Here is a 144179-nt window from a genome sequence, read left to right as displayed (position 1 = left end):
CACAGGGAAAGTGGAGTCTAAGTGCCTTCATATACAAATGTCTTTCCATCACAGAAATCATGCCATTAAATATACACTTTTGGGATACTGAAATAGCCCATTCAGTGATATGAGTACCAGAGTTCAATCCCAGACAAACCATAGGGTTATAAGGCCAAGTGTTGGAGCATATTCATAATCACAAAAGTAAGAATCAAGGACAAGTAGTTCTGGGGATCACTGGCCAGCCTCTCCAACCCAGCAACTTCCAGGCCAGTAGAGATCTAATTTCATAAGTAAGAAGACTACATTGTTGGAGGTAGACTGCAGGAACATGCCTTGCTCGTAGGATAGGTGACCTTACCATGCCACATGGGAACCCAAGCAACCCAGAACATTCTTTCTGCTCCATACACCATTTCTACTCTGATAAACTACCCCAACTCAGTACAATTTAGAAAGGTGCCCCAAAAGATGGTCCAGAATGGAGAGAACTGTACAGCCTTCTGCCTCCGGGTTCAAATTATTAAATATGCTTTCTATTACTTTCCATCACTATGCATGCCTCTGCATCAGCCTTTCCATTCTTAAATTAAGGAAAATCTGACCACAAGCTCTTGCCTATTTAATGCTCTCCCAGCCAAGGTCCATCCCCATGTATTCCATACCAAACAGGAAAGAAGCCTCAAAACTTGCCAATCCTGATGGAGAAGCCCTGCTCTTTACCATCATATGAAGCAATAACACTGAAAGCCATGCAGGGAGGAACCCACCAAGCACGTCGTCTTCCCTAGAAAAGATGTGATAGTCTTCCTGGTCAAATGCCACTCTTCATGCTTCCTTCTTCCAAGAAGAGAATACCTGAGCAGCACACAAATCTCTTCAATTCCCATCTCAAACAAAGTACATACAGTGCATCATTATTTCATGTGCTGCTATGACAAATGCCTGCTTACTTTTCCTACTGTTTTGTAAGGAACCTTGATGAGGAAAGTGATGCATGTATGCCAAATTGTTGAGCTGCCTATCTGCCTTGTGACTGGGGTTGTTATGACTATTCAGAGAAGGCAGAATGCAGTTCATCATAGGGGAATCCATGTGTTATATTCTGATGCAGCAGAAAGGATATATTCTGAGTATCTCTGCTCTGGAAGGGAAAAAAGGTTCCTCCAGATTCTGGTTTGTCCAGAACAGCCAAACATCTGAGAAATACAGCTGTAACTACTAGGCAAACAGGCAGTAGGAAGTAGCTATGAATCACACGAGTAAATGCAGGCAGCCGAGGGTAATAGTATTGGCATCTGGGACATGAACACCACATGCAGGTTGAATCCAACCTCTAGTGATGATTGCTTGGTGAGAGAATGTTTCCTTTGAGTATTACAGCTCAATAAAATTGCCACTCTAGGATAATTTTTGGTGAAATAACAAATGCACTATATTCCCTGTGGATAGAAACATTATAAACCTTTTAAAAGTAGAGTGTGGAGACATTCTGAAGCTGTAGGACAGACTGCCACCTCTGCATACCTCGGCCCATATCTCTGATCCAAGAGGAAACTGCACAGTGCCCCTGGACACAAGTATATAGGAACAGACAGCTGCTGGTACCAACTGTTCTGATCTGTGCCCAGGACTGAACCGAACTGGCCAGACAGCTCCCTGCACCTAAATCCCATGGGGGAGAGTGCTGGATATGCAGAAGTGTGGATACTGCTGAGAAGTCCAAGGAGACAACCCTCTGTTCACAGACCACACACAAGAGAGTATCACATAGTGCCAACTGTGTCTTCTGGGTGCAAGGACCTACAAGAGCAATCTGGGGCAGGAACCTTTAATTCCTGCCTATGATTAGAGCTGGAAGACAGTGTCCAGGAGCATGAACACACCTGAAATCAGAACACCTTGTCTCAGGAAAGGCTGAAAGTAAACAGGAAAAATAGTTCTTTAGGGGTGCTGACACAGATGTCTATACCAGGGTTCAGTCACTCTCAGAAACAGCAAGACAAGCAAACACAAGCGACATCCCAATGGATAGAGGCAAGTGCAGGAAATTAAGCATCAGAAACCAAGACTACTTGGCATCATCAGTGCCCAGATCTCCCAACAAAGAAAATAGTGGATATGCAAACACACCAGAAAAGAAAGATTTAGTTTTCAAAATCAAATTTTTGATAATGATGGAGGACTTTAAGAAAGTCATAAAGAACACCCATAGAAAATGCAGGAAAACACAAGTAAACAAATAGTAGCCCTTGGAGATGAAACACAAAAATCCCTGAAAGAATTCCAGGAAAACACAATCAAACAGTTGAAGGAATTAAAAATGGAAATAGAAGCAATCAAGAAAGAACACATGGAAACAACCCTGGATATAGAAAACCAAAAGAAGAGACAAGGAGCTGTAGATACAAGCTTCACCAACAGAATACAAGAGATGGAAGAGAGAATCTCAGGAGCAGAAGATTCCATAGAAATCATAGACTCAACTGTCAAAGATAATGTAAAGCAGAGAAAGCTACTGGTCCAAAACATACAAGAAATCCAGGACTCAATGAGAAGATCAAACCTAAGGATAATAGGTATAGAAGAGAGTGAAGACTCCCAGCTCAAAGGACCAGTAAATATCTTCAACAAAATCATAGAAGAAAACTTCCCTAACCTAAAAAAAGAGATACCCATAGGCATACAAGAAGCCTACAGAACTCCAAATAGATTGGACCAGAAAAGAAACACCTCCCGTCACATAATAGTCAAAACAACAAACGCACAAAATAAAGAAAGAATATTAAAAGCAGTAAGGGAAAAAGGTCAAGTAACATATAAAGGGAGACCTATCAGAATCACACCAGACTTTTCGCCAGAAACTATGAAGGCCAGAAGATCCTGGACTGAAGTCATACAGACCCTAAGAGAACACAAATGCCAGCCCAGGTTACTGTATCCTCCAAAACTCTCAATTAACATAGATGGAAAAACCAAGATATTACATGACAAAACCAAATTTACACAATATCTTTCTACAAATCCAGGACTACAAAGGACAATAAATGGTAAAGACCAACATAAGGAGGCAAGCTATACCCTAGAAGAAGCAAGAAACTAATCGTCTTGGCAACAAAACAAAGAGAAGAAAAGCACACAAACAACCTCACATCCAAATATGAATATAACAAAAGCAATAATCACTATTGCTTAATATATCTCAATATCAATGGCCTCAACTCCCCAATAAAAGGACATAGATTAACAAACTGGATATGCAGCGAGGACCCTGCATTCTGCTGCCTACAGGAAACACACCTCAGAGACAAAGACAGACACTACCTCAGAGTGAAAGGCTGGAAAACAACTTTCCAAGCAAATGGTCGGAAGAAGCAAGCTGGAGTAGCCATTCTAATATCAGATAAAATCAATTTTCAACTAAAAGTCATCAAAAAAGATAAGGAAGGACACTTCATATTCATCAAAGGAAAAATCCACCAAGATGAACTCTCAATCCTAAATATCTATGCCCCAAATACAAGGGCACCTACATACGTAAAAGAAACCTTACTGAAGCTCAAAACACACATTGCACCTCACACAATAATAGTAGGAGATTTCAACAACCCACTCTCATCAATGGACAGATCATGGAAAGAGAAATTAAACAGAGACGTAGACAGACTAAGAGAAGTCATGAGCCAAATGGACTTAACGGATATTTATAGAACAATCTATCCTACAGCAAAAGGATATAACTTCTTCTCAGCTCCTCATGGTACTTTCTCCAAAATTGACCATATAATTGGTCAAAAAACGGGCCTCAACAGGTACAGAAAGATAGAAATCATTCCATGCGTGCTATCGGACCACCACGGCCTAAAACTGGTCTTCAATAACAATAAGGGAAGAATGCCCACATATACGTGGAAATTGAACAATGCTCTACTCAATGATAACCTGGTCAAGGAAGAAATAAAGAAAGAAATTAAAAACTTTTAGAATTTAATGAAAATGAAGGTACAACATACCCAAACATATGGGACACAATGAAAGCTGTGCTAAGAGGAAAATTCATAGCGCTGAGTGCCTGCAGAAAGAAACAGGAAAGAGCATATGTCAGCAGCTTGACAGCACACCTAAAAGCTCTAGAACAAAAAGAAGCAAATACACCCAGGAGGAGTAGAAGGCAGGAAATAATCAAACTCAGAGCTGAAATCAACCAAGTAGAAACAAAAAGGACCATAGAAAGAATCAACAGAACCAAAGTTGGTTCTTTGAGAAAATCAACAAGATAGATAAACCCTTAGCCAGACTAACGAAAGGACACAGAGAGTGTGTCCAAATTAACAAAATCAGAAATGAAAAGGGAGACATAACTACAGATTCAGAGGAAATTCAAAAAAATGATCAAATCTTACTATAAAAGCCTATATTCAACAAAACTTGAAAATCTTCAGGAAATGGACAATTTCCTAGACAGATACCAGGTACCGAAGTTAAATCAGGAACAGATAAACCATTTAAACAACCCCATAACTCCTAAGGAAATCGAAGCAGTCATTAAAGGTTTCCCAACGAAAAAGAGCCCAGGTCCAGACGGGTTTAGTGCAGAATTCTATCAAACCTTCATAGAAGACCTCATACCCATATTATCCAAACTATTCCACAAAATTGAAAAGATGGAGCACTACTGAATTCCGTCTATGAAGCCAAAATTACTCTTATGCCTAAACCACACAAAGACCCAACAAAGAAAGAGAACTTCAGACCAATTTCCCTTATGAATATCAACGCAAAAATACTCAATAAAATTCTGGAAAAGCGAATTAAAGAGCACATCAAAACAATCATCCAAAATGATCAAGTAGGCTTCATCCCAGGCATGCAGGAATGGTTTAATATACGGAAAACCATCAACGTGATCCATTATATAAAGAAACTGAAAGAACAAAACCACATGATCATTTCATTAGATGCTGAGAAAGCATTGGACAAAATTCAACACCCCTTCATGATAAAAGTCCTGGAAAGAATAGGAATTCAAGGCCCATACCTAAACATAGGAAAAGCCATATACAGCAAACCAGTTGCTAACATTAAACTAAATGGAGAGAAACTTGAAGCAATCCCACTAAAATCAGGGACTAGACAAGGCTGCCCACTCTATCCCTACTTATTCAATATAGTTCTTGAAGTTCTAGCCAGAGCAATCAGACAACAAAACGAGGTCAAAGAGATACAGATCGGAAAAGAAGAAGTCAAAATATCACTATTTGCAGATGATATGATAGTATATTTAAGTGATCCCAAAAGTTCCACCAGAGAAATACTAAAGCTGATAAACAACTTCAGCAAAGTGGCTGGGTATAAAATTAAATCAAATAAATCAGTAGCCTTCCCCTACACAAAAGAGAAACAAGCCGAGAAAGAAATTAGCGAAACGACACCCTTCATAATAGACCCAAATAATATAAAGTACCTCGGTGTGACTTTAACCAAGCAAGTAAAAGATCTGTACAATAAGAACTAAAAGACACTGAAGAAAGAAATTGAAGAAGACCTCAGAAGATGGAAAGATCTCCAATGCTCATGGATTGGCAGGATTAATATAGTAAAAATGGCCATTTTACCAAAAGCGATCTACAGATTCAATGCAATCCCCATCAAAATACCAATCCAATTCTTTAAAGAGTGAGACAGAACAATTTGCAAATTCATCTGGAATAACAAAAAACCCAGGATAGCTAAAACTATCCTCAACAATAAAAGGACTTCAGGGGGAATCACTATCCCTGAACTCAAGCAGTATTACAGAGCAATAGTGATAAAAACTGCCTGGTATTGGTACAGAGACAGACAGATAGACCAATGGAATAGAATTGAAGACCCAGAAATGAACCCACACACCTATGGTCACTTGATTTTTGACAAAGGAGCCAAAACCATTGAATGGAAAAAAGATAGCATTTTCAGCAAATGGTGCTGGTTCAACTGGAGGTCAATATGTAGAAGAATGCAGATCGATCCATGCTTATCACCCTGTACAAAGCTTAAGTCCAAGTGGATCAAGGACCTCCACATCAAACCAGATACACTCAAGCTAATAGAAGAAAAACTAGGGAAGCATCTGGAACACATGGGCACTGGAAAAAATTTCCTGAACAAAACACCAATGGCTTACGCTCTAAGATCAAGAATCGACAAATGGGATCTCATAAAACTGCAAAGCTTCTGTAAGGCAAAGGACACTGTGGTTAGGACAAAACGGCAACCAACAGATTGGGAAAAGATCTTTACCAGTCCTACAACAGATAGAGGCCTTATATCCAAAATATACAAAGAACTCAAGAAGTTAGACAGCAGGGACACAAATAACCCTAATAAAAAATGGGGTTCAGAGCTAAACAAACAATTCACAGCTGAGAAATGCCGAATGGCTGAGAAACACCTAAAGAAATGTTCAACATCTTTAGTCATAAGGGAAATGCAAATCAAAACAACCCTGAGATTTCACCTCACACCAGTGAGAATGGCTAAGATCAAAAACTCAGGGGACAGCAGTTGCTGGCGAGGATGCGGAGAAAGAGGAACACTCCTCCATTGTTGGTGGGATTGCAGACTGGTACAACCATTCTGGAAATCAGTCTGGAGTTTCCTCAGAAAATTGGACATTGAACTGCCTGAGGATCCAGCTCTACCTCTCTTTGGCATATACCCAAAAGATGCCCCAACATATAAAAAAGACACGTGCTCCACTATGTTCATCGCAGCCTTATTTATAATAGCAGAAGCTGGAAAGAACCCAGATGCCCTTCAACAGAGGAATGGATACAGAAAATGTGGTACATCTACGCAATGGAATATTACTCAGCTATCAAAAACAACGACTTTATGAAATTCGTAGGCAAATGGTTGGAACTGGAAAATATCATTCTGAGTGAGCTAACCCAATCACAGAATGACATACATGGTATGCACTCATTGATAAGTGGCTATTAGCCCAAATGCTTGAATTACCCTAGATGCCTAGAACAAATGAAACTCAAAACGGATGATCAAAATGTGAATGTTTCACGCCTTCTTTAAAAGGGGAACAAGAATACCCTTGGCAGGGAAGAGAGAGGCAAAGATTAAAACAGAGACTGAAGTTACACCCATTCAGAGCCTGCCCCACATGTGGCCCATACATATACAGCCACCCAATTAGACAAGATGGATGAAGCAAAGAAGTGCAGACTGACAGGAGCCAGATGTAGATCGCTCCTGAGAGACACAGCCAGAATACAGCAAATACAGAGGCGAATGCCAGCAGCAAACCACTGAACTGAGAATAGGTCCCCTATTGAAGGAATCAGAGAAAGAACTGGAAGAGCTTGAAGGGGCTCGAGACCCCATATGTACAACAATGCCAAGCAACCAGAGCTTCCAGGGACTAAGCCACTACCTAAAGACTATACATGGACTGACCCTGGACTCTGACCTCATAGGTAGCAATGAATATCCTAGTAAGAGCACCAGTGGAAGGGAAAGACCTGGGTCCTGCTAAGACTGAACCCCCAGTGAACTAGACTGTTGGGGTGAGGGTGGCAATGGGGGGATGGTTGGGAGGGGAACACCCATCAGGAAGGGGAGGGGGAGGGGGATGTTTGCCCAGAAACCGGGAAGGGAATAACACTCGAAATGTATATAGGAAATACTCAAGTTAATAAAAAAATAAAAATAAAAAAAATAAACCACCAAGAAGGAAAAAAAAAAAGAAAACAAAAGGAAGAGACAAGAAGCAATATATACAAGCAATACAAGCATCACCAACAGAATACAAGAAATAGAAGAGAGAATCTCAGAGGCACAAGATAAAATAGAAAACACCGACACAACTGTCAAAGATAATGTAAAATGAAAAAAGCTTCTAGCCCAAAATATACAGGACATCCAGGACACAATGAGATCAAACCTAAGGATAATAAATATAGAAGAAAGTGAAGACTCCAAACTTAAAGGGCCAGGAAATATATTCAAAAAAATTATAGAAGAAAACTTCCCTAACCTAAAGAAAGAGATGCCTGTAAACATAAAAGAAGCCTACAGAACTCCAAATGGATGGATCAGAAGAGAAATTCTTCCAGTCCCATAATAGTTAAAACAGCAATTCCACAAAAGAAAGAAAGATTATTAAAAACAGTAAGGGAAAAAGTCAAGTAACATACAAAGGCAGACCTACCAGAATTAAACCACACTTCTCACCAGAGACTGAAAGCTAGAAGATCCTGGGCAGATGTCATACAGACCCTAAGAATACATAAATGCCAGCCCAAGTTAATGTACCCAGGAAAACTTACAATTGACATAAATGGAGAAACCAAGGTATTCCATGACAAAACCAAATTTACACAATAACTTTCTATAAACCCAGCCCTACACAAGATAATAGTTGAAAAACTCCACTACAAGGAGAGAAACTACACCGTACAGAAATCCAGAATATAATTTTCCTGCAATGAAACTAAAAGAGAAAAAAAGATAATTCCACCTCTTACAACAAAAATAATAGGAAGCAACAAGCACTATTCTTTAATATCTCTCAATATCAACAGACTCAATTCCCCAAGAAAAAGACATAGACTCACATAATGGATACATAAAGAGGACCCAGTATTTTGCTGCTGCAGGAAACACACCTGAAGACAAAGACAGACAAAACCTCGGTGTAAATAGGTGGAAAACAGCTTTCCAAGTGAATGGTCCAAAGAAACAAGCTGGAGTTGCCATTCTAATATCTAATAAAATTGACTTTCGACCAAAGCTCTTTAAAAAGGGTAAGGAAGGACACTTCATATTAATCAAAGAAAAAATCCACCAAGGTGAACTCTCTATCCTACATATCTATGCTCCAAATGCAATGGCATCTGCATTCATAAAAGAAACCTTACTAAAGCTCAAAGTACACATTGCACCTCACACGATAATAGTAGGGGATTTCAACACCACGCTCTCATCACTAGACAGATCATGGAAACAGAAATTAAACAAAGACCTACAGAAACTAACAGGAGTTATGAACCAAATGGTTTTAACATATATATATAAAACAATCCATCTTAAAACAAAAAGATAAACCTTCTTCTCAGCACTTCATGGAACCTTTTCCAATATTGATTATGTAGTTGGCCACAAAATATGCCTCAACAGATATAGAAAGATAGAAATAATCCCATGCATCCTGTCAGATCACTGGTCTTCAATAACAACAAAAATGACAGAAAGCCCACATATACATGGAAATTGAACAATGCACTACTCAATGGCAACTTGGTCAAGAAAAAAATAAAGAAATAAATTAAAGACTTCTTAGAATTTAATGAAAATGAAGATACAACATTCGCAAACTTATGGAATACAATGAAAGTAGTACTAAGAGGAAAACTCGTAGCTCTAAGTGCCTGCAAAAAGAAACAGGAGAGAGCATATATCAGCAGATTGACAGCACACCTTAAAGTTCTAGACAAAAAGAAATAATAAACCCAAGAGGAGTGGATATCAGGAAATAATCAATCTCAGGGTTGAAATCACCCAAGTAGAAAGAAAAAGAACTATACAAAGAATCAACAAAACCAGGTGTTGGTTCTTCGAGAAAATCAACAAAACAGATAAAACCTTAGCCAAACTTACCAGAGGACACAGAGAGTGTTTCCAAATTAACAAAATCAGAAATGAATATGGAGACATAACAACAGAATCTGAAGAAATTTTAAAAAAATCATCAGAATCTACTATGAAAACCTATATTCAACAAAACAGGAAAATCTGGAGGAAATTGACAATTTTCTAGACGGATACAAGGTACCAAATTTAAGTAAAAATCAATAAACTATCTAAACAAACACATAACACCTAAAGAAATTGAAGGAGTTATTAAAAGTCTCCCAACCAAAAAGATCCCAGGTCCAGATGTGTTCAGTGCAGAATTATATCAGACTTTCATAGAAGACCTTATACAAATACTGTCCAAACTATTCCACAAAATTGAAGCAAACAGAGCACTAACAAACTTTTCTACGAAGCCACAATTACTTTTATACTGAAACCACACAAAGACCCAACAAAGAAAGAGAATTTCAGACCAATTTTCCTTGTGAATATCATCACAAAAATACTCAGTAAAATTCTTCAAAACTGAATCCAAGAACATATCAAAACGTTCATCCAACATGATCAAGTAGGCTTCACCCCAGGGATGCTGGGATGGTTGCATATATAAAAATCCATCAATGTAATCCACTACATAAACACACTCAAAGTAAGAATTACATCATTATTTCATTAGATGCTGAGAAAGCATTTGACAATATTCAACACCCCTTCCTGATAAAAGTCCTGGATAGATAAGTAATTCAAGGCTCATATCTAACCTTAGTAAAAGCAATATACACAAAACCAATAGCTAACATCAAGCTAAATCCAGAGAAACTTGAAGCAATTCTCCTAAAATCAGGAACTAGACAGTGCTGCCACTTGCTCCCTACTTATTCAGTATAATACTTGAAGGTCTAGACACAGCAATCAGACAGTGAAAGGAGGTCAAAGGGATACAAATTTGCAGGGAAGAAATCAAAATATCACTATTTGCAGATGATATCATAGTGTACTTAAGTGACCCCATAAGTTCCACCTGAGAACTACTTAAGCTGATAAACAACTTCAGTAAAGTGTTGGAGTATAAAATTAACTCAAACAAATCAGTAGCCTTCCTCCACTCAAAGGATAAACAGGCTGAGAAAGAAAATAAGGAAGTGACACCCCTCACAATAGTCCCAAATAATAGAAAATATGTTGGTGTGACTTTAATCAAGCAAGTGAAAGACCTGTGTGACAAGAACTTCAAATCTCTCAAGAAAGAAATTGAGGAAGATCTCAGAATATGGAAAGATCATTCATGCTCATGGTTTGGCAGGATTAATATAGTAAAGATGACCATTTTTTTTCACAAACAATCTACAGATTCAATGCATTCGCCATCAAAATTCTTATTCAATTCTTTATAGAGATAGAAAGAACAATTGGCAAAATCATTTTGAATAACAAAAAACCCAAGATAGTGAAAACTATACTCAACAATAAAAGAACTTCTGGGGGAATCACCTTCCCTGACTTCAAGCAGTATTACAGAGCAATAATCATAAAAACTGTGTGATAGTGGTACAGAGGCAGGCACATAAATCAGTGGAACAGAACTTAAGACCCAGAAATTAACCCACCACCTATAGTCACTTGATCATTTTCAAAGGAGCTAAAACCACCCAGTGGAAGAAAGATAGTATTATCAACAGATGGTGCTGCTTCAAATAGAGGTCGGCATGTAGAAGAATGCAAATATTCCATTCTTATCACCTTGTACAAAGCTTATGTCCAAGAGGATCAAGTAACTCCACATCAAACCAGATACAATCAAACTAATAGAAGAAAAAGTAGGAAAGAGTCTCAAACACATGGGCACTGGGGAAAATTTCCTGAACAAACACCAATGGCAATTGCTCCAAGATCAAGAATCAACAAACGGGACCTCATAAAACTGCAATGTTTTGTAAAGCAAAAGACACTGTCATTAGGACAAAATTTCAACCAACAGATTGGGAAAGGATCTTTACCAATCATACATCTGATAGAGGGTATATATCCAAAATAGACAAAGAATTCAAGAGTTAGACTTCAAAGAGCCAAATAACCCTATTAAAAATGGGCTACAGAGCTAAACAAAACATTCTCAGCTGAGGATTAACAAATGGCCAATAAGCACATTAAGAAATGTTCAATATTCCTAATCATCAGTGAAATGCAAATGAAAACAACCCTGAGATTCCACCTCACATCTGTCAGAATGACTAAGATGAAAAACTTAAGTGACTGTAGATGCTGGCAAGGTTGTGGAGAAAGAGGAACACTCCTCCACTGTTGGTGGAATTGCAAACTGGTACAACCATTCTGGAAATCAGTCTGGAGGTTCCTCAGAAAATTGGACATTCCACTAGCTGAGGACCAGTTGTACCTCTCTTGGGAATACACCCACGAGGTGCTCCAACATACAACAAAGACATATGCTCCACTATGTTCATAGCAGCCTTTATTTATGAAATCCAGAAGCAGGAAAGAGCCCAGATGTCCTTCAACAGAGTTTAAATGGATTAAATGGATTAAAAAAAATGTGGTACATCTACAAAAGCAATGACTTCATGAAATTCATATGCAAATGGAATGAACTAGAAAATATCATCCTTAGTGAGGTTACTCAATCACAAAAAAACACACTTGGTATGTACTCAATGATGAATGGAAATTAACTAAGAAGCTCAAATTATCCAAGATGCAATCCAGAGATCACAGGAAGCTCAAAAAAAAAAAGGATGACAAAAATGTGGATGCTCCCACTCCTTCTTAAAAGGGGGAAAAATCCATAGGTGTGTATATGGAAAAAAAGTTTAGAGCAGTGACTCATGGAACGGTCATTTAGAGTCTGCCCCACTTGTGTCCCATATATACATATATACAATCACCAAAACTAGATAAGATTGATGAAGCTGAAAAATGCATTCTGAAAGGCATCAGATATAGATCTCTCCTGAGAGAAACATCCAGAGCATGTCCAATACATAGGTCAATGTTACCAGCCAACTACCGAGCTGAGAAGAGGACCCCCTTTGGTGAATTAGAGGAAGTATTGAAAGAGTTGAAGGAGTTTGCAACTCGTTAAAAAAATCAAAACAATGCCAATCATCCAGAGTTTCCTGGGACTAAACCACTGCCAAAAGATGGTACATGCACTGACCCAGGGCTCCAACTGCGAATGTAGCAGAGAATATTCTTTCTGGGGCACCAGTGGAAGTGGAAGCCCTTGGTCCTGCCAAGGTTGGAATCCGCTGCGAGGGAATATGGGGTGAGGCAATAAGGGGGATCTATAGGGGAAATACCGGTATTGGGGATGGAGTGGGGAGGAATTGGGGCTTATGGATAAGAAACCAGGAAGGGGAATAATGTTTGAAACGTAAGTAAAGAAATATATCTAATAAAATTAAAATAAGTAAGAGTAGAGTGGAATCCAGAGGTAAGTGTTTCCCTTTGGCTCAGTCTGAGATGATAGGGACCCTCTATTTCCATGAAAAGGGGCTTCGTGAATGGTCCCTACCTGATTGCCATGACCCTTTAATGCGATGTTGCAATTATTTGTACAAGACGATAGAGGTTAGCAAGCAGCTGGACCCACAACTGTCATTATCAATCCTGTGATTACCCAGAAAACATAGCTTCTCAGCCTTACCAGTTCTTTTGTCTGGTAGCATGGTTTACTTGCCCCACACCAAAGGATTGTAGTAGGTGACTCCTCCTGTCTGCCAAAGTATGTTTATCCATCAAATTACACTTATAAATTTGGCCATACCTCTATTCCAGGCAGATTGGCTAGTTTATCAGGAAGACAGTGAAGAGAAAACAGAGAGAACAGTTTGTAGAGGTGAAACAATTTTCTAGACTTTTTCCCTAATAAATAAGGATACATGGATTTTCAGATCACAATGGAATCTTCTAGAAGATTATTGAGTTGACTATATTTGATGCCAGCTAGACTCAATCGAGTAGAGGGTATCTCAATTAACAATATTCTCACCACCAACAGGCAGTGGTGGTGCTTCCCTTTAATCCCAGGGGTTGGTTGGCAGAAGCAGGTTGATCTCTGAATTGAAAGCCAGCCTTATTTACAGAGTAAATTTCACAAGATCCTCAGCTATAGAAAAAACAAAAATGAACAAAGAAAGAAAGTGGTGGAAAGTGAAGGAATAAGAGGATGGGAGTAGGAGGGAGGGATGGAGAGAGAGAGAGAGAGAGAGAGAGAGAGAGAGAGAGAGAGAGAGAGTTTCCCATGAGACTAGCCCATGTGCAATTAGTGCTGAAGTTTAATGATTGGTAAGTGATGTAGAAAAGCCCAGTTCACGTAGGTGGAGACATCCCTGAGATGTTGGTTCTAGTTACTGTAAGAGAACAAGCTGAATAAGACATACAGAACAAATCTCTAAACACTAATACTACTCTATGTCCTCTGCTTCACTTCCAGCTTTGAGTTGCTGTCCTGGCTTCTATGGATAGACTGTGACCTGTAACTTGAAATAAACACTCCTCTATCCAAGTTACCTTTGGTTATTGGGTTTGATCACAGCAGTAAAAACCCTAAAACAATCACAGATTTCAAAGATCTTTAGGAGTCTCTTGGCCTAGGAGACAGCAGAATCCAGCTCTCAACATTCATGTGACTCTAAAGGAAGAGATGAAGACACAGAAATTAGCACAACAATTGACCATCATCTTGACAGTTAAGTAACTAACATTTTCATTGCATGCCCCCATCCATTGGAGGTCAGAGGCCGCAGTGTATAAGCTACTATTGTTATTTTGCTAGGTGGTCACAGTATAAATTGCCTTCTTAATATTTATAATTATACCCACATCCATTTAGAGTTTCTCAGACTTTATGAGAGAAGCTTCTTTACACAATGGGCAGCAGTCAAAAGAAAGATGCACAACTGGTTCCATCACTGAAAATAAGATGAGTTCTCAGCTATATATGAGACATCAGTACAAAAACACACATGTGTACATTCATGCAGGCACACACACACACACACACACACACACACACACACACAGTGTTCCTAGGCCCCACATCTCACCGAGAACTATTAGGAAAATTATTCTAAAAAAAAGTTAAATCTTCCTTCTGTTCTGTACCTACACCTGCAGCAGTCATAGATCAGAACAATGTGGGTGTCACTTTACAGCTCTGACTGTCAGGATTCCAGCTCAAAACCTGGACTCACATCCCTATCTGTCTCCTTGAGGCCTGCACTAATCAAGACACTCAGACCAGCCAATACCAGAAACAACCAGATGGAAAAATTTAAGCACAAGAACATAATCAACAGAGGCCAATGCAATATGGCACCATAAAAACCGATTGTTCCTACTACAGCAAGACCTGGATATCTTTACACATATAAAGAATAAGTTTTTTACCCTATATATTATCATGCAAAGATGATAAAGACTTTTAATGCGTATAAAACGAATTCTTTTAAATAAATGTATTAAAGTACAATCAAAGAGGTAGAAACACTTAAAAAGGAAACAAATAAATACTTTAACTGAGGAAATAACAACAATATAATCAAACAGATAATGGGAATGAATAAAACATTCTATAATTTAAAAAAGGAAAGAAAACAGATAATGAAATCACAAATGTTGGCAACCCAGGTGATGGAAAACCCAAAAAAGATAACAGGAAGCACAGATGCAATTATCACCAACACAATAGAAGAAAGAGAAGAATATCAGGAATAGTGCACACCATAGACGGCATGGATATGTGAATAAAAGAATATGTCAAATGTAAAAGCTTCCAAACTCAAAGCATCCAGGAAATGTGCAACCCTATTGAAAGGCCAAACTGGAAAAATAATAAAAGAGGGTAAACATACCCAGTTCAAAGGGTGAAAAAATGCCTTCAACAAAATCATAGAAGAAATCATTATTAACTTAACGATAGAGATGGCTATAAATGTGCAAGAACCTTATTGAACATCAAATAGAATCAGAAAAGAAAATCATTCCACCACATAATAATCAAAACTCTAAATGTACAGAAAAAAGAAAGGATATTAAAAGCTGCGGGTAAAATGGCCAAGTAACGTAAAAAGGTAGCGTTATCAGAATTATATCTGAGTTCTCAACAGAGACACTAAAAGCGAGAAGATCCTAAAGTATGTTTTACAGACCCTAAGGGACCAAAGTTGACAGGCCAGACTACTATAGCTAGCAAAACTCCAATCACATTAGACAGAGAAACCATGATATTATATAGCAAAAGCAAATCGAAACAATATCTATCTGCTAAACAAATCCTACTGAGGATACTGAAAGGATAACTCTAATACAAGGAGGATAACTATACCCAAGAGAACATAAGAAATTAATCACCTCACTGCAAAATAAAAAAAAAAGGAAGAATCATACACACAACTCCTCCCACATCAAAATAACAGGAACTAATATTCATTAATATCATTATTTATATTAATATCAGTGTACCCAATTCACCAATAAAAAGGCACAGGCTAACAGACAGGTTACATAAACAATATCTATCTTTTTTTTTCTTTTTTTCGGAGCTGGGGACCGAAACCAGGGCCTTGCACTTGCTAGGCAAGTGCTCTACCACTGAGCTAAATCCCCAACCCCAACAATATCTATCTTATGCTGCATACCAGGATCACACCTCAGGAACAAAAATAGATAGTATCTGAGTGTAAAGACCTGGAAAATTTTTTCCCTGCAAAGGGACTCAAAAAAGGTGCTGGAGTAGCCATTCTAATACTTAATAAAACAGACTATCAATCAAACTTAATCAAAGGAGATGGAGAATGATCTTTCATCATAATAAAGGGAAAGATCCTCTGAACATCTAGGACACAAATGTAAGAGCATCCACATTCTTCAAAGAAATTTCACTAAAGCTCAATCACACAGTGAACCTTACACAATACTAGTGGGAAGTTCATAGCCCCACTCTCATCAATGGACAGGTAATCAAAATTGAAACTATATAGGAGGAAATTAATAGCACTAAGTTCCTCAAGAAATTGTAGAGATCTCATGTTAGCAACTTAACAGCATGCATGAAAGTTCTAGAATAAATGACACAATACGAGCAAAAGGAGAAGATGGCTGGAAATGGTAAAACTGAGGGCTGAAGTCATTCAATATAAAGCAAAGAGAACAATACAAAGAATCAACAATACCAAGACCTGTTTTATTGAGAAAATCAATAGGATAGAAAAACTCATAATCAAACTAAGAGGCACAGAGATGGTATCTAAATTAACAATATCAGAAGTTAAAAAGAAAGCATAATATTAAAACCTGAGGAAATTTAAAAGCTCAAATCACACAGTGAACTTCACAAAATAATAGTGGGAAGATCAAAGCTCTACTCTCACCAGTGGATAGGTAATCAAAGTTGAAACTATTCAGAGAAAAATGAAACTAATAGACTTTTTTTCCACAGAACTGCAAAACATATGGATGATTTTCTAGACAGGTACTCCTTACTATACTTGAATTAAGATCAGAAAAACTATTCCAACAGTCCCATAACCACAAAGGAAATAGAAATAGTCATTAAAATCTCCTAACCAAGAAAAAAATTCTTGCATATTATGCTTTTAGTGTAAAATTCTAAAAGACTTTTTAATAAGACATACCGATAGTCATCAAAAAAGACACAGATGGTAAAACAACTTAATTCATTTTGTGTGGCCACTACTACCCTGATACCTACTCCACAGAAAAAAATAAACAAAGAAAACCTCAGACAAATTTCATTTATGAACATAGACATGAACATATCCTTTAAAATTCTTGCAACCCAAATCCAAGAACATATCAGAAACATCATTCAGCACAATATAGTATGCTTAATCCTGTAAATATAGGCATAGTATCATATATTAAAATATATCAACATAATCCACTATATAAACAAATTGACAGAAAAAGAATAAAATATGATTTCATAAGATGCTAGAAAAGACTTCTACAAAATCCAACACTGTTTAATGTTAAAGATCTTGATGAGATGAGGTTGTCAAGGTGAATAACACATAATAAAAACAATATACATCAAGCCAATAACCACTATCGACTTAAATGGAGAGAAACTTGAACACAAGAATATAAATTCCATCAAACCAAATAAACAGAGAATTCTCAACAAAAGAATCTTGAAGGGCAGAGAAGCACTTACAGAAATGTTCAATATCCTTAATCATTAGGGAAATGCAAATCAAAACAACCCTGAGATTTCACCTTACGCCAGTCAGAAAGGAGATGATCAAAAATGCAAGGACATTGCTGGGAAAGGTGAACGCTCTCTTTTGCTGGTTGAAGTTAAAAATCATTCTGGAAATCAGTCTGTCAGTTTCTTAGATAATTTAAAATAGTTCTACTTGAAGACCCAGCTATCTTGGGGTTGAGGATTTAGCTCAGTGGTAGAGCGCTTGCCTAGGAAGCGCAAGGCCCTGGGTTTGGTCCCCAGCTCCGAAAAAAAGAACCAAAAAAAAAAAAAAAAAAGACCCAGCTATCTTGCTTCTGGGCATATACCCAGAAATTTTATGCTATACCAAAAGAACATGCTACACTATGTTCATGACACTTTTCTTTGTAATAGCCAAACCTTGAAACAATACAGATGTCTCTTACCTGATGAGTGAATACAGAAAATATGGTTCATTTACACAATTTGATGCTATATAGCTATTATAAACAAGGATACTATGAATTTTGTAGGCAATTGGATGGAATTAGAAAATATCATATTAAGTGAGCTAACCTAGTCACAAACGGAAATGTACAGTATATAATCACTGGTAAGTGGATAATAACCACAAAGTACAGTATATCAATGATACACCCCAGAGACACAGATAATTTATACTATAAGACAGGCCCTAACATGGACGTGTAAATCACATTTACAGGGGGGATAAAATATTCATAAGAGGCAAAGGATGTAAGCAAAGTTGGTAGAAGAGGAGAGGGGGAAGGTAAAAGGGGTGACGTGATCAGGTATGGGGGAAAAAAAGAGAGAAATCTGGAGGGCCAGGACAATGAACATACATTTGCATCTGCTGGGTGTCAGAATTTTGGAGAAATCTCTTGAAGTCCAGGGATCTGGGGTTAGGGTGACTCCCAGAAGTCAAAGTGCATGATCTTAGCTGAGATGCCTAACTTTGGTGACACAGAACTGAAGTGGCCACTCAATAGAAAGCCAGACAAGATCCTCAATGGAGGGATAAGGAAACCAACACACCACCAAACCTTTGATGTAAACTTTGCCCTGTCTAAATGAAATGAAGGGACAAAGAAGAACCAGAGAGTAAAGGAATGGACAAAAAATTAGAAGCCCAGTTTGACACCCATTCCATGGGCAAGTACCAATCTCTGATATACTGTTGCACTTGCAGACAGGATCCTATCATAACTATACAATATGAGGATCTAAGCAGTAGATGACTGAAACAGATACAGATACGCACAGACAAACATTGACTGGAGGTCATGAACTCCTATACAAGTGTTGAAGAAACAATTGAGTGCCATAAATGGAATAGGAACTCCCCAGGAAGACAACCTGTGTCAAGTAACATGTACCCCGTGGGAACTTTCAGGGACTGAGACACCAAAAAATCATATAATAGCACATATATAGCAAGTGGATCATTTAATTTCCTTTTGGGTCCCCAACAACAGCAGTCAAAGGTATTACCAAAGCTGTAGCCAGACTATGGTATCTACTCCCCAACAGAGCCATCTTGTCTGGTCTCACAAGGGGATTATGGGTCTAATGATACAGAGACTTGATGTGCCAGGGTTTGGGGATACCCACAAGGGATCAACTTCTCTGAGGAAAAGGAGAGGGGTAGAGACTCTGTGGGATTGGAACTTGGAGGGAGGATTAGTGTTTGAGATGTAAATAAACAAACAAACAAATGCATATATACATAGAATATTTAAAATATATTTCTAGGTATATCTAGGAAGGTTCATCAACTTCTAATCAAGGCAATTTAAGAAAAAAAGTTTGGTCACAGTGTCTTATACATTCAATCTCTAAGTGAAGGACAGAGAGCCATAGTCTGTATCATTCTCACCATCAGTGGAAGAATTATTGTTCAAGAGAAGCACTTAGTTAGCTATCAATGAACTCTCTAAGTGCCACCAAATAGCAACATGGCTCAATGCCATTGGCTTGGTGTCTTTCCAGAGGATTGAACCTTGATGGATGTCAGGGCATGGTCTCCAGCTAGTGATGACATCCTATATAGAGATGGTCTAGGGTGCCAGAAGGACAAGAGAAACAACTGGTGAGGTGATTTTTCTCTCTCTCCGTCTCTTTCTCCATCTTTCTCTGTGCCCCTGTTTGCCTGTCTCTCTATCTCTTTATATTTCTGTTTCTCTTATTCTCTATGCCAACTCTGCTTGGAACTGGGGAACTGAGGATGCTGGGAAAATACTTTGTCACTCATTGTGTGTGTGTGTGTGTGTGTGTGTGTGTGTGTGTGTGCATGTTTGCCAATGCTGTGCAAGTGCATCACATTATGTGAGACTACGAGACATGGTATATGAGTCCAGGTCCACGCATGCCATTGAAGGTGCACTGACATAAGATGACAACATTGGTTGCAGTCCCTCAGCTTGTTTGCTACTGGCTTCCTTGATTTTACCTGACGTTCCCAAGGAGAAAACATCTGTGTGATTCTCCTCATAAGAGCACTTGTGTCATAGATGTCTGGTTTTTTTGTTGTTGTTGTTGTTTGTTTGTTTGTTTGTTTGTTTTTGGTGAAATTGATAAAAACCTAGACATTCCTGACTAGAGTGAAATTTTTTCTTCTAACAAGTTGGTTGTGGTCAGGTCTGTGGGGAGCATTTTCTTTATTGCTGATTGATGTAGAAGGGCTAGCCTTCTCTGAGAAGTACCATCATTTGGCATGTGAGCCTGAGCTATCAAAAAACAATTACCAAGACAGGGAGAGCCAGTCACAGAGCAGTACTCCTCCATGATTTCTGCTTCAAATTCCTGTCACCAGATTCCTATTTTGAATTTCTGTTGCACTTACCTGATGATAGACTCTAATCTATTAGTCAACTAAATCCTTTCCCAGTTAATATTGTTATTGGTGTGATATAATAGCATAATCAAAACTAATTTGAGGAGGAAAGTGTTCATTTTGAAAGTGGTCAGAACAGAGACTCAAGCACAGGAAGAACCAGAACTGCTGAAGAGGCTACAGTAGAGGGCTGGTTGATGGCATGTTTAATTTGCATTCTCAAAGAAACCAAGACTACCAGTCTAAATGTGGTTCCACTCAGAATTGATAGCCCTTGTTCATCATCAGTCACAAAGAAAACACATATAGGCTTGCTTACAGCTATTTTCACATTGAGGTTTTTTACTTTTCAGACTGTGTCAAGTTTACTAAAATAAACTAGCCAGGACAACTTGCCCCCCCTCAAATGATTTTTATCAGTGTTTTATTGCAGAAAAAGCAAGCAAATTAGGGCACAGATCTTGATACCAAATCTTGCTTTCCCTGGGTTCTGGATGTTTAAACTTAGGTGCATATGGAGCCAGCAACATGGCTCCTCTATCAATGGATGATATCCAAAGTTATAATCCAACTGAAATCCTAGCATGCCTTGAATTACAGTATGATCTCTCTCTAATATAGATATGCCCTTAATTCACACCTTTAATCTCTAACAGTGAAGGTAAGGTTTGTTTATAGAAGAAGATGATATGTTTGAAAGTGATGTCTAATTCAAGAGGAATGTGTTGGATCAGAGAAAGCTTTGATAGACCCAGACAGGATAAGTGAAACTAATAGAACAGCCGTGTAAGGGAGGATATTTAAGAGCAGCAAGAGAGAAGAAAGGTGTGTGGTGTGTGTGTGTGTGTGTGTGTGTGTGTGTGTGTGTGTGTGTGTGTGTGTTCCAAAGATGGTTACAGAAAGAGCATTCTAAACAAATATAGAATGAGCAAGAAAATGAGAAGGAACCAGAAAATTAGAACATATTGCCAAAGTTAATATGAGGACAGACTGAGCAATTCTGTCAGAAACCAAGAGAGTCCAGAGTGAAGCAGTCAGTTTTGAAGATTAGATTGTATGGATTCTAGAGGCTTCATGTCTAGGCCTATGGATAGGTCTAAGAGAGATGGAAACTCTCCAATTTCTGCCCAAGCCACAGCTTATGTATGACTTTCAACTCAATACCTAATCAAAGAAATAAAAGTAACATTTATACTTGTCCGTGTACTCATGCCAAGCATGATGCACCATGAGTTATCCTTCAGCCTACAATTTCTTTGTGAATTTGAATACCCTTTTTGTCTATTGCCTATATATATTGTATAAAATGTTCAGTATTTCTTGAGTAGGAGTGGTAAAAGTGGATATCTTTGTGTCTGTTCGTGATATTAGTGCCGATTCTTAATTAACTTTCTTGAGACTTCTTGGCAATGTTTTTTTATATGTACTCTTTCTTATGCTTAGGTATATTACACCCATTTGTTGAGTTTTGCCAGATTTTTCTTCTATAAGATGAACATATTATTTTGTCTTTGAACATTTCGTGAACTCTAACTCATATAATGCTTTTGTATTTAATGTTTGTTAATAATATTCACTTGACCAGTGTATTTAACCCTTCTAAATATTTTTAATATATAGTACATAAATCTACATACATATAAATGAGCACTCACACACACACACACACACACACACAGATAAACATATATAAGTATTCTATTTCTCCCCCCTCTCTCTCTTCCAAGAAAGAGGAAAAATACATAGCTCTACCTGTCCTAGAATTCACTATGTATCTCAGCCTGGCCAGAAATTCAAAGTGATGCCCATGCCTTTGTCTCCTGAATTCTGGAATTAAAGGAGTATTCCACTATAATTGGCTTTAATTTGTTTTTTCTTAATTTAATCTTACGAAATTTTACAACTATTTTTACCAGGGAATTTATTGATCATTTTCATTTTGTAAAGGTTTACTTTAAAGTTTGACGACAATGACGATGACGATGATGATGACGATGGTGGTGTGTGTGTGTGTGTGTGTGTGTGTGTGTGTGTGTATACATAAGTGTATTTTTGCATGTAGAAGCCAGAAAAGTGGGTTAAATTCTTTGTCACTTGAGTTACAGGTGATTATGAGCTGGCCAAAATGGGTGCTGGAATTCAAAACAGGTCCTCTGAAATATCAAGTGCCTTGTAACTGCAGAGCCAGATTTCCAGGCCCACATTTCCCACTTTGTTATGCCATTCTCTAGCTTTGTAATCATAGTAATGCTAGACTTGTCAGAAAATTTGGGCAGTACTCCCACCCCTTTTTAAATTTAACAAATTGTTACAGAAATGACATTGTTACTTCTTCAGATGTTTTGTAGAGTACAGCAGTTAAGCCATCTGGCCTTAGGCTGTTCTTTGCTGATATACTTTTTTACTCACTCAGTTGAGATATTCAATATTCATATTTTCCAGACTTTTGTTTTTCTTCTTTTTTGTTGGATTTTTAAATTTACATTTCAAATGCTATCCCCTTTTATGGTTCCCCATCCATAAACCCCCTATACTATTCCCCTCCCTCTTCTTCTATTAAGGTGTTCCCCTACCCACCTACCCATTCTTTCCCAGATCCCCACACAGACATTCTTCTACATTGGTTACGTAGGGGTCAAGCCTTGGCAGGACCTATGTAGGGCTAAATTTGCAGAATGATATTGTGTAACTTTGGTTTGTCATGGGATATCTTGGTTTCTCCATCTATGTTAATTGAAAGATTTACTGGATATAGTAGCCTGGGCTGTATTTGTGTTCTCTTAGGGTCTGTATGAAATCTGCCCAGGATTGTTTGGCTTTCATCCATTCTGGTGAGAAGTCTGATAAAATTCTGGTAGGTTTGCTTTTATATGTTACTTGAACTTTATCTCTTACTGCTTTTAATCTTCATATTTCTGTTTTGTGCATTTGGTGTTTTTATTATTATGTAGAGAGAAAACGGTTTTCTGGTCCAATCTATTTGGAGTTCTGTAGTCTTCTTGTATAATTATGGGCATCAGTTTCTTTAGGTTGCAGAAGTTTTCTTTTATAACTTTGTTGATGATACTTGCTGGCCTTTTAAGTTCAGAATATTTGATCCCTTTTATACCTAATATCCTTAGGTTTGATCTAATCATGTTGTTCAGATATCCTGGATATTTTGGGTTAGGAGTTTTTCACATTTTCCACTTTCTTTGATGGTTGTCACAATGTCTTCTATGGTATATTTTGCCCCTTAGATTCTCTCCTCTATCTCTCGTACTCTGTTGGTAATGATTGCTTCTATGACTCTCTTTCCTAGGTTTTATATCTCCAAGGTTGTCTTCTTTTGTGATTTCTTTATTGTTTATATTTCCATTTTTAGATTCTGTATGATTTTGTTCAATTCTTTCACCTGCTTGGTTTTATTTTCCTATAATTCATTTAGGGATTTTTGTGTTTCCTCTTTAAAGGTTTCTTCCTGTTTACCTTTGTTGTCCTGTATTCCTTTTATTATTTCTTAACTTTTCTTTTTTATTTAGCCTGAGCGAACATGTCTATAATAGTTTTAAAAACTTTTTCTAGTTGGACAATATTGTTCATATTTTATTTTATTGTAATCATCTTCATACCCACATTTCTCTTTCATTTGTTTATTGGATATTTTTTATTTACACACCAAATGCTTTCCCTTTCTCGGTTTTTCAGCCATAACTCTCCTATCCTTTCTCCATCCCCATCTTCTATAAGGGTGTTCCCCCTCCCCAACCACCCTACATTTCTGCCTCCGCGCCTTGATATTTCCCTACAATGTGGGTGTCCAGCCTTGGCAGGAAAAAGGGCTTCTCCTCCCACTAGTGTCTAACAAGGCCATCCTCTGCTACACATGTAGCTGGAGTCATAAGTCTGTCCATGTGTACACTTTGGGTAGTGGTTTAGTCCCTGGGAGCTCTAATCGGTGGGTAATGTTGATATTATGGGGTTGCAAGCCCCTTCAGCCCCTTCAGCCCCTTCGACCCTTTCTCTAATTCCTCCAATGGAGACTCCCTTCTCAGTTCAATGGTTTGCTGCTAGCATTTGGCTCTGTATTTGTTGTACTTTGGCTGAGCCTCTCAGAGACAATTGTATCAGGCTCCTGTTAGCATGTACTTCTTGGTTTCATCAATATTGTCTAGTTTTGGTGGATATATATATATATATATATATATATATATATATATATATATATATATATATACTGATATGCTGGGTCCCCTGGTTGGGCAGGCTCTGAGAGGACATTCCTTCAGCCTCTGCTCCAAATGTTGTCTCTATACACCTCCTATGAATATTTTTGTTCCCCACTGAAGAAGGAATGAAGCATCAACACTTTGGTCATCCTTTTTCTTGACCTTCATATAGTCTGTGGACTGTATCTTGCATAATTTGAGCTTTTGGGGTAATATCCACTCATAAGTGAGTCCATACCGTGTGGGGTGTGTGTATGTGTGTGTGTGTGTGTGTGTGTGTGTGTGTGTTTTCTTTTTTTCGGGACAGACTCACTCAGAATGATATTTCCAGGTAGCATCAATTTGCCTATGAATTTTATGAAGTCATTGTTTTTGATAGCTGGGTAGTATGCCATTTTGTAGATGTACCACATTTTCTGTATCCATTCCTCTGTTGAAGGGCATCTGGGTTCTTTCTATCTTCTGGCTATTATTAATAAGGCTGCTATAAACACAGTGAAGCATGTCTCTTTGTTGTATGTTGAAGCATCCTTTCTGTATACGCTCAGGAGTGATACACCTGGGTCCTCATGTACAGCAATGTCCAATTATCTGAAAAATCTGCAGACTGATTTCTAGAGTGGCTGTACTAGCTTGCAATACTATCACCAACTGAAGATTGTTCCTTTTTCTCTATATCCTTGGCAGCATCTGCTGCCACCTAAGGGTTTTTTTTTTATGTTAATCATTCTGACTGTTGTGAGGTGGAATCTCAGGATTCTTTTGATTTGCATTTCCCTGATGATTAAGCTTGTTGAACATTTCTTTAGGTGTTTCTCAGCCATTCGATATTCCTCACCTGAGATTTCTTTGTTTAGCTCTGTACCCATTTTTTTTAATAGAGTTATTTGGCTCTCTGGAGTCTAACTTCTTGAGTTCTTTGTATATTTTGGATATTAGCCCTCTATCAAATGTAGGATAGGTAAAGATCTTTTCCCAATATATTGGTTGTCATTTTGTCCTAATGACAGTGCCCTTCACCTTGCAGAAGCTTTGCAATTTTATGAGGTCCCATTTTTCTCTTCAATGTCTTACAGCATACGCCATTAGTGTTCTGTTCAGAAGATTTCCATAGTGCCATATATTCAAGGCTTTTCCCTTCTTTTTTCTCATTTTTTGAGTGTAGCTGGTTTCATTTTTTTCTAGTGTGCATGTGTGTGTGTGTGTGTGTGTGAGATTGTGTGTGTGTGTGTGTGTGTGTGTGTGTGTGTGTGTATGTGTCTTTGTGCAACTTGGACTTGAACTTTGTACTGGGATATAAGAAAGGACTGATTTGCATTCTTCTACATGCTGTTTGTTGCTATCTTTTTCTCCTGGATGGTTTTAGTTTCTTTGTCAAAGACCAAGCGAACTAATTTTGGGGGTTCATTCCTGATTCTTCAATTCTATTGCATTGACCTACCTGCTATCTCTGTACCAAGACCATTATCACTATTGTTTTGTAATACAACTTGATGTCAGGGATGGTGATTCCCACAGAAGTTCTTTTATTGTTGAGAATAGTTTTCACTATCCTGGGTTTTATTTATTATTCCAAATAAATTTGAAAATTTCTCTCTCAAACTCTATAAAGAATTGAGTTAAAATTTTGATGGGGATTGTATTGAATCTGTTTATCACTTTTGGCAAGGTGGCCATTTTATAATATGAGCAATCCAAGAGCGATGGAAATCTCTCCATCTTCCGAGATCTTCTTCGATTTCTTTCTTCAGAGACTTAAAGTTCTTGTCAAACAGATCTTTCATTTGCTTGGTTAGAGTAACACCAAGGTATTTCATATTATTTGTGACTGTTGTGAAAGGTATAGTTTCCCTAATTTCTTTCTCTGCCTCTTTATCCTTCGAGTAGAGGAAGGCTACTGATTTGTTTGAGTTAATTTTATATCCAGCCACTTTGCTGAAGTTGTTTGTCAGGTTTAATAGTTCTCTTGTGGAACTATTGGGGTCACTTAAGAATACTATCATATTATCTGCAAATAGTGATATTTTGATTTCTTCTTTTCTAATATGTATCACTTTGTCTTCCTTTTGTTTTCTGATTGCTCTAGGTACAAATTTGAGTACTATATGCTATAGGTAGTGAGAGGGTAGGCAGCTTTGTTCAGTCCCTGATTATAGTGGGATTCTTCAAATTTTTCTCCACTTAGTTTGATATTGGCTACTCATTTGCTGTATGTTGTTTTTACTATGTTTAGGTATGGACCTTGAGTTCCTGATATTTCTACAATTTTTAAACTAAAAGGGTGGTGAATTTTTTCAATTGCTCTCTCAGCATCTAATGAGATGATCATGTGTTTTTTCTTTGTGTTTATTTATAGAGTGGATTATGCTTATGGATTTCTGTATATTGAAACATCCATAAATCTTTGCATTTTCTTTGAAGGTTATGTCAATGTTTTCTATAGAATATTCTGCCTCTTAGCTACTCTCTTCTATCTCTTGAGTTCTGTCGGTTATGCTAGTGTCTGTCTCCTGATCTCTTTCGTCGGTTTTCTATCTCTAGGGTTGTCTCCAGTTGTGATTTCTTTAAAGTTTCTATTTTTCCTTTTTATCCTGGATGGTTTTGTTCAATTCTTTCATCTGTTAGATTGTGATTTTCTATAATTCTTTAAAGGATTTTTGTGTTTCCTCTTTAAGGGATTCTACCTGCTTTCCTGTATTTCTTTAATGGGGCTATTTATGTCCTCCTCAAAGTTCTCTAACATCATCATGAGTTGTGATTTTAAAATCAAAATCTTTCTTTGCCAGTATGTTTTGGCACCCAGGGCTTGCTTTGGTAGGGAAACTGGGTCCTTATGATTCCAAAGGGCCTTGATTTTTGTTGCTTAGGTCTTGCCCTTTCCTCTGGCTATCTGCTTATCTCTTGTGTTAGCTAGTCTTGCTGTCTCTGACACAGGCTGCCCCTCCTATAAGTTTTTGTGTCAGCACTTCTGGAGTCAGTCTTTCTTCCAGTGTGATCTGGGTACAGAGAGCTGTTGCAAAGGATAAGCTTAGAGTGCACGTGGAAACAGAAATGATCCTTTCCCAAATTGTTCCTTGTTTCCCATGTCCAGATGACTCCAGACAGGTTCTTCCTGTGCCAGAAATAGAAACAGTGTTGGTGGTGTTCCCTGTGCTCTTAGGATTGTCCACATGTCTGATATTCCAGCTCTCTCCCCATGGGATCTGTATACAGAGAACTGTGGCAAAGTGTCAGCCCGGGTGCAGGCAGAAACCACAAACTTCCTTTCCCAGATTACTCCTAGTTACTTGTTTCCTGAGGGCTCTTGGTGGATCTCTTGGGGCAGAAGTGGTAGTCTTACCTGTGCTCTCAGATTTGTCAGCACTCCTGGGGACAGGCTTTCTCCCAGTAGCAGCTGGGTACAGTGAGCTGTGGCACAAGGTCAGTTCTGAATGTAGGCAGAAACTGGAAACTTGCTTTTCTTTTTGTTTCAGTTTTGGTAGATCACAAATGTCCAGGATTTGGTCTATTTTCTCCTTGGCTTTCTAGCTTGCTGCTATATATTTGTTTGTAATCTTCCTCAGTGGACTCTTGTATTTGCATTTCTTTGCTCTCTCTCTCTCTACCTACAATACCTCCTTTGTTAAAGAGAAAAACCCAAGTACTTGTTGCATTTTGCTTCAAGTACTTTTCTGTTTTCTCCACAAGGTACTGTTTTGATTAGACATAGCCTCTCTTGGTGCATGTGTTTGAGTGCTTGGCCCACATGTCATGGCTGTATTAGTGGCATAGCCTTGTTGGAGTAGTTGTGCCTTAGTGGAAGAGGAGTGATACTGTGAGGTGGGTTTTTAGGTTTTCTATGCTCAGGCTTTACCCTGTAGGGAATGAGACTTGACTTCTTGTCGGACGCCCAATGTCTCGCCAGTAAGAATGATGCACGGCAACAGGATTCTCCTGCGAACAAGCCTTTACTGTACAGCTCTCTTGAACAGGGACAGGGGACCACAAACAGCAAGAGCGCTCACCTTATTTACACAACAGTATGCTAATAATCCTTCAGGGATTGGCAGGGCACGGGTCACCCCACTATCACCCCACTATCACCCCACTACTTGTCCTCCAGGGATTGTCAGAGAATGAATCACCTCACTAGCGTGGTACCACCCCTCATTAGCATATTAACAGCCAACTGACACCAGGTGCAAAAACCGCACATGTGCAGTACCGTTGTTCACCACTGGAGGGCGCACTACATCTCCCCCTTTTTTGTTTAATAAAATGACTGGTCTAGATCTGGGTGTCATGTCAATCTTGTCATTGCTCCTGTCTTAGGTCCTTCTCATCCAAACTCGGCCTTACCTGTCATAGAGTTTCCCTATCGCCACTGGGCCCCATGTCTTAGGTTGGTCCGAGCTCGAGGAAAGTTGCCCGTCTCTGGATACAATGACGCCATATGACAGTGACAAAAATGATCTAGGGTGAACTCTTAATCTTTCAAAGAGGTCAGTCATATGTTGGGAGAAACACCCTTTTTGATGGCGGTCATAGCCTGGTAAACAACCACTTTGTGTCTGGCATGTTCTCTTATTAAACAGCCAATAAGCCAGAGACATACTCTGCATCCCAGGAGGACAATAGCTCCCCAGGCAAACATGCCCGCCCACTCCTTAACAAGGGAGAAAGCATTGGTAATCCATGAGGTAAAGTCTTCAACTGTGATGGGGTCCAGCCTAGTGCTGTTGAAGACAGCAATCTGCATCAGCAATTGTCTTGATAGTTGCTCTGCTTTCATGGACCAGTTTCCTTTCAGATAATTCGAGATTTCTTTGCTCTGTTGAGAATGCTGAGAAAAATTAGCTCGCAAAGGAGTAATGCATAAACCTCTAATGGAGGAAACGCAAGACAGCTGTGTCATATGATACAGTGCTTCAATTTGTTCTTGAACTAAATCTATCCTTTGATTAGCTAATAGAAAGCCAGATGCCAAATGGGCACATTGCTCACATTAGAGCTTATATTATATTGAATACTGAAATGTGGCTCTACACAACCAAACGCAGGGCAGGGAAGAGGTCTTAACAGTAAAACATAAGGTATACGACAGAGAAAAGTTAGTGGCGGCATACTGTTGGGGCATTTCTCCATTTGGCACTATACAGGCAACATCACGCAAACAGGAAGTAGAGAAAAAGGTTGGCAAAACAGTAGAGTTGCTATGAATTGGCATGGGTACTGGTCAGGATCTGGCATTAGCCCACAAGATGAGTGAATCAACCTGGATTACCATTCCCAGTAATACTAGGGTTCGTAGTCTCATCTTCATGAAGAGCAGAAGGCAATCTTCAAGTCAAGCACTCAGGTACCCATATTGGATTTTCTTGATTCTGCAGAAAAACACAAATCGCTCCCCTAGATCTCGAAATCACGGGATCTGGGCCATGCCGTTCATCAGTTAAGACATCCTTCCACTTTACTTCTGCATTAGTCATAGGTGTAGTAGTAGCATGGCGATCCGCAGTAGAGCGACCATGTGCATCCAAAATTAAGAAATTTAGAGTAAAAAGAGCTAAAAGAAAGTCTTTGTACCTTCTTAGCATTGCCTTTTCCAGTCTTTTTTCTACTTTTACCTCAAGGATAATCGTGCTTCCTTGGTTAAAACACGGGGTGAAGTAAGCTGAGAATCCCCTTTCAGGATCTCATAAAGTGGTTGTAAATCTACATTGGGCATTTTAATATAGGGTCGAATCCAATTTATGCTTCCTAGTAATTTCTGAAAGTCATTTAATGTTTTTAAATGATCTTTTTGTAATTCAATTTTCTGAGGGGAAATACTATGAGGAGTAATTTTAGTTCCTAGCTATTCCCCCATTTGGCCCATTTGAACCTTTTCAGGTGCTATGAACAATTGATTGTTTTCAAGCACCTTAACCACTTTTGCATAGGCCATTTCTAGGGTGCTACAATCTTCATATTTCTCCCTCTCACACTGAGCAGCCTCTTCCTCGAGATCAGCCTCATCATCCCAAAATCCAGTTTCCAAAACACTGAGTCTATCCTTCATGCTACAAGGTTTGACTGCCAATTCCTACATATGAACACATGATGGTCTCCAATACTTAAATAAAGAGACATTGCCTTAAAATCTTTTAGAAGCCTGGTTTCTAGGATAAGATTTCCATAAAAATATCATCCCAATTTAGACATGTTTCCCTAGATTGGCTCATGCCACACGTTGTCTAGAATGACTCCATCCAAATTTACCAGTTTTATGTCAACTTTCTGTTACCAATGTCACATTTTTTAACCATATCCAATAACTTAAAAGACAATAGTCCATAACCAAGGCATGTAGAGAATATTTATACATTTAAAACCAATCAGAAACAAAAATGAAGTGGCTACACATACCTTTAATATTTAAATCAATCACCATTTTTACTTTTTCTAGCTGTAGTTTTAAGAGAAACACCTTGTCACCTGTTGAGTCCAATAATCACAGTCAAAGATTTTTCTAAGAGAGACAGCCATCAGTTCCATTTCCTTAGAAGCTGTGAAGCTCCTGGTGTCTTTAGGATTGGCTAGTATAAACATTTAGCCAGCCCCCTGGGGAGCTTGCCCAGCCAACTTAGGCTTCTAGCTACAGATGCAGGCTCCAAAAGCCAATTGAAACTTTTTATTTATTTGTTCCTTTCTTGAAAGGAGTTAAAGCTACATCAATGGGTGAATCAACCAGCATTTAAAATTTTAACCTTTTCTTTTAAACATGAAACATAGAACATTCAAGCAACGAGAAGCAAAACCCAGACATAAATTGACATACATGGACAGCTTGGTGCACCAAGGACAGACAATAGACACAGAGGAAAAGAATTAGATGGTGTTCCACCAAAAGAACCCAGACATCCTACCTAAAGAACCCAGAACCAGAAATAAGCACTTCTCCAATAGGAGCCAGCAAGGAGGCAAGACATCTCCCACCTCCTTCTGTTCCCAGGAGAGCTCCAAAAAGTTTAAGCTCATTTCCTTCTTTTGCCAAAGCATCTGTGGAAAGTTGGGGAGGACTGTTTTTCTCAACCCCATTCTCTCTCTTGTCTAGGGTGTAAACTGTCTCTAGTCAGGGTCCAAAGACTAAAAGCATCTATGAGAATCGACTTTGCTTCTCTAGATTTTAACATAACTCTAAAAGAACACATACACAAAAACATTTTACCATTACCTTGTCCCCTTTTGACCACTACCACTACCCCAAATCTTTATCTTTGCACATGCTTTCAATTTCTGCGATCCTTCTGAATTCTGCTTACTGGGGCCTTTAAAATCTGTATCCACTACCTGAGTTCCCATTTGAGGCGTCAATACGAGTCTGGTGGTGGAACTGAGGTCGAGTCCTGCGCTTCCTTTTGTTGCTCTGCGGGAGGCCCAGGACCCCACGGTTCTACCTTTAGTTTCACTTTCTCTAGGCTGTCGGTGATACTTTCTAGATTGTCTGACATTTCTAAGGTCAAGACTTTTAAAGAAGAATATATCTTATTTGTTCCCTGGTCCTGATTATCTTCTTTTTTTTATCTCTGCCTTCTCTCTGTTCCTTTTATCTCCTTTTCTATTCTTTTTTTCTTTCGAGACCTTTTCTCCCTCTGACATACTTTCTTGTTGCTCTGCAAGGACCCTCTGACCTGTCCTAACGGCTCTAACAGCTTCCTCACATCGTTTATCCTCTAAGCAGGGAGGGACCATTAGCCAAAGTGGTTTTGGTCCGGGCTTAAGCTTGCCGTCTGTGGCTTCTCTATCCCACACAAAGAAAAAAAAATTACCAGCCTTGCCCACAAAGGATCCATAACTTTCAGTTTCTTCACAGTGGCTCTCCACCTAGCCCCATATCTTTTTTCCTCATATATGGCTGCCTCTTCCTCTAATTCCTCCTCCTCCGACTCTGACAACTCTTGCTCAGGGTCACTGCCAGCCAGTTCTAAGGCTTCTAATTCTTTTAATGAATACAAAGTATCCTCTCCAGATGACTTGTACTTCGTCCTCCGGGGCACACCTATTTTTTCCTCCGGCAGCATTTCTTCTCACTTTTGTATATCTTTCACTTTTGTTTTAGTATCCTTTTTCTTTTTGCGCGCTCCTAATTTCTCACTCCACTCTGTTTCTGACATGCTCTCTTAAATCCAAAAAGGGGCATGCCTCTCGAAGCCATATATCTCACTCTGCTCCGTTTCTGACATGCTCTCTTCCAAAAAGGGGCATGCCTCTCGAAGCTTACCTTTTTTATTTTTTTTTATTATTAACTTGAGTATTTCTTATATACATTTCAAGTGTTATTCCTTTTCCCGGTTTCCGGGCAAGCATCCCCCTCCCCGCTCCCTTTCCTTATGGGTGTTCCCCTCCCAACCTTCCCCCCATTGCCGCCCTCCCCCCATAGTCTAGTTCACTGGGGGTTCAGTCTTAGCAGGAACCAGGGCTTCCCCTTCCACTGGTGCTCTTACTAGGATATTCATTGCTACCTATGGGGTCAGAGTCCAGGGTCAGTCCATGTATAGTCTTTAGGTAGTGGCTTAGTCCCTGGAAGCACTGGTTGCTTGACATTGTTGTACTTTTGGGGTCTCGAGCCCCTTCAAGCTCTTCCAGTTCTTTCTCTGATTCCTTCAACGGGGGACCTATTCTCAGTTCAGTGGTTTGCTGCTGGCATTCGCCTCTGTATTTGCTGTATTCTGGCTGTGTCTCTCAGGAGCGATCTACATCCGGTTCCTGTAGGCCTGCACTTCCTTGCTTCATCCATCTTCTCTAATTGGGTGGCTGTATATGTATGGGTCATATGTGGGGCAGGCTCTGAATGGGTGTTCCTTCAGTCTCTGTTTTAATCTTTGCCTCTCCCTTCCCTGCCAAGGGTATTCTTTTTCCTCATTTAAAGAAGGAGTGAAGCATTCACATTTTGATCATCCGTCTTGAGTTTCCTTTGTTCTAGGGATCTAGGGTAATTCAAGCATTTGGGCTAATAGCCACTTATCAATGAGTGCATACCGTGTATGTCTTTCTGTGAATGGGTTAGCTCACTCAGGATGATATTTTCCAGTTCCAACCATTTGCCTACGAATTTCATAGACTCGTTGTTTTTGATAGCTGAGTAATATTCCATTGTGTAGCTGTACCACATTTTCTGTATCCATTCCTCTGTTGAAGGGCATCTGGGTTCTTTCCAGTTTCTGGCTATTATAAATAAGGCTGCGATGAACATAGTGGAGCACGTGTCTCTTTTGTATGTTGAGGAATCTTTTGGGTATATGCCCAAGAGAGGTATAGCTGGATACTCAGGCAGTTTAATGTCCAATTTTCTGAGGAAACTCCAGACTGATTTCCAGAATGGTTTTACCAGTCTGCAATCCCACCAACCATGGAGGAGTGTTCCTCTTTCTCCACATCCTTGCCAGCATCTGCTGTCCCCTGAGTTTTTGATCTTAGCCATTGTCACTGCTGTGAGGTGAAATATCAGGGTTGTTTTGATTTGCATTTCCCTTATGACTAAAGATGTTGAACATTTCTTTAGGTGTTTCTCAGCCATTCGGCATTCCTCAGCTGTGAATTCTTTGTTTAGCTCTGAACCCCGTTTTTTAATAGGGTTATTTGTTTCCCTGCGGTCTAACTTCTTGAGTTCTTTGTATATTTTGGATATAAGGCCTCTATCTGTTGTAGGATTAGTATAGATCTTTTCCCAATCTGTTGGTTGCCGTTTTGTCCTAACCACAGTGTCCTTTGCCTTACAGAAGCTTTGCAGTTTTATGAGATCCCATTTGTCGATTCTTGATCTTAGAGCATAAGCCACTGGTGTTTTGTTCAAGAAATTTTTTCCAGTGCCCATGTGTTCCAGATGCTTCCCTAGTTTTTCTTCTATTAGTTTGAGTGTGTCTGGTTTGATGTGGAGGTCCTTGATCCACTTGGACTTAAGCTTTGTACAGGGTGATAAGCATGGATCGATCTGCATTCTTCTACATGTTGCCCTCCAGTTGAACCAGCACCATTTGCTGAAAATGCTATCTTTTTTCCATTGGATGGTTTTGGCTCCTTTGTCAAAAATCAAGTGACCATAGGTGTGTGGGTTCATTTCTGGGTCTTCAATTCTATTCCATTGGTCTATCTGTCTGTCTCTGTACCAATACCATGCAGTTTTTATCACTATTGCTCTGTAATACTGCTTGAGTTCAGGGATAGTGATTCCCCCTGAAGTCCTTTTATTGTTGAGGATAGCTTTAGCTATCCTGGGTTTTTTGTTATTCCAGATGAATTTGCAAATTGTTCTGTCTAAATCTTTGAAGAATTGGATTGGTATTTTGATGGGGATTGCATTGAATCTGTAGATTGCTTTTGGTAAAATGGCCATTTTTACTATATTAATCCTGCCAATCCATGAGCATGGGAGATCTTTCCATCTTCTGAGGTCTTCTTCAATTTCTTTCCTCAGTGTCCTGAAGTTCTTATTGTACAGATCATTTACTTGCTTTGTTAAAGTCACACCGAGGTACTTTATATTATTTGGGTCTATTATGAAGGGTGTCGTTTCCCTAATTTCTTTCTCGGCTTGTTTCTCTTTTGTATAGAGGAAGGCAACTGATTTATTTGAGTTAATTTTATACCCAGCCACTTTGCTGAAGTTGTTTATCAGCTTTAATAGTTCTCTGGTGGAACGTTTGGGATCACTTAAATATACTATCATGTCATCTGCAAATAGTGATATTTTGACTTCTTCTTTTCCCATCTGTATCCCCTTGACCTCCTTTTGTTGTCTGATTGCTCTGGCGAGAACTTCAAGAACTATATTGAGTAAGTAAGGAGAGAGTGGGCAGCCTTGTCTAGTTCCTGATTTTAGTGGGATTGCTTCAAGTTTCTCTCCATTTAGTTTAATGTTAGCAACTGGTTTGCTGTATATGGCTTTTACTATGTTCAGGTATGGGCCTTGAATTCCTATTCTTTCCATGACTTTTATCATGAAGGGGTGTTGAATTTTGTCACATTCTTTCTCAGCGTCTAATGAAATGATCATGTGGTTTTGTTCTTTCAGTTTGTTTATATAATGGATCACGTTGATGTTTTTCCGTATATTAAACCATCCCTGCATGCCTGGGATGAAGCCTACTTGATCATGGTGGATGATTGTTTGGATGTGCTCTTGAATTCGGATTGCCAGAATTTTGTTGAGTATTTTTGCGTCGATATTCATAAGGGAAATTGGTCTGAAGTTCTCTTTCTTGGTTGGGTCTTTGTGTGGTTTAGGTATAAGAGTGATTGTGGCTTTGTAGAAGGAATTCGATAGTGCTCCATCTGTTTCAATTTTGTGGAATAGTTTGGATAATATTGGTATGAGGTCTTCTATGAAGGTTTGATAGAATTCTGCACTAAACCCGTCTGGACCTGGGCTCTTTTTGGTTGGGAGACCTTTAATGACTGCTTCTATTTCCTTAGGAGTTATGGGGTTGTTTACCTGGTTTATCTGTTCCTGATTTAACTTCGATACCTGGTATCTGTCTAGGAAATTGTCCATTTCCTGAAGATTTTCAAGTTTTGTTGAATATAGGTTTTTATAGTAAGATCTGATGATTTTTTGAATTTCCTCTGAATCTGTACTTATGTCTCCCTTTTCATTTCTGATTTTGTTAATTTGGATGCACTCTCTGTGTCCTCTCGTTAGTCTGGCTAAGGGTTTATCTATCTTGTTGATTTTTTCAAAGAACCAACTTTTGGTTCTGTTGATTCTTTCTACGGTCCTTTTTGTTTCTACTTGGTTGATTTCAGCTCTGAGTTTGACTATTTCCTGCCTTCTACTCCTCCTGGGTGTATTTACTTCTTTTTGTTCTAGAGCTTTTTGGTGTGCTGTCAAGCTGCTGACATATGCTCTTTCCTGTTTCTTTCTGCAGGCACTCAGCGCTATGAGTTTTCCTCTTAGCACAGCTTTCATTGTGTCCCATATGTTTGGGTATGTTGTACCTTCATTTTCATTAAATTCTAAAAAGTTTTTAATTTCTTTCTTTATTTCTTCCTTGACCAGGTTATCATTGAGTAGAGCATTGTTCAATTTCCACATATATGTGGGCATTCTTCCCTTATTGTTATTGAAGACCAGTTTTAGGCCGTGGTGGTCCGATAGCACGCATGGGATTATTTCTATCTTTCTGTACATGTTGAGGCCCGTTTTTTGACCAAATATATGGTCAATTTTGGAGAAAGTACCATGAGGAGCTGAGAAGAAGGTATATCCTTTTGCTTTAGGATAGAATGTTCTATAAATATCCGTTAAGTCCATTTGGCTCATGACTTCTCTTAGTCTGTCGACATCACTGTTTAATTTCTGTTTCCATGATCTGTCCATTGATGAGAGTGGGGTGTTGAAATCTCCCACTATTATTGTGTGAGGTGCAATGTGTGTTTTGAGCTTTAGTAAGGTTTCTTTTACATATGTAGGTGCCCTTGTATTTGGGGCATAGATATTTAGGATTGAGAGTTCATCTTGGTGGATTTTTCCTTTGATGAATATGAAGTGTCCTTCCTTATCTTTTTTGATGACTTTTAGTTGGAAATTGATTTTATTTGATATTAGAATGGCTACTCCAGCTTGCTTCTTCTGACCATTTGCTTGGAAAGCTGTTTTCCAGCTTTTCACTCTGAGGTAGTGTCTGTCTTTGTCTCTGAGGTGTGTTTCCTGTAGGCAGCAGAATGCAGGGTCCTCGTTGCGTATCCAGTTTGTTAATCTATATCTTTTTATTGGGGAGTTGAGGCCATTGATATTGAGAGATATTAAGGAATAGTGATTATTGCTTCCCGTTATATTCATATTTGGATGTGAGGCTATGTTTGTGTGCTTTCACTCTCTTTGTTTTGTTGCCAAGACGATCAGTTTCTTGCTTCTTCTAGGGTATAGCTTACCTCCTTATGTTGGGCTTTACCATTTATTATCCTTTGTAGTGCTGGATTTGTAGAAAGATATTGTGTAAATTTGGTTTTGTCATGGAATATCTTGGTTTCTCCATCAATGTTAATTGAGAGTTTTGCTGGATACAGTAACCTGGGCTAGCATTTGTGTTCTCTTAGGGTCTGTATGACATCAGTCCAGGATCTTCTGGCCTTCATAGTTTCTGGCGAGAAGTCTGGTGTGATTCTGATAGGTCTGCCTTTATATGTTACTTGACCTTTTTCCCTTACTGCTTTTAATATTCTTTCTTTATTTTGTGCGTTTGGTGTTTTGAAAATTGTGTGACGGGCGGTGTTTCTTTTCTGGTCCAATCTATTTGGAGTCTGTAGGCTTCTTGTATGTCTACGGGTATCTCTTTTTTTAGGTTAGAGAAGTTTTCTTCTATGATTTTGTTGAAGATATTTACTGGTCCTTTGAGCTGGGAGTCTTCACTCTCTTCTATACCTATTATCCTTAGGTTTGATCTTCTCATTGAGTCCTGGATTTCCTGTATGTTTTGGACCAGTAGCTTTTTCCGCTTTACATTATCTTTGACAGTTGAGTCAATGATTTCTATGGAATCTTCTGCTCCTGAGATTCTCTCTTCCATCTCTTGTATTCTGTTGGTGATGCTTGTATCTACAGCTCCTTGTCTCTTCTTTTGGTTTTCTATATCCAGGGTTGTTTCCATGTGTTATTTCTTGATTGCTTCTATTTCTATTTTTAATTCCTTCAATTGTTTGATTGTGTTTTCCTGGAATTCTTTCAGGGATTTTTGTGTCTCCTCTCTATTGGCTTCTACTTGTTTATTTATGTTTTCCTGGAATTCTTTCAGGCATTTTTGCGATTCCTCTCTGTAGGCTTCTACTTGTCCTCTAAGGGAGTTCTTCAGGTCTTTCTTGAAGTCCTCCAGCATCATGATCAAAAATGATTTTGAAACTAGATCTTGCTTTTCTGGTGTGTTTGGATATTCCATATTTGTTTTGATGGGAGAATTGGGCTCCGATGGTGCCTTGTAGTCTTGGTTTCTGTTGCTTGGGTTCCTGCGCTTGCCTCTCGCCATCAGATTATCTCTAGTGTTACTTTGTTCTGCTATTTCTGACAGTGGCTAGACTGTCCTATAAGCCTGTGTGTCAGGAGTGCTGTAGACCTGTTTTCCTCTCTTTAAGTCAGTTATGGGGTAGAGTGTTCTGCTTTCGGGCGTATAGTTTTTCCTCTCTACAGGTCTTCAGCTGTTCCTGTGGGCCTGTGTCTTGAGTTCACCAGGCAGCTTTCTTGCAGCAGAAAATTTGGTCTTACCTGTGGTCCCGAGGCTCAAGTTCGCTCATGGGGTGCTGCCCACGGGCTCTTTGCAGCGGCAGCAACCAGGAAGACCTGTGCCGCCCCTTCCGGGAGCTTCAGTGCACCAGGGATCCAGATGGTCTTTGGCTTTTTCCTCTGGCGTCGGAGATGTGTGTGCAGGGAGCAGTCTCTTCTGGTTTCCCAGGCTTGTCTGCCTCTCTGAAGGTTTAGCTCTCCCTCCCACGGGATTTGGGTGCAGAGAACTGTTTATCCGGTCTGTTTCCTTCAGGTTCCGGCGGTGTCTCAGGCAGGGGTCCTGCCGCCCCTGGGCCCTCCCCCACGGGAGCCCAGAGGCCTTATACAGTTTCCTCTTGGGCCAGGGATGTGGGCAGGGGTGAGCAGTGTTGGTGGTCTCTTCCGCTCTGCAGCCTCAGGAGTGCCCACCTGACCAGTCGGTTGGGTCTCTCTCTCACCGGGTCTGGGCGAAGCTTACCTTTTAATTTACCTTCTCGCAGTTCTGACTGAAAGGTCCCCTTGGCACTGGCGATGTTGGTTCCCGGGTTTCGGCACCACATATCGCTCACCCAATGTCTCGCCAGTAAGAACGACACGCGGCAACATGATTCTTCTGCGAACAAGCCTTTACTGTACAGCTCTCTTGAACAGGGACAGGGGACCACAAACAGCAAGAGCGCTCACCTTATATACACAACAGTATGCTAATAATCCTTCAAGGATTGGCGGGGCACGGGTCACCCCACTATCACCCCACTCTCATCCCACTATCACCCCACTACTTGTTCTCCAGGGATTGTCGGAGAATGAATCACCTCACTAGCATGGTACCGCTCCTCATTAGCATATTAACAGCCAACTGACACCAGGTGCAAAAGCCCCACATGTGCAGTACCGTTGTTCACCACTGGAGGGCGCCCTACAACTCCTGAGTTCCTGTTGACAACAATCTTTCATGTTGTCTTATCATCAAGATATAGAACCCTCAGCTGTTTCTTCATCACCATGTCAGCCCTGTATGATGCCATGTTTCCTGCTGCGATAATGGATGGAACCTGAGAAACTGCAGCCAGCCGCAATTAAATATTTTCTTTGATGAGAGTTGCCTTAGTCATTTTGTCTTTTCTCAGCAAGAAAATCCTAATCCTCTTTACTACCTTTTATTACTCTCCACCCTCTTTGAACTTCTTCCTTCCTCTGCAAATTTTCCCTTCTACTTTTCCATATTTATTTAATTTTCAATATGGCTATATTTCATGAGGATCTGGTTGTCTAGACTGGGTGATCCATGAGCTACTAGGATCCCCAGTATCTGTCAGTTCAAGTTTTATTCATTTATTTACTTTTTTTAGGTTTTCTTGGGTGTTAAGAATATGAATTCGGACCATCAGAGAATGGCAAGTACTATATAAACTGTTCCGTCTCCCTGGTACCTAACTGGGAAAAAGGTTCATAGTATAGTGAGATACCTGTGTCCAAGAGACAGGATATATAGAAGCTGTTGTCCTCTGGGACAGTGCTATTTCCAATAGTGGATTCTTTATCACGACATCACTGTGCTATACCAGCCTGTAGTCTAGGGGAAAAATAAGTGACATTGACTCCTCATTTTCTGAAAAGAAACTATTTTTTTGAGCTCAAGGCTGTTGCTAGAACTGCTTTCTTACCCTGTGGTGATTGAGCAATGCTATTGTTTGTAGTGATCAATTCCTCTAGGACTCTCCTGTTTAATTTTTCTCTGGAACAAATGACAGACTAGCAGAGTCACAGTTGCCAGTGGGCTGTGTTCCGTCTGTGCTGTCAGCCTACACTTCTGTGCTCTGTTTAGGTTACTTTGTTATTCCTTGTTCACCCTGGAAGTATAGGAGTATACTTGCTTTTCTTTACCTGGGAACTTCTAATTAATTATGCTTGCATTTTGTATTTAGGGTTTGATTGCTTCTGACTCTTGCATTTGTATTAAAATATTTTTATTTATACATACATGTATTCTATTTTATGTGTATAGGTGCTTATGTATATATGTATAGCACCTGTGTGACTGGTGGCCAAGGAGGACAGAAGAAGATGTTGTATCTTTTGAAATAAGAGTTACTTACAGTCCTGTGCCACCATGTGTGTTCTGGGAATTGGATCTTGGTGCTTTGTAAAAGAACTGAATGCATTTTATCACTGAACCATATCTTTAGCCACTTTTTTGCATTCATATTATTTTTTTATAATAATGTATGGCACATGTATGTGTGTAGGTTACAATATCACTCTGGGGAGTCACTTCTCTCCTATAATCTTGTGGAATTGGGACAAGGGTTTCAGGTCATTAGGCCTGAATTTCCATAAAAACGTGTTTTAGGATTTTGATGGTTTTGTTGACTCAATAAATCTATAGAGAAAAAAATATGTCTGTAATATTATGACTTTCTATAATGTAGCCAGCTTTAGAGTGTCAGCTTTGGTCATATCACATAAGTCATCATTAGTTGAGAATCAATTTGCATGTTTATTTTTAGTTTGGGGATTTCCAGACCAACTTATATAAAGTTGAGACAAAAATCGGTGTGAAGGTAGGTTTGTGGTTTTGAATTCCCAGGAATGTGTTTGCATATTTATGAGTTGTACTGTTGTGTATTTCTTATATAAAGTGAATTTCGCTTTTTTTAAAAAAAAATAATCTACTATTTAGTGAGAGATTTTTCTTTCCAAGTACATATATTCTAGTTTAGATTTAACTCTGTGAAAGTCTCAAGTCCCAATTCTCATAGGGCTTACCAATTCCCCATCATCTTGTCCAAGTTGTTACAATAAAAGTGTGAGTTTTCTAAGATTTAGGAGGTACCATTCACTTCTGTAGAACTTCAACATAATTGAAGAGTGTGCCCTGTAGATATCTAGAATTTCTTGGTATTCTCTTTTAAAATATTTATTTGTATTTATTTATTTATATTTGTGTGTACATGTGTGTTATATGTCTACATGTATGCAGGCAAGTGCATATGCCCATGTGTACATGGGCCCGGAAGAGTACATTGAATCGCCTGGAGTGACAGTTGCAAGTTGATTGCCTTCCCTGTACCTACTCTCCTTCCTTCCTTCCTTCCTTCCTTCCTTTCTTCCTTCTGTCCATTATTCTTTTCTTTCTTCCTTCTTTCCTACATTCCTTATTTTCTTTCAAACAAGGTCATAATTTGCATCCCTGTATGGCTTGGAAATCTTATCTATAAAACCTGGCCTTTAACTCATAGAGCCATCTGCCTCTGCCTCCATTTTTTTTAATTGTAAACTCAGCAAAATTCCCAGGCATTCTTACATGTAGGTACCTGATGTTTATAAAGAATAATGATGGAGCTATACAGACAGATCATGTTCTTTTCTTGGTATACTATCTATTTTTCTTAGATTACCTGGTATTTCTACAAGAAAATTCTTTCAATTTCTGTATCTTATCTGTCCTTTGATGACTTAATACATGTGTCAAGTATGTGAGATTTTTTTTTATCCCACCCAACCTCATCTTCCTCAGTCATGGCATTCATACATTCTCCTCCTTTCCCTTTATTAAACATTTATTGACAACTTTGGGGAAAGAAAGAAGATGTTCACACTGTCTACTCTTCTCTGCAGAACAGACCTTAGGAATCTCCCTGTGGCTAATAGCTTGTTTTTCTTTCTGTTTGTTTCATTCTGTTTTTGTCTTTGACCTACAGATTTTAACCAGGATTGTACTAATAGCTGCAAGTTTGGAATTATCCCATAGTGCCTGGAAGGGTCACTGTTCAGCTCACTAAATGTCTACTCTAGAATCTATTGGTTGTCAATAGTTCAGCAGGAAGTAAAAGACCCCATGAATCCCTCTGTGATCCATTATTGATGCTGACAGCATTCATAGTCTTTCTAATAATGTATTTTTGACTCAAAATCCCCTATGATGGTCCCTTATCATGGTCCCCTCTGATACTCCCATCATATAGCTCATTTGCCCAATACCTCTCATGTTCCCCTTTGAGATGGTGGAGGCCTCATGTGGGTATTCCCCTATACAGGCACATCAAGTGGCTTTTGGGCTTGGTACATCCTGTCCTACAGAGGACAGAAGGGGCAGGTCAGTTAGGGGACTGAATTCCACATACAGGCAACAAGTTTTGGGATAAACCCTGCTCTATTTGTTAAGGAACTCACATGAAGATCAATCTGCATATCTGTTACATATGTGTGTGGGGCCTAAGTCCAGATCCTGTATGCTATTTGTGTCGTGTCTTCGTCTCTGACGACCCCCAACACCTCCTGTTATTTGACTCTGTACACTCATGGCGTTTCTATCCCCTTTGTTCCCAGAATCCTTGCCTTAACTCTTTGATAAGAGTCCGTGTGCTCTATTCAATGTTTAGCCATGCATTGTTGCGTCTATTTCAATGAGATGCTTAATAGAGCCTGTCAATGGATGGTTATGCTAGGCTCCTGTCTCTAAGCATAAGAGAGTATAAGTATTTGTTTCAGGGCCTGATCCTTGCACATTGAATGAATTTCAAGTTGGGCTGGGTATTGGTTGGCCATTCCAGTAGTCTCTGCTACATCTTTGCCCCTGCTTTTTTGGTAGACAGCACTAATTTTTGGCCAAAAGTTTTATGGGTGGGTTGAAATTCTAAACAGTGACAGGGTTGCCTTGGCAAATGCAGGACATCAGGAAATAAGTGGAAAAATGGCTGAGACAGGTATGCTTATGTAGCATGGAGAATGAGGAGTTTATATTCACGTCTTATGTGGAAAATTCTTCATAAATTTGTTCAGAAAAATCTAAAATTAGATCCAGCAGTACAGGAGAATACTTAGAGGATCTTGACTGAAGATTGGTAAAGGAGGGAACTCTGAGCTAATGGGAACCAGTTAATAGAATATACAAGATAGTACCAGCATCTCTGTTGACAGCCCTGCTCGTGTGATGTCTGCTGTACTCTGTTTGACAACTGGTGTGGTTACTGTTGTATATTATGCTATACTGTAGTGTTTCATTTCAGATATGTGAACTGTAGAGGGAGAAGTCTCTGTTTATTCATAATACTTATGATTATGAGGGTACAGGCTAATATCAATTGTCAACTTGAGGTGATATAGAATCACAAAAAGGCAGGACACTGAGATGCCTGTGAGAGATATTTTCTCACTCTCCTATTTTTAGCTCTCTCTTGGTAAATATTGTTCCACCTCTTTTATTCTAAACATACTTCTATCTTTATGCCAAGCAGATGCAGGGATACATTCCTCATGAAAAATGTTCATCCCTAAAAGAAGTCTTGCTTAATAAGGGTTGGGCCTTTCTATGTAAAGACTACTTCATTTTAGATTCCAGTCCATAGACCGAAAAAATGACAACAAAACCCAATAACAAGAACAAAAATACCAGCATAGACATAGCACCACATAACAACTCCGAGATCGAAATAAAAAAATGAATCCTAAGACTTGCACTCACAGATTCCCTCTTTGGAAAGCAAAAGCAGCATGGAGAGGAAAGCAACTCATACTGGGAATCTCAAACTTCCACCTAAAATTCCTCCAGTTGAAAGGTGGTCATGGGTTCAGAATCATTTCACTGACCCCTGGAACTGTGACCCTCCAGTGTTTTCACTCTTTGTCACTTGGTGCCAAGCTGTGCATATCAAAAATTCAAGGCTTTTTTTTTTCAAAAACAAAAGTAAGAACAGACACAGACAATACCCAAAGATATTAGACATTTACTACCTGCCAGTGCCATACTCTCTTGGCCTGAGTCTTGTGTTTTGGAGTTTCCCAGAAAATGTACCAAATGTTATGCCCTGATAACGAAACCCCCAGAGACCACAAGGAACCATCACTCCAATGCAAGCATACCAAAGTCTTTATTTAAGTTCCAGCTCAGCCGGCTAACTGCCCCAAGTTAGCAGGATAGATGAATAACTCCAAGGTACAGGGGAAAGTGGTATATAAAGGGAAAATTGTCACAAAGGAATTTTCAAACCTTGGCATTACATGATTGCTAAAAAGGGTAAAGGAATGTTCAACCACATCTGGTCAAACCACAGAGAGGGTTCATATGTTTAAAAGAAATATCTTGACCTGGGAATGACATGTTTTCTTAGACTACCCTGTTATTATCGACTAGATGCAGCTGTGTCTATTATCCAATTGCCAGCACATTTTGCTTCTTTAACAAAACCCAACAGTCAGGGTAATGCATCTCTGAGGGAAAGTTAACTGAAAAGTCTGAAAAACAAAAAGGAATATTTTTTTGCTACTTTAATCCCTTCACTCCTTCTCCAGATGTTTCTTTCTTAGAGTTGAGTCTTGAAGCTGTTGTGGTGATTCCAAGTTTCCTGAAGGCACTGTTTAACAAGTTTTGGTGCTTGGACAATCTGGACTGACACTTCATTGCACTTGATGGATATTTGCTGCACACCTTATGCTTCTTCCTGTTAAAGTCCTCTCTCTACCTGCTAAGAAAGAATGCAATTAATGACAATTCCTTGGAAAAATGAATTATGCAGAAATTTCAGTCTATCCTAAGAACTTATTACTTAAATTAGCATTCAAAACACTAATGAGTGCTGTTAGTAATCATGATAAAGAAAACTTTAGAAGAGTTATTAAAGGATCAAAACTTAGTGGAAATTTAGAAGCTGACAAGTTATAACTGAAATCCTAGGTTTTTAACATACAACTTTATAAATAAGGAACTTGTATGTATAGGAAGAGATTTGGATCATGAAGTTTATGACAAGTCTTAGTACCTTCCTAAAAGTCAAAGTCAGCAGTTTTAGAAACCCTGATGTTCTTCTATTCTTTACAGAATTGTAGTAAAGATAGGAATTATTTTGAAAAATGTGTTCGAAACAGAGACACAGAGGAACATCCTGGCTCAGTAAACTTCCTATATTTCTGAATAAACTTGTCAATTCAAAACTTTACTTGTACACGACCCTTGCTTAAGCAAAGGGTCTGAACATATTTTAAGAATCAACAGAAAAGGACAGTGGTCTTATGTCAGACATAAAATAACTATAGAGGAGGGAAAGGGAGAAATAAATAAGGATTAATGTTTCAAATTCTGTAGATAGTCAGGATCGGTATAATAGTTAATAGGAAATAACTTTTAGTCTATTAACTTTATGTCCAATTGAAACACAATAAAATTCAAATAGAGTCATCCTCATTAATCCTTTTAAAGCTGCAAGGCTGTATCATACCCCCCTTAAAGAAGAAGATATTGAGTTGGAAGAAAATTGATTTTATAGTAATGTTAAATTTTACTTCTTAAAATTGCTATTTGCTTGACTTGTTGTTCTTTCAATATTCTTAGGTAATCGAGGAAGACTTAACAAGAAAATGTATTTTGAAAAGCTGTGTAATCCAGTGAGAATGGCTAAGATCAAAAACTCAGGTGACAGCAGATGCTGGCGAGGATGTGGAGAAAGAGGAACACTCCTCCATTGTTGGTGGGATTGCAGACGGGTAAAACCATTCTGGAAATCAGTCTGGAGGTTCCTCAGAAAATTGGACATTGAACTGCCTGAGGATCCAGCTATACCTCTCTTGGGCATATACCCAAAAGATGCCTCAACATATAAAAGAGACACGTGCTCCACTATGTTCATCGCAGCCTTATTTATAATAGCCAGAAGCTGGAAAGAACCCAGATGCCCTTCAACAGAGGAATGGATACAGAAAATGTGGTACATCTACACAATGGAATATTACTCAGCTATCAAAAAACAACGAGTTTATGAAATTCGTAGGCAAATGGTTGGAACTGGAAAATATCTTCCTGAGTGAGCTAACCCAATCACAGAAAGACATACATGGTATGCACTCATTGATAAGTGGCTATTAGCCCAAATGCTTGAATTACCCTAGATCCCTAGAACAAACGAAACTCAAGAAGGATGATCAAAATGTGAATGCTTCACTCCTTCTTTAAATGAGGAAAAAGAATACCCTTGGCAGGGAAGGGAGAGGCAAAGTTTAAAACAGAGACTGAAGGAACACCCATTCAGAGCCTGCCCCACATGTGGCCCATACATATACAGCCACCCAATTAGACAAGATGGATGAAGCAAAGAAGTGCAGACCGACAGGAGCCGGATGTAGATCGCTCCTGAGAGACACAGCCAGAATACAGCAAATACAGAGGCGAATGCCAGCAGCAAACCACTGAACTGAGAATAGGTCCCCTATTGAAGGAATCAGAGAAAGAACTGGAAGAGCTTGAAGGGGCTCGAGACCCCAAAAGTACAACAATGTCAAGCAACCAGAGCTTCCAGGGACTAAGCCACTACCTAAAGACTATACATGGACTGACCCTGGACTCTGACCCCATAGGTAGCAATGAATATCCTAGTAAGAGCACCAGTGGAAGGGGAAGCCCTGGGTCCTGCTAAGACTGAACCCCCAGTGAACTAGTCTATGGGGGGAGGGCGGCAATGGGGGGAGGGTTGGGAGGGGAACACCCATAAGGAAGGGGAGGGGGGAGAGGGATGTTTGCCCGGAAACCGGGAAAGGGAATAACACTTGAAATGTATATAAGAAATACTCAAGTTAATAAAAAATATATATATATATATATATATATATATATTCCTAAAAAAAAAAAAGAAAAGCTGTGTAATCAATGCATAACATTTCTGAGAAAGTTATATGTGTAAATAAATCTTAAAAGAAACAGAAGTTGTCAGAGTAAGAAAAGCCATATCAAAATGTGCTTCCTCTCTGTCTTTCCTCCTATGTAACAAATGATGTCCCACTTCTGATCCTTTTTGCCCTTAACTGCTCTTGTATTTACCCTTCTCTAGACCCTGATCTCAGCCAATGCTCATCCCAGGCACAGATTGGAGGGGAAGAACATACATTCGGACTAATGTATGAATTTATTACCTTGGGGCAGATGACTTCCCTTTAAAGTCCTAATGAAAAAGCATGATGTGAATCCAATAGAGTCCTTACTGAGGAACCAGTGAGATCACTTGTAGGGAGCTGCGACATGCCGTGCCGTGCCTTAAAGATGGTGCTGCTTTCTGCCTTCCATTCTCCCAACGTTGAGCGCTCCTTGTAGTAAAGAAGTCCATATTTGGCTATGCCTGCCTGGACTGCTAGCTTCCCCATAGTGACAGCCTATGTGCATGACCCATGTGGCTTGCTAGGATTGACCAGCGCGGTGGCTCCACCGGGTCAGAAGGTTGTATCAATGTTCCTGAGTAAACTGCTTGAAGAAGATCTCCTCTGGTCGTGTCTTCCTTGCTGGTCGAGGTTGGGCACAGCAATCACTGAGTTTATAGAACATGGGTAAAGAATTACTGGTAAGAGTGTGAGGGAATGAGAAACCAGCTGCTTTGGAATGTCTTCACAGTGGCTCACCCAAAGTAATAGATTGATTTCTCATGAACAACCTTCCACAGTAATTTTGCTTTACAGCCTAGACTCTGACAGGAATGATTCTCTAACTCTCCTCACGAGAATGTCAACAATCCACAGGCTCTGATGATCTCTAAGTAGGCAGGCAAAGCTGATCTGATGAACAGGGTAGGAGCTATGCCTGGAAAATAGTTATCTACCTTGATGAAGAGGAAAGAGTTTGCCATTAAAATCTTTAGGAGGAAAAGGGAAATCCATGTTTGATAGATTTTATCAACTTAATAAAAACAAGAGTCATCTGGGAAGAAGGGGTCTCAATTTTAAGAGGATTCATCTAACTGGTTGTGTTGGCACAAGCCTTTAATCTAGCACTTGGGAGGCAATGGCATGAGGATCTTTGTGATCTTCAGTCCATGCTGGCCGACATAGTGAGTTCTAGGAGAACCAAAACAATATAATGAGACACTGTCTTAAAAACAACAACAACAAAAACCAATGACAAATAGAGGATGACTATCAGAGTGACCTGTAGGAAAGGCTATGTGGTAATTTTTTTTTTGTAAGATGGTCCAGTCCACTGTGAGTGATGCCACTTCTTAAAAAGTGGTTCTTGGCTGTATAAAAATCAAACTGAGAAGGCCATGGCAACCAGTCAGTAAGCAACATATCTCTATGTTCACAACTTCCCTTTATGCCTTGAGGTTTATGCTTTGATTTCTTGCCCTGACTTCACTCAAAAATAAACTATAAGTTGTTAGCTGAAATAAGCCCTTAACTTCTTAAGCTACCTTTGGTCACTAATTTTCAAGCAATGGAAAGAAAAGTAGTGTAGCTTCAGTTTGAGGATTTGATGATTTGCTCATCAGTGAGGAATTGTACAGATGGATTCTGTACATGGCAATTTTGAAAACTACAGAAATGTTTGTGGGTATACAAGTATCTACTAACAAACTTTCCTTCAGGTATCCTCAGGAGTGGTAGAGATGGGTCACATTGTGTTGCGCTTGTGTGTTTTCTCACAGTATTGAGAATATTTGATAGCTTCAGGAACATACTCTCCACATATCAACTGCTCTCCTCTAGTTATAAACTGAAGAAAAAAAGAACGCAACTTCCATCAAATTAAAAAAAAAAGTTGGGTAAAGCAGATGTAGTGTAGATCAGTTTTCAATGCAATGGAGGATCTGTTTTAAAAGGAAATGCTCTTTGGTTGTTTAAATACATATGGCACACATAGACTCATGTATTTGGGTGTTTGATGCATACTGAGTAGCACTTTTAGGAGATGCAGCCTTCTTGGAGTGTGTTTGGCCCTCCCTTTGGAGGGAGACTGTCACTCTGAGAGCAGGCTTTGAGGATTCCTAAGCTCACAGTCTCTTTCTGCTGCCTGAGGATCAAGATATAAAACTCTCATGTTATCCTGGAGCTCTCACATGTGATTTGCTGTAATAATAATGGACTAATCTCTTAAACTATAAGCCACCAAAATTAAATGTTTCTCTTTATAAAAGGTGCCATGGTCATGGTGTCTTTACACAGAAATACAACCTTAAGATATGTTCTCAAGGGCATAATCTTTAATGTATGGGATGAAACTCAGAGATTTAGAAACAGTCTGTGGAAGGCAAGTACTTCCCTACTCATTTTCAGTTCAAGGTCATCTTTTTCTCCCTATCTCCTTTTCCTTCTTCTCTTTCTCCTCCTCAGTTTTCCCCTTTTCCGCTTTATTTATCTGTGACTTCTCTTACTTCTCGTCTTACAATTTTTCAACAGTGCTGAACCAAGAACCTTGGGCATGCCAAACCAGTGCTGCTCCATTGATCTACAACTGAAGCCTTCAAGACCTATTTCTTGAAAGGGGAAGTACAGAGCTTAAGGGTTTGATATCATCACCAGTGATGCCGTAACACATGTGGGCTATATTTCTGTTAGGCTACTTATTTGCATGGTGTTCAAGTTGCAGTTTCTAGCCCTTTAAATGTGTGTGCATGCATAACTGAGCATGTCCATGTTGGCATATACTCATGCATGTGTAAGACAGAGGACAGTCACAGTCATTCCTTCTGGGTCTACCTTGAGTTTTGAGATAAGGTCTCACTTTTATTTGGATGTAAATTGTTTTAGATAGGTTAATTGGTCAGAAAGCCTTATGGATGGTCTTGTTTTCACTTCTCCAGTGCTGATAATGAGCTCATCTCACCATGTTTTCCAATATCTTGGATGTTTTGGAGTTTGAGTATAGGTAACCATTATGACCTCATGCATTTGTGCCATGCAACACTTTTTTTGTTTAAACCATTTTCCAGCTCTAAATGCCTAGATTTATTTGCTCTATTTAAATAACCTTTTTTAAAAAGCCTTATTGAAATTATCTGTATGTATGTATGTATGTATGCATGTATGTATGTATGTATGTATGTATTCATGTATATATTCATGTATATATGTATGTATACATGTATGCTAGGAGCTTGTGGAGGCCTAAGGTGTCAGAGTCCCCTGGAATAGGAATCAAAGGTAGTTATCAAACATCTGACACAGGTGTTAGGAACAGAACTCAGGTCCTCAGCAAGATTAGTACATACTCTTAAGCATTATGCTGTTTCTCCCATGTTATTGTTTAGTACAGCAGCTCTCAGAGGAATTATGTGGACATCTGTAATATAAGCAATAGACATGAGGACCTCAGGCAATGCCCCTGAGAGAATGACTAAGGGTGAGTAGGGCCTATGCTATTTTTGTTCTTCAAGTTTGCTCAGATTGGAGGACAAAATGCTGATAATGGGTACAATAAAATGATTGCCAGTTCAGCTCAGCTCCATGATGTTTTTTACAGTGTCCTCAAGTACTCTCTTAACAGCTGGCTAGAAAAATTTCAGCACTGGATGGGGTGGTGTAAACCTTTAGTCTCAGCACTTAGAAAGCAGAGACAAAATAGTATTCTTGAGTTCTAGGCAATCTAGTTTACATAAAGCATTTGAGGGCAGCCAGAATTTGTAAGCCTGTTGATATGCTTGGACATTATTAAAAATTAAGTCGCATAGACAGATGATAGCTCTAGATTATTCTGCAATGACTCCAAAGTGAGACACTGTGTGATTTTTAATATGACCATTAATATGATGGGATCTATAATCACCTTGTAAGCAAATACCTTGGCACACTATGTTGTAATTTCTAGCTAGGATTAGTTGAGGTATGTAAACTGAACTTAAACCTGAGTTGCAAAATTCTTAGAATAACCCTTCCTTCCTTCCTTAAACTCCAGTTGCCAGGTGTCATGTCATAGCAATGAGACAACCTGTCTCAAAACAGCTAGGGGTGTCTTTCTACTATGCCCAAAACCTTGAACTGTGTGTGTGTGTGTGCGTGTGTGTACTGATTAAAACACAAATATATCAAAATCAAATGATTCAAACTTAAAATAACCTTGTTAAAATGGGATTCAGAGCTAAACAAAGAATTCACAGCTGAAGAATACTGAATGGCTGAGAAGCACCTAAAGAAATGTTCAAAATCTTTAGTCATAAGGGAAATGCTAGTCAAAACAACCCTGAGATTCCACCTCACACAAGTCAGAATGGCTAAGATGAAAAACTCCAGTGACTGAAGATGCTGACAAAGATGTGGAAAAGAGGAACACTTCTCCATTGTTGGTGGGATTGCAAGTTAGTACAACCATTCTGGAAATCAGTCTGGAGGTTCCTCAGAAAATTGGACATTGCACTACCTTAGGACCCAGCATATACCCAAAAGATGCTCCAACATACAACAAAGATACATGCTATTATATGTTCATAGTAGCCTTATTTATAATAGACAGAAACTGGAAAGAACCCATATGCCCTTCAACAGAGGAATGGATTAAAAAATGTGGTACATCTACACAATGGAGTACTGCTCAGCTATCAAAAACAATGACATTTTGAAACTCAAAGGCAAGTGGAATGAACTAGAAAATATCATCCGGAGTGAGGTCACCCAATCACAGGAAAATACACTTGGTATGCAGTCACTGATATGTGGATAGTAGCCCAAAAGCTGAAACTTCCCAAGATGCAATTCACAGACCACAGGAAGCTGAAGAAGGATGACCAAAATGTGGATGCTCCCACTCCTTAAAAGGGGAAAATATCCATAGGACGGGATATAGAAGCAATGCTTAGAGCAGTGACTGAAGGAATTGCTTTTCAGAGCCTGACCCTCATGTGGCCCATATATATCAAAATTAGATAAGATCGATAAAGCTAAAAAAATACGTGCTGAAAGGGACCGAATAGATCTCTCCTCAAGGACACACCCAGAGCATGTCTAATACAGAGGTCAATGCTAGCAGCAAACCATTGAACTGAGTACAACTCCTGTTGGGAGGAATTAGAGGAAGTATTGAAAGAGTTGAAGGAGCTTGCAACACTATAAGAACAATAATGTCATTTGGAGCTGCAGGTCCCCCATGATGCAGACACCACCCAGACCTGAAGGGCCTGGATCAACAGTTCTCTGCACCCAAATACCATGGGAGGGAGAGCTAAATCTTCAGAAGGGCAGACACGCCTGGGAGGCCAGAAGAGACTATACTCTGACCACATTTCTGACTCCAGAGGAAAACACCTAACACCATCTGGGACGTCAGTGCACAGGGGCTCCCGGAAAAGGTGGTGCAGGCCCTCCTGGTTGCTGCCCTCACGGAGAGATCAAAAGCAGCCCGCCACGAGCAACTTGAGCACTCGGCCCACAGGTAAGATCAACTTTTTTGTTCCAAGGAACATGCCTCGTGGAATCAGGACACAGGCCCACAGGAACAGCTGAAGACAAGTAGACAGGAAAGACTACACGCCCGAAAGCAGAACACTGTTCAAATAACTGACTGAAAGAAAACAGGAACGAAGGTCTTCAGCACTCCTGACACACAGACTTTTAGGAGGTCAAGCCACTGTCAGAAATAGCAGAACAAATTAACACCAGAGACAATCTGATGGCGAGAGAAAAGCACAGGACCCCAAGCAAGAGAAACCAAGACTACCTGGCATCATCTGAGCCCAATTCTCCCACCAAAGCAAACACTGAATATCCAAACACACCAGAAAAGCAAGATCTAGATTTAAAATCACATTTGATAAGGATGCTGGAGGACTTCAAGAAAGACGTGAAGAACTCCCTTAGAGAAACACAGGAGAACATAAATAAACAGGTAGAAGCCTACAGAGAGGAATCACAAAAATCACTGAGAGAATTCCAGGAAAACACAATCAACAGTTGAAGGAATTAAAAATGGAAATAGAAGCAATCAAGAAAGAACACATGGAAACAACCCTGGATATAGAAAACCAAAAGAAGAGACAAGGAGCTGTAGATACAAGCTTCACCAACAGAATACATGAGATGGAAGAGAGAATCTCAGGAGCAGAAGATTCCATAGAAATCATCAACACAACTGTCAAAGATAATGTAAAACAGAAAAAGCTACTGTTCCAAAACTTACAGGAAATTCAGGACTCAATGAGAAGATCAAACCTAAGGATAAAAGCTTTGGAAGAGAGTGAAGACTGCCAGCTCTAAGGACCTGTAAATATCGTCAACAAAATCATAGAAGAAAACTTCCCTAATCTAAAGCAAGAGATGACCATAAACATACAAGAAGCCTACAGAACTCCAAATAGATTGGATCAGAAAAGAAACACCTCCTGACACATAATAGTCAAAACATCAAATGCACAAAATAAAGAAAGAATATTAAAAGCAGTAAGGGAAAAAGGTCTAGTAACATATAAAGGCAGACCTATCAGAATCACTCCAGACTTCTCGCCAGAGATGATGAAAGCCAGAAGACCCTGGACAGATGTCATACGGACCCTAAGAGAACACAAATGCCATATCAGGTTACTGTATCCTACAAAACTCTCAATTAACATGGATGAAGATTCCAAAATATTCCATGTCAAAACCAAATTTACACAATATTTTTCTACAAATCCAGCACTACAAAGGATAATAAATGGTAGAGCGCAACATAATGAGGCAAGCTACACAATAGAAAAAGCAAGAAACTAATCGTCTTGGCAACAAAACAAAGAGAAGAAAAGCAAACACTCATAATCTCACATCCAAATATGAATATAACAGGAACCAATAATCACTATTCCTTAATATCTCTCAACATCAATGGCCTCAACTCCCCAATAAAAAGACATAGATTAACAAACTGGATACACAATGAGGACCCTGCATTCTGCTGCCTACAGGAAACACACGTCAGAGACAAAGACAGACAATACCTCAGAGTGAAAGGCTGGAAAACAACTTTCCAAGCAAATGGTCAGAAGAAGCAAGCTGTATTAGTCCTTTTAATATCAAATAAAATCGATTTTCAACTAAAAGTCATCAAAAAAGATAAGGAAGGACACTTCATATTCATCAAAGGAAAAATCCACCAAGATGAACTCTCGATCCTAAATATCTATGCTCCAAATACAAGTGCACCTACATACATGAAAGAAAACTTACTAAAGCTCAAAACACATATTGCAACTCACACAAGTAGTAGGAGATTTCAAAACCCCACTCTTATCAATGGACAGATCATGGAAACAGAAATTAAACAGAGACGTAGACAGACTAAGAGAAGTCATGAACCAAATGGACTTAACAGATATTTATACAACATTCTATCCTATAGCAAAAGGATATACTTTCTTCTCACCACCTCATGGTACTTTCTGCAAAATTGACCATGTAATTGGTCTTAAATCTGGCCTCAACAGATACAGAAAGATAACAATAATCCCATGTGTCTTATCAAACCACCACGGTCTAAGGCTGGTCTTCAATAACAATAAGGAAAGAATGTCCACATATACATGGAAGTTGAACAATGCTCTACTCAATGATAACCTGGTCAAGGAAGAAATAAAGAAAGAAATTAAAGACTTCTTAGAATTTAATGAAAATGAAGGTACAATACACCCAAACTTATGGGACACAATGAAAGCTGTGCTAAGAGGAAAACTCATAGGTCTGAGTGCCTGCAGAAAGAAACAGGAGAGAGCATATGTCAGCAGTTTGATAGCACACATAGAAGCTCTGGAACAAAAAGAAGCAAATACACCCAGGAGGAGTAGAAGGCAGGAAATAATGAAACTCAGAGCTGAAATCAACCAAGCAGAAACAAAAAGGAGCATACAAAGAAGAAACAGAACCAAAGGTTGGTTCTTTGACAAAATTAACAATATAGATAAGTCCTTAGCCAGACTAACGAGAAGACACAGAGAGTGTGTACAAATTAACAAAATCAGAAATGAAAAGGGAGACATAACTACAGAATCAGAGGAAATTCAAAAAATCATCAGATAGTACTACAAAAAACAACATTCATCAAAACTTTAAAATCTTCAGGAAACAGAATTTCCTAGACTGATACCAGGTACCAAAGTTAAATCAGGAACAGATAAAGCATTTAAACAGTCCCATAACTCCTAACGAAATAGCAGTAGTCATTAAAGGTCTCCCAACCAAAAAGAGCCCAGGTCCAGACGGGTTTAGTGCACAATTCTATTAGACCTTTATAGAAGATCTCATACCAATACTATCCAAACTATTCCACAAAATTGAAACAGGTGGAGCACTGCCGAATTCCTTCTGTTAAGCCACAGTTACTCTTATACCTAAATCAAACAGAGACCCAACAAAGAAAGAGAACTTCAGATCAATTTCCATTATGAATATCGACACAAAAATACTCAATAAAATTCTGGCAAAAAGAATCCAAGAGCACAGCAAGACAATTATCCATCATGATCAAGTAGGCTTCCTTCCAGGCATGCAGGGATGGTTTAATATACAGAAAACTATCAATGTGATCCAGTATATAAACAAACTGAAAGAACAAAACCACATGATCATTTCATTAGATGCTGAGAAACAGTTGAGAAAATTCGACACTACTTCATGATAAAAGTCCTGGAGAAAACAGGAATTCAAGGCTCATGCCTAAACATAGTAAAAGCCACATACAGCAAACTAGTTGCTAACATTCAACTAAATGGAGAGAAACTTGAAGCACTAAAATCAAGGAATATACAAGACTGTCCACTCTCTCCCTCCTTATTCAATATAGTTCTTGAAGTTCTAGCCAGAGCAAAACAAAAGGAGATCAAGGGGATACAAATTGGAAAAGAAGAAGTCAAAATATCACTATTTGCAGAAGATATTATAGTATATTTACGTGATCCCAAAAGTTCCACTAGAGAACTACTGAACCTGATAAACAACTTCAGCAAAGTAGTTGGGTATAAAATTTACTCAAATAAATCAGTAGCCTTCCTCTACACAGAAGAGAACAATCTGAAAAAGAAACTAGGGAAACAACACCCTTCATAATAGTCCCAAATAATATAAAATACCTCGGTGTGACTTTAACCAAGCAAGTAAAAGATCTGTACAATAAGAAATTCAAGCCTCTGAAGAAAGAAATTGAAGAAGACCTCAGAAGATGGAAAGATCTCCCATGCTCATGGATTGGCAGGATTAATATAGTAAATATGGCCATTTTACCAAAAGCGATCCAGAGATTCAATGCAATCCCCATCAAAATACCAATCCAATTCTTCAGCGAGCTAGACAGAACAATTTGCAAATTCATCTGGAATAACAGAAAACCCAGGATAGCTAAAACTATCCTCAACAATAAAAGACATCTGGGGGAATCACGATCCCTGAACTCAAGCAGTTTTACAGAGCAATAGTGATAAAAACTGCATGGTATTGGTGCAGAGACAGACAGATAGACCAGTGGAATAGAATTGAAGAACCAGAAATGAACCCACATACCTACAGTCACTTGATTTTTGATAAAGGTGCCAAAACCATCAAATGGAAAAAAGATAACATTTTCAGCAAAAGGTCCTGCTTCAACTGGAGGTCAACCTGTAGAAGAATGCAGATTGATCCATGCTGATCACTCTCTACAAAGCTTAAGTCCAAGTGGATCAAGGACCTCCACATTAAACCACATATACTCCATCTAATAGAAAAAAAAGTAGGGAAGAATCTCAAACACATGGGCACTGGAGAAAATTTTCTGAACAAAACCTTAATGGCTTATGCTCTAAGATCAAGAATCGACAAATGGGATCTCATAAAACTGCAAAGCTTCTTTAAGGCAAAGCACACTCTTATTAGTACAAAATGGCAACCAACAGTTTGGGAAAAGATCTGTACCAATCCTACAACATATAGAGGGGTTATATCCAAAATATACAAAGAACACAAGAAGTTAGACCACAGGGGGACAAATAACCCTTTTAAAAAAATTGGTTTCAGAGCTAAACAAAGAATTCATAGCTGAGGAATGCCGTATGGCACAGAAACACCTAAAGAAATGTTCAACATCTTTAGTCATAAGGGAAATGCAAATCAAAACAACCCTAAACTTTCACCTCACACCTGTGAGGATGGCTAAGATAAAAAACTCAGGGGATAGCAGATGCTGGTGAGGATGTGGAGAAAGAGGAATTCTCCTCCATTGTTGGTGGGATTACAGAGTGGTATAACCATTTTGGATATCAGTCTGGAGGTTCTTCAGAAAGTTGGACATTGAACTACCTGAGGACCCAGCTATACCTTTCTTGGGCATGTACCCAAAGGATGCCCCAACATATAAAAAAGACACATGGTCCACTATGTTCATAATATCCTTATTTATAACAGCCAGAACCTGGAAAGAACCCAGATGCCCTTCAACAAAGTAATGGATACATAAAATGTGGTACATCTACACAATGGAATATTACTCAGCTATCAAAAACAATGACTTTATGAAATTCATAGGCAAATGGATGGAACTGGAAAATAGCATCATGAGTGAGGTAACCCAATCACAGAAAAAAACACATGGTATGCACTCATTGATAAGTGGCTATTAGCCCAAATGCTTGAATTGCCCTAGATACACAGAACTCATGAAACTCAAGAGGTATGACCAAAATGCGAATGCTTCATTCCTTCTTTAAAAGGGGAACAAGAATACCCTTGGGAAGGAATAGGGAGGCAAAGTTTAGAACAGAGGTAGAAGGAACACCCATTCAGAGCCTGCCCCACATGTGGCCCATACATATACAGCCACCCAATTAGGTAAGATGGATGTAGCAAAGAAGTGCAGGCTGACAGGAACTGGATGTAGGTCTCTCCTGAGAGACACAGCCAGAATATAGCAAATACAGAGGCAAACGCCAGCAGCAACCCACTGAACTGAGAATGGGACCCCTGTTGAAGGAATCAGAGAAAGGACTGGAAGAGCTTGAAGGGGCTCGAGACACCATATGAACAACAAGGCCAACCATCCAGATCTTCCAGGGACTAAGCCACTACCCAAAGACTGTACATGGACTGACCCTGGGCTCCAACCTCCTAGGTAGCAATGAATAGCCTAGTAAGAGCACCAGTGGAAGGGGAAGCCCTTGGTCCTTCCAAGACTGTACCCACAGTGAACGTGATTGTTGGGGCAAGGGCAGTAATGGTGTGAGGATGGGGAGGGGAACACCTACATAGAAGGGGAGAGGCAGGGGTTAGGGTGATGTTGGTCTGGAAACCGGGAAAAGGAATAACAATCGAAATGTAAATAAGAAATACTCAATTTAATAACGATAAAAGAAAAAAAAGTACAATAATGTCAACCAACCAGGGTTTAAGGGACTAAACCACTACTGAAGGTTATACATGGACTGACTCAGGGCTCCAATTTCATATGTTGCAGAGAATAGCCTTGTTGGGGCACCAGTTGATAGGGAAGCCCTTGGTCCTGCCAAGGTTGTACACCCAGGGTAGTGGAATTTGGGGGTGGGGGCATTAAGGTGGTGGACAGGTAGAATACCTGTATGGGTTAGGGGGACTGAATGGGGAATAATGGACTGGAAACTGGGAAAGTTGATAATGTTTGAAATGTAAGTAAAGAAATATATCTAATAAAAAAATAAAAATAGAAAAATAGAAAAGCCAAAAGGCCTATAATGAATATCCCGTCAAATAAATTTCTATTAAATCTACTCATAAAAATTATATACATTTAATTATATCAGTACATAAATTCAATAATTAGAAATAAGAACCCTTTCTAACTCAAGAAAAAGAGTGAATTTTAGTAACCACACATCAGAATTTGCACCAGGCTGTTTTGAGACTTCTTTTTTCAAAGCAATTAATCTAAATCTCTTCACCTTAACCTAGGCACACTGTTTGGACAATGGTGTAAAGCAGCCACATTTTCCCCCAAAATACCATAAAACTGTTTGTAGGCCTCATATTTAAATTCTTTTTCACTGAAACCTCCTGGGCCAGGTCTGTACAGTTCAAACCTCTCAGTAACATAGACTTCTGTAATCAATCCTACTAGGATAGCCCATTAAACCCCATTTAAAGCATTCCATTTCTTTCCAAAACTTCCAAAATTCACATTCTTTCAAGCTCCTACAGAACATCCCAGTGGCTCGTTAGCTCAACATTCCAAAGTCCTTCCAGTCACAGGAAAACCCCATTCCTGGACCAATTTCTCTTAATCCAGGTTTCTATTCCTGCACAAACATCACAAGCAAGAAGCAAGTTGGGGAGGATTGGGTTTATTCTGCTCACACTTCCACATTGCTATTAATTAACATATGAAGTCAGGACTAGAAGTCACATAGGGTAGGAGGCAGGAGGTTTTGCAGAGGCCATGGAGAGATGCTAGTTGCTGGCTTGCTTTCCCTGGCTTGCTCAGCTTGCTCTCTTATAGTCTATGAACCCAGGGACTGCACCAGCCACAATGGGATGGGTCCTCCCCCCAAGAATACTAGTTGAGAAAATGCATTAATGCTGGGACTTATGGAAGCATTTTCTCAATTGAAGCTCCTTTCTCTGCGATAACTCCAGCTTGTGTCAAGTTGACACACTAAACAAGCCAGTACAGTCTCCAAACATGTTGTTGCTGCCACACAAATGAAACTTTCTATAGAGAACAATTCTCTCTTTCCTTTGAGAGGTGGAGTGGAAGGTTGCTATTGTCAGTGTTTGGTCATATAGGAAGGTTAATTGCAGGTTGTTAATTCTTAGGGATGAAAGAAAAAATATATTCAGGGATCTCTTTCTCTGTATCCTCTCTTCTTTCTCTTCTGCCTAGTGTTAGGTCACAAGACTGGGGATTTGTGAAAAGGAAAAGCAGTGAAGAATATTGTATCTCCTTTTAGAATAAAAAAAGTGAGAAAAGCAGGACTAAACACTGTGAAAAGCAAGTCCAGGCAGCCCCGCCCTGCCGCTAGAACTAACAGACCATAAAAGGAAAGGAATGCAGAACAGACCAGGAGTACCGGATCTGACTCACAGGCCACCTGGCAGGAAGAGATAAGCTCCCAGCCCCCCCGACATCCAGGACGCCCCAAACCTGCCAATGTGTGTAGCTATACCTTATTACCTCATCATGTAAAATAGCCAATCATATGTGAAAATGTCTATGTGCCTCGTTTGAATCCACCAATCCCTGTAACTATGCATCTGCTTCTGTATGCCTGCTTCTGCTTCCCCAATCCCTATAAAAGCCCCATGCTGGAGCTGCTGGGCGCGCAAGTCCTCCGAAGAGACTGTGTGCCCGCAGGTACCTGTGTTTTCCAATAAACCCTCTTGCTGATTGCAAAAAAAAAAAAAAAAAGTGAGAAAAGTCTGGAATATCTTAGATTGGTAAGGATTTTTTGGAAGAAAATTGAAAATTTAATGTTATAAAGATCTAATTTGATTAACAATAATTAACTTAAGATATATGTCTAACTACTTATGGATTTGCTAAGTGCATATTACCAAGCTGTTAAATAATTGAGATAGGTAACAACATAAGTTTTTTGGTTCCCAAGACATTACTTTCACAAGGACAGTGATTGAGACAAAAGCCCCAATCCATCGGAAGTTTGAATAAGGTACCTGCTTGCTAAATAGGGAGTAATTTTCCTCATCTCTGGGAAGAGAAACTTGTGTGCCTTCCAGTAATATAAGACTGGTATGTATTGTCATGTGAAGGTTAATACTGGCTACTAGAACTTCTGAACTATTTTATAGAAGAGAGCTTTATCAAATTTGAATGAGTCTTTTTCCTTTAACCTATGGAGTGATTGTATTGGTTTCTTCATTGTGTCTATTCTCATTGTCAGTTATGTGGCCTCTCTTCTTATGCACTATGTCCCATACTGGATAGTCATTGCGTGATGTTTCCTAGACATATAGGATGTACTTCCAAACTTTCTGCTTCAAGGTTAGGTCTCTCAGAACTTCTGGGCTTGGGTGTTAAAGATGGATGTCCCCACTTTTATGGATAAACTTTGGTTGACTCTTCTAAGAAGCCAATAAATCTCTGTCATTTTCTTTAACACAGAAGCTCCTTGGTCTGCACACCATGCTTACTCAGGTTAAATGTATACCTCTCAGGTCTTTCATGGGTTTGAAATCTAGATTAACAGTAAACTTCATAAGTCCAGAGCTTAATATTAATCAGTGAAGTTCTGATAATAAAATCATAGTCTCAAACCCCACAAATAAAATTTTCTTTGGTTTCCTTGTAAGTATAAACTTTAAATCCACTTTTAATCATGTTCATTTGACACAAACCCCCTACAGAACTTTGGACTCAACAAGATAGGGAAGAGTACCAAAATACTTTGTTTAAAGTTGTTAAATTCAAAGGAACTGGACATTGTAATAATGATTATTACCTTGAGAGTTCTCATAGTTTGTTTTTATAGAATATTCACCAGTGTTTCACATCAGTGAAATAGTTACTCTCTTAGGAAGCAATAAGGACTTTTTGAACAAGAAGCAGAATTTTGAAAATAACATTTCTATTTCATTTTTTATTGTCAGTTTAAGTGATTATAATTCCTGTATCATATGCTAACTTGTGTCATGATGTTTATCGTTAGCTCAGGTAATCAAATATTAATTGACATTATAAAACACAATATGGGAACTTGCTAAAAATGTTCTTCTTGAGCTCCCATACCCATATCATCTGGAGAACCAGGCAAATGGGAGGGTTTTTTTATTTATTTTTTATTTTTTTATTAACTTGAGTATTCCTTATTTACATTTCAAATGTTATTCCCTTTCCCAGTTTCCAGGCAAACATCCCCCTAATCCCTCCCCCTCCCGTTCGTAATGGGTGTTCCCCTCCCCATCCTCCCCCCATTGCTGCCCTCCCCCCAACAATCACGTTCACTGGGGGTTCAGTCTTTGAAGGACCAAGTCATAATTTTTATTGTGTAAAATTTACAGATACTAGAGATAAAGCCCCTTTATTGGACTATAAGTAGATAATGTTGGGATAAACTATACAAATCCATATTCTCTAAATGGCTTGAAAGTTGTTTCCCATAGTTAACACTTGTTAGTTGCCACCAAAAACTCTCCAAAACATTAATTTGAGAGTTTGTACCGCCAATGATTTCTTTTTAGCCTTTTCCTTTTTCACTGAGTTGCTCTCCTCTAATATAAACTGTAGGGATCTGATTAAATTGTTTTTCATATTAAAAGTTTCTTGCTTCATATGTTTAGCCAATTCATCCCAGGAGAAAACAACCCTGAGTTCTTGTTGTTTGTAATCTTTGCTGAAGTCATATTGCATTTAGCTAGTGAAGAATATGAACAAACATATTTGTCAACTTGTTTTTCATGTGAATAGAGGGCTTCAGCAGCAGAGTCCAAGGGAAGGGATGGTTTCAAAATTCAAAATGGGATTTCCAATCCTTTGGAATGTTTATTGTGACAGATTGAATCATCAACAAACTCAAAACATACATGGTCACAAAAATATGAACCAAGCAAATATGTACTGCATACTGTGTGTTCTGCATCAAGCAGACTCATGTAATAATAGGATTTTTCACCTGGATTTTTATCTTCTGGATCTTGCAGATTCTCAAATTTGTCTCTGCTTTTGTTTTTAATATCAGTAGATGTTATTACATAATCACTGAAGAATTTCACTATGAAATGATGTTGTCATTGTTGCATTTTTTTCCTCTTCATACTTTCTACACTGGGAAGAAAATGCCATATTCAACAGTACCATATCAATATTGGGACAAGTAAATACAGTAAGTACAATTATGTATTTTTCAAGTTCAGAATTCTTATTACTTATTGGGTATAACCATTAAATTTTATTTATTGTTTATCTTTCAAATTTTACAAATTCATTCTTAGAGATTCTAAAATCTTTTTGCTAATTATGTTTTCTTTTGGATTATTTTCCTCATCAGGGTGGAATTAAATGGTAACTTTGACTGTATTCATGTTAGTTTCCCATTTTATTGATAACCATAACCTCTTATTTACCATTCTTGCTATGGTACAATGATTGAACAGGTTTCCATGTTATTATTTAAAGGTTTATTCTAAACCTGACCATGTTCTTCATAGCATTTAGTCATGATTGTACCTGTGATATTAGATAATGTTATTAAATGTAATAAGTGCTGAGTGTTGTGATGCTTGAGCAAAGAGAATATATATGTTATTTGTAACTGACTCTAGAGTTAAGAATGTCACAATCAGAAGTTGTGAATATAGAGGTGAGAGAGAGAATGGACTGAAGGAGCTGAAGGGGTTTGTAACCTCAAAAGAATAACAACAATATCAACCAACAAGACCCCTCAGATCTCTCAGGGAGTAAATCACCATTCCCAGAGTACACAGGGATGGACCTATAGCTCCAGCAGTATATGTAGCAGAGGATGGCCTTTTCAAGTATCAATGGTAGGAGAGGCCCTTGGTCCTATGAAGGCTAGATGCCACAGTGTTTGGGAATGTAAAGGTGGGGAGGTGGGAAAGAGTGGGTGGATAGGTGAGGGAGCACCCACATAGAAGCAGGGGGAGATAGCTGATTTATTGAAGGGATACCCAGAAAGGGATAACATTTGAAATGCAAATAAAAATATCCAATAAAAGAAAAAGTAAAAAAATGAATAAACTATATACAACTATAACAAAACCAATAAGGTATAGCCATTTGAACATTCAACTGCTGGAAGCTGAAGATAGAACAGGTTGAATACAAAGCTTCCCATATGATGACGATAGGGAGGGTCTAAGCTGATGTGAAGAACATGTGGTCATTAGGGAAAAAATGCTACCAGTGAGGCTGCAGTTTGTCTTTGAACTTGAAGTAATACATTTCAACATATTTTATTGACAAAGAGTTATAAGATGGCAAACTGAGCTGTGTGTTCAATGGTTACATATGACTACAAAAACGCCTACAAAACATATCTGTTGAATAAACCACTCGTTTCCCTGTTCTTTCTTTCTTATTTCTCTTATTGGATTTTTAAATTTTTCATTTCAAATGTTATTCCCTTTCCCAGTTTTCCCACCCCCTCCCCTTTTTCTATAAGGGTTTTCCTCTTTTCAATCAACCCCCTTTCCCACATACCTCTACATTGGGGATTCCAAAGGATTCTCCTTCCATTTTTGCCCAACAAGTCTTTCCTGTGCTACATATGCAGCTGGAGACATGGGTAAGTACATGTATATAGTATTTGGGTATTAGTTTAGTCCTTGGAAGCTCTGGTTGGTTGGCATTTTTGTTCTTATGGGTTGCAACCCCTTTCAGCTCTTTCAATCTGTTCTTCAATTACTCCAACACAGATACCATTCTCAGTGCAATGGTTTGCTGCTAGCATTTGCCTCTGTATTTGACATTCTCTGGCTGTGACTTCAAGAGATAACTATATCAGGCTCCTGTCAGCACTTCTTAGTCTCATTAATCTTCATCTATATCTATCTATATCTGTATCTGTATCTGTATCTGTATCTGTATCTGTATCTATCTATCTATCTATCTATCTATCTATCTATCTATCTATCTATCTATGGCTGTATACCCATGTGGGGCAGGCTCTGAGCAGCTGGTCCTTCAGTCTTTGCTACAAATTTTGTCTGCATATCCCCTCTCATGAATATTTTTGTTCCCTGTTTTAAGAAAGAGTGAAGCATTTGCCCACTTGGTTGGCCTTCTTCTTGAGCTTCATGTGGTCTGTGGATTTTATTTTGGGTAATTCGAGCTTTTGAGATAATAGCCACTTATCAATGAGTGCATACCAAGTATGTTTGTTTTGTGTGTGTGTGTGTTTTTCGGGATGATATTTTCTAGTTCATTCCATTTGCCTATTAATTTCATGAAGTCATTGTTTTTGATAGCTGAGTAATACTCCATTGTGTAGATGTACCACATTTCTGTATCCATTTCTCTTTTGAAGGGCATCTGAATTCTTTCCAGCTTCTGGCTTTTATAAATAAGGCTGCCATGAATATAGTGGAGGATGTGTCTTTGTAGTATGTTGGAGCATCTTGTGGGTATATGACCAGGAGAGGTATAGCTGGGTCCTCAGGTTGTGGAATGTCCAATTTTCTGAGGAAACTTTAAGACAGATTTCCAGAATGCTCCACCAATATTTCACATATCTCATGTTTTATTATAAGTGTTTGTTTGATAATTTAATTTTTATTCTCAGACAACTCTCCTGTGTTTTCCTGTTTACTTCATTTGTTTGCAGTATTTATTCTTGTTTTTATATACATATAGACCAAAACATATTGACTATGAGAGTTTCATCATGGTGCTGTATCTTAGCGTATGTTAAATTTCCAGATTAATTGATAGTCTCAGACAGGTATTGCTGAGTTGGACAGAAATATTCATGTATATTCCTTGATAAAGTAAATAAGATGCTTTTATCCTAAACAGACCTCCACTTCTAGATTCCTGTGAATACATGAAGAGATGTGTTGGAAACCAGCAAGTTGAAAATGACCAAAACAAATACATGAAAGATTTTAGAACCTCTGAGAGTGAATTTATCAAAATAATAAATTTTTAAAAAAAGCAAAGAAGGTATGATGGTGAATTATGCTCTATGAGATAATATTCTGTGCTTGGTAAAATCTTTTGAAGTATTAAGGCATTAAATCATGACAGTGGAGGAGAAATATGTTTAGATATAAATGAAAATGTAATATTTCTTTGGCAACTTTATTTTGAATTTTTAAAACATCAAATATTTGTATATAAAATTTATTTGAATAAAATATTTTATGGTATTCTATTTTTTGGGAATCATATTTTGACCCAAAGTAGATCATAATAATTTGTCATATGATAATAGATGTGGTAAATTTGTTTTTTTTTTTTTTTTGTGGAGACTCTTCTATTTCATTATTATCAATATTCCTTACAAATCCTCTTTTCTGGTTCCCTGTCCTCTCAGCAGTTGAGGTACCAATATGTATGAGTATGTGTTTCTACTTATTATGTGCAGGAGTAAGCTCTTCACTGCAAAGACTCTATTTACAGATATGTGAGCAATTAATGTCTGGTTTAGTCATTATGAATAAAACGATTTATTTCTGTAAAGAACATTAAACTTGCATAAAATCAGAAGAAAATAAGCTAAATATATGACAAAATTCAGTCACTTTTACTATAATGTATTAACAATATTTTTGGATATAATGTTACATATGAGTAAAAGAAAAGTGGCTTCTTTTATTGTCATATTTTTTCATTTCATGTACACCTAATCTATTCAGTTTTATATACATTCTATTATCGATATAGCAAGAAAAATGGTCCATGGGTAAAAGTACTGAATGTTGGAATTACTATCAGGAGACAACTATGTCCAATATGTAGACATAAGTGGAAAAATTAAAAGGAAAAGAATAGAGATTATGTACTGAAGTAAATTGGGGAAAACGTTGTTAAATCCTAGAATGAATGTTTTTTTTTAATTTTTTATTTACTTGAGTATTTCTTATTTACATTTTGAATGTTTTGCCCTTTCCCGGTTTCCGGGTCATATTAACAGTACAATCTTTTCAAACTTGTTATCATATTCTTTATTTGTATGTATTATATTCTTCTGATATAGCCCATATTTTTAGGTGAAGGCAAAACTGTTTGAACGAAGGTTGTCATCCTACAATGTATGAGTTAAGATCGAGCTCTGGTCTTCAGGGCAAGCACTATGATCCTACCATATATAAATTATATTGTTGACCTATTGGTCAATCCTTTGATTGTCATATCTTGATTTTTCCCAAGTCAAACTGAGAATTTTCTCTATTGGTTTCTGAAAGTGAATTACTTTCCTTCACATCAAGTAAAATATGGGATTGAGCATATGTATCAAATTTAATTTCATCAAATACATATTCACTTTTACTCTTCATAGTTTGATAAAATTGATGTATCAATATTTCAATTCTAGTCAATTTTGTTTTTAATAGACTATTATTTTACTAGAATTATGCACCATGTGTGCAATTTTCTATATTAAAAGAGAAGCCAATTTTCTAGAGCATTTTTCATGTAGATAATGCCATTTTGGATTCTTTGTAGCATGTCTTCCCTCATTTATATTAGTAGTGAATATGGTTCCATTCCTAAATATATTGTTATTCTGAGTTGGCTTTAAAATTGACCTCACTCTTTCTTGGAATTTCAGCAATGCAGTTTTTCAGTAAAAAAAAACAATGACTGGATCTTGGATGTAAATACCAGTCCAACATGACCTTATTTTTACATGTATTAATAATAACTACAAAAGTTCTTCTTTGGTAGCTACCCCGTTGTAACCACTGACCTTTATTTGTTCCATTTGCACTTTTCATTGGCAGTGAGATCTTGTTTGTGAGCTCTCCTATTCTCTGTTTGTATTCTAAGAAAGATATAATCTGCAGAGTTATATTTGATCAAATTTAAATGTACAAAAAAAAAGCAGCTCAGAGTATATAGTGCAGGCTTTGGCAATTTCTCACTGTGGTAAGAATTGATGGCCCTTTCTATCAGCAACATACGGGTTATTTTACCATCCATCTTATATGGGTAGATGTGGGCATCCAACTGAAACATTCATATTCCATAACTAATAAAACAAATATAGACTGATGTTATGTAAAATTTTTCCTGGGGAAAATTATAATCTTTCCTGTGGAAGAATATTACACCTCAGGTAAACTATTTTCAAGCATTCTTTAGTTACTTGTAATTATGTGTGTGTGTGTGTGTGTGTGTGTGTGTGTGTGTGTGTGTGTGTGTGTTGTGTCAGTTTAAGTCCTCCTGGACGATTAATGAAAGTTAAGTCCATAAACTTAAAATAATAAGAGAATTTTTGTAAAGAGAATGGATGGGGGAAATGATGCAATCATTGTATAATCTCAAGAACTTAAATGATAAAAATGGTTTTCATTTGCAAAACATGTATTATAAAGCATGTAATTTAAAAATTAGGTGTGCAAAAAGTTATCAAATCTGTTTTATTAAAGTTGCCTCTGATCATTGTTCTTTGACTATAGATTTTTAGTTCCTCTGATCTAGTAGTAGTTTTTATTACTTAATTAATCATGGACTTCTTAAAATTCATACATATCTTTAAATTTTATATATATTTTATTTGAATATATAATATTTACACATGAGAAAATGTCATTGATATTATTTCTCAAATTCAACATCTTACTTATCAATTCTTTTACTTTGGACTATATTACTTCATTTATATCTTTATCTGTCTGCTTTAATATAAAATTAATATTTGCTAATTTTTATTATTTCTCTTTGTGATCTCAAAGAAATCATTCAAATTAATCATTCAAATAAAAATAAAGTTAATTTCATAACACATGCATGCATCCACAAAAATAGCATTATAATTGATTTCAAACATAAGTTCAAGTAGAAAGACTAAGAGATTTTCCTATAGGCTGCTAGGTGGTTGATCTTGCCTTTGATGTTTCAATACCTGTACTGCTTGTTATCATATTGCTATTATTACGATTACCTTTTCTTTTCTTTTTGTGTGTGTTTGTATCTGTGTTTTGTGTGAATATATGAGCCTTTAGTATTTGTACCAATTAAGTCCAGTATTTGTATTGGAGCATCAAGATTTGGGTATGATTTTTGGGAATCAAACTTGGATTCTCTGGAATAATGACACCCTTAATTGCTGAGCAAGTCCTCCTCCCCACCATAAAAATTGTCATTGGAAATCTTAATAATAATATATTTATACTTATAAGCAATTCAGTGCATTGATAATATTCTCCAAAGCCCCCATGTAGTACAGTGCCCATCCTCTTTGTCCATATCTCTCATTCCCAACTTTAAATTTAGCTATGAGCCATCATTAGACAAGCTAGTATCTAGCATGTGACTTCCTCAAATGACTTTGCTTTAAATACTATCTATGATGAAACTCTGATTAGCAAGGCCTAGTAATAAATCATTTTTGGAAAGATTTCTGCTCTTAATATGATTTTTCTGTAATTATTAAACATATGTAACAATCATTAGCTATTTCCTCACCTCTTTAAGCAGAGCTCTGAAAACACAGGAATATGTACTGTCTTGTAGGGATTCTATATAGATAAATAGATGACTTCTTAATTCTTAATGTTGAGTCTATAAGAATCCCTAAAATTATGTTGGTGTTTATTAAGTTTTTTTTAAGTTAAATTTATTTATTTATTTATTTATTTATTTATTTATTTATTTATTTATTTACAACAATAGTGAGACTCCTTTTAGGGCCTTTTCTTATAGCTAAAACTGCAATGAGATCTTTGTACTGCCAAGGCTGGACCCCCCCCAGTGTAGGGGAATGTCCACAGTTGTGCTGGTTGGGCAAAGGAACACCATTATAGAAGGGGAGGGGTATGGGAGAGGAGGCTTATGTTTGGGAAACCAGGAAAGGGATTAATATTTGAAATAAAGATATTCAATAAAAAAGAAAAGTATATAAATTATACTTACCATGCTTTTAGGTTTTTTAATTTGTTTTTTTTTTTGTTCTGTTTTTGTTTTTACTAGTATAACTGAAAGCATATAATCCAAACTCACAAAAACAAAACAAAACAAAACAAAACAAAACAAAACAAAACAAAACAAAAAAACCCTGCATTGAGAAATCTGGCAGTCTCCCATGTTTTACCTGTTAATTGTTTCTAGATACTAGCCAGACTTTCTAGCACTCAGAGAACATTCCAAGAGGTTGTAAAACAATTAAGCAAAGGTCATAAAAAGGTAACTACAATTTACTATAGATGATAAGACAGAAGACTGAGTTCATACAAAACTTCATAAATAACTTAGCTATAGGTTTTATCTTTCAAGGAACCTGTGAAACTGTGACTGATGAAGAATGTTTTGCCATATAATTACTCCTAATGAATATGCATGTAAACATTTTTTGTTTTAAACTTCTATTTCAATTTATGATTTGATTATATGTGTGAACATATGAGAAACGTTTTAACATGTGATCATGTATTCTGAAAAATGTGTAAGTACTAAGGACAAAGAGAAAGAGGGCTTAGACAGGAGAAAAAGTCAGAAAAAAATGTCCTTGACTTGCTTTGGATCGTTCTGCTTTTCCTGCTTTCTTAGATAGATATCATTTGAAACTTTTTAAAACTTAGAAATAAAGTTTATAATCATCTTTTTTATTTTACTTTTAGTGGATATTTTCTTTACTTACATTTCAAATGTTATTCTTGCTACTGGTTTCAACTTCTACATCCTTGTATCCCCTCCTCCCATGCCCTGCTTCTCTGAGTGTGTTTATCCACTCAACCACTCCCTACCTCCCTCCCCCATTCCCAGGCATTTGCCTACAGTGGAGCATTGAGCCTTCACAGAACCAAGGGCCTCTTTTCCTGTTGATTCCAGATAAGGCCATCCACTGATGCATATGCAGCTGCAGATATAGATCCCTCCATGTGTACTCTTTGGTTGCTGTTTAAGCCCTGAGATCTCTGATGAGTCTGGTTAGTTGATATTGCTTTTCTTCCTATAGGTTTGTAAATTCCTTCAGCTTCTTCAGTCCTTTCTCTAACTACTCCATTTGGGTCCCTGTGCTCAGTCCAATAGTTTGCTGTGAGCATCCACCTTTGTATTTCTTGTGCTCTGGCAGAGCCTCTCAGGAGACAGTTATATCAGGCCCCTGTGAGCCTGCACTTCTTGGCATCATCAATGTTGTATGGGTTTGGTGTTTGGATGTGGGATGGATCTGCAGGTGGGGCAGTCTCTGGATGGCCTTTTCTTCTGTCTCTGCTCTATATTTTGTGTATTTCTCTTGTGAGTGTTTTGCTCCCCCTTCTAAGAAGGACTGAAATATCCACGCTTTGGTCTTCCTTCTTCTTGATCTTCATGTAGTTTGTGAATTACAATTCACAAAAGGTACACCTTGGGTAGTCTGAGCTTTTGGTCTAATATCCAGTCATCAGTGAGTGCATATCATGTATGTTCTTTTGTGATTGGATTATTTGACTCAGGTTGATATTTTCTAGTTCAATCTATTTCCCTAAGAGTTTCATGAAGTCATTGGCTTTAACAGCTGGGTAGTACTCCATTGTGTACAAGTACCACATTTTCTGTATCCATTTCTTCCTTTTTTTCTTCCTGTGACTTCCAACAAGCAGACTAAAAGTTAGAGCAATGCAGTTCCTGGTGAGATAGATCAAAGGCCACATTACTAAATTCCTTGCTGCCAGGCTACAGATGCCAATCTCCTACAGCATCAGCTTTTTGCACAGAGAAAGTACAAGAAACTTTTAAGACTTTTTCAAAGTTATTGTCAGCATTTCAGTATAATTAGAGAACTAGAAGGTCTGGAAACCCTCAGACTTCAAAGCCACACTAGAGTCTTATTCTGTGCCCTGTCTCTAACTTCTCCATGCCAGGAGGCTCCTGTCATCTAAATTGGAACCTTGAATGAGGCAGGGAATTTGATGAAGGTAAGTCTACACAGATTGGACTCTCAATTAGACCTTTCAGACCTGTTTATAAAGGGTGAGAAATAGGAGTTGATATTGCCAACTGCCATCAGCAAAGGTTGAAATTAGGTACCATAAGGGTTGTGCCAGGAGCCATCATCTCTTGCTGTAAATTGACTGCTGCCATCTGCAGAGGCAGGATTGTAGGTGCCATCACAACCAGGTTGGGTTGGTTGAGTACCATCAATGCCAAGGGTACATCAGGAATCATCAGCTTTGGTTTTCATTGCCTGCTACACCAGGCAGTTCTCAAAGCATTTCTTTTGGGAGCTATCAGCACTAATATTAGGTCTGGAACCATCAGTTTCAGTTTATGTGCATTTCTTTTATCTCTCAGGATGGAACAACGTGAACCCTTGACATAGAGTTATTTACAGATGTTATTAAGCATACCCTTAAAGAAAAAAGGGATTAGGGTTAGCTCTAGCCAGCTGATTGACTTTCTTCAGTTTGTATAAATGGTCAGTCCTCAGTTTCCAGGAAGGAGAAATTTAGATATGGGTACATGGGAGAAAACAGGGTTAGAGAGTGAAAACTGGTTTAAAGAGAACAGAGGATTAGGTGTGTCCCCTATAGCATTTGCTATTTGGAATGTGCTTAGGAAGGCATTGGCTGATAAGCAAAAAAAAAAAAATAGCCACATATGTTCAGGAGACTATAGATTCACCTCCTTGTGAGGAAACTCCTTTCCTACTGTGTCACTAAGGATCTAAGTACTATGTTTATTCTTCAACAGAAAAGTCTAAGAAAAGTAGCTCAGAAGAAGGTAGTGATAAATCAAAAAAGAAAACATCAACGGCTGAGAAGCAAGCTAACTCAAAAAAGAAATTAACAAAATATCATAAACATAGCTGGTCTACCCTGCAGCATTTAAAAATAAGTCATTCTATAAGACTCCCTGATAAATATAAAAAGAGTCCAAAGAGGTTGTGATCAGCTGCTGGTGTACTCTCTGCTCCACAACAGGGAAATTGTTAGGCTGTTTTTCAGTTATTATGGAGAATAAAAAAGGTTAAAAATTCCTTTTGGGAATTATTGCCATTTAAATTCCCTACAACTCCTCTTGATCAATTTAAAGTAGCTAGAGCCCACCAAACTAAAGATAAATTTTTACCATATATATATTATATATATATATATAATATATATATGTAATTGGCTGAAAAAGAGTTATCTAAGATGTTTGATAAATAAGGATGAGAAAGAAAGAGTTAACATTTGCCTAGGAATTTTATGTAGTCTTTGTTTTTAATATCTGAGTAGTACTCAATGTTGTAAGAGTACCAAATTTTCTGCATCCATTCTTCAGTTGAAGGACATCTGGGTACTTTCTAGATTCTCGCTATTATAAATAAATCTGCTATGAACATAGTGGAGTATGTGTCCTTGTTATATGTTGGAGGATATTTTGAGTGTATGCCAAGCAGTGGTATAGCTGGGTCCTTAGGTAGTTCTATGTCCAATTTTCTGAGAAACCACCAGACCAATGTCCAGAGTGGTTCTACCAGCTTGCAATCCCACCATCAATGGAGGAGTGCTCCTATTTCTCCACATCAATGGATAAAACTAGAAAATATCATCTTGAGTGAGGTAACCCAGTCACAGAACACACATGGTATACACTCACTGATAAGTGGATATTAGCCCAAAAGCTTGGAATACTTAAAAAAATCGCAGATCATATGAAGCCCAAGATTAAGGAAGACCAAAATGTGGAGGCTTCATTCCTTCTTTGGTGGGAGAACTAAATACTCACGAGAGGAAATACAGGGACAACGTGTGGAGCAGGAACTGAAGAAATGGTCATCCAAAGAATGTCCCACCTGGGGATTCATCCCATATACAGCCACCAAAGCCAGTCACTATTGCTGATGCCAAGACGTGCTTGCTAACCGGAGCCTGATATAGGTGTCTCCTGAGAAGCTCTTCCAGAGCCCTACTGATACAGACGAGGATGATTGCAGCTAATCATTGGACTGAACAAGGGTACACCAAGTGAGGAGTTAGACTAAACAGTGAAGGATCTGGAGGGGTTTGCAACACCATAGGATGAACAACATCAACCAAAAAGAACCCAACCTGAATTCCCAGGGTTTAAATCACCAACCAATGAGTACACATGGAAGGACCCATGACTCCAGCCACATATGTAACACAGGATGGCATTGTCCAGCTTCAATAGGAGGAAAAGCCCTTGGTCCCATGAAGGCACATTTCCCCAATGAAGGGGAAAGCCAGGGCATTGAGCCGGGCATGGGTGGGTGGGAATGGGAGCCTCCTCATAAAAGCAGGGAAGTATCGGAAAGGAGGAGAAACGGGATAAAATTTGAAATATAAATCCATAAATTATTCAAGAAAAATAAATTAAAAAAGAAAAACATAAACATATGAAATGTTTATGGGTATGGGGAAAAAGTTTGAAGAAACAACTCCCCCAAAAATGACAAAGGAAGTTATAGTAAAAATAGTAGCTGCAGCTCTAAGAGCATGGAGATGCTTGCCTAACAGAGATACAAATACCAAAAGGCTTGTTAATATGATATAGAAACCAGAAAAAAAATTGAGAACTCTTTTGCCCAGATGATAGAGGTTTTAAAGCCGAAGATATTATTTTAAAACATCTTGCCTATACCCACTTGTTACTCTCTCCTAAAGACAATTTAAAAATCTGTTAATTTATTTAAAACATATGCTGAGGTTGTTACTCCATAATTTTAGTGTGTATCCCTAACAACAACCACACAATGCTAGAACACCATATAAAATCTTACTAATCAAGGACAGAAAATATTTATTAATTTAGGGTTTGCTCAAAAAATTATTCAATTAACCAAACTGGGCATATCATCCCAGTAAGTCAGGAGGTACCATAAATTTTAATGCTTCTTGCTCTAATCAGAGCAGAAACTCAAATTAGTTACCCTCCTTGTCTGAAAGGGTACCACTGGCTTAAAAAGTTCCAAACTAGCTATTGTAAAAATGACACTCGAAATATCCAATAAAAAAAGAGATTGAAAAAAAAAAGGCACTCCCCTATCTGGTGCTGTAAGCCCCAATAATACAGTTATCTTATTAAATCAGAAAAACTTTGTGAGGGTCCTACCTCAGGCCCCTCAAACAATAGAAGCAATTCAAGAGCCTCAGGCAACCAATCCGTTTGTCCTTGGAGAACTATCTAACAGCTCCTGCAGGCAAACCCTGGCAGTACAGGACTGAACCTCAACAACAATATTTACTCATGACCTCCTCAAAGAGCTTACTTTGATTATTAGCATCTAAAAATATTTTTCTCACACAAGAAACCTTTGCATAACAAACAAATGTAGTGACAATATTTATTGTCTTTTAAATAGTACAGACAAGCCCATTGTTTTTTAAAAAAAAAACTATGTCATTGTTTTATAACTATTTTACAAGTTTAGCCCCAATATTCAGAATTACAATTCTTGGTTCAGTTTAGAAATTACCTTTGTCTATTGGACATATTTGAGTTTATTCTGATTTCTCATCCTTTGGATGAAGATAATGAAAAATTTAATTCATTCACAACAAATTGTTGCTTTTGCTAGGAAAATAACTTAGCAAAATCTTGCAACATCATCAAATCACCTCTCCACTCAGGGAAATTGCTCCTAACAAAATTTAATACAGTTCTCAATCAAGTTCATATTGTTTTGCACTAATAACTTTGAGAGTGGGGCCATCCCAGAATCTTACTTGTCCTTGTGCGTCTTCACATTCAATAAACCCAAGGAAGATAGGCTTGTTCTTTTTAAATGTTTGGAGGAATATTGACTTTGGAACTTTGTTTTAGGACAACAGTGAAATCTTTTAAATGTTGCTTAATGAGCCATCCAAGGAAGGATATGAAACAAAATGTTGCTGAGTATGATTTGATCTTTGAGTTCCTGGCTCAAGTGGACACAGAGGCGATTACAATTAGTATGTTACATAGAGATTGCTGCTTAGATATCTTGGAAAATAATGATGCTGTATTTTTGACGTAGTTTAAAATATGTGTCTGAAACTAAAGTGTAGAGCTATAGATTTATTCACTTTGTGGAGGAAATGTCAACATAGCCTCTTATTGACCATTGTCTCCAGTTATTAGTGCTTATGCATATGAATACATATAAGGAAAAGTAAGAAGCTGAGAGTGAAATATAACTGTGAGGAACTGATTTCATACCTCCCAAAAGAATATGAGTATATACTTGTAATCTAGTGATTATGTGGAAAGCAAGAGAGAGAAAAAGAGAATCTCTCTAAGTTTGCTCTATAGCAATCTAGGTATAGGTGATTAGACAATAAAGTAACCCATCAGGCAGATATGCTGGTGCAAGACTTTATTCCCAGTAGTCTACAGAAAGAGACAGGTGGGTATTTCTGAGTTCAAGACCAGCATGATGTACATAACAACATACAGTAAAGTTGTGTCTCTGTGTTATTAAATAAACCAAAAAAGCAACTGAGCACTAAATGAATGAAATGCATAGATTCATGAATGCATAATTAAATATATGTATACACACATAAATAAATTGAACTCTTTATAAATAAGGCGAATAGCTAGGAATCAACCTGCATATGTTTTATCTTGAATTCATACATCCTGAAATCCATAGAACTGTATATATTAAGAGATGAACATGCGCACAGTCACACACAAAAACAACATAATACTCATAATGATAAAAATATAAAGGGTATGGTGCTGCATTCTTTTTAACCTTATCTATTCATATGCAGAAGCAGGATTTTCTATGCTTGTTCTATGACACTAGTAATTCCATGCTGCCATAATTAAAAAAATTATATCAGAGAAATAACTACAATGGCCACATATGAAATAAAATTATCTTTGAAATACTATTTAATTAAGATATTGTTTTTCAAAAGTTGTTGGGTTGATAATAGAATAGTGGATTTTTATAAGGAACCTGAGAAGTCCAGATATCAACAAACCTGCTATTGGGAAAAATATGATTCCTGATTTGTAAATAGAATGTGTAAGGAATCAACTTATAAAATATAAATAATATGTGATTTGAGGATCTATAACTAATGAGATATTACCTAATCCTAACACATTTACCTAACGTAGTTCATAAATTCATAATGAAGACATTAAATTACATGTTTTATAGAATCAAAGTAGAACTAGAAAATTTAGTGTACTAAATATGTGAATGTGTGTGGTATATATGGTATATATGATTATATTATTATGTTTTTATGTCACTTACACAGGTATAACTTTAAGAACTACCAGTATATTCTTGCTCTGCTACTTGCCATTGAGGAGGTCAATGGGAACCCCAATCTTTTACCCAACATATCTCTTGCATTTGATTTCTACAATGTCAGATTCACTGAGAAGGAAACACTTATGAATACTGTTTGTTGGGCTCACTGCTCATAGGCAGAGAAAGGATTTGCCTAATTCCAATTGTAAAAAGAAAAAATGTTCTGCTGCACTCACAGGAACATTATGGATAACATCTGCCCAAATTGGGACATTGCTTCAGCTCTTGAAATGTCCCCAGGTGAGAAAATTTGGATGTGCACACTGAGAGTCAATTTTCTTAGTTCGTATTATAGGTGTCTTTAAACTGAAAGAGCAATTTATCAATTATCCAAACATCAAAACATACCCAGACGGGAAACCAGAAGAGACTGCTCCCTGCACACACATCTCGGACGCCAGAGGAAAAAGCCAAAGACCATCTGGAACCCTGGTGCACTGAAGCTCCCAGAAGGGGCAGCACAGGTCTTCCTGGTTGCTGCCGCTGCAGAGAGCCCGTGGGCAGCACCCCACGAGCGAACTTGAGCCTCGGGACCACAGGTAAGACCAAATTTTCTGCTGCAAGAAAGCTGCCTGGTGAACTCAAGACACAGGCCCACAGGAACAGCTGAAGACCTGTAGAGAGGAAAAACTACACGCCCGAAAGCAGAACACTGTCCCCATAACTGACTGAAAGAGAGGAAAACAGGTCTACAGCACTCCTGACACACAGGCTTATAGGACAGTCTAACCACTGTCAGAAATAGCAGAACAAAGTAACACTAGAGATAATCTGATGGCGAGAGGCAAGCGCAGGAACCCAAGCAACAGAAACCAAGACTACATGGCATCATCGGAGCACAATTCTCCCATCGAAACAAACATGGAATATCCAAACACACCAGAAAAGCAAGATCTACTTTCAAAATCATTTTTGATCATGATGCTGGAGGACTTCAAGAAAGACATGAAGAACTCCCTTAGAGAACAAGTAGAAGCCTACAGAGAGGAATCGCAAAAATGCCTGAAAGAATCGCAAAAATCCCTGAAAGAATTCCAGGAAAACATAAATAAACAAGTAGAAGCCCATAGAGAGGAGACACAAAAATCCCTGAAAGAATTCCAGGAAAACACAATCAAACAGTTGAAGGAATTAAAAATGGAAATAGAAGCAATCAAGAAAGAACACATGGAAACAACCCTGGATATAGAAAACCAAAAGAAGAGATAAGGAGCTGTAGATACAAGCTTCACCAACAGAATACAAGAGATGGAAGAGAGAATCTCAGGAGCAGAAGACTCCATAGAAATCATTGACTCAACTGTCAAAGATAATGTAAAGCAGAAAAAGCTACTGGTCAAAAACATACAGGAAATCCAGGACTCAATGAGAAGATCAAACCTAAGGATAATAGGTATAGAAGAGAGTGAAGACTCCCAGCTCAAAGGACCAGTAAATATCTTCAACAAAATCATAGAAGAAAACTTCCCTAACCTAAAAAAAGAGATTCCCATAGACATACAATAAGCCAACAGAACTCCAAATAGATTGGACCAGAAAAGAAACACCTCCCGTCACATAATTGTCAAAACACCAAACGCACAAAATAAAGAAAGAATATTAAAAGCAGTAAGGGAAAAAGGTCAAGTAACATATAAAGGCAGACCTATCAGAATCACACCAGACTTCTCGCCAGAAACTATGAAGGCCAGAAGATCCTGGACTGATGTCATACAGACCCTAAGAGAACACAAATGCCAGCCCAGGTTACTGTATCCAGCAAAACTCTCAATTAACATTGATGGAGAAACCAAGATATTCCATGACAAAACCAAATTTACACAATATCTTTCTACAAATCCAGCACTACAAAGGAAAATAAATGGTAAAGCCCAACATAAGGAGGCAAGCTATACCCTAGAAGAAGCAAGAAACTGATCGTCTTGGCAACAAAACAAAGAGAATGAAAGCACACAAACATAACCTCACATCCAAATATGAATATAACAGGAAGCAATAATCACTATTCCTTAATATCTCTCAATATCAATGGCCTCAACTCCCCAATAAAAAGACATAGTTTAACAAACTGGATACGCAACGAGGACCCTGCATTCTGCTGCCTACAGGAAACACACCTCAGAGACAAAGACAGACACTACCTCAGAGTGAAAGGCTGGAAAACAACTTTCCAAGCAAATGGTCAGAAGAAGCAAGCTGGAGTAGCCATTCTAATATCAAATAAAATCAAATTTCAACTAAAAGTCATCAAAAAAGATAAGGAAGGACACTTCATATTCATCAAAGGAAAAATCCACCAAGATGAACTCTCAATCCTAAATATCTATGCCCCAAATACAAGGGCACCTACATATGTAAAAGAAACCTTACTAAAGCTCAAAACACACATTGCACCTCACACAATAACAGTGGGAGATTTCAACACCCCACTCTCATCAATGGACAGATCATGGAAACAGAAATTAAACAGAGATGTAGACAGACTAAGAGAAGTCATGAGCCAAATGGACTTAACGGATATTTATAGAACATTCTATCCTAAAGCAAAAGGATATACCTTCTTCTCAGCTCCTCATGGTACTTTCTCCAAAATTGACCATATAATTGGTCAAAAAACGGGCCTCAACAGGTACAGAAAGATAGAAATAATCCCATGCGTGCTATCGGACCACCACGGCCTAAAACTGGTCTTCAATAACAATAAGGGAAGAATGCCCACATATACGTGGAAATTGAACAATGCTCTACTCTATGATAACCTGGTCAAGGAAGAAATAAAGAAGGAAATTAAAAACTTTTTAGAATTTAATGAAAATGAAGGTACAAAATACCCAAACTTATGGGACACAATGAAAGCTGTGCTAAGAGGAAAACTCATAGCGCTGAGTGCCTGCAGAAAGAAACAGGAAAGAGCATATGTCAGCAGCTTGACAGCACACCTAAAAGCTCTAGAACAAAAAGAAGCAAATACACCCAGGAGGAGTAGAAGGCAGGAAATAATCAAACTCAGAGCTGAAATCAACCAAGTAGAAACAAAAAGGACCATAGAAAGAATCAACAGAACTAAAAGTTGGTTCTTTGAGAAAATCAACAAGATAGATAAACCCTTAGCCAGCCTAACGAGAGGACACAAAGAGTGCATCCAAATTAACAAAATCAGAAATGAAAAGGGAGACATAACTACAGATTCAGAGGAAATTCAAAAAATCATCAGATCTTACTATAAAAACCTATATTCAACAAAATTTGAAAATCTTCAGGAAATGGACAATTACCTAGACAGATACCAGGTATCGAAGTTAAATCAGGAACAAATAAACCAGTTAAACAACCCCATAACTCCTAAGGAAATAGAAGCAGTCATTAAAGTTCTCCCAACCAAAAAGAGCCCAGGTCCAGATGGATTTAGTGCAGAATTCTATCAAACCTTCATAGAAGACCTCATACCAATATTATCCAAACTATTCCACAAAATTGAAACAGATGGAGCCCTACCGAATTCCTTCTACGAAGCCACAATTACTCTTATACCTAAACCACACAAAGACACAACAAAGAAAGAGAACTTCAGACCAATTTCCCTTATGAATATCGACGCAAAAATACTCAATAAAATTCTGGCAAACCGAATTCAAGAGCACATCAAAACAATCATCCACCATGTTCAAGTAGGCTTCATCCCAGGCATGCAGGGATGGTTTAATATACGGAAAACTATCAACGTGATCCATTATATAAAGAAACTGAAAGAACAAAACCACATGATCATTTCATTAGATGCTTAAAAAGCATTTGACAAAATTCAACACCCCTTCATGATAAAAGTCCTGGAAAGAATAGGAATTCAAGGCCCATACGTAAACATAGTAAAAGCCATATACAGCAAACCAGTTGCTAACATTAAACTAAATGGAGAGAAACTTGAAGCAATCCCACTAAAATCAGGGACTAGAAAAGGCTGCCCACTCTCTCCCTACTTATTCAATATAGTTCTTGAAGTTCTAGCCAGAGCAATCAGACAACAAAAGGAGATCAAGGGGATAAAGATCAGAAAAGAAGAGGTCAAAATATCACTATTTGCAGATGACATGATAGTATATTTAAGTGATCCCAAAAGTTCCACCAGAGAACTACTAAAGCTGATAAACAACTTCAGCAAAGTGGCTGGGTATAAAATTAACTCAAATAAATCAGTTGCCTTCCTCTATACAAAAGAGAAACAAGCCGAGAAAGAAATTAGGGAAATGACACCATTCATAATAGACCCAAATAATATAAAGTACCTCGGTGTGACTTTAACCAAGCAAGTAAAAGATCTGTACAATAAGAACTTCAGGACACTGAGGAAAGAAATTGAAGAAGACCTCAGAAGATGGAAAGATCTCCCATGCTCATGGATTGGCAGGATTAATATAGTAAAAATGGCCATTTTACCAAAAGCAATCTACAGATTCAATGCAATCCCCATCAAAATACCAATCCAATTCTTCAAAGAGTTAGACAGAACAATTTGCAAATTCATCTGGAATAACAAAAAACCCAGGATAGCTAAAGCTATCCTCAACAATAAAAGGACTTCAGGGGGAATCACTATCCCTGAACTCAAGCAGTATTACAGAGCAATAGTGATAAAAACTGCATGGTATTGGTACAGAGACAGACAGATAGACCAATGGAATAGAATTGAAGACCCAGAAATGAACCCACACACCTATGGCCACTTGAATTTTGACAAAGTAGCCAAAACCATCCAATGGAAAAAAGATAGCATTTTCAGCAAATGGTGCTGGTTCAACTGGAGGGCAACATGTAGAAGAATGCAGATCGATCCATCCTTATCACCCTGTACAAAGCTTAAGTCCAAGTGGATCAAGGACCTCCACATCAAACCAGACACACTCAAACTAATAGAAGAAAAACTAGGGAAGCATCTGGAACACATAGGCATTGGAAAAAATTTCCTGAACAAAACACCAATGGCTTATGCTCTAAGATCAAGAATCGACAAATGGGATCTCATAAAACTGCAAAGCTTCTGTAAGGCAAAGGACACTGTGGTTAGGACAAAACGGCAACCAACAGATTGGGAAAAGATCTTTACCAATCCTACAACAGATAGAGGCCTTATATTCAAAATATACAAAGAACTCAAGAAGTTAGACCGCAGGGAAACAAATAACCCTAATAAAAAATGGGGTTCAGAGCTAAACAAAGAATTCACAGCTGAGGAAAGCCGAATGGCTGAGAAACACCTAAAGAAATGTTCAACATCTTTAGTCATAAGGGAAATGCAAATCAAAACAACCCTGAGATTTCACCTCACACCAGTGAGAATGGCTAAGATCAAAAACTCAAGTGACAGCAGATGCTGGCGAGGATGTGGAGAAAGAGGAACACTCCTCCATTGTTGGTGGGATTGCAGACTGGTAAAACCATTCTGGAAATCAGTCTGGAGGTTCCTCAGAAAATTGGACATTGAACTGCCTGAGGATCCAGCTATACCTCTCTTGGGCATATACCCAAAAGATGCCTCAACATATAAAAGAGACACGTGCTCCACTATGTTCATCGCAGCCTTATTTATAATAGCCAGAAAATGGAAAGAACCCAGATGCCCTTCAACAGAGGAATGGATACCGAAAATGTGGTACATCTACACAATGGAATATTACTCAGCTATCAAAAACAATGACTTTATGAAATTCGTAGGCAAATGGTTGGAACTGGAAAATATCTTCCTGAGTGAGCTAACCCAATCACAGAAAGACATACATGGTATGCACTCATTGATAAGTGGCTATTAGCCCAAATGCTTGAATTACCCTAGATCCTAGAACAAACAAAACTCAAGACGGATGATCAAAATGTGAATGCTTCACTCCTTCTTTAAATGAGGAAAAAGAATACCCCTGGCAGGGAAGGGAGAGGCAAAGATTAAAACAGAGACTGAAGGAACACCCATTCAGAGCCTGCCCCACATGTGGCCCATACATATACAGCCACCCAATTAGACAAGATGGATGAAGCAAAGAAGTGCAGACCGACAGGAGCCGGATGTAGATCGCTCCTGAGAGACACAGCCAGAATACAGCAAATTACAGAGGCGAATGCCAGCAGCAAACCACTGAACTGAGAATAGGTCCCCTATTGAAGGAATCAGGGAAAGAACTGGAAGAGCTTGAAGGGGCTCGAGACCCCAAAAGTACAACAATGCCAAGCAACCAGAGCTTCCAGGGAGTAAGCCACTACCTAAAGACTATACATGGACTGACCCTGGACTCTGACCCCATAGGTAGCAATGAATATCCTAGTAAGAGCACCAGTGGAAGGGGAAGCCCTGGGTCCTGCTAAGACTGAACCCCCAGTGAACTAGTCTATGGGGGGAGGGCGGCAATGGGGGGAGGGTTGGGAGGGGAACACCCATAAGGAAGGGGAGGGGGGAGGGGGATGTTTGCCCGGAAACCGGGAAAGGGAATAACACTCGAAATGTATATAAGAAATACTCAAGTTAATAAAAAAAAAATACCCAGAGTTCAATCCAGATATATTTTGCTTGTAAAAGAAAGGTTGGTGTAATAAATGAAACCAGGTAAGTCCTTAAAAATTACAGACAACAGAAATTTCTGTAAAATCTAGTAAATGGAATGTAAGTTTAAAATCTTCTCCTGTTTTTGTCTATTGCTTCAGGAATGAATTTTTATTTGACATCAATATTCTTCTTCCTCTTTTCACCAATTTGGTTCAGATTACTTTTGGACTTTGTGATCCTGCCTTGAATGACCATGGTCTGTATTCTTCTCTCTACCAAATGGCCCCCAAGGACACATCTCTTTCCCTTGCCATTGTTTCTTTGATGGTTCATTTTAGGTGGTCGTGGGTAGGTCTCATCCTCCTTGATGACCACAAAGGAAATAAAATTCTATTAGATTTTAGAGAGGAGATGGAGAGACAAAGAGTCTGCTTTGCTTTTTTAAAATAATCACAGCCACATGGGCTTCATATTTTCCAAGATTCTGATAAATATGGATGAGACAAATGTAATAATTGTTTATGGTGACATTGATTCTCTAGAAGATCTAATGAGAAATATTGGGCAAAAATTATTGACATGGAAAGTCTGGGACATGAGCATTGATCACCATGCTACTGAAGTTACTGATTATTCCATGTTTGACTCATTCCATGGAAACCTAATTTTTAAGCACAATTATAGAGAAAATTTTGAGTTTACCAAATTCATTCAAACAGTTAATCTTAATAGATACCCAGAAGAAATTTATCTTCTGAAGTTGTGGAATTTGTTCTTCAAGTGCTCATTTTCTGATATTAATTTTCATCTCTTGGACAACTGTCAAATCAACACTTCTTTGGGTGTGTTACCTGGTCATATATTTGATGTAGCCATGAGTGAAGAGAGCATTAGTATTTACAATGGTGTGTATGCTGTAGTGCACAGCCTCCATGATATGAGACTTCATCAAGTTCAAATGCAACTATATGAAAATGGAGAAGGGATGTTTTTCCCCTATGGCAGGTAATAACTGCTATGTATTTTATTGACACCACACTAACATATGAGATTTTCAATGACACTAACTTATGTCTTAAAAAATCAGTTTATGTTGTCCACAGTTACAGAAAATTTTGTGTTTCTAACTTATTTAGACATCAATGCAGATTCAATAATACATTGCTGTGAAAAGATGTGTATTTACTAGAAGCAAATCTCCTTATTCAACCTTAAGTCCATTTCATCAATTTATAGCTCTATAATCTAATCATGATAATAGTTACAATAAAAATAACACTTTATATATTTCTTACAAGTAAAATAGAAACAGAAACATTTATGTGAAACACTGATTGTTGATTTATACATAAATGATGCCCTTAATTAATTTCTAAATATCACCACTCTCATTTTAGACACTGAACCTCTGAAGGTATTCTGAAAGCAAATGTTTGAGGGTAGGTTTCAAGAAATTTGAGCTTTTCATGGGTCATTTGTCACCAATTGCTTACTTGAGCTTGGTTCAAAATTTTCACTTAAAGATCAATAATCAAGAAGCAAAGTGATATTCTATACACTCAGCTTGTCACTTACTCAACAATACTTGAAGCTTCATTATTGTTGATGGTCACATCAGAAGTTCAAAACAGTAAGGCAGATTCTAAAACCCACATCTTGTGATGCCCCTTGGGCACAATGTAATATAAAATTATGTTTATCTTCAGCTTAACAATTTCCTAAGGACCTTAAGGTAAGAGACAATATGAGTTTAGATTGGAGACAGACAATAGATGCAGAATATGATATTCTTAACCTTTGGATTTACCAAAGGGTCTTGGACTAGACGTGAAAATGGGATCCTTTTTTGCAAATGCTCACAAGGGTCAACAGTTGTCTTTATCTGAACAGATGATTCCACGGCCAGAAATATTTTCAAAGGTATGTTATGCATTATCTAAATGCTTTGTGCTAACACAATTATGTTTTCTGATATAAAGATACTTGACTCAAGTTCCTTTATAATTCCAGGATCAGTATGAAATACCATACTAGTATACTGACTATTCGGGTTCCGTGATTCAGATCAATGGAAGTATATAGTGGTCAATAAATCCCCCAATGTTTATTTCTATGGGGATTAGGTTTCCTTTATTTGTCACAAATTAGGGATGGGACACATGATAAGAAGAAATTTCCATCTCCAAATGACTCATGTATTAATGTGCTGGAAAAAGATCTCTCGTGTGGGATGAATAAAATGAAACAATATTGAAATTTAAGTTTTTCCAACATCTTCATTAAATTGGATATTTCTTAATTACATTTCAAAAGATATTACTTTCCCTGTTTATGGGCAAACATTCCTCTCACTCCTCCCCTCCCCTTATAGGTGACCGTTCCCCTCCGCATCATCCTCCCACTACCGCCATCCCCACAACAATCCCTTTCACTGAGGTTCTGGCCATGTCAGGGCCAAGGAATTCCCCTTCCACTGGTGCCCCTACTAGGCTATTCCTTGATACCTAAGAATTCAGAGCCCAGAGTCAGTCCATTTATAGTCTTTGGGTAGTGGCTTACCCCCTAGAAGATCTGGTTGGTTGGCATTGTGGTTCATATGGGGTCTCGAGCCCATTAAGCTCTTTCAGTCCTTTTTCTGACTCCTTCAACAGGATGGCCATTCTTAATTCAATGGTTTGCGGCTGGCATTCACCTATGTATTTGCTATATTCTGGCTGTGTCTCTCAGGAGAGATATACATCCAGTTCCTGTCAGCCTGCACCTCTTTGTTTATCCATCTGATCTAGTTTGGTGGTTGTATATGTAGGACCACATATGGGGCAGGCTCTGAATGGGCGTTCCTTCAGTCTCTGTACTAAAATTTGCCTCCGTATCCCATTCTAAGAGTATTTTGTTCCCCTTTTAAAGGGGGAGTGAAGCATCCACATTTTGGTCATCCTACTTGAGCTTCATGTGTTCTGTGAATCCTCAGTAATTTGAGCATTTGGGCTAATATCCGTTTACCAATGAGTGCATACCATATGTGGTTTTGTGTGTTTGGGTTACCTCACTCAGGATTATATTTTTCAGTTCTGTCCATTTGGCTATGAATTTCATGAAGTCATTGTTTTTGATAGCTGTGTACTATTCCATTGTGTAGATGTACCACATATTCAGTATCCATTCCTCTGTTGAAGGGCAGATGGGGTCTTACCAGCTTCTGGCCATTATAAATAAGGGTGTTATGAATATAGTGGAGCATGTGTCTTTGTTGTATGTTGGAGCATATTTTGGGCATATGCTTAAGAGAGGTATAGCTGCATCCTCAGGTAGTGTAATGTCCAATTTTCTGAGGAACCTGCAGACTGATTTTAAAAACGGTTGTACCAGTCTGCAATCCCACCAGCAATGGAGCAGTGTTCCTCTTTCTCCACATCCACACCAGCATCTGCTGTTGTCAGAGATTTTTATCTTAGTCATTCTGACTGGCGTGAGGTGGAATCTCGGGGTTGTTTTTATTTGCATTTCCCTTATAATGAAAGATGTTGGACATTTCTTTAGGTACTTCTCAGCCATTTGCTATTCCTCAGCTGTGAATTCTTTGTTTATCTCTGAACCCCATTTTTTAATATGGTTATTTGTCTCCCTAGAGTCTAACTTCGTGAATTCTTTGTATATTTTGGATATAAGCCCTGTATCATTTGAAGGATTGGTCAAGATCTTTTCCCAATCTGTTGGTTGCCGTTTTGCCCTAACATCAGTGTCCTTTGCCTTACAGAAACTTTGTAGCTTCATGAGGTCACATTTGTCAATTCTTGATCTTAGGGCATAAGCCATTGATGTTTTGTTCAGGAAATTTTCTCCAGTGCCCATGTGTTCGAAATTCTTCCCCACTTTTACTTCTATTAGTTTGAGTGTATCTGCTTTGATGTGGAGATCCTTAATCTACTTGGACTTAAGCTTTGCACAAGGTAAAAAGAATGGATCAATATGCATTCTTCTACATGCTGACCTCCATTGCTGAATCTGCACCATTTGTTGAAACTGCAAATCTTTTTTTCATTGGATTGTTTTGGCTCCTTTGTCAAAAATCAAGTGACCATGGGTGTGTGGGGTCATTTTTGTGTCTTCACTTCTATTCCACTGGTCTATCTGCCAGTCTCGGTACCAATACCATGCAGTTTTAACACTACTGCTCTGTAATACTGCTTGAGTTCAGGGATAGTGATTACCCCAGAATTCCTTTTATAGTTGAGGATAGTTTTAGCTATCCTGGGATTTTTGTTATTCCAGATGAATTTGCAAATTTTTCTTGCTATCTCTATGAAGAATTGGATTGGAATTTTGATGGGTATTGCATTGCATCTGTAGATTGCTTTTCATAAAATGGCCATTTTCACTGTATTAATCCTGCCAATCCTTGACCAGAAGAGATCATTCCATCTCCTGAGATCGTCTTCAATTTCTTTCTTCAGAGACTTGAAGTTCTTATCATACAGATCTTTCACTTGCTTGGTTAAAGTCACACTGAGGTATTTTATATTATAAATCTTTTCATTTCCCTAATTTCTTCCTCAGCTTGTCTTTTTGTTTTTGTTTTTGTTTTTTTTTTTTTGGTTGTTTGTTTTTTTGGTTTTTTGTTTTTGTTTTTGTTTTTGTTTTTGTTTTTGTTTTGTGTAGAGGAACTCCACTGATTTATTTGAGTTAATTTTATACCCAGCCATTTTGCTGAAGGTGTTTATCAGGTTTAGTAGTTCTTTGGTGGAACTTTTGGATCACTTAAATATACAATCTTATCATGTGCAAATAGAGATATTTTGACTTCTTCCTTTCCACTCTGTATCCCTTTGATCTTCTTTCGGTGTCTGACTGCTCTGGTTGGGGCTTCGAGAACTATATTGAATAAGTAGGGTGAGAGTGGGCAGCCTTGTCTAGTCCCTGATTTTAGTGGGATTTCTTCAAGTTTCTCTCCATTTAGTTTAATGTTATCTACTGGTTGCTGCATATGGCTTTTACTATGTTTAGGTATGCTCCTTGAATTCCTGTTCTTTTCAGGACTTTTATCAGGAAGGGGTATTGAATTTTGTCAAAGGCTTTCTCAGTATCTAATGAAATCATCATGTGATTTTTAATCTTACAGTTTGTTTTTATACTGGATTATGTTGATTTTTTCCATATATTAAACCATTCCCGAATGCCTGGGATGAAGCCTACTTGATGGATGATTGTTTTGATGCATTCTTGGATTTGGTTTGCAAGAATTTTATTGAGTATTTTTGGGTCAGTATTCAGAAGGGGAATTTGCTTTGAAGTTCTCTTTCTTTGTTGGGTCTTTGTGTGGTTTATGTTCAAAAGTACCTTTGTGTGGTTTGGCTTCATAGAAGGAATTCAGTAGTGCTTTCGCTGTTTCAGATCTGTGGAATAATTTGGATAATATTTGTATGAGGTCTTCTATGAAGGTCTGATAGATTTCTGCACTGAACCTATCTGGACCTGGGCTCTTTTTGATTGGGAGTCTTTTAATGACTGCTTCCATTTCTTTAGGAATTATGGGGTTGCTTAAGTGGTTGATCTGTTCCTGATTTAACTTCAGTACCTGGTATCTGTTTAGGAAATTGTCTATTTCTTCCAAATTTTCAAGTTTTGCTGAATATAGGCTTTTGTAGTAGGATCTGATGATTTTTTTTTTAAATTTCCTCTGATTCTGTTTTGTCTCCCTTTTCATTTCTGCTTTTGTTAATTTTGACACATGCTCGGTGTCCTCTGATTAGTGTGGCTAAGAGTTTATCTATCTTGTTGATTTTCTCAAAGAATTAGCTTATGTTTTTGTAGATTTTTGTATAGTCCTTTTCATTTCTGCTTGGTTGATTTCAGCTTTGAGTTTGATTATTTTCTGCCTTCTACTCCTCCTGGGTGTATTTGCTTCTTTTTGTTCTAGAGCTTTTAGGTGTGCTGTCAAGCTGCTGATATATGCTATCTCTGGTTTCTTTCTGTAGGCTCTCAGAGCTATGTGTTTTCATCTTAGCCCAGCTTTCATTGTGTCCCATAAGTTTGGGTATGTTGTACCTTCATTTTCATTAAATTCTAAGAAGTCTTTAATTTCTTTCTTTCTTTATTCCTTTGCCAGGTTATCATTGAGTAGAGCATTGTTCAACTTCCATGTATATGTGGGCATTCTTTCTTTATTTTTATTACAAACCAGCTTTAGCCCATGGTGGTCTGATAGGACACATGAGATTTTTTTCAATATTTCTATATCTGTTGAGGCCTGTTTTGTCACGGATTATATGGTCTATTTTGGAGAAAGTACCATGAGGTGGTGAGAAGAAGGTATATCCTTTTGTTTTAGCATAGAATGTTCTATAAATAACTGTTAAGTCCATTTGGTTCACAACCGATGTTAGTCTGTCTATGTCTCTGTTTAATTCCTGTTTCCATGATCCCTCCATTGATGAGGGTGGGGTGTTGTAATCTCCTACTTTTATTGTGTGAGGTGCAATGTGTGCTTCTAGCTTTAGTAAAGTTTCTTTTATGTATGTACGTGCCCTTTTATTTGCAGCATTGATTTCCAGGATTGAGAGTTCATCTTGGTTGACGTTTCCTTTGATGAACATGAAGTGTCCTTCTGTATCTTTTTTTATTACTTTTGGTTGAAATTTGACTTCATTCAGTATTAGAATGATTACTCCAGCTTGCCTCTTCAGACCATTTGCTTGGAAAGTTGTTTTCCAGCCTTTTTTCTCTGAGATAGTAACTGTCTTTTTCTCTGAGATGTGTTTCCTGTAGGCATCAAAATGCTGTGTCCTCATTGCATATCCAGTTTGTTAATCTGTGTTTTTTATTGGGGAATTGAGTCCATTGATCTTGAGAGATATTCAAAATAGTGATTGTTGCTTCCTGTTATCTTCATATTTGAAGGTGAGATTATGTTTGTAAGCTTCTCTTCTCTTTGTTTTGTTGCAGAAAGATTCATTTCTTGCTTTTTCTAGGGGGTAGCTTGCTATCCTCTGTTGGGCTATACCATTGTAGGGTTGGAATTGTAGAAAGATATTGTGTAAATTTGGTTTTGTCATGGAATATCTTGGTTTCTCCATCTATGCTAATTTAGAGTTTTGCTGGATACAGTAACCTGGGCTAACATTTTTGTTCTCTGGGGGTTTGTATGACATCTGTCCAGGATCTTCTGGCTTTCATGGTCTCTGGTGGGAAATCTCATGTAATTCTGATAGGTCTTTCTTTATATGTTACTTGACCATTTTCCCTTACTGCTTTTAATATTCTTTCCTTGTTTTGTGCATTTGGTGTTTTGACTCTTATGTGACAGGAAGAGTTTCTTTTCTGATCCAATTTGTTTAGAGTTCTGTGGACTTCTTGAATGTTTATAGGCATCTCTTTCTTTAGGTTAGGGCCTTTTTTCTATGATTTTGTTGAAGATATTTACTGGAACTTTGAGTTGGGAGTCTTCACTCTCTTCTTTACCTATCATCTTTAGGTTTGATCTTCTCATTGAGTCCTGGATTTCCTGTATGTTTTGGATCAGTAGCTTTTTCCATTTTACATTAACTTTGACAGTTGTGTCCATGATTTCTATGGAATCTTCTACTCCTGAAATTCTCACTTCTATCTCTTGCATTCTCTTTGTGATGCTTGTATCTACAGTTTCTTGTCTATTCTTTTGGTTTTCTATATCCACTGTTGTCTCACTTTGTGCTTTCTTTATTGTTTCCATTTCCATTTTTAATTCCTTTACCTGTTAAATTGTGTTTTCTTGTAATTCTTTCAGGGATATTTGTATTTTACCTCCAAGGGTTTCTACATGTTTACTTGTGTTTTCCTGCATTTCACTAAGGGTGTTCTGTATGTCTTTCTTAATGTCCTCCATCATCATGATAAAATGTGATTTTAGATCTAGATCTTGCTTTTATTGTGTTTTGGATATTTACTGTTTGCTTTGGTGGGAGAATTGGGCTCTGATGATGCCATGTAGTCTTGGTTTCTGTTGATTATGCTCCTGTGCTTGCCTCTCACCATCAGGTTGCCTCTGGTATTACCATGTTTTGCTATTTCTGACAGTGAATTGACCTTCCTATAGGCCTGTGTGTCAGGAGTTCTGTAGACCTGTTTTCCTGTTTTCTTTCAGGCAGTTATGGGAACAGAGTGTTCTTCTCTCAGGCTTGTAGTCATTCCTGTTCACTGGCTTTCAGCTGTCCCTGTGAGTAGGAACAACAAGGGTCTGCCCGTACTTCTTCTAGGTCCCTGTGTGCAGGGGGCCGAGACTGTTCTAAGCGTTTTCCTCTAGAGTCAGAAATGTGGGCAGAGAGTAGTCTCGTCTGGTTTCCCAGGCATGTATGACCCTCTGAAGGTCCAGCTCTCCCTCCCACGGTATTTGTGTTGAGAGAGCTCTGTGACCTGTTCCACTCATATCTGTGTGCTATCTGGACCACAGGGCTCCTGGAGCTTGACTTCTCCTAACTTCCCATGCCCAGAGGCAATATTCAGTTTCCTCTTGGGCCAAGGATGTGGGCAAAGGTGGGCAGAAGTGGTGGTCTCTCCTGCACTACAGTCTCAGGATAGCACACACTTCTAGGCAATCAGGTCTCTCTCCCACGGGGTTTGGGAGCAGGGACTTGTGGGCCTTGATCAGCGAGATTTGGGCACCAGATAGAAACCAGAAAGATCTGGTCCCAGAGGAATTTTGACTTTGTGTGCCCTGAGTACACAAGGCAGGCCACTTGGGCAGAAACGTTGGTCTTACTTCTGGTCTTCGGCCTGAAGTCACTCCTTGGAGCTGGGTTTCAACTCTCTGTGAGGGCAGAAACCAGAAGGACCTGCCCCCACATCTCCTGGGTCCCTGTGCACAAGGAGCCCAGATGGCACTAGGTCAGAAATTGGGCAGAGAGTATTCTCTGGTTTCCCAGGCATGTCTGCTCCTCTGAATGTCCAGCTCTCCCTCTCACAGGATTTACATGGAGGGAGCACTCTGACTGAGTTCGCTCAGATCCAGGCACAGTCTGGACTGCCTGAAATTTATTTTTTATTGTATGGTCAAGTACCATGACCAGAATGACTTTTAGAATAAAGTTTATATTTTGCTTTATGGTTCCAGAAGTATCCGAGCCTACAAAAGATAGAAGCATGACAACAAATGCTTATACTGGAGACAGGAATAGTAAAAGGAATAAAATGTTTATATCCACTCATATTGACAGTAGAAAGAAAAGAGAGAGAGAGAGAGAGAGAGAGAGAGAGAGAGAGAAAGGAAGAAAGGAAGAAGGAAGGAAGGAAGAAAGGAAGGAAGGAAGAAAGAAAGAAAGAAAAAAGACTGTCATTGGGGAAACATAATATATCAATTCCCAACCACTGTGCCATAATTTCATCATGAAGTCTGCATCCCTGAAAGTTTCAATAACTTCCGATAAAATGTTAACAAAAAGGAAATAAGTACTCACATGCTCCAGCCTATTTCAATATGTAATAAAATAACTCCATTAGCATGGATAAATTGTCTTTCAAGTCTTATTATGTCCTATGTCATCCAATGTTTAACAATAACTTCAAATAACTTGAAAAATTTAAGAATGTGGGGCATTAATTTTAAAATTGAGAGCCTGCCCCACATGTGGCCCATACATATACAGCCATCAAGCTAAATATGATGGATGAAGCAAAGAAGTGCAAGCCAACAGGAACCCTGAGGTAGATCTTTCCTGACAGACACAGCCAGAATACAGCAAATACCTAGGCAAATACCATCATTAAACAACTGAACTGAGAGTTGAGCCACCTTTGAAGGAGTCTTAGAAAGGACTGAAAGAGCTTGAAAGGGCTTGAGACCCCATAAGAACAACAATGCCAACCAACCAGAGCTTCCAGGGACTAAGCTACTACCCAAACACTATACATAGACTAACCCTGGGCTCCAACCTCATAGGTAACAATGAATAGCCTAGTAAGAGCACCAGTGGAATGGGAAGCCCTTGGTCCTGCCAAGACTGAACTCCTAGTGAACATGATTTTGGGGGGAGGGTGGTAATGGGAGGATGATTGGGAGGGGAACGCCCATAGAGAAGGGGAGGGGGAGGGATTAGGGGGATGTTGGCACGGAAACTGAGAAAGGGAGAAACAATTGAAATGTAAATAAGAAATACCCAAGTTAATAAAGATGAAAAAATAAAATAAAACTTATAAGAAAATAAAAAGAACTACAAAAAAAGAGAAAATATGCGATTTTCAAATGTCAGAGGATGCTGATAGTATAATATCCTCTGGATGCAGGAAGCAATGAAAACTGCAGCTCCCTCCTCTCTCCTCTACAATTGTGACATTTGTACAGTAAATAGTGACATTTAAGATTTACCTGACCCTTTTCACCATAGCTAAATTTATCAGAATATGTCTTCATACAGATAAATGTTCATTTGTTTCACCGATAATTATAAATCTTCTCAAATTAACAGTCAAGATTCACCATAACAGTGGATGTTAAGATCATCAACACAGGTGTCAGAAAATACAAAGGTAGTGTTATACTAGATTGACCACATGGCCTTGTATATCTTGTTCCTAATCAACAATGTTTCATCAACTTGTCCTTAACTCATTAAGATTCCAAATTATTTTAACACTATGCTAATTCTCAGACGAAAATGTAAACACATTTGCCTTCTAAAGGTATAATCTTTTATTTCTTTAATTTATTTTTTTAATTTATTTACATTTCAAATATTATTCCCCTTTCCAGTTTCCGATAAGCAAGCCCCCATAACATTCTCCCTTCCCCTGTTTCTTTGATGGTACTACCCTACCTACCCACCAACTCACTCTCTCCTCCCGGCCATGGCATTCTCCTATACTGGGGCATTAAGCCTACAGAGGACAAAGGGTCTCTTTTCCCATTGAAACAAGATAAGGCCATCCTGTGCTACATATGTGGCTGGAGCCAGAGATCCCTCCATGTGTATTATTTCGTTAGTAGTTTAGTCCCTGAGAACTCTGTGTTGTTTGGTTGATTGATATTGTTGTTCTTCCTATGGGGTTGAAATCCTCTTCAGCTCCTTCAGTCCTTCCACCATCTCCTTCATTGTGTTCCCCATCAGATGCTTGGCTGTATAGGTATCAGAGTCTGGCAAAGTCTCTTGGGGGACAGCTATATCAGTTTCTGTCAACAAGCACTTCTTGGCATCAGCCATAGTGTCAGGGTCTGGTAGCTGCATGGAATGAATTCCTAGGTGAGGCACTTTCTGGATGACATTTCCTTTAGTCTCTGCTCCATTCTTTGTCTCTGTATTTCCTTTACACAGGAGCAATTCTATGTCAATGTTTTCAAAATGTGTGGTGGCGCCATCTCTCAACCAGGGGCCATGTGTAATATCTGGATACAGTCTTTATAGGTTCTCCCTCCACTTTGTTGGGTATTTCAAGTAATGTCATCCCCATTGGGTCCTGGGAGTCTTTTGCTTTCCTCACATCTGGGACTTATTGGTGGCTAGCCCCAGTTCCTCATCCTGCATTACTCCACACAATCTTTTAAGTAACTCTAGGTGTTAATAACAATACTCCACTGAACATTAGATGACACTTTTTTTCATTATTCTTAGGTCCCTCAGTCTGTATATAGTGAGAGTTGTGGGCCTGGATTCAGTTAAGTGACCCTAGAGGGCAAGCCCATCTGCTGCTACAAGTGCACACCTTGTGCAGACAATGAGATTTCTTTCTCTTTTTTTTTAATCAGTAAATTTTGTGTTTTTAATTTTTTTGATTTTTTTTCTTTTTTTTTTTATTAACTTGAGTATTTCTTATATACATTTCGAGTGTTATTCCCTTTCCCGGTTTACAGGCAAACATCCCCCTCCCCCCTCCCCTTCTCTAAGGGTATTCCCCTCCCCATCCTCCCCCCTTGCCGCCCTCCCCCCAACAATCTAGTTCACTGGGGGTTCAGTCTTAGCAGGACCCAGGGCTTCCTTTTCCACTGGTGCTCTTACTAGGATATCCATTGCAACCTATGAGGTCAGAGTTCAGGGTCAGTCCATGTATAGTCTTTAAGTAGTGGCTTAGTCCCTGGAAGCTCTGGTTGCTTGGCATTGTTGTACATATGGGGTCTCGAGCCCCTTCAAGCTCTTCCAGTTCTTTCTCTGATTCCTTCAACGGGGGTCCTATTCTCAATTCAGTGGTTTGCTGCTGGCATACGCCTCTCTGTTTGCTGTATTCTGGCTGTGTCTCCTGGGAGAGATCTACATCCGGCTCCTATCGGCCTGCAATTCTTTGCTTCATCCATCTTGTCTAATTGGATGGCTGTATATGCATGGGCCACATGTGGGGCAGGCTCTGAAAGGGTGTTCCTTCTGTGTCTGTTTTAATTTTTGCCTTTCTATTCCCTGCCAAGGTTATTCTTGTTCCCCTTTTAAAGAAGGAGTGAAGCATTCACATTTTGATCATCCGTCTTGAGTTTCATTTGTTCTAGGCATCTAGGGTAATTCAAGCATTTGGGCTAATTGCCACTTATCAATGAGTGCATACCATGTGTGTTTTTCTGTAATTGGGTTACCTCACTCAGGATGATATTTTCCAGTTCCAACCATTTGCCTACGAATTTCATAGTCATTGTTTTTGATAGCTGAGTAATATTCCATTGTGTAGATGTACCACATTTTCGGTATCCATTCCTCTGTTGAAGGGCATCTGGGTTCTTTCCAGCTTCCGGCTATTATAAATAAGGCTGCGATGATCATAGTGGAGCATGTGCCTTTTTTATATGTTGGGGCATCTTTTGGGTATATGCCCAAGAGAGGTATAGCTGGATCCTCAGGCAGTTCAATGTCCAATTTTCTGAGGAACCTCCTGACTGATTTCCAGAATGGTTGTACCAGTCTGCAATCGCACCAACAATGGAGGAGTGTTCCTCTTTCTCCACATCCTCGCCAGCATCTGCTGTCACATGAGTTTTTGATCTTAGCCATTCTCACTGGTGTGAGGTGAAATCTCAGGGTTGTTTTGATTTGCATTTCCCTTATGACTAAAGATGTTGAACATTTCTTTAGGTGTTTCTCAGCCATTCGGCATTCCTCAGCTGTGAATTCTTTGTTTAGCTCTGAACCCCATTTTTAAATAGGGTTATTTGTTTCCCTGCGGTCTAACTTCTTGAGTTCTTTGTATATTTTGGATATAAGGCCTCTATCTGTTGTAGGATTGGTAAAGATCTTTTCCCAATCTGTTGGTTGCCGTTTTGTCCTAACCACAGTGTCCTTTGCCTTACAGAAGCTTTGCAGTTTTATGAGATCCCATTTGTCGATTCTTGATCTTAGAGCATAAGCCATTGGTGTTTTGTTCAGGAAATTTTTTCCAGTGCCCATGTGTTCCAGATGCTTCCCTAGTTTTTCTTCTATTAGTTTGAGTGTGTCTGGTTTGATGTGGAGGTCCTTGATCCACTTGGACTTAAGCTTTGTACAAGGTGATAAGCATGGATCGATCTGCATTCTTCTACATGTTGCCCTCCAGTTGAACCAGCACCATTTGCTGAAAATGCTATCTTTTTTCCATTGGATGGTTTTGGCTCCTTTGTCAAAAATCAAGTGACCATAGGTGTGTGGGTTCATTTCTGGGTCTTCAGTTCTATTCCATTTGTCTATCTGTCTGTCTCTGTACCAATACCATGCAGTTTTTATCACTATTGCTCTGTAATACTGCTTGAGTTCAGGGATAGTGATTCCCCCTGAAGTCCTTTTATTGTTGAGGATAGCTTTAGCTATCCTGGGTTTTTTGTTATTCCAGATGAATTTGCACATTGTTCTGTCTAACTCTTTGAAGAATTGGATTGGTATTTTGATGGGGATTGCATTGAATCTGTAGATCGCTTTTGGTAAAATGGCCATTTTTATTATATTAATTCTGCCAATCCATGAGAATGGGAGATCTTTCCATCTTCTGAGGTCTTGTTCAATTTCTTTCTTCAGAGTCTTGAAGTTCTTATTGTGCAAATCTTTTACTTGCCTGGTTAAAGTCACACCGAGGTACTTTATATTATTTGGGTCTATTATGACGGTGTCGTTTCCCTAATTTCTTTCTCGGCTTGTTTCTCTTTTGTGTAGAGGAAGGCTACTGATTTATTTGAGTTAATTTTATACCCCGCCACTTTGCTGAAGTAGTTTATAAGCTTTAGTAGTTCTCTGGTGGAACTTTTGGGATCACTTAAATATACTATCATATCATCTGCAAATGGTGATGTTTTGACTTCTTCTTTTCCGATCTGTATCCCCTTGACCTCGTTTTGTTGTCTGATTGCTCTGGCTAGAACTTCAAGAACTCTATAGAATAAGTATGGAGAGAGTGGGCAGCCTTGTCTAGTCCCTGATTTTAGTGGGATTGCTTCAAGTTTCTCCCCGTTTAGTTTAATGTTAGCAACTGGTTTGCTGTATATGGCTTTTACTATGTTTAGGTATGGGCCTTGAATTCCTATTCTTTCCAGGACTTTTATCATGAAGGGGTGTTGAATTTTGTCAAATGCTTTCTCAGCATCTAATGAAATGATCATGTGGTTTTGTTCTTTCAGTTTGTTTATATAATGGATCACGTTGATGGTTTTCTGTATATTAAACCATCCCTGCATGCCTGGGATGAAGCCTACTTGATCATGGTGGATGATTGTTTTGATGTGCTCTTGGATTTGGTTTGCCAGAATTTTATTGAGTATTTTTGTGTCGATATTCATAAGGGAAATTGGACTGAAGTTCTCTTTCTTTGTTGGGTCTTTGTGTGGTTTAGGTATAAGAGTAATTGTGGCTTCATAGAAAGAAATCGGTAGTGCTCCATCTATTTCAATTTTGTGGAATATTTTGGATAATATTGGTCCGAGGTCTTCTATGAAGGTCTGATAGAATTCTGCACTAAACCCGTGCGGACCCGGGCTCTTTTTGGTTGGGAGACCTTTATTGACTGCTTCTATTTCCTTAGGAGTTATGGGGTTATTTAACTGGTTTATCTGTTCCTGATTTAACTTTGGTACCTGGTATCTGTCTAGGAAATTGTCCATTTCCTGCAGATTTTCAAGTCTGTTGAATATAGGCTTTTATACTAAGATCTGATGATTTTTTGAATTTCCTCTGATTCTGTAGTTATGTCTCCCTTTTCATTTCTGATTTTGTTAGTTTGAGGGTCTTATGGTCAATTCCCACAGTGACAAACTTCCTCCATCAAGGACACTCTTATTCCAAAAATGCCACACCATCGAATATTGGCCCTTCCTGGGCCAAGAATATTAAAACTACTACAGGCCTGTTAACAAATAATAGCCAGTTAATAATCTAAGGTAAACTCACTCTTATTCAGTACACCTGGGAGAAGCAGAAGAATGATTTTGTGTTTTGAAGAAACTGTAGTCACAAGACTCCTGTCTTTTTTTTCCCCTCAGAGTTTCTCATAAACATTCAGAAATCTCCTTACATGTCTTGATTCCAGGACTGTGTTCCCACAAGAGGCTATGTATCTGGGATATCTAAGAGTGAGAAAGTTTGGTGAATTAAAGCAAAGATATCTGGTCATATTTTCATATACAGAAGGCAAAAAGAGGCAGGAAGTCATGATGTGATATAAAACTTCAAAGTCTATCCCCAGTGAAGTACTTTTGCTGTCAAGGCTCTACCACCTACATGTTCCACAACCTTGCCAAACAGCAAGCACATTGAAGTTGGGACTGAGTATATAAACACAGGACCTTAAGAGAGTCTTCACTTATGCAAACTACCACAATCTCATACTAACAATTCACTAATAATAAAGAAATTACAAAAAAGCAAAAACTCTACATTATTTTCTATGGGAATATTTGTGGTCACTTTGATAAGAGGACCTTAAAATATATTATAATTTTTAAAGTGCATGAGAGAGTATTTGATACTGTACAGTCAAACACCCCTCTGATTTAAAATGATTTAAAAAGGACAAAAAGAAATGTGGGGCACAAGTCTGGGACAGTAGTTTTGATGTTATATGACGGTGCACTGGAGAATCACATAGTCATCGTGTAGCAGAAATAATCACTATAGCAATTGCGAATCCATATAGAACCTTCAGTTACCACAAATTTTGACATACCACTTCTTTGTCCTACCCTGTCAGATAATGTATCTCCTGGAGACAGAAGCACCCCTAAATTAGCATACTGGTCTACTTAACAGTGATCCCTAGAACATATTATAAGACATTTCAATTATTAATCATCTGCAGCTAATCCCTGCTAGCACTAATCTAAATAAATATAGTCATTTAGACCACCAGATTTTCACATATTTCCAAACCCCTATAACAATTCACTCACTACTAAGTATTTAGAACTATTCATTTTTCTGGTTTGTAACCTCATTCAGGAAAAAAAATGGCTAATTGTTTCCATGATAGATGAAGCAAGACTTTGAGATGAAAATGGGTTGAAAAGTCAAATATAGTAAACAGAGGGAGAATGTGTTGAATTCATGTAGAACGGTTGTTTCCATTCTTCAGGATGTGACACCTTTGGGGCCCAAATGACCTTTACACAGGTTCTTGAAGACCATTGGAGAAAATTACATTATGATTCATAAGAGTAACAAAACAACAGTTATGAAATAGTAACAATATTAATTTTATGATTTGGGGTCACCATATCTTGTGTAACAGTATTAAAGGGGCATAGTATTAAGAAGTTTGTGAGCCACTGCTTTAGAATCTCCTTGAGTAACTAAGGGGAAGGATCAGGATCATCTTTTAGTAGTATCTTGCACAGAAAGGAGATCCTGTAGAAAGGGAAGAAAATACCACCTCCAATTCTCCAGGTAACCAATAGAAGAGGATTCATCTAGGAAGTGATGGGGCAGAGAACTTTGTTAAATGTTTCACTCTGCTGAATCTATTAGAGGAACTTTAAAGAAGATACTTCAAATGATTTTGCAAAAACCCTCTTTTCTTCCTGGGACTTGACACACAGCTCAGCCTAGCATGCAAGAAGCCCTAAGTTTCATCTCTGACGCTTCATGAAGCATGAACAAAGTTGTCTGTGTAAAAGTGCATCACCACAATCATGAAATAGAGGCAGGATGGCAAGCAGTTGGTAGGTACATAGTGGGTAAGAACAGACCAAGATATCATGATATGTGAGCCTTGTTAAAGAGAGGGATAGAGAGAGAGAGAGACAGACAGACAGAGAGAGAGAGAGAGAGAGAGAGAGAGAGAGAATCTCTCTTTTTTGCTTAGATGTCATCCTGGAGAGAAAGTACATTAAAAAGTGGGAAGCCATAATGACTGTTTAGGATTCTTTCTTTTTTTTTCTGAAAAATGGCAGTACATTATATATGAGCTCCCTTTATTTACTTAAAGGATCATAGGGTGCTGACAACGTAGAACAATACTTTAGCTATGAGCAAACAGGCGATCTTCTACCTGCACTATATATTGTCTATTCTAGTTTTCTTCACTTAATGACAATCCACGTAGATAAAATCAATCTTGGGGCAAAACAACATACTCAGATCACCTTAAAGAGTAAATCAAATCACTGGTGCAATATTGACTCACTTTAGAGTATAAAATTATTAAACATCTTAGAAGTAAAATTTACCTACAAAAAATGTAATTTCAGCTAAAGAAGCTGGGTATGATGTACTGGTCAGTGTTTGATATGTTAATTAAGCCAGATACCTAAAATGAATTTTTTATTAATGCCAGCTGATATTTACTGATCTTTTATTATGGCTAGCCAATGTGCTAACTGACATTAACTGTAGCCCTGTGAGGGAGGCTCTTATCTACCTTCATAAATAAGGACCAGGACCAGAGAAAACCCCATTGTGTTTAATAAGTCTAATTTATAATATTATTTCCTTATACAGAGATCTCTCTGGCAGTCTAGAGAATGAAATCCATATCCTAACACAAGGCATGTGAAAGGCTCAGGCAAGGGCTCAGTGGTAAATATTTGCAGGAAAAAGTACGAGGACAACTCACAAAGCACACATCAAACCCTGAATATGGCAGCACAGCCCTGCAGTGGTAGCACAGGCCTAGAGTACCAGCCTTTGCAGGACAAAACTGTAAAACCCCAATGCTTACCAGCAAACCATTATAAAAATATCAACACACTCTTAGTGAAGAAACACACCTTATCTTAGAAGACAAAGTGTAGTTCCCCTGAAGGTGGACAGCTAAAATTGTCTTCTTGCCAACACATATAGATACCTATATGCCGGCACATACAAAAAACTTTTTTGTATTTTTATGAGCTGGAAGTCAAACATGTTATAACAGAGGAACTATAATAGAATTAAAGAGCGTCTATGGAGGTTATTTGGGAAAAAGCATGAACATAGGAACACTTTTTGGATAATAACTGAAAAGGCTATAACAGCACATCTCTCATTGTGGACATGTTTCTATGGTAGAAGAAAGTGGATCCTCAACACATTTATAGTACACTGGAGTCTGGTTTTGTCAAAACCCAGTCATAGAGCAGAATTACGGGTTGTATATAACATTTTTTACTTTTGTTGACTATCCTTCATCTTTCTCAATAAAAAAAAATCCATCTTCATCAAGTCCAAAGTCTTGACAGACAACTTGCAAGAGCCCTAGACTATTTGATCTCCCTACATGGTGTTGTGTTCAGACCTGGAAGAGACGTTGAATTGTAAAATGACGTAAAATGAGATAGGCCTATTTGGGGACCCTGAGTACCACCGATTCTGAGGTGCAATTACCTTTGTCAGAATACTACAGGAAAGAGAATTTCAGGGAGAGCAAACAATACAAATAAACAATAAAATGGAGGCAATAAAAATACTTAAGGAAAAGTGTTGCCTTATTGATTGTCATCTCTAAGGTAATGTAACTACTCTAAAAATACATTTGTATCCCTCCCCTTGACTATCAGACTATTGCAACAACAGTACCTAAGAAACTAGAATTCCTCCCGAGTTCTCCTGTTTCCAAATGGAAATGTTGAGGGTGGATGCATCCAAATAGAGCTTATCTCCTGGAAATGAAAGTCCAAGCAGTTTGGACAAGTTATCAATCATGTTGATTCTCTGTGTAATATTAACCCAAATGTCATGTAAGGATCCTGACAACACTCTTATTTGGGCCATTGGAATTCTTTGTTTCTGTTCCCAATGTGACCATGTTGAATAAATCTTTTCTCTCTTTTTTTTAAATTTCTGTTAATTTCTCTCCTTGCCTTATACAGAATGGATGGCTGGACATAATGTTTCAACACTGCCAGAGTCCAGCTCTTACTCCAACAACTCTGATAATAATTCTTTGCATCAATGTTTGTAAATCCTTCAGGAAGGACCTGACCCCTACTGAACAGTCTGTGCACATCACTGTTTTCCTGTTACACATAATCATTACTTAAGCAAAAACATTTGCCAGGCCAAATAATCGTCTACACATAAATTACATGGTAGTAATCTGGCAGCATCAATTTCTCCTTGAATTTCAAGTTAAAATACTAAAGCATAAGACAATCCTCTTAAAAATCTTATGTTGATGGGTGGCAGATCAATTTGCTCAGGTCTGTTCTTGAGAAAAAATGGTTAAAAAAAAAAAGGATACTGTAACTTAAGGAGAAAGACAAATAAACCCAGTAAAGAAGAGAATAGGACTCCACAAAGATGCTTCTACAACATCCCTCTCAGTTCTAGAACACAGCTGACTGTCGGGTTTAGCCATCAAGAAATCACACTAACACTGCTGTTGGTTTTGTCATTTTTAGTTCGATGTTGAGGCATTAATTTCAGGAAAGTAACCTTTTAAGTTATGATTTTTTTTTCATTCAAGAACTAGAGAGATGTCTCTGTGATTACAAGCATGGATGATATACCAGAATACTTGGATTAACTTATCCAAAACCCACATGACAGCTCATTGTTACTTAAGTTCAGGTAATTCGATGCTCTTTTCTGATCTCCACAGCACCAAGCAGGAACATGTTGTACATAGGTAAGCAAATATAGGCAAAACATGTATTAATTTAAATTAAAAATAAATAAATTGCCCAAAGCAGATATTGGGAACTGGCTATGTGCATATTTCCACAGCGCCCCGAGGAAGCGCAAAACCCAGATGCCCTAACATATACAGGATCAAACACGAGGAGACCATAACTGCCCCAAGACCCAGAGTGACTGGGACCACCAGGATCCAGGGCCACAGAAACCCCTGGTCAGCCAATGGCATGGTTTTCTTCCAATCGGAAACTGTGCTGTGAGCAGACCAGGAGTACTGGCTCTTCGCCCTTTCCAAAAAAAACCAGAGAAAGCTCAACTCCAAAGTGCTCCCACAAGCCTTGGATCACAGTTTGGACCTGCACTCAGAGCATACCTGTGGTGCTGACTCTGCCTCCACTCTTACAGAAGCCAGACGGAGCCCGACTCCCAGGTGCACTGAAACAACCAGGATGCCAGGATACAGGATCACAGGATCTCAGTATCCCGAGATCACAGAGGAAGCATAACTCCCAGGAGATTGGCACACACAAGAGCATTGGAGCTCTGACACACTCAAGATCACAGCTTAGGCCACTTTATCTTTCCCAACATCCAGTGTAACTGGGACCCCCACAAGGACCAGGGGAACACAAACTCCTGCTCAGTCAGAAGCAAGTTCCTTCCAGCATTCATATATGCTCAGAGCAAACTGAGGACTCTGGCTCCCTACCCACTCCTGCAACACAAGGAGAAACCTTAGCTCCCAGGAGCTATAACCCAGCAGGATCTCAGGAACTGGGTCAAACCAGGATTTCAGGATCTGAGAGAAATATTGACTCTCAGTAGCTCTGAAACAACAGAATCTCAGGATCAAAGAATCCAAGAATCAGAGGATCACAGAGAAAGCTGGACTCTGAGGAGTTCTGAAAAAACCAGAATCACAGGACGGGCAGTTTCCAGTCAGAAACAGCATGGACAGGTAACAATAGAGATAACCAGATGGACAGAGACAAGCATAAGAGAATAAACAATAAAAACCAAGGCTCCTTGGCATCATCACTACTCACTTCTCCCACTACATCAAGTCCTGGGTACCCGATCACAACAGAAAAGCAAGACATGGATTTAAAAATCACATCTCATGGGGCTGGGGATTTAGCTCAGTGGTAGAGCGCTTACCTAGGAAGCGCAAGGCCCTGGGTTCAGTCCCCAGCTCCGGAAAAAAAAAAAGAACCAAAAAAAAAAAAATCACATCTCATGATGATAATAAAGGACTTTAAAAAGGACATAAATAACTACCCTAAAGAAATACAGGACAACACAGGTAAAAAAGTAGAAACCTTTAAAGAGGAAACAAAAAATCCCTTAAAGAATTACAGGAAAACACAACCAATCACGTGAAGGAATTGAACAAAACCATCTAGGATCTAAAAGTGGAAATAGAAACAATAGACAACCCTGGAAATAGAAAATTAAGAAAAGAGATCAGGGGTCATAGATGTAAGTATCACAAACATAAAAAAAGATATAGCAGAGTGAATCTCAGGAGCAAAAAGTACCATAGAAAGCATTGACATAGAAGTCAATGAAAATGTAAAATGCAAAAAGCTCCTAACCCAAAACATCCAGAAAATCCTGAAAACAATGTGGAGAAAAAAACCTAAGGATCATGGGTATAGAAAAGAGCTAAGATCCGAACACAAAGTGTCAGTGTATCTTAAACAAAATTATAGAGGAAAACTTACCTAAAAATAGAAAGAGCTGCTAAAGAACATACAAGAAGCTTACAAATGACAAGTGACTGGACCAGAAAAGAAAATCCTTCCATCACATAATAATAAAACACCAAATCCACAAAGCAAAAGTAAAGAATATTAAAAGTAGTAAGGCAGAAGGGTCAAATTATATATAAAGGCAGACATATCAGAATTATACCAAATTTCTTAACATAGATTCTAAAAGCCAGAAGATCTTGGTCAGATGTCATACAGACCCTAAGAGCAGACAAATGCCAGCCCAGACTACTATAACCAGAGAAACTCTCAATTACCATAGATGGAGAAAACAAGATATGCCATGACTAAACCAAATTTACAACTAGATCAAGGACCACCACATAAAACCAGATACACTGAAGCTAATAGAAGAAAAAGTGGGGAAGAGCCTCAAACACATGGGCACTGGGGAAATTTTCCTGAGCATAACACCAATAGCTTATGCTGTAAGATGAAAAGTCAAAAATTGGAACCTCATAAAATTGCAAAGCTTCTGTGAGGAAAAAAACACTGTCATTAGGACAAAATGGCAACCAATAGATTAGGAAAAGATCTTTACCAATCCTACATCCCATAGAGGACTAAAATCCTATATATACAAAGAACTCAAGATGTTAGACTCCAGAGAATCAAATAATCCTATTAAAAACAATGGGGCACAGAGGTTAACAAAGAATTCTCAGATGAGAAACACTGAATACCTGAAAAGTACATAAGAAATGTTGAACATCCTTAGACATCAGGGAAATGCATATCAAATCAAACCTTAGATTCTACTTCAATCCCAGTCAGAATGGCTAAAATCAAAAACTCAGATGACAACAGATGCTGATGTTGATGAGGAGAAAGAGGAACACTTCTCCATGCTTAGAGGAATTTAAAGCTGATATACTCACTCTGGAAATCACACTCCAGGTTCCTAAGAAAATTGGATATTGTACTACCTGAGGACACAGACATACTACTACAGAGTACATACCATATGTACTCCAACATATAATAAGGACACATGTTCCACTATGTTCAAGTTCATAGCAGCCTTATTTATAATAGCCAGAAACTGGAAACAACCACATGACCTTCACGGAAAAATGGATGCAGATGATGTGGTAATCTACACAATCTACTCAGCTATTAAAAACAATGACTTCCTGTAATTCATAGGCAAATGGATGTAACTAGAAAATATCACCCTGAGTGAGGTGACTCAATCACAAAAAACAAACAAACAAACAAACAAACAACAACAACAACACAAAGCATGGTATGCATTCACTGATAAGTGAATATTAGCCCAAAAGCGCAGAATATCCAAGATACAATCCATGGACCACATAAAGCTCAAGAAGAATGACTAGTGCAGGTACTTCAGTCCTTCTTCGGAGGGGGAACAAAAATATTCATGGGATTAAAAATGGAGACAAAGTTTGGAACAGAGATTGAAGGAATGGCCATACAGAGCCTGACCCACTTGGGGATCCCACCTATATACGTACAGCCACCCAACACAGACAATATTTCTGAGAACAAGAAGTGCATGCTAACAGGAGACTGATATAGGTTTCTCCTGAGAGGCTCTGCCAGAGTATGACAAATACAGAAGCAAATGCTCATAGCCAACCATTGAACTGAGAATGGGCAATACATTCGAAGAATTAGAGGAAAGATAGAAGAAGCTGAAGGATATTGCAACCCTATAAAAACAACAATAACAATAACCAGAGCTCCCAGGGAATAAATCACCATCCAAAGGGTACACACGAACAGGTCGCTAACTCAACCTGCATACTTAGCAGAGGATGGCCTTTTTGGGCATCACAGTTCTTTCTCCTTCTAAGATCTGATTCCCCCAGTGTAGAAGAATTTCAGTGGAGTGAACTGGGTAGGCATCAGTATTAGGTGGGGATAAGGCATAGCATTTGAAAGGTAAATTAAAAAATCCAATAAAAATAAAATAATAAAACCGAATTTACACAATATTTTCCCAAAATTACAGCCCTACAAAGTCTAATAGATAGAAAACTCCAATTCAAGGAGAGAAACTACATTATAGAAAAACCATGAAAGTAATCTTCTTTCAACAAACCCAATAGAAGACTGCCACACAAACATAATTCCAGACAACAACAAAAAGAAAAGGTAAAGAAAAGAAAGAAAGAAAGAAAGGAAAAGAAAGAAAGATAGAGCTTCCTGCCTCCGCGGAGAGCTCATAAGCAACACCCCACGAGCAAACTTGAGCCTCAGGACCGCAGGTAAGACCAACTTTTCTGCTGCAAGCGACCTGACTGGTGGCCTTGGGACACACAGAGGCAAAATTCCTCTAGGAACAGACACTTCCAGTTTTTAGCAGGAGTCCCAATCTCGTGCTCCAGCTCACTGCTCCCAAAACCCGTGGGAGAGAGAGCTCACCATCAAGACAGGTAGGCACTCCTGAGACTGCAGAGCAGAAGAGACCACCAACACTGCCTACCCCTGTCCACATCCCTGGCCCAAGAGAAAACTGTATACTTCCTCTGGGTTCCCTTGGATAAGAGCACAGGAGCAGGAAATCCACTGAATCTGAGACACCGTCGGAACCTGAAGAGACCGACCGGATAAACAGTTTTCTGCACCCAAATCCCATGGGAGGGAGAGCTAAACCTTCAGAGAGGAAGACACGCCTGGGAAACCAGAAGAGTCTACACTCAGCCCACATCTCTGACTACAGAGGAAAACACCAAACGCCATCTGGAACCCTGGTGCACGGAAACTCCTAGAAAGGGTGGCACAGATCTTCCTGGTTGCTGCCTCCATGGAGAGCTCATAAGCAACACCCCACGAGAAAACTTGAGCCTTGGGAACGCAGGTAAGATGACCTTTTCTGCTGCAAGTGACCTGCCTGGTGAACTCAGGACACAGGCCCACAGGAAGAGCTGAAGACCTGTAGATAGGAAAAACTACACGCCCGAAAGCAAAACACTCTGTCCCAATAACTGGCTGAAAGAAAAGAGGAAAACAGGTCTACAGCACTCCTGATACACAGGCTTTTAGGACAGTCTAGCCACTGTCAGAAATATCAGAACAAAGTAACACTAGAGATAATCTGATGGTGAGAGGCAAGCAGAGGAACCCAAGCAACAGAAACCAAGACTACATGGCATCATCGGAGTCCAATTCTCCCACCAAAGCAAACACAGAATATCAAACACACCAGAAATGCAAGATCTAGTTTCCAAACCATATTTGATCATGCTGCTGGAGGACTTCAAGAAAGAGATGAAGAGCTCCCTTAGAGAAACACAGGAAAACATAAATAAACAAGTAGAAGCCTACAGAGAGGAATCACAAAAATCCCTGAAAGAATTCCAGGAAAACACAATCAAACAATTGAAGGAATTAAAAATGGAAATAGAAGCATCAAGAAATAACACATGGAAACAACCCTGGATATAGAAAACCAAAGGAAGGGACAAGGAGCCGTAAATACAAGCATCACCAACAGAATACAAGAGATACAAGAGAGAATCTCAGGAGCAGAAGATTCCATAGAAATCATCGACTCAACAGTCAAAGGTAATGTAAAGCAGAAAAAGCTACTGGTCCAAAACATACAGGAAATCCAGGACTCAATGAGAAGATCAAACCTAAGGATAATAGGTATAGAAGAGAGTGAAGACTCCCAGCTCAAAGGACCAGTAAATATCTTAAACGCAATCATAGAAGAAAACTTCCCTAACCTAAAAAAAGAGATACCCTTAGGCATACAAGAAGCCTACAGAACTCCAAATAGATTGGACCAGAAAAGAAACACCTCCTGACACCTAATAGTCAAAACACCAAATGCACAAAATAAACAAAGAATATTAAAAGCAGTAAGGGAAAAAGTTCAAGTAACATATAAAGGCAGACCTATCAGAATCACACCAGACTTTAGCCAGAGACTACGAAAGCCAAAAGATCCTGAACAGATGTCATACAGACCCTAAGAGAACACAAATGCCAGCCCTGGTTACTATATCCTGCAACACTCTCAATTAACATAGATGGAGAAACCAAGCAAGATATTCCATGACAAAACCGAATTTACACAATATCTTTCTAAAATCCAGCACCACAAAGGATAATAAATGGTAAAGCCCAACATAAGGAGGCAAGCTACACCCTAGAAAAAGTAAGAAACTAATCGTCTTGACAACAAAACAAAGAGAAGAAAAGCACACAAACATAACCTCACATCCAAATATAATATAACAGGAAGCAATAATCACAATTTCTTAATACGTCTCAACATCAATGGTCTCAACTCCCCAATAAAAAGACATAGATTAACACACTGGATACAAAATGAGGACCCTGCATTCTGCTGCCTACAGGAAACACACCTCAGAGACAAAGACAGACACTACCTCAGAGTGAAAGGCTGGAAAACAATTTTCCAAGCAAATGGTGAGAAGAAGCAAGCTGGAGTAGCCATTCTAATATCAAATAAAATCAATTTTCAACTAAAAGTGTCAAAAAAGGTAAGGAAGGACACCTCATATTCATCAAAGGAAAAATCCACCAAGATGAATTCTCAATCCTAAATATCTATGCCCCAAATACAAGGGCACCTACATACGTAAAAGAAACCTTATTAAGCTCAAAACACACATTGCACCTCACACAATAATAGTAGGAGACTTCAACACCCCACTCTCATCAACGGACAGATCATGGAAACAGAAATTAAACAGAGACGTAGACAGACTAAGAGAAGTCATGAAGCAAATGGACTTAACAGATATTTACAGAATATTCTATCCTAAAGCAAAAGGTTATACCTTCTTCTCACCTCCTCATGATACTTTCTCCAAAATTGACCATATAATTGGTCAAAAAACGGGCCTCAACAGGTACAGAAAGATAGAAATAATCCCATGTGTGCTATCGGAACACCACAGCCTAAAACTGGTCTTCAATAACAATAAGGGAAGAATGCCCACATATAGGTGGAAATTGAACAATGCTCTACTCAATGATAACCTGGACAAGGAAGAAATAAAGAAAGAAATTAAAGACTTTGTAGAATTTATTGAAAATGAAGGTACAACATACCCAAACTTATGGGACACAATGAAAGCTGTGCTAAGTGGAGAACTCATAGCGCTGAGTGCCTGCAGAAAGAAACAGGAAAGAGCATATGTCAGCCACTTGACAGCACACCTGAAAGCTCTAGAACAAAAAGAAGCAAATACACCCAGGAGGAGTAGAAGGCAGGAAATAGTCAAACTCAGAGCTGAAATCAACCAAGTAGAAACAAAAAGGACCGTAGAAAGAATCAACAGAACCAAAAGTTGGTTCTTTGAAAAAATCAACAAGATAGATTAAACCCTTAGCCAGACTAACGAGAGGACACAGAGAGTGTGTCCAAATTAACAAAATCAGAAATGAAAAGGGAGACATAACTACAGAATCAGAGGAAATTCAAAAAATCATCAGATCTTACTCTAAAAGCCTATATTGAACAAAACAATCATCCACCATGATCAAGTAGGCTTCATCCCAGGCATGCAGGGATGGTTTAATATACAGAAAACCATCAACGTGATCCATTATATTAACAAACTGAAAGAACAAAACCACATGATCATTTCATTAGATGCTTAGAAAGCATTTGACAAAATTCAACACCCCATCATAATAAAAGTCCTGGAAAGAATAGGAATTCAAGGCCCATACTAAACATAGTAAAAGCCATATACAGCAAACCAGTTGCTAACATTAAACTAAATGGAGAGAAACTTGAAGCAATCGCACTAAAATCAGGGACTAATCTAGGCTGCCCACTCTCTCCATACTTATTCAATATAGTCCTTGAATTTCTAGCCAGAGCAATCAGACAACTAAAGGAAATGAAGGGGATACAGATTGGTAAAGAAGAAGTCAAAATGTCACTATTTACAGATGATATGATAGTATATTTAAGTGATCCCAAAAGTTCCACCATAGAACTACTAAAGCTGATAAACAACTTCAGCAAAGTGGCGGGATATAAAATTAACTCAAATAAATCTGTAGCCTTCCCCTACACAAAAGAGAAACAAGCCGAGAAAGAAATTAGGGAAACGACACCCTTAATAATAGACCCAAACAATGTAAAGTACCTCAGTGTGACTTTAATCAAGCAAGTAAAATATCTGTACAATAAGGACTTCAAGACTCTGGGGAAAGAAATTGAAGAAGACCTCAGAAGATGGAAAGATCTCGCATGCTCATGGATTGGCAGGATCAATATAGTAAAAATGGCCATTTTACCAAAACGATCTACAGCTTCAATGCAATCCCCATTAAATTCCAGGGCAATTCTTCATAGAGTTAGACAGAACCATTTGTAAATTCATCTGGAATAACAAAAAACCCAGGATAGCTTAAGCTATTCTCAACAATAAAAGGACTTCAGGGGGAATCACTATCCCTGAACTCAAGCAATATTATAGAGCAATAGTGATAAAAACTCCATGGTATTGGTACAGAGACAGCCAGATAGACCAATGGAACAGAATTGAAGACCCAGAAATGAACCCACACACTTAAGGGCACATGATTTTTGACAAAGGAGCCAAAACCATCCAATGGAAAAAAGATAGCATTTTCAGCAAATGGTGCTGATTCAACTGTAGGTCAACATGTAGAACAATGCATGCAATCCATGCTTATCACCCTGTACAAAGCTTAAGTCCAAGTGAATCAAGGACCTCCACATCAAACCAGATACACTCAAACTTATAGAAGAAAAACTAGGACAGCATCTGGAAAACATGGGCACTGGAAAAAATTTCCTGAACAAAACACCAATGGCTTATGCTCTAAGATCAAGACTCGACAAATGGGATCTCATAAAACTGCAAAGCTTCTGTAAGGCAAAGGACACTGTGTTTAGGACAAAACGGCAACCAACAGATTGGGAAACATTCTTAACCAATCCTACAACAGAAGGCTTATATCCAAAATATACAAAGAACTCAGGAAGTTAGACTGCAGTGAGACAAATAACCCTATTAAAAAATGGGGTTCAGAACTAAACAAAGAATTCACAGCTGAGGAATGCCGAGTGCCTGAGAAACACCTAAAGAAATGTTCAACATCTTTAGTCATAAGGGAAATGCAAATCAAAACAACCCTGAGATTTCACCTCACTCCAGTAAGAATGGCTAAGATCAAAAACTCAGGTGACAACAAATGCTGGCGAGGATGTGGAGAAAGAGGAACACTCCTCCATTGTTGGTGGGATTGCAGACTGGTACAACCATTCTGGAAATCAGTCTGGAGGTTCCTCAGAAAATTGGACATTGAACTGCCTGAGGACCCATCTATACCTCTCTTGGGCATATACCCACAAGATGTCCCAACATATAAAAAAGACACATGCTCCACTATGTTCATAGCAGCCTTATTTATAATAGCCTGAAGCTGGAAAGAACCCAGATGCCCTTCAACAGAGGAATGGATACAGAAAATGTGGTACATCTACACAATGGAATATTACTCAGCTCTCAAAAACAATGTCTTTATGAAATTCATAGACAAAAGGTTGGAACTGGAAAATATCATCCTGAGTGAGGTAACACACTCACAGAAAAACACACATGGTATACACTCATTGATAAGTGGCAATTAGCCCAAATGCTTGAATTACCCTAGATGCATAGAACACATGAAACTCAAGACAGATGATCAAAATGTGAATGCTTCACTCCTTCTTTAAAAGGGGGAACAAGAATACCCTTGTCAGGGAATAGAGAGGCAAAGATTAAAACAGAGACAGAAGGAACACCCATTCAGAGCCTACCCCACATGTGGCCCATACATATACAGCCACCCAATTAGACAAGATGGATGAAGCAAAGAAGTGCAGGTCAATGGGAGCCGGATGTAGATCTCTCCTGAGAGACACAGCCGGAATACAGCAAATACAGAGGTGAATGCCAGCAGGAAACCACTGAACTGAAAGCAGGACCCCCGTTGAAGGAATCAGAGAAAGAACTGGAAGAGCTTGAAGGGGCTCGAGACCCCTTATGAACAACAATGCCAAGCAACTATAGCTTCCATGGACTAAGCCGCTACCTAAAGACTATACATGGACTGACGCTGGACTCTGACCTCATAGTTAGCAATGAATATCCTAGTAAGATCACCAGTGGAAGGGGAAGCCCTTGGTACTGCTAAGACTGAACTCCCAGTGAACGTGATTGTTGGGGGGAGGGCAGCAATGGGGGGTGGATGGGGAGGGGAACACCCATAAAGAAGGGGAGAGGGAGGGATTAGGGGGATGTTTGCCCGGAAACCGGGACAGGGAATAACATTCGATATGTAAATAAGAAATACTCAAGTTAATAAAAAAAATTTTAAAAAAGACAAGATATAAAAGAGAAAATAAAAAGTACATCTGAGATAAAACAACACAAAAAAATAAATAAGGCTGCTATGAAAAGAAAAAGAAAGAATGATAGAGAGAAAGAAAGAAAGAAAATGGGGGAGAAAAAAATGAGGAAAAAACCATCACTTTTCCTTAATATCTTATAATATCAATGAACTCAATCCCCTAATACAAAGACATACACTGACTTACTGTATATGTAAAACGGATACAGCATTTTGCTGCATACAGGAAAAGCACCCCAGTGACAAAGACAGACACTACCTCAGAGGAAAAGCCTGGAAAAAAAATTCTAAGCAAATCATTCCATGAAGCAAACAGGAGTAGCCATTCTAATATCAAATAAAATTGACTTTCAACCAAATATTATCAAAAAAGATAAGGAAGGACACTTCATAATTGACAAAAGAAAAATCTACCAAGATAAACTCTCAATTATGAACACTTATGCTCCAAATGTGAGGGCACACCCCCCATTAATAAAGGAAACTTTAATAAGCTCAAAGCACACAATGCAAATCACACAAAAATCTTGGGAGATTTCAACACCCCATTTTTAGCAATGGAGAGATCTTGAAGCAGTAAACAAAGAGAGATATAGTGGATCTAACAGAAGTTATGAACTAAATGGATTTAGCAGACATCAATAAAACATGTAATCGTAAAACACAATAATGTACTTTTTTCTGTGCACCTCATCATAGCTTCTATGAATTTGATCATATAATTGGTTACAAAACAGGCCTTAAGAGACACAGAAAGTTTGAAATAATCCCATGCATCCTATCAGATCACCATGGACTAAGACAGGTCTTCAATAACAACAGAAAACCAGCTTGTACATGGAAGCTAAACAATGCTTTACTCAATGATAACTTGAAAGAACTAGAGACATTAAAGACATTTTGGAACTTAATTAACATGAAAGGACAACATACCCAACCTTATTAGACAAAATCAAAGCAGTCTTAGGAAAACTCATGGCACTGAGAGCTTCCAAAAAGAAACTGGAGAGAGCAAAACTAGCACCTTGACATCACACATGATGTCTGAGGACAAAAAGAAGGAAATTCACCCAAAAGGAGTAAAGAGTAGAAAATGAATAATTCAGGGCAGAAACTGACCAAGTAGAAACAAAAAGAACTATACAAAGAATCTACAAAACAAGGAGCTGATTCTTTGAGAAAATCAACAGGATAGATAAACCCTTAGCAAGACTAATGAGAGAGCACAGAGACAGTATCCAAATTAACAAATTCAGAAATGAAATTGGATGCATAACAACAGAAACTGATGACATTCTAAAATTAATCAGATCCTACTACAAAAGATTATACTCAACCAAACTGTAAAATCTGGATGAAAAGGACAATTATCTAGACAGATATCATGTGCAAAGCTAAATAAGGATCGGATAAACTATCTAAAATTCCCATAACCTATAAAGAAATAGAAGCAGTCATTAAAAATCTCCAAACCAGAAAATGTCCAGAACCATAAAGGTTTAGTGTAGAATTTCATCAAACCTTCAAAGAAGACCTAATACCAATATACTTCAAAATATTCCAAAAAATAGAAGTAGAAGGATCATTACTCAATTTGCTCTATGAAACCACAATTACGCTTACACCTAAACCACACAAAGATGCAAAAAAGAGAACCAATTTCCCTTAAGAATATTGATGTGAAAATACTCAATAAAATTCTCTCACACTGAATCAAAGAACACAACAAAAATGATCATCCATCATGGTCAAGTAGGATTCATCCCAGGGATGCAGGGATGGTTCAATAAATAAAATTCCAACAAAGCAATCCATTATGTAATCAAACTCAAAGGAAAAAAAACACATAGTCATATCATTAGATGCTGACAAATCATTTGTTAAAATGCAAACCCCTTCATGATAAAATTCTTGGAAAAATTGGGAATCAATAGCCCATATCTAAACATAGTAAAAGCAATATACAGCAAACCAGTGGCTAACATCAAACTAAATGGAGTGAACTTTGAAGCAATCCCACTAAAATCAGTGACTACACAAGGCTGCTCACTCTCTCCCTACATATTCAGTATAGTACTTAAAGTCCTAGCCAGAGTTAATAGACAAAAATTAAAGAGGTGAATGGGATACAAAATAGAAAGCAAGTCGTTAAAATATCACTATGTCCAGATTATATGCTAATAATTGAAGTGACCCCAAAATTCCACCAGAAAACTCTTACAGCCAAAAAACAACTTCAGCAAAGTGAGTAGATATTAAATTAATTCATCAAATCATTACCCTTCGTCTATTCAATGGATAAGTGGAAAGAAATTGGGGAAATACACTCTTAGCCATAGTCACAAATAATATAAAATGCCTTGGGATGATTCCAGCAAAGCAAGTAAAACATCTGTATGACAAGAACTTCAAGTCTCTGAAGAAAGAATGCAAAGATCTAAGAATATGGAAAGACCACCATGTTCATGGATTGACAGTGTTAATTTAGTAAAATTAGTAATCTTGCTGAAAGCAATCTACAGATTCAATGCAATTCCCATCAAAATACCAAGTCAATTCTTCTCAGAGTATGAAAGAATGTTTTGCAAATTCATTGGAATAACCAAATACCCAAGATAGGAAAACTATTCTAAATAATATAAGAACTTCTTGTGTAATCATCATTTCTATCCTCAAGCTGTTTTACAGATCAATAGTAATAAAACACTTTTTGTATTGGTTCCTACACAGGCAGGTAGATCAATGGAATATAATTGAAGACCTAGAAATGAACACACAGATGTATGGTCAATTGATTTTTGACAAAGGAGCTAAAAATTTTGCAATGGGGGAAAAAACAGCGCTTTCAACAAATGGTGTTGACTCAACTGGATGTTGGCATGTACAAGAATGCAATTTTATCCATTATTATCTCCTTTTGCAAAACTCAAGTCCAAGGGAATCAAGGATCACCACATAAAACCAGATACATTCAAACTAATATAAGAGTGATTGGGGAAGAGCCATGAAGACATGGGCACAGGGGAAATTTCCTGCACATAACAACAATGACATATTCTAAGATCAAGAATTGACAAATGGGATCTCATAAAACTGGAAAGCTTCTGTAAGGGAAAGGATACCATCAATAGGACAAATTGCCTACCTACAGATTGGGAAAATATTTTTTTCCAATCCTACATTAGATAGATAATAATGTCTAATTCATAAAAAAACTCAGTTAGATTCCAAAGAAACAAACAATCCTATTAAAAATGGAGTACATAGCTAAACAAAGAATTTTCAACTGAGGAACATTGAATGGCTGAGAAGCACCTAAAGAAAGGTTCAACATCCTTAATCATAAGGGAAATGCAAATCAAAATGACCCTGAGATTCCACCTCACACCAGTCAGAATGCCTAAGATCAAAAACTCAGGTGGCAGTAGGTACTGGCAAGGATGTGAAGAAAGAAGAACACTCTTCCATTGTTGGTAGGATTTCAACACAACCACTGTGGTAATCATTCTGGAGTTTCCTCAGAAAGCTGGACATAGTACTCCCTGAGGACCAAGCTATACTACTTATTGATATATATCCATAAAATGCTCCAAAATATAACAAGGACACAGATTCCTCACTATTCCTGCAGGCTTACATAAAATAGCTAGAATCTTTGTCCCACAGTTATCTGGCAGTAACCAGGTATGTTTGACTCACTATAAGAATGGTTGTATGAAGGGGGAAGAATATAGCCACAGGAGGAAATATAGAGACAAAGTATGGGGCAGACACTGAAGGAAAGATGATCCAGAGACTGCCCCATGGGGTTCCGTTCAATATACATTTACCAAACCCAGTCACTATTGCACATGTTAAGAAGTCAATGCTGACAGTAGCCTGATATAGCTGTGTCCTTAGAGAATCTGGCAGAGCCTAACAAACAAAAAATTGGATGTTACCAGTAAACCATTAGACTGAGAATATCGTCTTTAATGGAGGAGTTAGAGAAAGGAGTGAAACAACTATAGGGATTTGCAATGCCATTAAAAGAAGAATATCGACCATCCAGATCCCCCAGCGTTCCAAGGTATTAATTCATCAAAGAGTATGGAAAGACCCATGGATTCAGCCTCATATGTATGCATAAGATGGCATCGTTGGACATCAGTGGGAGGAAATGGCCTTGGTAATGTTAAGGGTAGAAGCCCCAGAGTAGGGGAATGCCAGGGCTTGGAGGAGGGAGGGAATGGATAGGTGGTTTGAAGAGCATCTTCATAGAAGCAGCAGGAGGGGTAAAGGGATAGGTAGTTTCTGGTGGGGAAACAAGGGAAGCAGATAACATTTGAAATGTAAATAAAGAAAATATCCAATAGAAGAAAAAAATCTAAATCCATATCTAAACCAGTCATAGCCCCAAAGATTCAGCAATTGACACATGACTAACCATTTAATGAGTAATCATAAGTTTATCTTTGTAGGATGATGTCATACAGGTGAAGGCAGGTCCAAGATAGAACAAGGATGAGAAGGAAGGATAGGCGTGGGCAGAAAAGCTTGAGGGAAGAGGAGGAGACTGGAACAGAAGGACACTGGGGAAGAAGACATTGGGAGAACATCAAGGCAGAGGTTAAGTTTCCACTCTGTATATTTACAGGTTGTTACAAATGTTCTTAAGGGAAGGAAGTGTAAAGGGCTTTGTATGTTGAGGTGGGCAATTATATCTTATCAATTGGATCACAGGTTATTATGTAGTGTTTTCTTTCTTGTTGCGAATTAAGTATAAAGAATATTTGGCGACTAGGACACTAAGCTGCCACAGAATTGAGATGTATATTTCTGGCATGGTGGCAGCCTGCCTTAGGAACTGGAGGGGTAGAGAGATTTATGCCAAGCTCAGAGAGAGGCCAATGGCAGTGTGATATGGGATGGAACAATGCAGGTCAGAGGCTTTGCTGAATGGGATGAAGATATCAGTCAGATATCTTGGAGCACTGTGGTGCCAGACCTAGTGGGGGTAAAGGACAGCGTGCATTTTAGAATTTTACAACAACATATCTTCACAGTTCTTGGATTTCCTTTAGAAAAAAAATCTCAGAGTTCCCAGTACTAATCCACCAACCAAAGAATACACATGTAGGGACCCATGGCTCCAGCTGCATTGTCGCAGTCATTGCTTTATCTGGCTTCAATGGGAGGGGAGACCCTTGGTCTTGTGGTGACTTGATTCCTCAATATAGGGGAATAATAGTGCAGTGAGGAGGGCCTGGTTGAAGGGGTAGGACCACCCTCATAGAAGCAGAGGGAGAGGTATGGAATATGGGGTTTACAGAGGGGAAACTGAAAAAGAGAATGACATTTGTAATGTAAATAAATAAAATAACTACCAAAAAATTCCAACCAAAGAGTTATATCATGTATTGTCTGTCTTCTTTTTCAAGATTTGTTTTTATGTGTGTGTGTGTGTGTGTGCGCGCATGTGTGTGTCCATTTACGTGTGGATTTGCATGTATGTATGTTTGAGCATGAATGCAAACACATAATCCATGTGTGTAAAGTGGCCTCAGAGGTCAGTAGAGATATTTATATCCTCCCAGTAGGCGTCAGAGGTGGTTGTGAGCTGCCCATATGGATGCTGAAAACTGAAATCTTGGTTCCCCAGAAACTCAGATGTTTTGTTAAGTACTGATGTGCTTTCCAGCTCCTGTCTCCACCTTCATGGTGGGCAGTAAGTATCCCTTAAGTTGCTCCCTTACCTGCACTACTATAATTATCATCAGGCTCTTCATGAAAAAGCCTTGTGTCAAGATTCCTCATGGCTTCCACACTTCTCATACTGAGAACAGATTCCTGGAGATTTTCTGAACTCCCCCCATTCCCTCCTTCTCTCTCTCTCTCTCTCTCTCTCTCTCTCTCTCTCTCTCTCTCTCTCTCTCTCTCTCTCTCAGTGTGTGTGTGTGTATGTGTGTATGTGTGTGTGTGTGTGTGTGTATATGAGTGTGTGTGTGTGTGTGTGTGTGTGTTGTTCTCTAGTATGTGTGCATATTTGCAATCAAATGTATACTGGCTAAAAGACAACCTCAGATGTTCCTCCTGGAAATCAACTTTATTTTTAATATTTTGTCCCTTATCAGTCTTAAACTTAACTAGTGAGGTTAGTCTGGCTGGCAAATGATTGAATGGATCATTTGACTCCATCATACCAGCACAAGAAATACAGTCTTGCAAAACTATGGACAGTTCTGCTTCCACCTCATCATAGATTCTGGGGGATTGTATTCAGGTCCTTCTTCCTTCAAGAGAGTGCTTCACTGACTTAGCAAGCACACAAAACCATGCCCATATCATGGCCATTAATTCATTTTTTTAATGTAAAAGGCTTCTTGTCACAATGAGCTAATAAAGGCATCGCGTGTATGAATTAGCAAACTCCATCAAACTGATTGTCCCAAATTCTATACGTCTCAATGAACGTTTATACCATTGAACAAAAATTCTGAAGTGTGGACCTTCACTTTGTATTTTGTACTGTTATCACTAATTACATGTTAATGCCCTTCTCCACCACAAAGAAAAATAAATGACAAGGGATTTAATGCTAAAAACTAACGAAAAATTAGCTTTATTTCATCTTTACCACTCATAACTCATATATTTTTACTGCAAATCTTGTTTTTTCTAAATGTATAGCATCATGCACACATTTCTGTGTGTTTGTGTGTGTGTATGTGTGTGTGTGTGTGTGTGTGTGAATGTTTGTACATATTATAGGCTAGATCAAAAATGAGGGGAAATGTGATTACTATTTTATTTTTTTTTCTGACTTGGGTCCCCTTCCTTAATATAGTACACTCTAAGTCTATCAAATTCCTGAAAATTTTGTGATTTCCCTCTACATAAAGCTGATTGGTAGTCTATTTTTACATATTTTCAATATTTCTTCATCTACAGATTTTAAAGAAAGCATCTTTTCCTTTAAGGCCCTCTTATGCCATGTGTGATATGTTGCACTGAAGCCTTTTAGTAGTCTTGAGTCTCTTTCTTCAAAATTTCATCCTGGGGGAAAGTATGTGTCAGTACCTTCATAACCAAGTGTGGTGCTGCTCTTTTGCATTTTGTAGCAATAAGGATTAGGTAACTGCACAGTTTTCTGTTGGATTACATTCAGAGAAATCCTGGCCTGTAGATTCTGCATGCCTATATCCACAGGTGTAACTGAGTAGAATATTAAACATATTAATGACTTTATGTACTAAGCAAACATAGAGAGTGCGTAAGAAGGTGTGTAACACTCTTGTGTTTTTACATTTTCTTTGGATTGGAGGACAAGAAAAAAATTCATCCAAATAAGCTCCTGTAAAAAGTAATAGTAAATATGATATTGAAAAGCAATGTCTAAGCTATGAGTTGGATTTGCTCATCTTAAAGGGCCAGTCCCCAGAAAGCACATAGTTCATCAAAAAAAAAAAAAAAAAAAAAGAAAGAAAGAAAGAAAAACTCAAGAATCCCAAGAGTTTCTCCAAGAATCCTCTCCAACACCACCCTTTAGGTCACTTTGAGATAAGTCTGACTCTGAATATTGCTTGAGATGGAAGCAATGAAAAGAAAGTCAAGGGTAATTTATATCTGTGACTGATAACTTCCTGTTGCAGGGGACTCCAGCATGGACCACCTGCCTGGACCCCTCCCACTGATCAATAGCACCCAGAGATGCTTTATGCCAATACTTAAGAGAATACTGGCCAGGAAATGAGGGTTTCCACAAGCTCTGCAACCTCACCTTAAACATCCCTAACATTAACTACCAGTACTACAATGGTACTCTGTCAAGACTATCATCATCATCATCATCATCATCATCATCATCATCATCATCATCATCAACAACAACAACAACAACAACAACAACAACAATCCTGAAACACATAAGTGCAGATGTTTAATCCTGATTTGCTGATTCTATTCCAATATTTGTATATGGAATGTCACCTGCTCTGGGTAGAAAGAAAAACAGGCAGGGCTTAGGGCATCTTCCAAAATTCACTAATGGGGTTTTGTGGTGGCTTTAGGACCTGTATATATATACATATGGGGGATATGACTTTTCATAGAAAGACTCATGTATATTTATGTCCTAAAACATTGTATCATCACATATAACTAGGTTAATAAATGGAGTTCCAAGAAGAAATACCGCTAGGTCATTTTAAATGAGAAATGTCCCATAGATTCTGGAACTTGGTATTTCAACCATAGCTGATGGCACTGTTGTGGGAGGTTTAGGATGTGCTGCAGCCTTGCATATCTCTTGGTGTGGGCATTAAGAGTATAAAGCCTCAAGCTACTTTCCATTTTTTCTCTCCTTGATGCTGACTGTTGAGTGTGCTGGTATATTTCGCCACCAGTGTGGACATATTCTTCTAAAACTGTTACCACATTTAAACTCTCTTCTATAAGCTGTTTTTCCCATGATGTTTTTTCACTTTTCTAAGTAACTAAGACAGACTTCTAGTTTGGAAAATTGCTAATATCAAAGAAGCATGAAGGAAAGAAAAAACTTTCATGGGGGATAGGAAGATAGCTCACTTGATCAAATACTTGTCATCTAAGTAAAAGGGCTTTAGTTCAATTCCTAAAACCCATATAATAAAAGCCAGATGTGGTGGCACATCCATATTGGGGAGATAAAATGTCAAGGAACATTGGATTTTACTGACGAAACATTATAGTTTACCTGGGATATTCAGGGCAGTGAAAGTCCCTGTCTCAAAGAACCCAAGGCAGATAAGAGATGATGAGTGATTTCCAAGGTTTGTATTTGAAACTGCTTTTTATTCATTTGTTCTTTTTTGAAACGAGTTAAAACCAAATCAAGGTGTGAAAGACCAGCAGATAAAGTTTTTACCATTTTCTCTTTTGAACATGAAACATAAAACATTTAAGCAAAAAGAAACAAAAACCACAGACATAAACTGACATACATGGACAGCTTGGTGCACCAAGGACAGACAATAGACAAAGGGGAAAAACTAGATGGTGTCCCGCCAAGGGGATCCAGATTCCAATAGGAGTCAGCAGAGAGGTAGGATTTCCCCTTTCCCACCACTTCCACGGTGACCATCCACTCAAGTGGAGTTGATATGGACGATGGATTGTCTCAATTCCTGGACTAGTCCATTAATGTGTTGAAACCAAATTCCTGTAAGATACTGAGATATATTACGGGATATCTGAGCAGCACGACTGACATTCACAAATGGTATGGAAGTGAAACACAGTCCTGAATATTTTTACTCACAACCCAATTACATTAACTCCATCAAGCTGTGCATGGGCGTTGAGATGTCCTTTCGTTTGATTCTCCAGAGTAAATTTTTCAGGTGGTCTACCTCTATCAAATCTGATCAGTATGACTCTTTGAAGCTCTTCTTCATAGCGAGCTGCCTCATCTTCTAAATCCTCTTCCTCAGAGGAGTCAAGCTCGTCTGTCTCTGAGCTATCAAGCTCTAAAGCCTCTAACTCCTTTACCAGATAAAGGCTTCTCCTTTACAAAACTTTTTTCTCCTTTCTCTGTTTCTCTCCCAGGGCATTCTTTCCCCAACCTCTCGCTCCCTCAGATCTGAAGTCTTTGGAAGGGTCTTTTTGCTTATATTTATCTTTTCTCTTTGAGCTCTTTAATTTTTTATCCCGCTCTGTTTCTGACATGCTGCCTTGTAACTCCCCTAGCACTCTCTGTCCTGCTATTACAGTTGGGCGGCTCCCATTTTCTAGGCATGACTTCTGATGTTGTCTAGCAGCAGCCACAAAATCAAAAACCAAAAGAGAAAGCATGAAGGCTGCCAAAACGATAACAAAAACTTCCGCACCATCTTCTAGCGGGGGAGAGAAGTGGAACAGATCAAGACCAAACATATCTTTCAGAGCTTACCTTAAACACTACAGTTCTGGATTCTCTCCGCGGACAGAGGACCACTCCTCGGCGCCTGGCGATGGTGTGGCGTTTTTTTCTTGGGTTTCAGCACCAGATGTCCCGCGCTATCTCGCCAGCAAGAACACGTGGGGACACACAAATCCTTCTGCAGCAAAAACGTTTATTGTATCCTAAAGAGAGGGCCCAGGGTGCCAGCATAGCATGGCTTATATACACCCTAGCGCGGTGCATCCACACATGATTGGTAGATTACCCATGATCTCATAGGCACGCCCCGGAGTGGGCAAAGACCTGGCATGAAGGCACTCTTGCACATGTGCACACAGTTAACTTCCTGAAAGGAAGTTGGCTGGCGCGGCGAAGGCCAGCGCCATCTTGTAATGGCAAAAGCTATTCCGGCTTTCCACGTGGGCCACAGTGGAAGACAGCACCATCTTGTGGTGACAAATGTTATTGCGGCTCTCCACAGATAATGGTTACAGAGATGACTCAATTGATAAAATAATATTCATATGTAAAAACCTGAGTAAATTCCCAGCACTTGTGTAAACACACAGGCACAGGCATGGTAGCTTATCCTTATAACCACAGTGCTGGAGAGGTAGATTCATGGTAACCTCTGAAGCTTTCAAGTTAGGCAGTCACAGGGAGAAACCTTGCCTAAAAAATAAAGGGGGCATGGAGAGTATAGGTAGATATTGACAGAAAACAACACCAGAGATTTACCTCTATCCTCTGAAAACTCCCCAACACACACACACACACACACACACACACACACACACACACAAATTTCAACAATAAAAAATAGTTAAATGCACTCAGATATTTCATAATCAGAAAAAAAGAGCAACCATGAAAATTGATCTTCCAGAGTTACTTAGGCACAGAAGTATGCTGATGTGACGTTTAAAAGCAATTTAGCAAAATGTATTTCCTTGTGTTAGTTGTGTTTGTAATGAAAAAAAAAATAGGCATCCTTCATTTGTAGAAGGAATCAACTACTGTATTGAAAACAAGGACATAAAAAATCAAGTATGTATCCTTTTATCATATTCAAGTTATCACAAATACTACTTAAGGGACATTTAAAGCAAAAAGGACTATACAAAGTATCAGAAAAACCAGGAGCTAGATCTTTGAGAAAATCAAAAAGATAGATAAATGCAGACTATCCAGAGGGCACACAGAGTATATCCAAATAAACAAAATCAGAAATGCAAAGGGAGGCATAAAAACAGAATAAGAGGAAATTCAAAAAAATCACCAGATCCTACTAGAAAAGTCTATATTTAACAAAAATGAAAAATCTGACTGAACTGGACAATTTTCTAAACAAATACAAGGTAACAAAGTTAAATCGGGATCAGATAAACCATCCAAACAATCGCATAACTCCTACAGAAATACAAGGCATTTTTAAAAGTCTCCCAACCAAAAGGAACCCAGGACCAGATGGCTTTACTACAGAATTCTATTATACCTTCATAGAAGACCTCATACCAACACTGTACAAACTATTCCACAACATAGAAACAGAAGGTACACTTCCCATTCCTTCTATGAAGTCACAATTACACTTATACCTATACCACACAAAGGGCCAGCACAGACAGAGAACTTCAGATCAATTTCCCTTAGGAATATCAATGCAAAAATACTCAGTAAAATTCTCTCGAACCTAATTCAAGAACACATCAAAAGGATCATCCATCATGATCAAGTAGGCTTCATCCTAGGGATGCAGGAGTGGTTTAATAGTCAGAAATGCATCAACATAATCCACTATGTAAACAAAACCAAAATGAGAAAAAAAACCATGATCATTTCATTAGATGATGAGAAATTGTTTGACAAAGTACAGTACCTTTTCAGGATAAAAGTCCTGGAGAGATCAGGCATTCAATGCTCATAGAGAAACATAGTAAAAGCAATATACAGCAAACCAGTAGCCAACATTAAACGAAATGGAGAGAAACTTGAAGCAATCCCACTAAAATCAGGGACTAGACAAGGCTGCTCCCTCCCTCCCTATTTATTCAGTGTAATTCAGTGTAGTCCTAGCCAGAACAATCAGATAATGAAAGGACATCACAGGGAAAAAAGTGGAAATAAAGAACTCAAATATTACTATACGCAGATGATATGATAGTCTACACAGATGATGCCAAACGTTCCATGAGAGAATTAATAAACCTGACAACCAACTTCAGCAAAGTAGCTGGGTTTAAAATTAACTCAAACAAATCAGTTGCCTTCCTATATTGAAAGGATAGACAGGCTGAGAAAGATGTTGGGAAAAGATACCCTTCACTACAGCCACAAATAATGTAAAATACCTCGGTGTGGCTCTAACCAAACAAGTGGAAGATTTGTATGACAAGAACTTCAAGTCTTTGAAGAAAGAAATGGAATAAGATCTCAGAAGACAGAAAGATCTCCCATGCTCATGGATTGGCAAGATTAATATAGTAAAAAATGTCCATTTTGCCAAAAGCAATCTAAACATTCAATGCAATCACCATCAAATTTACAACTCAATTCTTCTAGAGTTAGAAAGAGCAATTTGCAAAATATTTTGGAATACCAAGAACCCAGAAGAGAGAAAACTGTCCTCAACTATAAAACAACATCTGGGGAAATCACCATCCTGACCACAAGCAGTAATACAGAGCAATAGTGACAAAAACTGTATGGTACTAGTAAGAGGCAAGCAGGTAGATCAGTATAATAGAATTGAAGACCCAGAAATGAACCCATACACCTATGGTCACTTGATCTTTGACAAAGGAAAAGAAACCATACATTGTAAATAAAATATCATTTTCAACAATTGATGCTGGTTCACCTTCAACATGTAGAAGAATACAAGTTGACCTATTCTTCTCTCACTGTAGAAAGCTTAAGTCCAAGTGGATCAATAACGTCCAAATAAAAACAGATACATTCAAACTAATAGAAGAAAACATGGGGAAGAGTCTTGATCACATGGGCACTGGGGAAAATTTCCTGAACAAAACACCAATGACTTATGCTGTAAAATCAAATATAAACAAATAGGATCTCATAAAACTGCAAAGCTTCTGTAAAGCAAAGGGCACTCTCATACGGACAAAATGGCAACCAACAGATTGGGAAAATTTCTTTGCCAATCTTATATCTGATAGATCATCTAATATCCAAAATATACAAAGAACTCAAGAAGTTAGACTCCAGAGAGCCAAATAACCCTATTAAAAATGGGGCACAGATCTAAAGAAAGAATTCTCAGGTGAGTAAAATCGAATGGCTGAGAAATACCTAAAGAAATGTCCAACATTCTTAGTCATGAGGGAAATGCAAATCAAAACAACCTTGAGATTCCACCTAACACCAGTCAAATTGGCTAAGATATGAAATTCAGGTCACAACAGATGCTGGGCAGGATGCAGAGGAAGAGGAACATTCCTCCATTGTTGGTGGGATTGCAGTCTTGTACAATTACTCTCAAAATCAGTCTGGAGATTCCTCAGAAAATTAGGTATTTCAAAATCTGAGGACCCAACTATACCTCTCCTGAACATATAACCAAGAGATGCTAAAACATAAAACAAAGACACATTTTCCACTATGTTTGAAGCAGGCATATTTGTAATAGCCATAAGCTGAAAAGAACCCAGATGCCGTTCAACAGAGGAATGGTTACAGAAATATGGTACATCTAGAAAATGGAGTACTACTCAGTTATCAAAAACAATAATGACTTCATGAAATATAGGCAAATGGACTGTACTAGAAAATATCATCCTGAGTGAGGTAACCCAATCACAGAAATCCACACATGGTATGCACTCACTGATAAGTGGATATTAGCGCCAAAGCTCAAATTACCCAAGATACAATCCCCAAAACACATGTAGCTGAAGAAGGATGACCAAAGTGCAGATGCTTCACTCCTTCTTAAGAGGGGGAAAAAGAGAATGAAGGAATGGCCATTCAGAGCCTGCCCCACATGTGGGAAAAAATATACATATATATCCACCAAAGCTAGATAATATTGATGAAACTAAGACATGCACGTTGGCAGGAGTCTGATATAGACATGGCCATAACTTGTCAAATACATAGGTGAGTGCTAACACCAAACCATTGAACTGAGAACCGTGTCCCCATTGGAGGTATTAGAGAAGAGCTCTAATACTAAAGAGCTAAAGGGGCTCTCAGCCCCATAAGAACAACAATCCCAACCAACCAGAGCTCTTAGGAACTAAACCACAATTCAAAGACTACACATGGACAAACTCATAGCTCCAGTGTCATATGTAGCAGAGGATGGCCTTGTTGTGCACCAATGGAAGGAGAAGTCCTTGGTCCTGCCAAGGCTTGACCTCCCAGTGTAGGGGAATGTCAGGGTGGTGGGTGTGTGAAGGAATGATAGTTGTGAAGGGGGAATACCCTTATAGAAGGAGAGAGTGATGGGATATGAGGCTTATGGCTGGGGAACTAGGAAAGGGAATGTCATTTGAAATATAAATAAAAATATCCAATAAATATAATCTGCTGGAGCTGAAAAAAAATTCTAAGTTCAGAAATTACCTAAGGGACTGTCCCAGTAAAAAGTCCACCAGCCTTAAACTATGTATATTCCTTCATAACGTGGATGCACCCTAAATGTCTTGCAACAGATCAAAATAATATAAGACTAGCATTCACAAAGGTAACTAGTTATAGGTGTGTCTTCTCCTGGATTCAAATAAAATAATAAAAATAAATACAGGATAATCAGAGCAGGTTTAGCAGAGGATAGGAAAAGAAGAAAGAAAGACTGTTAACTGGATGTGAGAAGTATAGTGTCATTGTTAAAGTGTATTCGCTATACTGATTTGCTGTCCTGATCAGCATTAACTATCTATTTAACATGACCTAGAGTCATCTGAGAGGATAGCATTGATTGACGGGTGGTCTAAATTAGACTGGGTGGCCTCTCATCATGTCCATAGGGGACATTCTTATTTGTCAAGTGCTGTGTTTGGGTAAAACCCACTGTGGGATTGTAGATTGCTATACAAGCAGTACTAGTTGTATAAGAAGGCTATTTAAGCATGAGCAAACAAGCCAGATAGCAACATCTTTCTCAGTGGTTTGTACTTCCAGCTGCTGCTTTAGGTCCTGCTCTGACTTTACTTAATGATGAACTCTGCTGTGTAAGAATAAACCAGATAAATCCTTCCCTCGTCAAACTTGATTTTGGTCTGAGTGTTTTATTACAACATTAAAACCATATCAGAACATACACTGAGGTAATTCATGAGAAAATATTGGAATGGTAGGATTTACTCTTAGTACAGGTGTACGAAGATTGGCCAACAAACCAAGTACATTCCATTTCAGAGTAAGTCTTTTTTTTTTTTTCTGAAAAAAAGAGATCTTTAAACTGAAGCAATGGGAATTGGAAAGGACACAGATAAATTGACCCCACCATGAAAGAAAGTGAAGGACAAATCCACATACAGGTGAGGTTTGAAGAGAAAATTAAAAAAAGAAATATAAAAATTGCTAGGTAATATAATTAGGAATATTTTTCTCAAACAAATTTCCTCCTTGGTAAGTTATTAAGGTGTGGGTATTTTCAAGAAACCTGGGAGGAGGCTATCAAGGGAAGTTAGAATGCCTCCTAAAATGCACATATACAAGGACAAATAATCTACTTAATTCTATTTTTATACAGAGTCTATGTACATATTGCTGTCTCTCCTGGAACTATGTAAAACAGGCTGAGCAAATATGCTTGTCTGAAGGGTAAAGGTACATGCCACCATACCCATTTGCCTCCAATTATTAATAAAATTGTCACACACAGCCATACCCTCACCCAGAAGCTTGGTGACAGAATAATAAGACTTAAACTGGTGGATAAAGGTAAAGGCTTCTTGATCTGTTAATCTTTTCCTGAAGTTTGGGTCTGTAAGTCTTCTTACCTAGAATAACACAGCATCACAGATTGTGTCTCACAAGGCTTTAAATAAGGAAAGTGGCATGATTCACAGGTATTGCAGAAAAAGCATAATTGAATCTATTAAATATGAAGCATGATTTTTCCAAAGGTTAATGAATAATGGTATTTATTTTTTTCATCTTTATTAACTTGGATATTTCTTATTTACATGTTATTCCATTTCCTGGTTTCCTGGCCAACATAGCCCTAAACCCTCCCCCTGCCCTTCTCTACAGGTGTTCCCCTCCCTAACCTCCCCCCATTATCACCCTGCCCCCAGAACAATCACGTTCACTGGGGGTTCAGTCTTGGTAGGACCAAACGCTTCCCCTTCCACTGGTGCTCTTACTAGGCTATTCATTGCTACCTATTCACTGAGGTTGGAGCTCAGTGTCAATCCATGTATAGTTTTTGGGTAGTGGCTTAGTCCCTGGAAGCTCTGGTTGGTTGGTATTGTTGTTCACATGGGGTATCAAGCCCCTACAAGCTCTTTCAGTCCTTTCTAAGATTACTTCAACGAGGGTCCTGTTCTCAGTTCAGTGGATTAATGATGGCATTCGCCTGTGTATTTGCTGTATTCTGGCTGTGTCTCACAGGAGAGATCTACATTCAGTTCCCGTAGGCCTGCACTTCTTTCTTCATCCATCTTATCTAGTTTCATGGCTGTATGTATGGGCCACTTGTGGGGCAGGCTCTGAATGGGTGTTCCTTCTGTCTCTGTTCTACACTTTGCCACCCTATTCCCTCTCAAGAGAATTCTTGTTTGCTTATTAAAGAAGGAGTGAAGGGTTTGAATTTTGGTCATCCTTCTTGAGTTTCATGTGTTCTGTGCATCTAGGGTAATTTGAGCATTTGGGATAATATCCAGTTATCAATGAGTGCATACCATTATGTTTTTCTGGGATAGGGTTACCTCACTCAGGATGATATTTGCCAGTTCTATCCATTTACCTATGAATTTCATAAAGTCATTGTTTTTGGTAGCTGAGTAATATTCCATTTTGTAGATGTATCATATTTTCTGTATCTATTCCTCTATTGAAGGGCAACTGGGTTCTTTCCAGCTTCTGGCTATTATAAATAAGGCTGCTATGAACATAGTGGAGCAGCGTCTTTGATATATATTGGGACATTTTTAGGGTATATGCCCAAATGAGGTACAGCTGGGTACTCTGTTAGGTCATTATTAAGTTTTCAGAGGAACCTCCAGACTGATTTCCAGAATGGTTGTACCAATCTGAAATCCCAAAAAATCTCTCCATATCCTCGCCAGCATATGCTGTCACCTGAGTTTTTGATCTTAGCCATTCTCATTGGTGTGAGGTGAAATCTAAGACTTGTTTTGATTTGCATTTCCCTTATGACTAAAGATGTTGAACATTTCTTTAGGTGTTTCTCAGCCATTCAGCATTCCTCAGCTGGGAATTCTTTGTTTTCCTCTGAAAATCATTTTTAATAGGGTTATTTGTCACCCTGCAGTCTAACTTCTTGAGTTCTTTGTATGTTTTAGATATAAGCCCCCATCAGTTGTATGATAGGTACAGCTCTTTTCCCAATCTGTTGGTGGCCATTTTGTCCTAACAACAGTGTCCTTTGCATTAAAGAAGCTGTGCAGTTTTATGAGATCCCATTTGTCTATTCTTGATCTTAGAGCATAAAACATTGGTGTTTCGTTCAGGAAATTTTCTCTAGTGCCCATGTGTTCGAGATTCTTCCCCAATCTTTCTTCTATTAGTTTGAGTGTATCTGCTTTGATGTGGACGTCTTTGATTCACTTGGACATATAGCTTTGTACAGAGTGATAAGCATGGACCGATCTGCATTCTTATACATACTTACCTCCAGTTGAACCAGCACCATATTCTGAAAAATGCTATTTTTTTTAAAATTGGATGGTTTCGGCTGCTTTGTCAAAAATTAAGTGACCACAGGTGTGTGGGTTCATTTCTGGGTCTTCAATTCTATCGGACTGGTCTATCTATCTGCCTCTGTACAAATACCATGCAATTTTTATCACTATTGCTCTCTAATTGTGCTTGAGTTCAGGGAGAGTGATTCCCCCTAGAAGTCCTTTTGATGTTGAGGATAGTATTAGCTATCCTGGGTTTTTTGTTATTCCAGATGAATTTGCAAATTTTTCTGTCTATCTCTCTAAAGAATTGGATTGGTATTTTGATGGCGATTGCAATGAATCTGTGGATCACTTATGGTAAAATGACCATTTTTACTATGTTAATCCTACCAATCCTTGAGCATGGGAGATCTTTCCATCTTCTGAGATCTTCAAATTCTTTCTTCAAAGGCTGGAAGTTTTTATAATACAGAACGTTCACTTGCTTGGTTAGAGTCACAATGAGGTATTTTATATTATTTGGGACTATTGTGAAGGATATAATTTCCCTAATTTCTTTCTCCGCTTGTTTCTTTTTGTGTAGGGGAGGGCTACTGATTTATTTTACTTAATTTTATACCCAGCCACTTTGCTGAAGGTGTTACTCAGACTTAGTAGTTCTCTGGTGGAACATTTGGAATCACTTAAATATACTATCGTATCATCTGCAAATAGTGATATTTTGACTTCTTCTTTTCCAATCTGTATCACTTTGATCTCCTTTTGTTGTCTGATCGCTCTGGCTAGAACTTCAAGAACTATATTGAATAAGTAGGGAGTGAGTGGGCAGCCTTGTCTAGTCCCTGATTTCAGTGGTATTGCTTCAAGTTTCTCTCCATTTAGTTTAATTTTAGCTACTGGTTTGATGTATATGGATTTTATTATGTTTAGGTATGGGCCTTGACTGCTTTTTCTTTCCAGGACTTTTATCGTGAACGGATCTTGAATTATGTCAAATGCTTTCTCAGCATCTAATGAAATGATCATGTGGTTTTTATCTTTTCGTTTGTTTATATAGTGTATTAAGTTGCTGCTTTTCCATATATTGTACTATTCCTGCATGCCGGGAATGAAACCTACTTGACTAAGATGAATGATTAAACAATGTGCTCTTGTATTTGGTTTGCAAGAATTTTATTGAGTATTTTTGTGTTGATATTCATAAGGGAAATTGGTCTGAAGTTCTCTTTTTTGGGGGGTCTTTGCCTGTTTTAGGTATAAGAGTAATTGTGGCTTCATAGAAGGAACAATTCTCTGTAGTGCTCCATCTGTTTCAATTTTGTGGAATAGTTTGGGTAGTATTGGTATGAGGTCTTCTATGTAAGTCTGAAAGAATTCACACTGAGCCCATATGGAAATGGGCTCTTTTTGGTTGGAAGAGCTTTAATGACTCCTGGAATTTCTTTAGGATTTATGGGGTGGTTTAAATGGTTTATCTGTTCCTGATTTAACTTTGGTACCCAGTACATGTCTAGGTAATTGTCCATTCCTCCAGATTTTCAAGTTTTGTTGAATATAGGCTTTTGCAGTAGGATCTGATTATTTCTTTGAATTTCCTCTGTGTCGGCAATTATGTCTCCGTTTTTATTTCTGATTTTATTAATTTGGACACACTTCTGTGTCCTCACATTAGTCTGTCAAAACATTTATCTATCGTGTTGGTTTTCTCAAAGAACCAGCTTTTAGTTCTCTTGATTCTTTTTATAGACCTTTTTGTTTTTACTTGGTTGATTTCAGTTCTGAGTTTGATTATTTCCTGCTTTTCCTCCTCCTGGATGTATTTACATCTTTTTGTTCTAGAGGTTTTAGGTCTGCTGATATATGCTCTCTCCTGTTTCTTTCTGCAGGCACTCAGAGCTGTAAGTATTCTTCTTAGCACAGCTTTCATTGTGTCCCATAGGTTTGAGTACCTTCATTTTCATTAAATTCTAAGAAATCTTTAATTTTTTTTTATTTCTTCCTTGACCAGGTTATCATTGAGTAGGCCTTTGTTCAACTTCCATTTATATGTGGGCGTTCTTCCCTTATTGTCATTGAAGACCAGCTTTAGCCCATTGTGGTCTGATATGACACATGGGATTGTTTCTATCTTTCTGTATCTGTTGAGGCTTGTATTATGACCAATTATATGGTCAATTTTGGAGAAAGTACCATGAGGTGGTAAGAAGAAGGTGTATCCTTTTGTTTTACGTCAGAATGTTCTATAAACATTTGTTAAGTCCATTTCCTCATGAATTCTCTCAGTCTGTCTATTTCTCTGTTTAAATTCTGTTTCCACGATCGGTTCATTGATGAGAATGAGATGTTGAAAACCCCTCCTATTGTTGTATGATGTACAATGTGTACTTTGAGCTTTAATGTTTCTTTTATGTATGTAGGTGCCCTTTTATTTGGAGAATAGATATTCAAAATTGAGAATTCATCTTGGGGGATTTTTCCTTTGATGAATATGAAGTGTCCTTCCTTATCTTTCTTGATGACTTTTGTTTGAAAATCGATTTTATTTGATATCAGAATGGCTATTTCAGCTTGCTTCTTCAGACCAATTTTGTTGAAAGCTCTTTCCCAGCTTTCACTCTGAGGTAATGTCTGTATTTATCTCTGAGGTGTGTTTCTTGTAGACAGCAAAATGCAGGGTCCTCATTGCATTTCAAGTATGCTAATCTATGTCTTTTTATTGGGGAATTGAGTCCATTGTTGCTGAGAGATATTAAGGAATAGTTATGGGTTGGGGATTTAGCTCAGTGGTAGAGCACTTGCCTAGGAAGCGCAAGGCCCTGGGTTCGGTCCCCAGCTCCGAAAAAAAGAACCAAAAAAAAGGGGGGGGAATAGTTATTGTTGCTTCCCATTATATTCATATTTGGATGGGAGATTATGTTTGTGTGCTTTCCTCTCTTTGTTTTGCCGCCAAGACAATTTATTGCTTTTTCTAGGGTGTAGCTTGCCTCCTTATGTTGGGCTTTACCATTTGTTGTCCTTTGTAGTGCTGGATTTGTCAAAAGATATTGTGTAAATTTGGTTTTGTCATGGAATATCTTGTTTTGTCCATCTATTTTAATTGAGAGCTTTGCTGGATACAGTAACCTGGGCTGGCATTTGTGTTCTCTTATGGTCTGTATCTCATCTGTCCAGCATCTTCTGGCTTTCATACTCTCTGGTGATAGGTCTGCCTTTATATGTTACTTGACCTTTTTCCCTTACTGCTTTAAATATTCTTTCCATGTTTTGTGCATTTGGTGTTTTGAATATTATGTGACGATAGGAGTTTCTTTTCTGGTCCAATCTATTTGGAGTTCTGTAGGCTTCTTATATGTTTATACGCATCTCTTTCTTTAGGTTAGGGAAGTTTTCTTCTATGATTTTGTTGAAGATATTTACTGGTCCTTTAGCTGGCAGTCTTCACTCTCTTCTATACCTGTTATTCTTAGCTTTGATCTTCTCATTTTGTCCTGGCTTTCCTGTATGTTTTGGGCCAATAGCTTTATCTGTTTTATATTATCTTTGACAGTTGTGTCAATGATTTCTATGGAATTTTCTGCTCCTGAGATTCCCTCTTCTCTCTCTTGTATTCTATTAGTGATGCTTATATCTATGACTCCTTGTCTTTCCCTTTGGTTTTCTATATCCAAGGTTTTCCACCTTTGTGCTTTCATTATTGCTTCTATTTCCATTTTTAATATCTTCACCTGTTTGATTGTGTTTTCCTGGAATTCTTTTAGGGATTTTTGTTATTCCTCTCTATAGGCTTCTACTTATTTATTTATGTTTTCCTTCATTTCTCTAAGGGAGTTCTTTATGTCTTTCTTGATGTCCTCTCCCATCATGATCAAATGTGATTTATAATTAGGATCTTGCTTTTCTGGTGTATTTGGATATTCAATGTTTGCTTTGGTGGGAGATGTGGGCTCTGATTATGCCATTTAATCTTGGTTTCTGTTGCTTGGGTTCCTGCACTTGCCTCTTGCCATCAGGTTGTCTATGGTGTTACCTTGTTCTGCTATTTCTCACAGTGGCTAGACCATCCTGTAGGCCTGTGTGTCAGGTATGCTGTCAACCTGTTTTCCTATTTTCTTTAAGCCAGTTATGAGAACAGAGTGTTCTACTTTCAGGTGTGTAGTCTTCCTGACTATTGGTCTTCAGCTCTTCCTGTGGCCATGTGTCCTGAGTCCACCAGGTCAGTCACTTGAAGCATAAAAGTTGGTCTTACCTCTTGTCCATTGGCTGAAGTTGCTCCTGGGTGTCTGCGTTTGAGCTCTCCATGAGGGCGGGAAACAGAAGGGTTTGCACTGCCTATTCCCGGGTCCCTGTTCACAAGAGTTCCAGATGTCATTAGGTGTTTTCCTCTGGAGTCAGAAATGTGAGCAGAATGTAGTCTCTTCTGGCTTCCCAGGCATGTATGCCCCTCTGAAGGTTTAGCTCTCCTTCCCACGGGATTTGGGTGCAGGGATCTATTGACTAGGTCCCTTCAGTTACGGGCAGTGTCTGGACTGCAGGGGACCTCCTGCTTGAGTGCCCTATCTTCCTGTTGCCAGAAGCCCTATACAATTTCCTCTTGGGACAGGGATGTGAGAAAGGGTTGGCAGTATTGTAGTTCTCTCCCGCTCTGCAGCCTCAGGAGTGACCACCTGTCTGGGCGGTGAGCTCTTTCTCCCACAGTGGGAGCAGAGCATGGTATTTAAAGAGTAATACTAGACTATGAAGTAACTGAAATTATTGATCATTCCCTCTCTGAAATCTCACCTGCGTCTCATAGTGTAGGCGTATGTAGACCTTGTGATTAACTGGAAGAAAAGGAATGGCACAAAGGGAGGAGAAAGTTAAAAGAGGGACCCCAAGGAAAGGACTCAAGAAGAATAAGGTATGATCATTTGTAAGTATAAAGATGCCTAATGAAACATACCATTTCTTGCAATAACCAAATGAACAATTAAAAACTTAAAGTAAAACTCTTTAAGAAAATAAAAGTCAGTCCTCCAAAAGTTCCCCCAAAAACCAACCCAAAAATCCTTTAAATTACTTTATTCCAAAGATTTCCACTAGATTCAAATATTGAACGCAGTTCTCTGAAGCCTCCCTGAACACAAGCACAGTAAAAGTTATTCCTGTAGGATCTGTACGCTGCCCTTTGGTGATGTTAGGATCACCTTCAACCTGAAGCCTGGGTGTAGGGATTATGAGTAGCTAATATTCTAGTCTCTTTTACATTTTTATTAACACAGTGTAATTGTACATATTTCTTGGATAGAGTGTTTTATTTCAATATGCATTTTATGTGCATATGTCTATATTTATGGGTATGTGTTTGTATGTGTGCACATGTGTATCTCTCTCTCTCTCTCTCTCTCTCTCTCTCTCTCTCTCTCTCTCTCTCTCTCTCTCCCTGTGTGTGTGTGTGTGTGTGCGTGTATCTGTGTTTGTGTGTGTGTATGTGTTAGGTAGGTGCCTATTTCTGTGTGTGTGCCCGAAGTTCATGTTGACTGTCTTGATTTTGTATTGTAACACACTTCTTTGTGTGACTCATCTCTCTCTTGCTTTGGGGATTGCAGGTACAAATCATCAAGACCAGCTTTTTATAGGTTCTGAGGATTTAGCTCTAGGCCTACTTTTTTTCAACAATACTTCCCTACCTCTCTATCCCCAGAGTAATGAGATTTTATAGGAAAAAAAAAAAGGAGAATTCAGCAAATAGTTAGGAGTGACAAGATCCTCATGAATTTTCTTGCTGCTGTCCACAAACAACTCCTGTTGAGTCCTTCTCCCAGACTCCTTGTGTTTTTCCTGTTGCTGAACACGAACAGCATTTGGTGAGCTCTTCTTCAAGACCAATGTATAAATAAGTCAATTCGATGATAGAAATTTCCAGAGACATATCCATAGAGAATGGTAGAACTTTAAATTTAACTGTCTTCTATAGAAACTTAATTTCAAAATTTTCTAACTTCATCCTGCCTTTTCACTGAAATGACTTGCACTGAGGTTGACAACATCACCCCTTGTATCAAGAACAATGCAATGCTCATTTCATTGCCAGCAATCCCTTATGTTACTTAGAATGTCTGCATTCTACACACAGTGAACAGGTTTAGCTTGTTCCTAAGTATAGCTGAGTATAGCTTATGGTTTTGACTAGAAACTGACCCAGGATGGCTCAAAATTCAAGTCCATACTCTGCTGAGAGCACAGTGAAAAGGGCTAAAATTGTATTCCTTTCAAGTGGCAGTAATTTGCTAAAATCAAAAATGGAAGGAAGAAATTGGAAGAAAAAGAAAAGAATCATTTGAAAATTTACTGGAAGCCTCTTTCCAGAACAGAAAGACAGGGAGTAAAATGAGAAAGCTTATTGTCATTTTTACTGCTTCTCAGGAAATGCATATCTGGTCCAAGGGTGTGAATTGGGGAATCTATCAGCATTGGAAAATGTATGAGTTACAGATTATGCTCTCTTTTTGGAATGTGCAGATGGGCAACCTCCTTGTTAATACTTGGTTGCAAGCAAAAGCCAGTCCTCCTCCAGAAACTACAGAACCAATGAGACCAAAAAAGAACAAACATTTTATATTCCATCTCCTCTGATATAGTCATCTCTGGAGAGTTGAAGGCAAGTGTTCCTAACACAGAGTAGGTAAATGGTAGTTTATAGTCAGACTGTCTAAAAGAGCAGCAAACTCACTCCTCTTATTATTATTATTTTTTTATGATTAACTTGAGTATTTCTTATTTACATTTCGAGTTTTATTCCCTTTCCCAGTTTCCGGGCAAACATCCCCCTAATCCCTCGCTCTCCCCTTCTTTATGGGTGTTCCCCTCCCCATCCTCCCCCCATTGACGCCCTTTCCCCAACAATCACATTCACTGGGGGTTCAGTCTTAGCAGGACCAAGGGCTTCTCCTTCCACTGGTGATCTTACTAGAATATTCATTGGTGCCTATGAGGTCAGAGTCCAGGGTCAGTCCATGTATAGTCTTTAGGTAGTGGCTAAGTCCCTGGAAGCTCTGGTTGCTTGACGTTGTTGTTCATAAGGGGTCTCGAGCTCCTTCAAGCTCTTGGAGTTCTTTCTCAGATTCCTTCAATGGGGGTCCCATTCTCAGTTCAGTGGTTTGCTGCTGGCATTCACCTGTGTATTTGCTGTATTCTGGCTGTGTCTCTCAGGAGAGATCTACATCCAGCTCCTGTCGGCCTGTACTTCTTTGTTTCATCCATCTTGTCTAATTGGATGGCAGTATATGCATGGGCCACATGTGGGGCAGGCTCTGAATGGGTGTTCTTTCTGTGTCTGTTTTAATCTTTGCCTCACTCTTCCCTGCCAAGGGTATTCTTGTTCCCCTTTTAAAGAAGGAGTGAAGCATTCACATTTTGATCATCCGTCTTGAGTTTCATTTGTTCTAGGCATCTAGGGTAATTCAAGCATTTGGGCTAATTGCCACTTATCAATGAGTGCATACCATGAGTGTTTTTCTGTGATTGGGTTACCTCACTCAGGATGATATTTTCCAGTTCCAACCATTTGCCTACGAATTTCATAAAGTCATTGTTTTTGATAGCTGAGTAATATTCCATTGTGTAGATGTACCACATTTTCTGTATCCATTCCTCTGTTGAAGGGCATCTGGGTTCTTTCCAGCTTCAGGCTATTATAAATAAGGCTGCTATGAGCATAGTGGAGCACGTGTCTTTTTTATATGTTGAGGCATCTTTTGGGTATATGCCCAAGAGAGGTATAGCTGGATCCTCAGGCAGTTCAATGTCCAATTCTCTGAGGAACCTCCAGACTGATTTCCAGAATGGTTGTACCAGTCTGCAATCCCACCAACAATGGAGGAGTGTTCCTCATTCTCCACATCCTCGCCAGCATCTGCTGTCACCTCAGTTTTTGATCTTAGCCATTCTCACTGGTTTGAGGTGAAATCTCAGGGTTGTTTTGATTTGCATTTCCCTTATGACTAAAGATGTTGAACATTTCTTTAGGTGTTTCTCAGCCATTCAGCATTCCTCAGCTGTGAATTCTTTGTTTAGCCCTGAAGCCCATTTTTTAATACGGTTATTTGTCTCCCTGCGGTCTAACTTCTTGAGTTCTTTGTATATTTTGGATATAAGGCCTCTATCTGTTGTAGGATTGGTAAAGATCTTTTCCCAATCAGTTGGTTGCCATTTTGTCCTAACCACAGTGTCCTTTGCCTTACAGAAGCTTTGCAGTTTTATGAGATCCCATTTGTCGATTCTTGATCTTAGAGCATAAGCCATTGGTGTTTTGTTCAGGAAATTTTTTCCATTGCCCATGTGTTCCAGATGCTTCCCTAGTTTTTCTTCTATTAGTTTCAGTGTATCTGGTTTGGTGTGGAGGTCCTTTATCCACTTGCACTTAAGCTTTGTACAGGGTGATAAGCATGGATTGATCTGCATTCTTCTACATGTTGACCTCCTGTTGAACCAGCACCATTTGCTGAAAATGCTCTTTTTTTCATTTGAAAAATGGTATTGTTGAGTGAGAACAAGCGTCTCAATGACTGAGAGTCTGTTCTTTATGAACTGCATCAATCTGTTTAGAATGCAGTGGCCAAAGAGGAGGATTAGGAGGAGGATGATTAAGGGTCCCATCAAGGTGGACACCAAGGTAGCAAACCAAGGGGAACCACCCCTCGAACCAGCCTTGTTGGGAATCAAACAGCTTCTGTCTCTGGGCCAAGCGTTCTCGGTGCTTAGCCATGTTATCTCTCACTAATCCTGTATGGTCTGCATAGAAACAACATTCTTCTTTTAGAGCAGCACATAGCCCTCCTTCGCGAAGGAACAGCATGTCTAGCCCTCTCCTATTTTGTTAGACTACTTCAGACAAAGATGTTAAGGACTTTTCTAATGCACTCACGGATTCCTCGATAGCTTTTAGACATGCATTCATGGCCGCTTGTACCTGACGAAAGTGACCCGTCTCGATGAGGGCAGTGGACCCGTCCCTATACCTGCAGCCATTCCTCCGAAGGTGATTCCTCCTAAGAGTAGAGCTAGGGTCATGGTGATGGGTTCTCGCCTGAATCAAGTCAGCCCCTCAAAATGTGAGTATATGTACTCGGGCCCATGGTAGGTGTCCTTAAGCCAGATTTCTACCAGTACACAGTAGTCGGAGGATCTGCAGAGTATTGCGGCGGAGATACAAGGTGTCAATCTGGTGTTACAGGCCCAATAGGTGCCTGTAGGAGCTGCTAGGTAGTAGCTTCCAGTGGGGATCCTCTTGGTGATAGCGCAGAGGACCTGGTGAGTGGGGGGTATGGTCCCTATACAGAGTCCCTGTCCTGAGACTTCCGGCAACGTCAGCCTATGGCTAGGGAGGGTTGTGCAGCTGGCCGGGACCGTGGTTTGATTAGTATAATTCCCCATGACTGCCACACCCTCATAATAGGGCAGGCTAGAGACCAGGCACAGTCAGCATTCTTGGGTCTTGTCAGGTTCTGAATAATTGAGTGCCAAATATGCCCCGATCACTAAGTTTACTAGCCAGTCTCCCATTCCTAGCAGCTGAGGGGCCGGTGTGGAAGGGTCCCTAGTCGGGGAGGGAGTTGTCAAGATATCCCCGGAGTTCTGAGTGGAGTTTAGCCATAGTGGGGGTTCAACCGGAGGCAGTGCCGGTGCTGGTTGGGAAGGGGGCTTTTGATCCATGAGGACTGGGTTTGGTCCACTCTCTTGTCTGACCCGTTCTCTCACCAGTTGGAGGGAGAACAGGAGTCCTGGGTTAATTTGGCCAGGGGTATACAACCGTATCCCCCACCTATGCCCCACCTTCCAGTCTGTAGATCTATTGTAATTTGAGAATTCTATTGTAATTTGAGATTCACCTGGAGACTCAGGGGAGAAGGCCACTAAGTCCCCCTTCTTGGTCTCCCACCATCCTGGAGTGTAGGTCTCAAACCCCCACTTAGTGCAGTAGAAGGTCTCAGGACCTCCGCACTCCCGTGTCCTCTTACCTCCGGGACAAGTATACCAATCAGAGTGTCTGCAGGGTGGGTATGAGTTGTGGGGAGTCCGCTCAGTATGCTCCCAGGAGTCCTTAGCCAGTTGACAAAGGTCGAAAGTCAAAGGGGGCCACCAGGTTCCTTCAGCATGCTTACCATTAGCTAGGACTTGAGACCAGCCCGTCTCTAAATTAGTTATTATCCAGGACATATTATATACCTGGTGGGGGCTAGCCCCCAGACTTGCCCCACCCCTAGTCCATAAGACAGTTAAGAGCAACAACGTGAAAATCTTAGCTTTAGGGGGTTTTGAGTGTGTTGAGCCTTCCATGTCTGGGGCGCGGTGTTGTGATCTGCCGTTTCCTCAGGTCGGGCTGCCTTGACGTGAGACGCGTGGATCCAAGCCGCAATTCCGTCTACCTTCAAGGCTGTCGGGGTAGTCAGGAGAACTGTATAGGGTCCTTTCCACCGAGGCTCGAGATTCTTGGTCCGATGTCTGCACACCCACACAGTGTCTCTGATCTGGAACGGGTGCGGCACCATCGGTTGTTCAAGCCTGTCTTGGTAGGCCGCGGCTAGAGGTTTCCAGATGTCTCTCTGCACGATTTGTAGGGCCTGAAGATGTGCTGCCAAGGAAGGGCTATTAGCGAATTCAACGATATTTGAATCAAAGAAATTGATAAATGGGGGTGGGGTCCCGTATACTATTTCAAAGGGAGTCAGGCCATGGGAGCCCGGTGTATTCTGGGCCCAGTATAGGACTAGGGGTAGTAGGGACACCCAATCCTTTGAGCCAGTTGCAAGCGTTAATTTAGATAAAGTCTCCTTAATTGTTCTATTCATGCGCTCTACCTGTCCTGAACTTTGGGGTCTATAAGCACAATGTAACTTCCAATCAATCCCCAATAACTTGGCCACCAACTGACTTACCTGGGAGACGAAAGCGGGCCCGTTATCTGACCCCAATACTTGGGGCATTCCATACCTGGGGAAGATTTCTTCGAGGAGCTTCTTGGTCACCACCTTGGCCATTTCATGTTTTGTGGGGAAAGCCTCTATCCATCCGGAGAAGGTATCTATGAACACTAAGAGGTATTTGTGTCCGAACATACCAGGCTTGATTTCAGTGAAGTCAATTTCCCAGTGGGTACCAGGCCAATGTCCTCGGGGACGGACTCCTTGTCCAATTTTAGCTTTTCCTGGGTTTACCTGAGCACAGGCCCTGCAGCTTTCAGTCACCTCCCGCAAGGCCTGATCTCGTCCCAGGAGGTAGGTGTCAATCTCTTCTTGTCTTAAGAGGGTCTTCATCTTCTTGAGTCCCAGGTGTGTTAATTTATGTAGGTAGGAGATTAATTCAAAGGTCATCTTCGTAGGCATAACTGTTTTCCCTGTGTAGACCCACCGTTTTAGTTGTGGGTACCAAACGGCCCCCATTTTCTGTAGGAGCTTTGTGTCCTCCGTGGTGTAGAGCCAACTGGTCTGTTCCGGCTGTGGAGACGTGGGTTGATCTTGGTCTTTTAAGGACAGAACTTGGGTGCCCATGGCGGCCTCACGCGCTGAGATGTCAGTTAGCCGATTTCCATGTGCCTCGTGGCTGTGTCCCTTCTGATGCCCTGGGCAATGTATAATGCTCAGTCTTTTTTGTAGGAACAGAGCTGCCAGGAAGGCCAGAATTTCAGTCTTGTTCTTAATGTCCTTACCCTCAGATGTGAGCAGCCCTCTTCTCCGGTAGATCTTTCCATGGATGTGTGCTGTAGCAAAGGCGTAGCGGCTGTCTGTATATACATTCAGCCTCTTACATTCTGCCATTTTGAGCACCTGAGTTAAGGCAATGAGTTCAGCCCACTGTGCGGAGGTACCAGCTGGCAAGGCACTTGCCCAGATCACTTTGCACTCCGTAGTGACCGCGGCTCCAGCTTTCCGTTCCCCGTTCACCAAGTAGCTGCTACCATCGGTGTACCACGTATGGTCAGCATCCTGGAGAGGTCAGTCCGATAAGTCTGGTCTGGTTCCATGTACTTCTGCAAGGATCTGCGGACAGTCGTGCTGTTCTGCCTCCTCTGGCAAAGGAAGCAGAGTGGCTGGGTTGAGAGCGACCACGGGCCTAAACTGGACCCGTTCCGCATCCAGTAGCAAGGCTTGGTAGTGGGTCATGCGGGAATTAGAGAGCCAGTGGTCAGGGGGCTGTTTTATCAAAGCCTCCACTGCATG

This window comes from Rattus norvegicus, chromosome 5 (assembly GCF_021556685.1).
Source record: "Rattus norvegicus strain SHRSP/BbbUtx chromosome 5, alternate assembly SHRSP_T2T, whole genome shotgun sequence".
In the NCBI taxonomy this organism is placed as follows: Eukaryota; Metazoa; Chordata; class Mammalia; order Rodentia; family Muridae; genus Rattus; species Rattus norvegicus.
Note: the sequence above shows the minus strand (reverse complement) of the source record.